The following is a 137072-nucleotide window of genomic DNA, read 5'->3' on the forward strand; positions in this document are numbered from 1 at the left end:
TGAGGAGTTCCTCTTCACCTGCAACCACTCCATCGTCCGTCTCAAGTCCTATTGCCACTTCGCCCGCAACGATCCCAACCACCAATGCTTTAGCGTCAAGGTCCTCCGCAATTCCTGGCAGCAAAGTACCCCTTGCGATGACTGCGTCTCGGCATGGCAGTCCCAGCAAGGGCACCAACATTTCGCCGCCGGTTTCGGCCGGGAAGAATGCGTGGGCGGCAAGCGCCATCGTCATTGAAGGGATCAGCAGCCACCGCCACCTCGGAACGCGGAGAAGATCAAGGGAAATCATTCTTTGAGTAGGATTGATTGATTGTAGATAGGGAACTTGTCCTACTAAATGGTTGGGTAATGAAGTATGACACAGCGACCAGAGGGCTAAGTGAGCCCTTCACATGTTCACATACAAGACGCGCACCAAACGTTGGAGGAGGTTGATGACGTTCAAAAACATTCGCTAGGGACTTTCGGGATTCATTTGCATCGAGACGGGATGGCTTGGTTTGATTCATGTCGTGTTCGCACTTGCATATATAGGCATCGGGTCTCAGATACTTCTTCTCAAGGGTCGGGCTCGAGTGGCACCTCTTTATTCTTCGAGGGGGGGTGTGAAAATAGGTTGCGGGCTAGATAGCCAAGAATGTAGTGATACATGTATCTCGATTTCTGGTAGGAACCATCCAATTTACACGTATGCAATGCGCAGTGAATCTGACACGGAGTGAAGAGGGCCAGAACTGGCCTCAAGAGTCATCCAATCATGCGACGGGACAGTCTGAATATTTTGGTATTGTTCACTCTTCAAGTTCGAGATATGATCAGAGGCACAAATGTTACAAATGTTACTGGCTCTAAGACTTAATTTCTCAATCCTGGCATTTATCCATGGCCCGCTCCTTGTCCCACGTTAGGGCTCTTTCATAAGGCTCTCATAGTGTTTTCTTCAGCCCTTTCACTTTGTGCCAGCCACCCTTCCCAGAAGGCTTAAGCACAGCTTCCTCGATCAGAGATTGATTCAGATCATCGACGGGAGGCTTCCACCGGCTAATGAGTCGGCGCACATGTCTGGTTCCCTGACGAATACGAAGGACCTCCCATCACGACCGCCAAGCCGTTCCACCCATAATTCTCACTTCGAAGATGCACATGGGCGTCTTGTTTTCAAAGTAGACCTGAAACTCAAGAAGTCCCTAGGCTTCAGAGGATGTGCGTGAGCTGTCTCCACTGAGACGCAAGGTTGCATTGGAACGGGCAGGCAGGCAGGCTTTCTCCTCCCGATCCTTCGAATCTGAGGCGTTCATGCAAAAGAGGAAGACAAGATGTTGTCCTGACGCTGGCGGGCGACCCGGGCCCATGCAGCTGCAAGTACACACTGTTGCACAACGAGTGGTTGGGTTGGCTCCACTGGAACGGTTTTTCTGGGGAGGGTAGAGCAAGCTGCAGGTGAGGAGAAGACGAAGAGAAAAAAAAGGGGATTTGAGAGCTGAGATGCAAGATGATGTTTCTAGGATATCCGGTGCATGAGCCTCGAGTCCGAGACACGTCACTTTTCACTTTATTCCAGACATGAGACTGTTCCGGTTCTTGACTCGCTGAGAGGTTTCTATCCTCGTATTTACCTGCGTGGCAACGGACTAGACCCAACCGCTTGATGAGGAGCCAAAGTTAAGCGTAACGGAGGAGTAGATCAAAACAGTCGAGCCCCTGCTTGTCCCCCTCGGGTCTGAACGCGTGTATGAGTGGGGGGTTAGACAGCAAAGGTGGCATCGCATCTGAACGACAGCTGCTGTGCGCGACCCGACGTGTTGAGGTATGACCTGCGCACAGGGGGTGTATCGTCGAATAAGCTTTGACATTGGGAGGTCTGCAGATGTACGACCACCCGTAAGAGGGGGTGACGTTCAACTGCGTCGCTGTTAGGTGAGAGATTGGAATAGGTGCGCCATTCAACGTGGGGATGGGGAAGAAACAAGTTGAAGAGGATGAAGAAGGAGTGGGAAGAGGGCATTGAAATCATACCAAGTTTAAACCGGTGTCATTGGAGCATGCTTGGGCTGAGAACTGACTAGGTCTACACTTGCTCCCGATCATGCCCATACCATGATGAACGATATCTCTGCCTTCCCCACCATGAACTCCTCATAGCTTTGACTCAATTCTCCTCTCTCCCCTCCCCAAGATTCATTCCGTGTTGGTAGCCCCAGCAACACGGCCGACGACATTGTAACGCTTGGAGAAGAAAGTGATCCAGTCGTTCAGAACGCCCTTCTCCTTGTCTGAAAGGTCTGACCAGTCGGCGCTAACATCCTCGGCCTTTGTTGAGGTCTTTCCCAGAGCACGAGAGGCGTCCTTTCCAGCGAACACTTTAAATGAGAGTCAGCATGCATCCATATACCGAGTGTGAGAATCCTTACCATTGTAGGATCCGCCGGCTTGATATGCCTTGTTACCAGTGACGTCGTAGACAACACCCTAGAAACCGTGTGAGAAATGTGCGTCATTGCTGGAGAAATAGATGTCGGTTTACCTTAATCGCGACGTACGTCTTTCCGTTGGGGTCGGAACCTGGGAAACATGAGATTAGTACACTACCGTACATGACGCAGAATACATGGGTTCCATATGCGAAAGTCGTTGGTACGGAGTTTGCGAGGCTGTGGAGATATTAAAAAAACCAAACGAAGGCACATGTCCGCTGTAGGCAAACATCTGAGCTGTGCTGGGAAGAAGCGGTCTGCTGGCATTGGGTTACGGACTGCCCCTCAACGGGTGCGGTCAATGATCACTCAAGATGCGATGTTCTCTCTCGAAACATGGAGATACGAGATTTTCCTTGAAAACGAAAAACATAAGTCGGCCCATTCTGCCACTTACCATCAGCCTTAGCCAGCTCCTCAAGAGTGATGGGATCGTCCTTGGGAGGGGCCAGTTCGACCGGGGTCTTGGGCTCAAACTTTCCAGACATTTTCTTGGTTGATTTTTGGATGAGAGATACTGAACGTTTTCGCACTGATGATAAGTAGCTGTATCGGTTTGATCGGAAGACGGCAAGAACAAGCTGGTTTGACAGGTGAGGAAGATGGGCGGGGGATCAAGCTCGACATTTGCCCCTCTAATGCTGAAGGAGCTTCCCCACGATCCGGGTGGGGGGTTGCCTCGGAGTAAATGGTCGTCTCCCATTGGCTGCGCGTTTCTCTAACAGACTGAGCTCTGGGTCCTTCTAATGCGACGACCATTTGCCTCGTGAATTTTTGATCCAATACGTCACATTCGGCACATTCTGCAACGTCAACTCCGCCAACCCAATCACGCATCGACGCGCATGCTTTGGATTCAATCAACAACAATCGGTGGAGAAGCATATTTTTGAGATCCGCGACAATGGCGGCTGCCCGCATCACGGCGTCCCGCGCCATTGATCGCGTCTACTTTGGTCAAGCCATTCGATTGTCTACGGTATCAACAGCCACAACTCGTGCCAGAGGTCCCTCGAGCACACTCTATGCTCTAAGGAACATTCAATCGAGACAAAACAGCACGGCGAAGACTCCACCAAGCAATGCGAACAAGAAGAACACGGATCCCAAATCCCCGCCTCCGCCCCCTCCAATACGATCCTTATGGCGATTAATGTCATTTCGCAATCTCATGAGCGCCTTGACACCGCGGGGAATGAAGAAACTATTCAAGGAAAGCCCAGAAGAGCTGACACTAGCACTGGTAATGTAAGCTACCTCGTGTTCCCCGTGAGCAGTGACTTGAGGGATCATGGCTGACAACTTCCTAGCCTGGCAGGCTTGGCCGGTGTTGCCGTTTACATTGTCAAGTTGTACTTTGACTATTTCCAGGCCCGCCAGTTCACCAAATACCCTCCACCAATCGCAAAGGCCCTCAGACGAGCACTCTACTATACGAACATCAGCCCCGATGCAAACCTGGCGAAGAAATACTATAAGCAAGCCCTCGAGCTATGCAATGAGCTTCAGTTGGACCCGTTCTCTGATGATGTCCTGGGCATCAGGATCCAGACCGCAGCTTGGCTGGAGAAGATTGGCAACTACCAAGGAGCCATTCTTGTTCTCAACTCTGTTATGGATGATTGTACCAAGTGGGTGGAGTGGTTCGAGAAATCAGTTGCAGAGGGCACGGTAGATAAGTCCGGAATACCGGCTGCGGTCAGGGTATTGTCCGAAGATCAACGCCCAACCGTTGTCGAGGACGAGGAAGAGATGGTCCCCGAGAACTTGTGGCACAAGCGCACAAGACTCCTCGCGAAAGCTGTGGGCACCAGCACCAAGCTCGGAGCTCTGTATTCCGACAAGCACGTCTTGGAGCCCGACAATGCGCAGGCTCGTTTGACTTGGGCTGTAGAGACTGCACTGTCAGAAGCCCGACGACGCCATAAGGAGAGCGTCAAGAAGGAGGAGGGTGCCTGGATGAGTCCGGAGGAAATTGGTGGTGCCATGGAATGTGAGTCTCATCGCCCTCAACCTCATCTGGAATCATTGCTCGCAGACCACACTTTGCTAATTGCATTCCTAAGCCTTGGCCAATCACTACGAGACCAAATCCCAATTTCAACTCTCTGTGCCTCTCTTCTTCCACGCCCTGCGTCTGTGTGCCGACCCTTGTCATCGAGTTACGATAAGTGCGTCGTCCTTCGGATATGGCCCACCAGAATGCAATCGTGTTGCTGACTTTCCACTACAGTGAACAACCTGGCCGTGGCTTTTGCTCAACATCCCACGCAGGCATCTCTCGAGACTATTTCTGGAGCTCCTTCAACTTCTGATGTCCTTTTCAGTCCCGACATGCCAACAGATCGGGCAGGACTTTTGGAGGCGGCAAAGAATTGGGCCCGCAATGCTTACTCACACGCGAAAGACGTGAAGGGCGACGATCGTACAGAGGAGTGCGATGAAGCATGCGCAGTTGCCCTGACGAACATGGGTGACATTGCTGCAATGCTAGGCAACAAGATTGACGCTCGCAAACGCTTCCAACAGGCTATAGAGATGAGCAAGAAGATTGGCTTCGAACCTGGCGTAGCCCAAGCTGAGGCTGGACTACAGAAGCTCTGATGTGGTGTCGGGACGGTAGTCTTCCAATCCGACGATTCTGTTCGCGGATTTTCGAGACCCCAAATTCTGAATCGGATGGGCTCAACCACAAAACCGCGCAACGGCGCAAAATCTCCCCGCTCACGCCCGCAAGGACCCTGCATAAGGCTACATTTAGAAGAACCCTGTGAGGGATCAGCTTTTACGCCATCACTCAACTCTACGGATTCATACTCAAATACAAGGCACATGCAATTGTGGGTCGAAAATAGTTGGTGGACTGTTCCTACCTTCCCACAGTTGGGAGCAAGCACATGGTTGACGAGGATCTGTGACGACATGAGCGCTACTCAACTGAGACTCGCCGCGATCTAATCTCTGAAAAAGGTGTATGCAAGCTGGAAAAGAATTTGTTAGAGCCACCGCTCACCAGGTCATACCGTGGAGAGCACGCCGAGCCTGGGGGCCAGTAGTGGAGTCAACTGGACGTAGATTCGTTCGCCTCAACGCAGAGTTACCACCTTTGCATGAATCTTGCAGAACAGGAGTTCTTACAACTGCAGTTCCTGACAATCAGGTGCCAATCTCGACATAGAGCGCGCAGAAGGCTGCTCCAAGTCGGCGGAACCCATGCCTGGTTCCCCTGCTCCACCTTCTCGACGACATTAGATCCAAGGAGTTGTGCCGTGTGTGAAGAGCAAAGGACCTATGCATGACTCTGTCAAAACCAAAGGCCGTTGCCGTCACGATTCATCGGATATTCATCGCTACGTGCCGTCATCACAACCCCACGCGGACTCCAAGTTGATTCTCGCCAATGACATGATGGGCCCTAGCGGCTCGGCATGCTAGCGGACGCAGAGACAGCATGGGTCCATTTCCCTGCATTATCATCCCAGCACCCCAGCAATGGCGCTCAGTAAAAATTACCCTTTTTAGAAAATAGTTGAGCTGTTGTGGGGATAAGTCTGGCCCGTCTGGAATGCAAGACAACCAGCCACCGCTAATATTGCTAGGCGTGTCGGCTGACGGGTGTCAATTGTGTCTGCCTGGAGGCGAATGGATCTTGACAAGCTGGGGCTTCTGAAAGTCGGAATCGCACGCAGCTGCTGGATCGGGACGGTAGTGCTTTCGGCCACCGTCATGTCTGACACGCCATCCGGAGATTACACGACTTGCATAGACTAAGGTTGTCTTGATAGTCCCACAACTCAACTTGGTTCTTTGCAGGCACTGTTCCAGGCAGCAGTATTTTCTATCTTCGGAAAGAGCATCAAGATCAATTCCAGATTGCTCTACCTTGAAGCGGAAAGGTTTGGGAGTCGATGCAATCGAGCCCCCTCTCAAGTTTTCCGTGGAAAAGTCCCTTTGCTGGGGGCGCTTTCGAAACCACAGGGCTTGGGCAGCATCTCTTACAGACGGGCTCGATGTTGCCGACTATACAGTGCGACTCTGATCAGATGTTCGGATATGAGGGCCGGTCAAATTTAACATGACAAGCAGAAGCGGGGTTTTTGGTTGATTGTGATGGGGAAGAGACTCACGCTGTTTCGTCACCACTGCTCAGCTTCCAGACGTTGCAAACACGTCGGGCATTTCACGGCCTTTACGACTTGGCACAGCTGCAGTCGACGGGATGACGGGAGCTTTCCTACTGCGTCTGTCAAATACGAAAGCTGAGAAAATGAGACGTAGTATGTCTTGTCCAGTCAGTAATGGATATCCACGCAACATGCATGGCACGTCACTGTGGCTGACGACTGGGCAGAAGCTTAAATCCAACTGTCAACAGACCCACCGCAAGATGAACAACCTTGGACTCTATGGCGGTGTTCAACTTGTCCCTGCGCAACTCGTCGATTCAATGCAGAGCAAACAACGGCCTGAGCCTGACGGCAGGCTCGGCTCCGGCATTGCCAACGGAGTTCCACTCGACTGGCGGTGTCTAAGCTTGCCCGAGCACAATATCCCCTATACGGATAGGACTTCAACAGAGATGCAGCTGCCTGCTGTTCAATATACGCTCCAATCATTGAACCTGCCGAAAGACAGTTGCTGCAGGCCGACTACACCTTGGCATGGCTAGGATTCGTTTCGATAGTTGGCAAGGCTCACGATGCCACGCCCGGCACCGAGAAGCGGATTCCATGATTGCGTCGCAGCCTAGTCCACTGCCCACTTCAAGTGGTAGAAGACATTAAAATAGAATCAAGCGGTTGGCTTCCAGCCTGAGTGTTCCCGCTCCGGTTGCATACCAGGTATTCGGACCAGGGCCTACCACCCATTACCAGAATGAAGGATCCGCGCTTGTTGAATGATTAGATCAGCGCCGGGCACGGGTACGGTCTACCTGATGATTTATTGACAGCGGTGTTGCATGCCGGAGGCTAGATCAGCCCAGCTGTCTTCGTACAGCGGGGGCCAGCGCCCAGAATTTCGGCTGCAGGGGATATGGAGACGCTAGCAGCACTAGTATATGCAGCATGACAAAACAGACTCTACGATACCATTGGGACGTTCGTACGTTGTGCTCGAAGTAAGGTATGGTTTGGGTACGCTGGTATCAGAATGTCCGGGAACGCTGCTCCGGACAACTCCGTTGACACGGGCTGTATGGCCCAAAGCAGGCAGAAGAAGAAGCCGGATGGGTGAAGGGCAGACAGCATCTGGACGCCTTTCAAAGATCCGGCGCCTGATAAAGATGTTGCGGAGTCTGACGCTGGTTGTACACGCCGTTACTCCCGAAAGTCTAGAATGCGGCAAAAAAATAATACTTCGGGGCGGCTTCGGTGTGCAGTTCCATCATCGGAGCGCGGGCTCCAGCCAGGATCCGGATCCGAGACGGAGCGGAAACGATCATCGGCGTCCAACTGTCCGACGAGCTTAAGCATAGCAATTCAGGACCAGCTACCTAGGCACGGCGCGACCGCGGATCATTCAGTGATCGAGGACGTTAGTGCGCTGCTTAACGAACATAGACTCAGACTCGACTTTATCGCTTGGGGGCCAAATTGTCCCATATCACAGCAAGTCGGCACAGAGACAATGCCGCGAATGAGCACCTAGAGTTTCCGATTGGTGGGAAGCTCAACCCGCTGCCACCACCGCACGTTGCAACCCGACTTCTAGGGCCACTAGTGCGGCGGAATTCCACGGCATCGGGCCTGGGAACATTTGCCATTGCGCATGTAACCGCACTGCCCACAAGATCTAGGTCTTCACGTTTCCAACATATACGATTGCTGTTGGCAACACGGTCACTTAGTTGCTTGATAATCGGATTGAATCGGTACCATGTGCACATTTCTTCAGCGCACACCGACCCCATGTCTCCTATGCATCCATCCTCAGATATGAGGGGTATTGATCCAGAGGGGCTTGGCCGAATTCGAGGCATATGACAATCCCATGTTTCCCCTCTCGTCAACCTCGACATAACTCCCCTAGGACCTGGCGAGCTGAAAAAGTGCTTCCGACGAGCACAGGCCCATTCAGCGTCGCAAGCAGCAAAAGACTTCCTGGACGAAAGACATTAGACTTTACCGTTTGGCGAATCACCATGTTTTACCGGACCTAGACCTCTTGAAATTGAGTTGGGGCTCGCTTGCGGGATCCCACTCGAGCCCGCACCATCCCAGCTTCTCACCATAGCTCCGGCCTATAGCCGGACTGATGTATAGTCGGAAAACCTCCGACGACAGTTGACAGTGGCGGCGAAGCTTCGACAACAAGAGTCTTGACGTAAGGAACCGACTTTGCCTTCCTTCGAGCACTCGTGGAGACTTCTATTGTTGGCAATGTGGAGTGCCTTAGGTCTGGTCTAGCCCAGGTCAGCCTGGCAAGGCAACGTTCCCCTGTAACGCCCGCAGTGGTGCAGAGCGCGCCGGTGCCCTGCATTCATCACGAGTGCAGTTCATAAGGCACTGCATACGAACCGGGCCTCAAGAGCCGAAGCTCTGCTGCCTCGTGTTAATAGCAAACATCGTGATCCAAGGCGTCAGAAAGCCTTGATGTCGCGAAGTCCACCAGATGCAATGGTCAGTGTAGTCATAGCTGGCCCATGTGGTTTCCCCAAGAATATCGATGTCAACCCACTGGATGGCTACTCGGCTTAACATGCCTACGCTCGGGGTGCGCGATGGACTGGGGGCAACAGGCGCGGGGAAAGTGTAACCGCAAACCGTCTTCTTCTAATCAGCAAAGCTTTCCCCCATCCAATCTCGCATCCTCCTCTTTTGATACGGTCTAGCGGACACTCCAATCAAGTATTTGACACGCTGGGCATCTCAACTTCAAATTGCCAAAAATGGAGACAGAGGACGACTTGCAGACGGGAGCTGACGGTTACGCAAACGCCCGGAGCGTGCAAGAGGTACCGCTAAGATCCCAATTTGGCTCCGCCATTCTTCTGCCAAAATACCATCAAAAATAAAGCTTGAGAGCTGGGAAACGAATCCAAAAAGGCGGGATTGCGACTGTCTCGCTCAGCGACAATACCCCCTTGGACAACGCACCCCTCCCCTAACTGCGAACGACATCTGACCAGCCAGTAGCTGCTTCCGGCACTGAAAGCTCTTGTCTTCGTTCCGTTATTTTCTATCAAGTTCCGAGAACCGTCTAAGTAGATCTGGCAGTCGACATCTGGCTGTGAGAAACGGCGTCACGACCGGAGACCCCCGCGAGTCATCCCCACGGACACGATGTTTGGCCCCGAAGGAGCGAAGTTACTTGAAATGCCATTGGCGAAGCATTTCCATCATATCTGCCACGCCGAAAAGCCGAGATCGTAAAACTTGGCCGTCCAAAAATTTCCCCATGTCATGGACTGGGATGATCCAATGTTGGAGGACGGAAAGGCTATTACTCTTTGGCTGCGGCGGTGCTTTCGTAACCCTTCCATCTGAAGTTCTCAGTGGCTAAAAATCAAAATCAAACGACGGCTGGCCAAAGAGAATTATCTCATGTCGCCCGCCGGACGACGTGGGCGAGAGGGCTCAGCATCATGCACCAACAGCAGCTTCGAAGCTTAACGGGGCCGCGTCGGCTCATCAACCCCTCAGCACCACCGTCTGTCTGTACCGTTCGCCGTCCCCACGACACTCCGTTCGCCGGGGGCCCTTGCAACATGGCAGCCCGTTTAAGGCGGGGACTTGGCGCAACATGCAGCAAAGACAGGTCTAATCGTTCCTTCTACCCTTGCCGCACCACCAATCCATGCTCGCTACAAGCTCTCGACCAGGCCCAAATTGGCGGGGAGGGCGACTTCTTCTTCTGCTTCCTGTCCCCCCCATCACGCAACCTTGAACATCAGGGACCAGCCAGGAACAAGGAGGTGGGGTGCCATGCACTCTAAGCAACATAGCGGTGCGCTTTCTGGGGTCCAATGGGTCAACGGTCGACTGGATCGTTGTTTTGCCGCCATGTACAGTTGCGGCCCCTCGAGAATGTCTGCGAAGAGGCTGCTTACCTATGTGGTTACGAACCAGAAATCACAGCTTTCACATGGACATGCAGATGTGGATGTAGATGCGGTCCCCTACCAACCCTCCGAACATGTTCCCTGTCCCGGCCATGACTGTCGAGTGGTGCATCTTTCGCATGCGCCGCGCGCCTTATATAATTCCATCTGGCCCGTTGCAAATCACCGTGGCGTAGCTTAGATCGCCTTACACATCACGGCACCTTCCAGACGCACAGCCAGACACTTCGTCGCCCAAACCGACTTTTATATATACCTTCTTTCCAATCTTGCCCCAGAGTTGGAGCTTCCCAGACGTCGCACACGAAACCAATTCAGCCGGCCCGTTTACTCCTTCATCCGCCTACGAAAACAAGACACTCAGACATTCAATTGTTATAATGGAGCACCCACTTCCTCTCAACATGTTGGACGACATTGATGCGTTCTTGGAGATGGAGGCGCCTTACGGCTACGAAGAGGCAGAGCAATATCTGGACACTGCTAGCTCATCCGAGAGCACAAGTCCCATCATATCGAACGTAAGTTGGCCTGCCCCGCACCTACAAATCTCCATCGGCTTACACTGGTCAAGTTCGATATGACGTTCGTACCCGACTTCAATACCACAGAAACCAGCATCTACCCCAGCCCAATGAGCTCACAGCGAGACACGGAATCACCGCAGCCCGCTTCAGATCCGAAAGCCGCTGCCACCACCGCCAAACCTCCAGCGAAGAGGAAGCGTGAGAACAGATACAAGAATGCCCCGCCTTCCGTGCTTTCGGTAAGCTTTTTTACACTTTCCCCAGCCCGAATCCCGCGGACTCGCCGCCGAGCGAGCGAGCGAGCGGGAGAGCAACAAACTTCAGGCGCAGCCCGACTAACACGTGCCCCCCTTCCCCGCGCAGCGCCGCCGAGCACAGAACAGAGCATCACAACGGGCATATCGCGAGCGCAAGGACCAGCGCATCAAGGACCTCGAGGTCATGCTCTCCGAGCAGAAGCAAAAGAACGACTCCCTCAGCCAGGCCTACTCGGCATTACACGCCGAGTACCTCAAGCTCCGGGGCGTTCAGGCGAGGGCACACCAGATGCCGCGACATCACCCGACGACCGCCGCACCGCCACCAATGATGTTTGATCCGTCTGCCCACATGGGCATGCCGACTGCCCATCCCGGAGCGATGGATTACGCCGACAACATGTACATGTTTCAGGACATGCAGACTTACACCCTATGAGCTTCAACTGCCGCTGCCATGAGGAATAATTCATAATAGCGGCTGAGCGCAAACACAACGATCAGAATCCCACAAAACGAAATCCATGCCGCGCATTCCTTCTTTTTTTGCTTTCCTCGATCTTGGGACGGAGAACCACTGCTTTCTTTTACGGATACCATGAAAATTGGGCGCGGCGACCGGCAAACGTGTGAAGGTTTTTGCAGATCATGGGAAACGACCGATAGGCTCTTTAGTGGCTGGATGCTGGTGTTCACCTGATTTCGTCTCACATTTGTCTAAGGAGGAGAAAGGGGTCCAGGTGTGTTCTGTTTGTTTTCTTTCCTCTACTCTATTATTAGATGGCGAAAACGGGAGTTCACAGGCCTGGGACACTTTGTTGTCCTGATTTACCCTGGCGTTTATGGCATGAAGGGGTCGAAATGGGACTGGACTGAAGGGGGAAGGCAAACCGTCTACTTTTGTCGCAATCGGATACCAAGATAAGGGGAGCTTGGGTGGGGGATCACTTGCACACTCGTTGGGGGCTTGGTGGACTGGGGAAAACTTTGGGTAGGCAGAAAATCAAGCACATGAGAGAATCCCATCTTTTTCCTACCAAAATGCTCATCTCCAAATTCCTCCATTCCTGAGAGCTCCCCCCCCCCCACTCTAAAAAGCTTTTACTCACCGAGGAGACCCCGCAACTCACCCATCCACTATCTTTCTTTGTGGTCTAGACGTTGCGAGCGGCACGGTTCATTCCTTCAAAGGCGTTGGATAACCTTGTCTTTTTCATGATTTATAAATATCTTGTATCTCGTTGCCGTGACTGAGGTCCGTGGGAAATCTACCGAATGGGGGGTAGGTAGAAAGATGAGGACGGATGGTTGGATTGGAAAGGATGGAAGATCTTTGCTACCATGGGGGTGTGGGTTGAGCGCACGCTTGTGCTTAAGCAGGTCGACCAGGACTGCCCCGGCTTGCCATACTGATCTATGGGTAGGGCACCCGGGATCTGGAGACTTGTCAATGTTAGAAAGCATGTCCTTTCGTCTCTGGTTTTGCGATGGGTGACTCAGCGCCTCACGTCAGCACCCTATCGAGGAAATGTTTCTTCAGGACCGCCGCCATCTTGCCTCTTCAGGCTTCACCGAATATAGTTCTGCATGGTTGCGCCGGCCGGCTGTCAGGTATGGATGGGTGAAGTAGACGCCTGGCTCCCGGATCGTGGTCCCGACCTGTCAAGGCGAAAAAGGGATCCTAGCCCGGAACGCGTAAATGATGAGATATACCCGTCCCCGTTTTTGCCTTCCCTGGGGCGGGTTGTAGCTTGCAGCTCTTTGGGGGGGCAAAGCTTCAGAAGAAGCTTGAATGAGCTATTAATTCTCTAAGCCTCCCTCCAATGCATGCGCCTAGTGGAAGGAAACATCACAAGGATGGAAGCTCTTCGCGCAACGTTTACAGCTGACGGGCCGGATCTTGCGTGGCTGTGATAATGATGCTGTTTCACCATTAGACGGACTTGGCTCCGGTGTGCTTCATTCTCGCCACGAACTCGTGGCACATCACACCTCTGTCGGCCTTGGACCAAGAAGAAGCTTGATTCTTTTCTTGGAACACACATCTCCAGACGAGGAAAGAAGAAAAAACGCCTTGGGGTCAGTTTTGCGTGCTTACGTTGACACCTTGCAACAGAGGCGAACCGCTCAAGGGTGGCAGTGCCCAGGGATGTCGTGACATGTTCAGCTGTGCGGCAAGATGGAAGTTTACCAAGACTTGACTTCTTGCCTTTGTAGCGTTTTTGGTTTGGTCGCTTTACACTAGCAGAGGCAGGCTTGATAAGCCCACAGACGCGCGGGATCTCTTTGGGTACAGATCGATGCGTTGGAGGTGGAATTTTTGCTGGCGCGTCTGTGCCAGATGTGGAACTGATGAGAGAGACCCGGGCGTTTGTGCCTTCTAGTTCATCTTGGCGCTGCGTAACACACTTTCGATCCAAGATGAATTGTCGGGCAGAAGGGTTTGGTTCGTTCGCGATATAGATCATGTCGAGCCTGCATGATGCTGCCACAGACTAGCCCGAGGCATTGAGAACTAACTTGCACCAGAATAGTGGTGGGTGAGTAAGCTAGATTAGCCTCATCAATTGAGATGGTTATTTTCATATCAAGGATCATTCTCGGGTTCTCGGCAAGCAGTGGCTTGCCAGGTTTACAAGAGTTATTCCACAGCGAGATATGTCCGATAGTACACATGTTGACATCTTTCACTTGACAACTTCAAAGCACAGAGGCATGATAAAAATCCTTCCGGCTGTATCGGGGGCATGTGCACATTGTGGATCATGCCCAACTGTTATGACGGCAATCCGTGCCTCCTGATTACCACCTTGTTGCTACATGGATCCCAACGACCATCGATGCCGTTTATGCAAGCTCAAATTCACGCATCCATCGCTGGGTTCCTCTTAGATACAACATATGTCATTAACATTGTTTCGTTTCCCGACCCATAAAGGCCCGTGACGTTGTGATCATATACTCTTGATGCAATTCTGCTCTCGCCTGCTGCTCAGTGACCTTCATCGAGGTTACGCCGAGATACACAACTGAGGTCGCGTGACCGATTGTGATGCGTTGATACTTGAGTTGGCATCTCAAAATTCTGAACACTGGCGCATGAGGCTTCTACGTGGAGGACGGTGCATTAACAGACGTCATGGACTGCATTTCCTCCACCAGCTTCTTCCGTATGTGCCTTTGCCAACATGCTCTAGCTAAAGATACAAAGCATTCGCATCGCTGTTCTGAAGGAGTTTTGCTAGCCAGGAAGTGTCCCTTATGAATCCTATAAGGGCGACAGTAGTAGAGGACTTAATAGGGGTAGCGACGACAATAATAACGATAACGACGATAGACGACGACGATGAACGATGACGATAGCGACAATGGAAGTAATAGTAACGATAGAAAGAATAGCAACAACAGCGACGACGAAAGTAACTACACGAGCTAGAAAACCTGGGGGGTCTAGCAGGATACACGAATAACACACGTATGTATGGACACTGCCCGGATAGCAAAAGTCTTTTGAAAATATTACATGTACATTGAAATACATATGCGGTCGTGAATGGTCCATTTCACTCGCATAGATCTGCCCGGCCTCAAAAAAGAGATTTAATGCCGAATTGCCGCTTGGAGATTCTTCAATCCTACGGCAGAACTTCATCTGGGTTGGTTTCAGACCAGAGTCGACCCCATCTGTGTGTTCAAGACAAGATTTGTGGCGAGAGCCGCCGTGAAAGTGAGTAGCGAGGAACTTTGATATCCCAGTAAAACGCGCGGGAGCCAGATGCAGATGCGCCATGACGAGAACATAGCATAGGATGGATTCAGGGGAGGTATGGCTCGTGATCTCGATCTTCTTTCTGATGTCCCTGGGGCGGAAGGAAGAACCTCGTGGAGAAAGCTACGAAACATACATGTATGGCACCGGACAGCTGGCTTATAACTTCCACGGGCCGTCTTTGTATAGGTCTCGGGAGTGGTCTATATTGAGAGTGAAGGATCAGCTAGGCATGCACCGCTGGCGAACTTGTGGCGAGTACTGCAGTTGCCATCGAAGTTACGGAGAAAGGATGGGAATATGCCCGCATCGGGCTACTGCCTTTGCCATGTGTTCGAGCGAAGTATCCGCTCCTTCACGTCGTTGCGCCGGACGTCAGGTCTCTGCGCCTTTCGATATCTTCCAATAATCCAGCGGCTCAGAGTTGTTTTTTTGTTCCCCTACTGGCGGAGATCATTTGTGCTCAGGCGTTCTCCCAGATTCGGGACAGAAGCTTTCAATTGCCGATGCCATCGTCATGGCTGTGCTCAACATGCTCGAGCGTACTTGTTACCGAATGGTTCATCTTTCCAACGGATTTTGGTCGGCTATGAGACCACAGTTCTTGGATCTACCATGTTCACCTCGAGTACATGTATGAATGTGGTCAGACGCAACCCCATAGAGTACACCATGTCTTCCTGGTTTGATCCTTTTGGCCACAAGAGCGACACAGGAGACGGATAGAGATGCCACAGCAGGCCGAGTAGCTGGATTCGTGAATCTGCCGCGGACTCTTCGCGGTGCTGCGCACTGAGCCAAATCCAAGGCGTCACAGACTTGTCGTTGGTGTTTAGATTTGGATGAGTAGGTACGTGGAGGAGCGTTGTTGGCACATTTCTGCGGTCGAGTGCGAGGGATGAACGATAATGCAAGGCGTGGAAAGTTCGAGAGCAAGCAGGGTTAGAAACCCGGCTCGACTCTTGAGATTCCGACGCACAGTTTTGTTGACCTGCTATGGATTCTACTTTGAGCAATTGGCAGGCCGAGTGACGTAAATGCCCCTTTCAATGTGCCACTGGAGGTTAACAGAGACTGAGGCCATGACGGCGACTTGCTATTTGCCTCTGTTTTCTCAAGCAGCGAGAGTGTGGAGGGCTTCTCACAGTGCCGGTTGACCTAAGACAGCGATGCGAAGCAGCACCGTCGATGCCTGTGCAACACCGAACATTCTGGACGACAGTAGAAAGCTAGTCAAGACGTACTCTACAAGTGAAGCTTTGGGGAAAGTTGCTAAAGGAGTACCGGAAGGCGGTATGAGCAACTGCGCAAGCTGTCTATTCACAATTTGAGGCCTTGTGAAGTCAGACCGAGCCACGGAAAAACTAAGAATTTCCAGACGCAGCGGTGCCGGGCGTAGTGGAATAAAGCACCGAGAGGTAAAGATGGCGCAATTTGAGCATGTCACCAGGTCAGGATATGGAGTCATCTGAGGCTTCGTATGTGGAACTGCGGCGAATGTTCTATGACTCAGTTGCGGCGTCGAAGATGCTACGTGGAAGCTTGATCACCACTTTCGGCACAATTGGTGCCCCGTGGCCAAAGAGCGTGATTCGGATAATTCGAGTCACAATAAGACGTCAAGAGGCGAGAAATCCAGACTGGTCGATAGATGAAAGGGGAGGAGGTGAAGTCGAAATGTGGTCACGGGACCCGTGGGGAAAACAGAGGCTCCGCTGTTCGCTCACTCCGCCGTCTATCGGTATTGGCGCCCCGCCATCATTGAGGCAGTTCATGACTGACAACAGTGGACACAAGCCCCTGAGAGACGTCTCCCAGCCTGCTTTTGGCATCCTTATCTGGGAAACGAAGATGCCGCCATTGCTGGCGTGACTGGGAGTCCACAATTGTTCATGGCTTATCCGTATCTTGGACCCAGATAACAAACAGATACCACCGTAGATCGAGACCAGATAGAGTGCGCATCTCCGAGACTAAGCTCTGCAAACGGATCCGGTCGACGCTGGAGGTCGACAATCGAGTCGAACACTCCATCGGCCGGCTTTCACCCGACGAATGGGATGACTGCGTCCAGAGGAATGCGGCAGGTAAATGGGAAACACGTCAAGCGCGTCAAACCACCAGACCCAGGATGCAAAGTAGATCAGAGGGGTGCACAGACAGGCGGGGTCCCGATCTCGCGAGTCAGGGGGGCGGGCGTTTGACGAGAACAAGCTCTCGACGGTGGAGGTGACGAGGCCTCAACACTGGCTGTCCTCCGATCTCTACGCCGCATCGACGCAGCAAGAAGGTGGGCAATGGTGGTGGTGGCGAGCTGTCTGCGTGAGAAGCTGCGGCTGGAAGCATAAGCTGAGCTGGCGACGGGAGCTCAGGCGGTTGCGATTTCGGGAACCGAGGAGGGAGGCGTAGTTGCGAGGCTAGCCAGCAAGCTCCAGAAAGCTCTCCGACTGAGCCGAGTGGAGCCATTGGTCAATTGATGTCCTCCGGTCCGGGGCCCGCTTCAGGGGTTCTCGTTCTTGGGGACCGGTACGCAGGACGCAGGACTCAGCATTGAAACGCGAAAGAGCAGTCATACGGGCATTTTCCGGCAGATGCACCAACATTCCAGATTCGTTGGGAGTCGGTGAATTGAGGAATGAGCGGATCCAGAAGTTGAATGCTGTACACAGTGTAGCAGGTGATGATGAGAGACCCATAGGAACCCCATCGAGACCACATTTGCAACTGTCAGTGCTGGTGGTTGCGGAGTTCTTCGTGTCCGAAGAGAATATGCCGTAGGTAAAGAAGTCGACGTGGAGCTGGCGTTGGCTGGACTGGACAGGCCAGGACCGGCAGTCGCCGAGCAGGAGCATGATCATGTGTGCCAATATGCAGGCTGCCGCGATGGAGTCATTGGCAAGGAGCCAGGCTCGAGGCCGGGCGAGAACAGCAAAGCTGCCACATGGCCAAACCGAATCAGCCACATCGAGCCGTTGGGGATGCTCCGACGTCGGAAAGCAGTCCATAGCAGACTAGACTCTCTGGGCTTCGATACGGTGAAGGGTTTCTGGAGCATCGACAAGGAGAATGGCCAACTGTTGAGTCAAAACAAAAGTGATTGTGGCCTTGATGTAGGACGAAAAAAGGAACATGCCGGGATGAGACGACACTGACGATGGGCAGTTTTCGATCAGTTGCGGCCCCTAAATGGCTCGATAGCAGGGGTAGAGCGATACCAGTCGCGTGCTGCTCCGGTACTTGGGCAGGCGCAGCGGGTGGGCGGCTGTTGTGGCCGCTGACATGTAACGGCCTAGCGGTGCATAGTACACTGGTATCCACTACCCCGCAATCTGGCCACCCGTCCCAGCGCAGCTGGTACCTGAGACCCCGGATCCGAGTGGACCCTTTGCGTCACTGTGCTCCCGTGGTCAGGGGATTGCCGCAATGCAGCTCGGGACGGCGAGGAAAGAGGACGAAGGGCCTGCCTTTCATTGCATTTGAGGGAGGGAGACGAACGTATGGATCAATTGAAAGGTATTGGTTGAGGCGTGAGGTGGAAGATCAGCATCACGAAGCAGGTGCCTGCCTCTCTGCGGTTGGGACGGATGACAGTGACATGACAGGAACAGCTCAAACAGATAAGGGAAGGGCCAACAAACAGATTCCTCCAAAGAAAGAAAGCCAAAAGCCCAGGCATTGGAGCAGCAGGAGGGGAAGGTTTGGTCTGGCGTCAGTCCACGCCCATCTCCACCACGGCCAGTCCACGCCGGCCGTCCCCCCGTCCCAGTACTCCCCCCCGCGCCGTGTCTGGACGGTGCAGTCCAGGTCGTGAAGGTGGCCCCTTCCCTTGCAAGCTGCAGCAGCTGTCCGCCCCCATCTGCATCGAAGTCACGCGATCCGCCTTTTCATCAAGGACCCAGCCAACCCGGTCAACCCAGCCTTTCCGGACCTCCTGCGAAGATACCTCCTTCCCCCCTTGCCGTCCATCCCCCCCATTGGACGAGCTGTCTGATGATCGCGTGATCTGATAGGCCGCCATTTCTCTCAAGCCTTCGTCCTTTAAAAGCATCCTGCTTAGCTCTCTCCGTCTACATAATTCCTCCTCCTCCTCCTCACATCTCACCTGAATTCCATCAAGATACAATTCGAATCCATCAACACCTCAACCGCAATCTCACCCAGCGAACATCGACGATCTGCTCTTTAACCGTCAACCCAATCCCGTCTACATGATCTTCTCCTGTAACACACACACATCCACAAACCGTATCTCACCAGCAATTCCTTCAAGAGTATGTTTGCACCTCCCCTCTGAAGCTCTCCCCTGCCCCGCACCATATCCCCCTCGCGTGACGTCTCCCGTCACCTCCGTGCTGTCCAAGCATTCCATCTTCGATGTGTCTCTACACATCGAGTACCATCCCCAATCATCATTGAATGGTTTTTTGGCGGCATGCCAATTGACCCCATCCTGCGTGTAACTGTTCTGGCCACTGGCACTAACACCGTCTCCCGCAGTGACTCGTTCTCACAAGTACAACGACCGTGACCACGCCGCCCTGGCTGACGGCACTGCTTCTCCCCAAGAGCACCTGCCTCGCTATTTTGCGAAGCATGGTCACGAGGGTGTCGACCCCAAGAAGGTGAAGAAGAACGGCGGCGGCAGAAGTAACTGGTACGTTCGGACCTCTCTTTGCGTTGCCTACCCCACTTACACACGACCACTTTCAATGCTACAGAGCACTGCCACCCCCCCCAATCCATCAATCTGTCACTCTTGACTGCCCATGAATTCATTTACTAACATTCACTGTTCACAGGGGCAATGCCGGCGAGGAAGTCGTCGATGAGGACTTCCGTTTCACCAATGCGCGGCGTCGCACCAACAGCAGCGGCTACGCTGACAACCTGTCGGCGTTCAAGACAAAGTTCGACGTCAACGAGCCTGAGCCCGTCTTCGAGGAGTCCATCCACGGCCCCAACGAGGACGATGGCGAGGACCTGACCAAGACGGAGACCTCTGAGAGCGGCGGTTCTTCCTACGGTGATGAGAAGATCACCAAGCACTAATATCGGGACACCGTCCCTAATGTTTCGTGCTGCAGCCCTCTCATACCACTGTACACCAGGCAGTCGTGTTCTCATCATCCCTTTTTCAAGCTTGCGCTCTCGAGGAACTAGTTATCACCACAACAACACAAACACATTGTATTCAGCATGGGAGGACGGGGTTATTGCTCAGGGTTTTATTTTCACGGTAACGGAATCGGCGATAAGTGGCTTTGCTTTGAGAGACTGGAAGAGAGCGAAGGGAGATGGGGCTTCCTCGTTCACGATTGACTGCCTCGGCGGCGGATGAAAGCGTGTATCACGAAGATTTATGACCTGGCGACGAACAGCGTTGCTCTTGTACTATTAAAACAAATGGCCAATGATCTGATGAATAGATCCATGCCCTGTACCAAACTCTGGCCCTAAAAATCTTTGTTGAAGCCCATCTCGCCAGCACTTCAAGACACGAGCCTAATAGCGTTCATCCAAAAGGAGCCGGCGTTCACAAGTAGACGTCAAACGTTTATGGCCATGACTGCGAAAAGAGCAACTAACCATAATTTGGACGGACGAGCTCTCAACCGCGGATCTTTTGTTTTTGAACTTCAAATGTCTCTGTTGAAACTGCCCAACCCGCACAAGCGACAAAGATAAGGGACCAATTTGAGCAATCGCACCTTCCATCATCTCCAGCCAAATTGCACCTTCGAAAGCTACGTCCTGTCCTTCTGACCCCTCATCGACGGCGCAGCACCTTACACCACCCTGACGAAACAAAGCTGCAACCCCCGCTTTTGGTTCCCCTACTGACAAACTTCACCACTCGACTCCAAGTACACACAGTCTCTCGACGAAAGGGGACCAGCCGAAGGTCAAGGTGAAACGGGCATACAACATTTGCTCCTCCAGCAGCCGCAGCCTGGCCGTGTCCATCTGCAAGATGTCCATCCACTTGGAAGAAGATGGGGAAGGGCAAGTGATGTCTGCCGGGCTGTCTGCTTCTCCAAGTACAGAAGCTGCGACCGCTGTACTCACATCGGCGGGGAAGAAGAGCTCGCCCCAAGCCTCCTCACTCCATACCAGCTTCCCTTGTGCGATGCACCCCGTTTCGTCCACCAGGATACCCATGACTCGGGGGTTGAGTACGAGTGTCTTCTCAGTCATGCAGTTCTTACACGTTGCGGACGAGTGATTGGCATATAGGGGAACTCCGCAGCTAAAAGGTCGCATTAGCAACTGCCCATGACGTGCAAGTTAGTGATGCTGCGCGTCGAATGCTACACACCATTCAATGCAGCAGAGCATCTTCCTTCGGTAGAGTCCAAGCAAATCCAATCCTAAGACCGTCAAGCACAGCTTGCCCGTGAAATCCATCGCCGGATCAGCACGAGCGAACTCGTCCACCTCTGAAAGAGTGAACAACGGTCGTATGGGCCCGTGAACAGCCACCTCGGCGTTCCAGACGTCCTTAGGGAAAAGAATGCAAATGCACTCCTTCTTGACCCTATTCTTCACCCATTGGTGAAGCCAGTTGCCATCGGGAAAATCAGGGTCTACGTCGATGAGGGTGTTGTAAGTGAGGCCGACACCTGCTGGCTTGGGAGGCTTCGTCTCGCGAAGGGGGTTAAAATTGGGACTCGTCAGAAGAAGAATGGTATCGTTGGGCTTCCACAGCTTGGCAGAGTTCGCCTTGTCATCCCATAGCGTCAGCGCACAGCTTGCTGTGTCATCCCATACAGTGACCTCGACTAGCTCCGCTTCTCTGCGGTCATTTATCGTGACGCGCTTGCGAGATCCAATGCTCTTGACGCAGACGATCAGGCGAACCGCAGCAGCTGTGTCATGACCTGTTTTGAGGTATTGGCCGAGTGTCATCAGGTTGGGGAGCGGTCTGGCGTTTGGATCATCACGCTCGTAGTCCAGGGGCACCCGAGCAATGTTCTGTGTCGTGGGGGTGTCTGTGATGAATTGTATGAACTGCTTGGTACCAACGTCCGCTGGGTTGATGGGAGTATACATGGTGACGAAGGGGATGTTTCCCTGGTTCGAATTGGCTGAGGTTCCCGTCCAGCTTGCCCATACTGTGACAAGCTGTCCGAATAGGAGAAGAGAAACAGGGATACCAATGGGTACAAGTTTAACCTAGAAGAGACGGTCAGGCTAGACGTCAAACAATAGCAGAGAGTACTTGGGAACGAACTGCGATGGCACCTGTGTCATCTTTGACAATGAGCTGGTGTGCTGGCCGAGTATACGTGTTCTTGGAGTCGAGGAATGCAGGCGTATAGTTGACGATGCGGCCAGTGAAGCGAATAAGCGCCGGCCCTGGCTGTATATTCGCAATGCATACTTGATGGTATTCGTCGGACGGATTCCAGTGCCTGTCGAGAGGATTGTTTCCTGCCTCGACCTCCGCTTGGGTGAAGCCGTGATCCTGAGGGTGTTGCTTGGTAGGCGCCACCACCGATGACGTGGGTACCTCCTTCTTGTAGAAGGCCTGTATGGAAAAGTCGGACATGGCGATGAACGCGGCTCACCAAGAACCAAAGTTGCCAATCATGGAATGGTGTCCTCGGCACTGAACCATACAGGTGACAGCAGAGAGAGATGCTGATTAGTGCGCTCCGAAATTGACCTTAGTTGGACGAAAAGACTTGGGCGGATTGAGGCGAGGCTTTGGTATAATTCTTAGACAGGACCCTGGAAAGCAAGAGCCGTGGTGGACATCAGTTCAAGACGGGGAAAGAGCCCCTCGACCACACCTTCCCATCTCATCTAGGCTGCACCTTCCCACTCTCCCAATTTGGAAGGCACAGCAAGATGCAATATCCCGTCTCTATTAGCCACAGAAATCATCCTGGGTATCTAAGGATCTGCCTAAGGTAGGTAGAATCAGTGGTAGGCAGCCGTCTTGGTCTCCCGCGCGCTTAGTTCGGGTGTGTTAGTGCCTTGTCCCCCATTCTTGGACAATGAACCCAAAAATCGTGATAGTACCAAGATCCCACCCGGCCCCGATCCGGGGTTTTCGGGCTTCTATCCGCTTTACATGTAATCCATTACTCACTCGTATTCTACCAAATGTGACTGGCCCTGAATCCTAGAGTCCCGCTATAACTCGGTCTTCGTACTTCAGTCGATTGCTTGGACAAAGAAATGCATATCCCGGGAAGTGGGAAAGGTGACCGATACACACGATCTCCTTGAGCCCCGAGACATGTCCCTTTTAGCGGCCCCCATAGCTACAAGCCCAAAAAAGGATTAACGTGCCAGCCAAGCTACGCCACTAGTCAGTATACTTATGTTTTGCAGTGAAAACGGTACTTTTTAAGTACCTCTACTTCCACTAAAACTAGTCGATATTTACCCATTTTTTCCGACAGCTATAAGTCAACCTTATTCCTCGATCCTAGTCCCCCACCCACTTGCCTACGACACTAAAGATACCCCTACTTACTCTATATCAAATTAACCCCGAAAAATCCCTAAAAAATGGATAATATTTGCGACGATGAGGTTATTGAGTTATTTGATGATTACGATAGCGATTTTGATATTGCTGACGATTTTGAAGATCCTAACGCCTCTATACGCCGCCACGTTCCTATCAGCCTCAGGGTCGTTAACAAGCTGCATTAACTACCCTCTGCGAGCGCTACAACTAACGATATTAACGTTAGCGCGCCCACGCTGCCCTAGGCGCGTAACTACCTACTGCCACCTCCTAGCAAGCAAAATCTGCTGCTAGACCCCTAGCTAGCAGTCCTATACGATAATAAGTTAGTATAGTATAACCCTTGCCTGCCTAGCCCTCTGCTAGGTATCTGGCGCGATAAAGAGCCTCCTGCCTACCTCAACAGCACCCCTTACTGCAAGCTTCTCTTAGACTTCTTTGAATGTAAAATATACTTACCTCCTAACCTCTTAACGCTATAGATATAGCAAAAGTTTATGCTTAAGTAGATAGCTAAGTAGTAGGTAAATTAGACTAACTAGAAGTTAGAGATATATTAACGTAAGTATAATCCTACTAAAGTAATTAAAAACCTTACTTAAGTACCTTATTAGCCTTAGCGTATAAATATAGTAGAGATATATATCTTTTTAGGTATACTTATCTATATAACTATCTATTAAGAGCATACCTTTAGTAACTACTAAGTTAAGAGCGATCTTCAACTTATCTACTTTATTAATTAATAGATTTTGCGTAAGCGTTTTTAATAGCTATATTGTTACTTCACTACTTATAACCTTAACGTTAAGAGTCATTATAATATATACCTTATAATATATAAGAAAGTTACTTACTAGAGTGACTAGCTATAAGTAGTATTAATATAGCTATAGTTACCTAGCGTTAATATTACTGTTAATAAGAGTATAGTTTATTACTAAGGCTGCTATTTTGATATTTAGTATATATAGGGTAAGCTTATACCTATTAGCTTTAAACTATAGGTTATAGGGGAAGTAAGGTACTTTTTTCGCTAGGTTTAGTATATAAATAATAAGTTACTAATCCCTCTATTTATATATTTACTAGTAGAGACTAAAATGCTTACCTCTATAAGAGTAGTTATTACCTACTTTATCTTCTTACTACTAATACTACTTAGCTACTAATAGTAATACTACCTTTTTATTAATAACTTACTTACTTCTATTAACTTATTTTAATACCTCTAGCGCTAGAATATTATTGCTATTAGTACTATATATAACGCCTAATATAGTAGGGTTAGCTCTACCTTTAGTAAGCTTAGAAGCTATAATAGTAAGGCTAAAAAGATACCTTAAGGTACTATCTACTATAAGATAACCTAGGGTAGTATAATCTACTAGCTTCTTTTTAAGGATGGATCCCTAGTTTTAATAGCAACTATAGGCTTTAACAGCTTTAAATATACCTTCCTTAGGCTTTATAAGAGGCCTCATAATAGCATAACCTATATTAATATATTATAAGCACCCTTTAAGACCTATAATACTATTATAGGTAAAGTTATAGTTATATATATAAAGATACTACCTTTCCCTTAGTTGCATTATATATATAACTAATATATAAATGCTATTAATATTAGCAATTAGTATAAGGCTGATAGCTGCTATAGGCGTTATATATACTATAGTAGCTACTAAGCTCTAAATTTTAACTTTAACCTACCTATTAGTATAACTAACGCCTACCTAGCCTTCTATAAGGCTTAGTATAATACCTATACGTATTATAGTAGTAGTAAGAGGTTTACTTAGACTTAAGGGCGTTTTTAATAACGCCTCTTCGAGGAGATTATAGCTATATATAGAGAAGCAGCAATTATAAACAAAAGGTCTCTAACCATACTAAAAAAGCCTTCTAGCTAGCTAAATCACACCCCTACAGCATTACTAGGGAGGAGGTAGTATATATAGTGTTCTTCAGTATATAAGCATAAAGTGCTTAGCGAGAGGGCAGTTAATACAACCTCTACTACCTACTGAAGTGACTAGGAGTGCAGGGCATACAGCGTAGCACTTCATAAGCGAGAGTGCTGGGATGCCTGGCATGCCAGAGAGGGGGCCAAGCAGGGCTAGCCCGGGTTAGGCAGGATCGGCAGTTTAATACAATATATCGATTGGACGCCTCTACAGCCATCTCACACGCCACAAGTGTCTTTTTGCGATGTACTGCGGAGCCTGAGCGCAAGGTCTGACTGGCTGCCCCTGGCGGGAACTAAAAGGGACATGTCTCGGGGCTCAAGGAGATAGTCACAGTCCGATTTGATTCAACGACACAAGCTATGCCGTTAGAAGCAAGCAAGGCATTACCCCCACTCAAATAGCTTCCCAAAGGCTCGGATCCGATGGACACCGGTGGAAGGATGATCGGCCATGGCGAAAATATCCAATCTTGGACGTGGCGTTCTCGGCACCGCATCGGGCATCTTGTCTCAAGCGGCGGCGGAAGCGAGGTGGAGAGACATCACCGCATGCACACGATTTTCGGAATGACAAAGAGCAAACGGTTAAACGGACATGATTTGGAACTTTGTGTCTCGTGTGATTTTCCGGATGTGTTATATGCTCTATCTTCTATTACACTGGTACTGGTGGCTGACTACCAGTGCACTTTTTAACGGCCGACAGGGTACGGCCACACCGGCGGCCGCCCTCCCCGTCAGGCCGAGGAACAATCGAATGCCTTCTCTGATCGTGTGCTAGACCAACGACTCCATGATTCCCTCGGGTATGTCTAACAAAGGAAAACCCACCGGAAAGAAAATAACTCCCAACGCCGAGGCCGTTTCTTCTATCAGTTCGCGGGAAATACTCATCGTACAGCATCTCATACCAGAGACAAGAGACAAAAGACAAGACACAAGAAACCCTCATGTGCCTACAACATGTTGCTGCCCAAAGGCGGCTGCGTATCATGCGGAGTTGTAGTGTCGTATGTACAAACGCTGAATTTGTGTGTACATTTGTGAAGCGTAGCGTTGGAGCTTAATCCCTTGACGAAGGACCAGACTGCTTGCGTCCGGGACCACCGTAATCCGACATGGCGCTAGACGTGTGGGAGATTGACGTTGATCTGTGGCTTTGTGCCGCGATGCTGTTCTTGGCGCTCCCGGACTCGAGGTCCTGCATGGCGTATATGCTGTTTGAGTCGTGGGTCTCGAGAGCAAATGACTTGCTGCAAACGATGCCCTTGCCGTTGCGTATGGCGGCTTGTAGCTCAGTCGTCGACGAAGACTCCGTGTTAGGGCCCTGAGACATGCGGTTGCGACTGCGGCTTTTGCTCGGGTTATTTCCGCTAGAGGGGTCTTCCGAGTACTTGTGGGAGTCGTAGCGTTTCGTGAGCATGCCAAACAGTCTCGGGAAAGTCTTGATGAGAATGAGACGAATGGCGGGTAGACAGCAGCAGATGATGCCGGTGGGGACCTCAAGTGTTGTCCAGAACGCAATGTCAAATTGATCCCAGGTTGGGTTTTGAGACGTTGCGAACTGAACGAGCGAGCGCAGCCGCAAAATGCTCACAATGGTCACGCTGTAGGTTTTGTTAGCCTCAGACTTCTGAGACGGGGAGTTCACGAGGGAACTTACAAAGTACCAACGCAAAACATCATACCCACAGCCAGCTTCTTCCACCAGTGTAGGTTGAGAGTTCTGATTCTGGAAAGAGGAAGAACAAGCATCCATAGATCGAGGAGGATACTGATGACGGCGTTTGCCCAGGGAACGGCGTTGATGTTGATACACGTCCCCTGGTGTTCGCCGTCCCATCTCTGCCAATAGTAGTGGATGGGGGTGCATTGAAAAATGCCAACCATCAGAAACACGAACGTGTTGACAGCGTTAAAAGCAACGGTACCCCAAAGTAGACGCGCAAGGCCAGCTCGATCGAAGATACGCATGTAAAAGAACAGGATGGCCATTTTGACCAAGCCCATCTGGATGAAGTACATGGGCTCGAGTAGGTAGAACCAGAAACCAAATTTCTCGATTTGATCCGGTGTCAGGGTCCAGATGTCCTTGCCGAGACCCGCGGGGATGAGTCCCACAAGGTTGATGATGAAGGATGGGAGGACGGCGAGGAAGGCGAGCAGTGTGAATAAGTCATCCCAGCCTAATTGTGCCGACGAGAAGAACTTATATATCAACCGGGCAAAGACGACGATGATCGAAAGACCAAGCATAGTCCATGTCAACCGTGCATATTCGGGGCTGTGGTCCCTGACAGGCCTGTCACAGGTGACCTCGAAGACATTTTTGGCATCTGTGGACTTGTAAGTATGTGCTCGTGTGCCTCTGGGTTGCGATGGCAGACTGACGAAGGGTGTCCTTGATGGGGCAGGCTCCCACAATGCAGGTCTCGGTTGTAGTCTCGAACTTTGAATCATTGCAGATACATGTTGCATTGGTTAGACCGCAAGGCGAGTCCTTGATTGCTGACAAGATACATGTAACCTAGAGACATATGAGTGAGTTGCGATGGAGACAGGTAGGTATCGGGCAGACTTACCGCACATGTTGGGAGTTGAGCAACAGCATCGGTGATGCTACCAGCCTTCTGGGCCGAAGCGAAAGGTACTGTGATAGCCAGGATAACTGACACCACAAAAGCGAAGGAGTGTGAAGACTTCATGGTATCGTCCGATCTGGGTTCAAATCGATCAATTCCCCAACCGTGTCGTGCGCCGTCGTGACAGGAGCCTCAAGAGTCCGAGGTCCTTGGGGGTATCTGCTTGGTTAAAAAAGAACAAGCATAAGCATCATCGAGGCCGTTAAATCCCATGAGCTTTTCCGAACCGTTCGCGGGGATAAGAAACGTCAACATGTAGAAGAAAGGGGGTACGGATGTGGCCCAGCCCAGGCTACGGACCGGCGACATTTAAGTGGTCGCCATGTAGCAATGGCTCATCCTCCACGAGTCGCGGCGCGACCTCCTTTCAATCAACCCTGAGCAGGATGGAATTGTATATGCCGTTTGCGATAGTTCAGCCCAGGAGGACGCCACACGAGCGCCAAAGGCGCTGCCGGCCTCTAGCCCCCTCACGTGGTGGATTCGCGATGAGAGGGTCAAGATCAACGCTGAATCGCGAACAGAGCGCAGTCGGGCCACTGCTTCCGGTATGGCCGATGGCAGCCCAAACTTGTCCATAGGCCGGCTGGGGCGAGGCACGGATGGAGCACCGGTCCTAATAGCTTGGGGTAGTTGAACCACTGACAGGCGGAAGACGTATTGCCGTCCTGGATCGCTCCAGGCCGTGGGGATCCCCCAGAGTTGCATTCCGGGAGGCCATCCGTCTGATCCGTCCATGCAACAAATACCAAGCGCCGGAATGGGAATGTTGCTCGGCTACGACGAGCTTTGAGCTCCCGGGTTGGATTGACGGATGCCATTGGCCTCGATCGGGTTCGACTGGAGAACCATCCTCCATCATCGCAGACCAAGGATGCGAGGTGTGGCAGGGAATACGACGGTGACTTGATAGTTTCCCACGCGGTGGAAATGCAGCCCATCCAGAAAATCTGGAAAACGGGCGCTGACGGACTTGCCTTCTAGAGATGGAAGCAGAAAGAAGTAAGGTATGCGAGAACAACTCCCGAGCTCTGGATTTCTGAAGATGGAAAGTGCCTAGAAGGAGTGAAGGCGCATGAAAACCGCCTCATGGGCCGACTCCCGAAGTGCCCTCATGATGGTCTCTCGGCGACTCCAAATCGTCAAAGGAATTCCAGGTTTCATCGCACAAGTGTGAGATTTAGCTCTTGCATCAAAAAGGAGTACGTCACCAGGAAGGAAAGGCGCCATGCTGAAGACATCAGAAAAAGAAAGACACGGTGGGGCCGGCCATCCACGAGCCCATCTTCAGCTAAACGACCCAAGCAGGTGTCCTGCATGCACGTCAGGTCCCGTCGTCCCATCATCGATCGCTGTCAAGGGTTGTTGTCGGTTGATTTCTGCGCGCACTTCATCTGTTGAGCACGGCGCACGCGCACATACACATGGCTGTCAGGGGATGTCTTCCCAAAGTCCGCTAGCTTTAGGTGCGGCGAAGGATGGTTTGCCTTCAAGCTTGAGCGTATTTTGAAGTGCAGGAGGAGTGGACCAGGACCCCAGACCAGTGATCGACCGCGTGTGGCCCGTGCACAGGAGTTCCTCCAGCACGGGCCTGGTTTCTTGTAGCCGACTTATCTCCTTATCGGGCGGGCTCGTGCGTCCATGTCCCAAATTTCTGAAATAGCACCAGATCGCGGTCGCTGCCAGGCGACACCGGGTCGACGTCGGCAACCTGGACTCGAAATACCACGTTTCACCTCCTTCCCCTCAACCAGTCTTTCGACGCCCAAAACTGTCAATTTGCCCAGAAAACCATCCCGAAGACCCCTTCTGACGGCTCACGTCATCCCGCAACACAATGAGCGCGCTAAACGCCTTCCACGAGTCCCTCCCGTGTACGTCTGCTGATCTCCCATCTGCCGTGCCTGCGCCATCCAGCTAACCTGTCAACGCCCGCAGACATTGATGACGAGCCCACGCCCGCTGAGCGCGAAGCTGCCGAGTCGTTGATCCGAGCCGAGCTGGCTACCTCTTCCCCAGCTCCGGCCCCAGCTTACAAAGAGCCTACCTTCTCCCCCCTTATCGAAGCCGAACTCGAGCGCGTCGCGTCAAAACAGCCCCTCAAAGTCATCGACCTCGAAAGGTACCAGACACAAGAGCCCTTTCCAGACTCTGGGCAGCCAAAGACAGCAGAGGATCGCGAGCGCCTCGCCGACTCGCTGCGCAAGGCATACACCTCCTACGCTTACCTCGATGGTCGGGCTCAGAACCTGGGTCTGCTGGACAAATATGGCAAAAATGCGTGGCTGATCGGCAATTGGGGCCTTGAGAACGAGCTCAAGGCTATGGAACGGGATCTTTCCGAGACCAAGCGTCAAATCGATATTTTGACTGTTGCCAGGAGGAGGCAACAAGAAGAGGTTGCGGCTGAGATGAAGGGATTGGAGGAGACCTGGAAGAAGGGTGTCGGAAGGACACTGGAGACAGAAATTGCTGTCGAACAGCTGAGAAGGGAGGTTTTGGAGGAAATGAGAACAAGGGGCTGAGGTTGAATTGCCTTGGCGGGTGTCCTCCTGCTTGCCTCACGATTGATGTCATTCACGCTTATCTGTAATAACAAGGTCCATCTAGATCAATGATACCACCGGAACTCCGTCCTTCAAAACCAATTAAACAATGCCATGAATAAAATACTCTTGACTAGCAGGTATCTGGACTTCACTACTAGCCATGTTCTTAGGAAGCGAAGGTAGGTGTCCCACTAACGCCGTTGTGAACCTTCACATTTACCGTCAACCTTTCCAAAGCCGCCATCCAATCTTCAACGAAACGCACAACCACTCCATTTAAGCCGCTTGCAGCGGATCCATCTCTTCGACACCCGTCTTCACGCTCTCGTACTTTGTTCGCCTCATGATGCCTTCGACGGGGCCAAGAAGTCTCTGGAAGGCAGACTTGCCGAGGCTAGCGACCTTGACATCCGTCGTCGCGACGATACTAGCGGCGCGGGGGGCGTCATTCAAGAGTGCAAGCTCACCAAAGAAATCTCCCTTGCTGTAGTGCTTGACAGCTTCCTTGCTGTCGCCAATGTAAGCATCGGCCTCACCACTCTCCAGCAGGTAGAACGAGTGGCCCGGGTCGCCTTCCTTGATGATAGTTTCGCCAGGAGTGTATTTTTGGGTTTCCAACGCGTCGGCAATCTTGGATCGCTCATACGGCGTGAGGGATTGCAGCAACGGCACTTCCTCGAGGAAACTCTCATACATGCGACGGCGCGCAAACGTCGACTCCATAAGAATGCGGCGGAATGTGAGTCGGTCGAGCGCCCACAGGGTGCATCCAGACTCGGCGGAAGTAACCGTTGCAGCTCGAGGAGCGTTGTACATAAGAGCCAGTTCACCAAACGAGCCTCCGGCCTGGATCGTTCCGACTTTTTGGCCCATGCCCTCGGGGCCAGGTTGCAGAGTTCCACTGCTGTTGACGTACACGTCGAAAGATCCCTTCTCCACAACGTAGAAGAAGTCACCAGCGTCACCTTGGCTAATTACCTGTTGTACTACGTTAGGTACCGTACATGTGCAACAAAGTGATGTGGTGGAAGTGATCTTCTTACCTTGATACCTTTGGCCGGGATAGGTTTCTCGATCAATGCTCCCAGAATCTGAGAACTCTGCTCATCGTCCAGATGGCTGAACAAAAAGTTGCCTGCGATGGCAGTTGTGAGACGATCCAGTTGCTCCTTGTTCTTCTCGTGGACGGGAGGAGACCAGTTATCGTATGAATCGGCACTGGGTTTCAGAGACTCAGCGGAAACCGAGGTACGGCGGCCAAAGTTGTACTGGGCAGGGTAGCTTTCGGGATTCGGCGGGCTTCTAAGCGCAGAAGGCGGAGCATCGTCCGTGGCGTCGCCGCCAAAAGGACCGCTGAATGTGGTGCCAGCGTTCATGCCGAAGTTCGGTGATGTGGGAGACGTGACCGTATCATTCTCTTCCTCCTCGATAACACGGTGGATAGCGTTGCCACCGGTAGGGCCGTCACTGGCGCCGCCAAATGGATTGGCATTTGCACCAAAAGGACTCTTGAACATGTTGGGCGACTTGTGAGCAATGACAATCGATGGGAACTTCGTCTCGCTTCGGTGCCTTTAACGTCTCGGTGCAATCTGGCGCAAGTAGGTAGGCAAGTCGGCGCAGCGGGTGTGGATATTGAGAGGGGGAATCGGTGATAGTGTGTTGATGGGAAGCTCTGATGTATGGTTAGCTATTTTGGACACCAGCAGATGGAATGGTAAACGGTTGCCCTGCTCTCTGAGGTCATCAGGCAGATGGACAAAGAATGTTGCAAGATTGTTGGGGTTGTGAGCACGACGGAATTGGTGCGTTCGGTGCCTCGTCTGCTGGGTCTCAGGCTCCAGCACCCGAGCAGATTCCAACTCCCTGGCCAACTAGGTCATGAGGTTCGAGATGCACTGACGCAAATCGGTAGGGACAATTGGCTGTGCAGGGGTGACGCAGGGCAGTGGCAACAGTCCAAATGCGATGCCTTTCAATCGGCAGCAACAGTGACGAACTGCAGGTCGGGAGCAGGGAAAACAGGGGGCGGTGACATGGGAGCACAGCAATCTTGGGATGTATGCGGCTGTTGAAGAAGACACATGGGAAACATGAGAGGAGATGATGCTGGAACTATCGAATCTGGGCTAAAGTCGGCCTGATGGTCGAAGGGAGCTTCCACTTACCAAAGGTGTAGCCAACGAAGCTAGCTAGCGGGAGACGGTGGATTGAGGCGCAAGCTCAACAGCAGCAATGTTGATATAACCCACAGATGTTGAGGCGTGCAGCTGTCGTCGTCGACCGGACCGGGGATGGAGAAGTATAGACAAGGACAAGCAAGACGAGCTTCCGGTAGGCAAAAGGGATGGATGGCTGTTTAAAGATTGAAGAGAGAGGGGAGGGGAGCAGTAATAGAGAGAAGAAGAAGACAGGAGGAGGTCACGTCGTGGGTCCGCAACAGCAGGATGCGGCTAGTAGGTAAGGTATGTCAAGGTAGGTAGGTAGGTAGGTAGGTACCGAAGTTGAGGAGGGGGAGGGGAGGGGCGTGGCAAGTGGGCGCCGCTTTCTGTTCTCCTGGGTTTCCAGTTCTGGTGCTGTTGTCCGGGTGCGAGACGGTACGAATTGATGAGGCCACAAGAATGCCTCACAAGCGTGTCTTGTCTGGATCGAGGGCAGTTGGCAGAGGAAAGAAAAGGGCGACGGTGACGAGCAGGCGGATGGGAGCACGAAATGGGGGAGTGTAGGAAACGGAAGGCCAAGGGAAGGGAAGCTTTTTGGGTTCGGTTTGGGGATTGCACTGGGACGGGGGTGAGGTGGGGTGGCCACGCTTGTTACCACTGCCAGCAGAGGCACGGAGGCAGACAGACAGTGGAGGAGCCAGGAGACACTACGAATACAGAATGAGGAGGGCGCATCCACGTTGGCTGCTTCCAGTCAAATCTCAATCTCAGCACCAAAGCACGGAGCACAGGTAACATTTGGGAACCTGGCTACCTTTCAGGAGACAGGGTAGGGATGGGGAAGGGCACAAAAAAAAAAGAGAGAAAGAGCGGAAGGCGCTCCTATCCTCCCCTCCTCCGCCTTCTCGCATTTCTTCGTTCCCTTCCCCCCCTCCACTTTCCCGCCTTCGCTGTCTTCACATTAAGGTACCTAGCTGTGGCATCCAATCCGCAGGAGCAGGAGAACCAGCATGCAGCGGGCATGCAGCAACTGGACATTACAAAACAGCCAGCATCAGCAACAGCATCAGGCTCGAGGTGATGGATGGGCCCCAGGTGGTGTTGGGTCCTAGCTTTTGAGGGGCCTTGCTGCCCCGGCCGGCCATTCACGGCCGTCGAAGAGTTCTAGAAGGCGCACAGATCATCTTGTGGTCCGCTGCCGCTTCCCTTCCCTGCAGCCCGAAGTGTCCGGGCTTCAGCTTCCACCCTTCCAAGCCGCTTCGGTTGCGATTCTGTGCAGCTCCCAGCGTCTTCTCTGACTGGCCGCACTGGGCCACACACACACTCACACAGTCCACCCTGGGTCCCTGGTTTCGGCCATGTCATCATGGGGACGCCCTCCCGCGGAATTTCAGGGCGCTTTCAGTGGGCCTTCCCCGTCCGCCCGCAACTGCCCCTCACTCAGTCTTTACTGAGGTAAGGTACCTAGGTATGTACATTCGTCCACGCAACTTCGTTGAGCTCTTCTGTCAGTGGCTACCTTGGTTTCTAGGTGCTGATCAAGCTCGCTACAGCCACTGGCTTAGGCAGTGCCCAAGACCTGACCGATCCCTTTACCAGCAGCTGTCTCGCCTGTACCTTATGGCCGCCGGGCTGCTTTCACTGCGATTCCATTTCAGACAGCCCGGGCCCTGTGTAACCAGAATGAAAGTCACAAGCCTGGCTCAAGCTCAAGCTGCCTTTGACGTCCCCATTTTTTGCTTCCAGACCTGCCGTTTCAAGCCGTATGTGCGGCCTCTCAGATGTCGATTCCCCATCGTTGACTCCGCGTCTGGTATTCTTTCGACCATACCTTAGCAGTAGCCCCTTTATTACGCCTCCCACTCTCCTATTACGCGGTACTTGACAGGCCATGACATGCTTTCATTCAAGTGGCTGGAGGCGCTGCGCATGCATCTTGTCGTCACTGACCTTGACGGTTCTCTGACGAGAAAGATCATCTTGTCCATTTTACACCCCTTGGCTCTTACTGTCATATTACCCACCCAAGAAAGGAACGAAAGATGAAGAAATATCCAGCAAACGAAATGAGGCGTGTCAAACACCAACGCCATTCTCTGGAGTCTGGTGAGCTTTGCTGTACCTTGACCTAGAGCTTCCAGAGTGGTCACAATCCACTGCGGGTATTGCCGAAGCCCATCGTAATGTCGGCGATTCCATCATTGAACATGTTGCGTGCATGGGCTTATCTCAACATCCGCAATTTGGAAATCCAGTTAAGTGTTACATCAAAGTTTTTGGTACGTGATTGCATTTCTTATTTGTCTTTGGCGTCGTGCTATTGCCTTCTCCAGGGAGGCGGGTCGGTAGTGTTGCGCTCGGCCCGGTCTTGATCTACAATATTTTGGGCCCAGCTTGTCAATCCGATATGGTGTAGTGGCCAACATGATGCCCTCTCATTAATTTGCGAGGTCAGGCATAGCCCCGAGTTCGATTCTCGGTTTCGGAACATTTTGACATTTGTTTTTTGGTGACTTTTCGGACCACAATTTGATGGGTCTCCTTTTTCACTGCAAATTCATCTTCCTAAGATTTCATCATTTAACCACGGAGTGGAATCTGGACGTGGTGGTGGAGAAGTATGGAAACGCGTCTGGGAGAATATTAATAGCATTGACAGGGGTCATCACTCTGCAGGAGGATAGATAGTCTTTGAGAGATCGTCAATCATATCCTGCATGTGCGCTGAATAGCTATTTTCTAGGCTTGGAACTTTGAAGGTCTTATACTGACCACACGTTGCAAAACCACCCATACGTCTGGTTGTTCCGATGCTAGCGATCCGCAATAGCCGCCATAGCACAAATATGCTCTGAGCCAGAGAGCCTGCCTGTGCTCACAGCGTCCATACTCTCTGTATGGTGCTGACTGCCTGCTCTGTGTTGACGAGGAGTGGATCGCTCAGCCACGCCGCTAAACCAAAACCGTGCATCAATGCCAAGCCACACGGGCTGACTTCAACTCCTGGGAGTCGCTCCTGCGCATCCCGGGACGTCTCGCAAGACATCAACCTACCACCAATCCCCCATCCGACGCCAGAATTAATCGCGCGCAGCGAGTGCTTGTCCAAGATGCCCGAACCATCACCAGGCGTCAATCACGCCGATTCTATCGATTCGCAGCATGACAAAGGAAAGAAGGAGGAGAAGAAGAAGAGCCGCCGACCCGCAAGTACGTGGAAGCCCCGGAACACCTCCTAAAACCACCCTCGGTCGACGCGGAACTGGTGGAATCTTCAACGCGACGAACTTTGAGCTGATGCGGACATTTCAACAGATACGGCGTTTCGCCAGCAGCGTTTGAAGGCATGGCAGTAAGTCTTCTGACAGATTCGCGACGACAGACATGTGGCGATGACAGCTGACGATCCAAGGCCGATCCTGACGCCCAAGACGGTTCTCCCTCTCTTCTTCACCATTGGAATCATCTTCGCACCCATCGGCGGACTCCTCTTGTATGCTAGCGCGAAGGTAGGTGCCGCTTGCGCCTTCCCAAGGCGAGCAACTACTGATCAGGAAACAATGCATAGGTGCAAGAGATCAAGCTGGAATATACCGACTGCGCGAAGGAGGCGACGGAGACACTGAGCGTCATGGACTCGAAGTATATTTCCACCGCATTTAAGAGTAGCGACCAGACCAAGAATGCCCTTTGGGCCTCGGAAAAGGTCAATATCACGACGACGGGTGGCATCACATACGAGACGACACAGTGCAGGATTCAATTCAACATCCCCGAGGACATCAACCCCCCGGTCCTCTTCTACTACCACCTCACGAACTTCTACCAGAACCACAGACGATACGTTGCTTCGTTCTCGGATAAGCAGCTCAAGGGAGATGCCCTTTCCGTGGATAAGGTCTCGAGCTCCAACTGTGACCCCCTTAGGACGGAAGAGGTTAACGGCACGAATATGCCAATCTATCCTTGTGGTAAGTTCCGGGTTTCAAATTTCATTGCAGAGTCGTTTTCTGATTGCTCCAAAGGCTTGATCGCGAATTCCATGTTCAACGATACGTTCAGTTCCCCTCGCTGGTTGCAAGACGACACCCTGTACGAGATGAAAAACAACTCCGGTATCGCCTGGGACTCCGACGCCTCATTGTACGGGAAAACGAACTACAAATACAACGAGGTCATCCCACCTCCGAACTGGAGAGTCCAGTACCCCGAATATACGGAGCAGAACCCACCACCCAACCTGGCGGAATGGCAAGCCTTCCAGGTCTGGATGAGAACCGCCGGTCTCCCATCGTTCAGCAAGCTGTACCAGAGGAACGACAATGATGTGATGAAGGAGGGCACATACGAAGTCAACATTACTGACAGTAAGTACTTAGCATACACTATCGTCATGCGGATCTAACACGGTGTAGACTTCCCTACTTTGGAATACAAGGGCACCAAGTCTATCGTGATTTCGACGCGCACTATTATGGGCGGCCGCAACCCCTTCCTTGGCATCGCATACATTGTGGTCGGTGGTATCTGCATTCTTCTTGGTGCGGTCTTCACTGTCACCCATCTCATCAGGCCGCGGTAGGTTCTCTCCTTGTACAATAACAAGAAGCCCCCTAACTGACACACCCAGAAAACTGGGTGACCACACCTACCTCTCCTGGAACAACGCTCCGGGGTCCAAGGCTGGTCCTACCGGTGCGACGGCTACCGGCCGTGAAATGCGTCCCGGCGAAGCCTAGAAGGCTGCCGATGAGTCGCAGCGCCCTCTTCGTTCCGTTTCCAATGCCACCTCGCCCTCTGAGCCGGCATCAGTGGCGCCGAGTGTTACCGCATCGTCAGTTGGACGGCAACGCATGGTTTCTCCACTGTCGTATCTAGAGAGTCGACGATCACATTGATTCACGGGACTGCAGAGCTGGCATGCTGCATTTGTATGGATTGACATGAAATTGTATGAGTAAAAGGGGGCCTGGGCATTTCTTCTGACACACCGGACAAAGCCCTCCTTCAGATGCCTTCATTTGCCCAAGAGAGGCTTGGCATTGTTTTTTTTTTCGACGTTTTCGCGGTCCATGGCTTGCTGTTCTTAATGCCTCATTTGGGTTTATGCCTGCGTTTCGGGCTGGGTTATTCGGAAGGGGGCCCTGCTTTGTTCTGCACTGAAGGCGAGGTAGACAACCCTAAAACCGACCGTCTTTAGCCTACCATAGGGAATTTGGAGTTTGGAAGGAATTGAGCTTAGATTAGCAATTCGATCATATTTAAACCATTGCTTTGGGCGTCAGTTTGATCGAGTGAGAGAGCTTGTTGTATGACAGCTGAGAAAAACGCGGCTGGCAGGTTCACATGGCCCGCCCATAAACAGGTCCAGGCCACTATTTTCACATCAATCATCTCAGCCCCGGGGGGCAAACAGTAGAACGGAAAGATGTTTCACGAATCCTAGATTAATAAGAAAGCTATCTGCCCCGACGCCCTGAAGCTCTCAGGCGGCGGACCCGTCCTCACCAAAAGCCCTCTCTTCGCGACCCAATACGCCGACACAATTTTGATACACTGATGGATAATAAAAACACTGCTGAGATGGAAAGACCACTATCGTCTGTATCTGCGGTCTGCCATCGTTGATATCACGCCGCATGATCAAGATACTACGCTTAGTGCTTCCTCTTCTTGCGGCCGCGACTCTCGTCGTCGTCGAGGTTGCTCTCGCGATCGCGCTTCTTGGCCTTGGCCTCAAGCTCATCCCAGTCCTCGCCTTCGTCTTCATCGCTCATGTCGCCCTCGTCATCCTCATCCGACACGTTAGAGCCGAAATCGGAGTCCTCTTCACTAGACTCGGACGCCTCATCGAGCTCATCGTCGTCGATTTCGAAGTTGCTCTCCTCCTCTTCTTCTTCGCCGCCCTCGTCGTCAGACTCAGCCTGCAGGAAAGACCATCCGCCATCAATGAAGAACTGGTGAGTGTCGGCTGTGACCGTCTTCATGATGGTCGGCCAGTTCAGGTTGAGAGGACCCTCCGAGTAAGCAATGTCTGACGAATCCAAGAATTCCTTAACATGGTCCAGGAACTCGACTGGAATTGTGTTGACATGGTATGGCGCGCGGGTGAAGTCCTTGAAGACAAATACAAGATCAAAGTTCTTGAGGCCGAATTGGACACGTTCCAAGTGGGCGACTTCAATATCATCCAGAGTGACGACCATGAATGGCGGCTCGACGACTTGGATCAAGCACTCGGTCGTGGGTTGGATGAAGACATTGCTTCGGAATGGCACACCGTGGAAACCAAGTTCTCTGATGGGCACATCAACCTCGATACCTTCGTTCTTGCCAGCCTCGGCGATCTTTTGGGCGAAGCCTTGGAACAGACGATCAAGTTCAGCGCGGCGGCGGCGCTCTTCTTGTTCTTGTTCGAATTCATCCTCATCACCGTATCTGTACTTCCTCTTGCGGTTGCCCGTCTCGTCGAATTGAATATCCGTTGCCTCGCGGTAAAACTGGACATCCTTTGTCTTCTTCTTGTTGGCGACCATGATAGGATCCTTCAAGTGAATGTGGATAATGACGATCAACTCATGTTGGCATGGCTGGAAGAAGAGGTGGCGGACGTTGGAGAAGAGAATGTCGACTCGCTGTTGTGTGCTCAATGGCGATTGGTAGCGGATACCATTCTGGTGTATCTCTACCTTGCCAGGAACTCTCTTGCCCTCCATCGCCGGGCGAATGAAGACGTTATCAAGCACGGCCGGGCGACGGTCTTGCGCAACACGTTAGCATGCTCTTGTAAGGCAGTATCGACTTCAACTTACTTCTTATTTCGACGAGCTTGTCCTGCTCGACAACGTCCTCTAGTTCCTTCTTCTCCTGCTCCTTCTTGTTCACGTCTCGCTTCATGTTGGAGATTTGAGTCGCGATTTCTTGGTAGCGGTCGCCATCCGTTGACCTAAACGTCAAGCTTCTAACGAAGTGCGCAGAGGCGTCCTCGAAGGGCTGGTCGTCCTTGCGTCCGACTCCCTGGCCTGGAGACAAGAAGTTGACACGCAAAAATGACCATTCGCCTTCGTCGCTCTTGCTGGCGTTCTTGATCGTGTTAATGTGGAAAGGCACAGGTCTGCCCATGACAGGCAGAACGACGGTGTCATTTCTCGCATCAACCACAATCTGCAGTTCGCGGACCTTGGGAGGGAATTGGTTGTCGCGTTTGTACGAATCGAAGCGCTTGAACTTCTTGACTTCCGTACCGTTCTTGTCGCTGGTTGACTCTGAGAACCGAGCAAGACCCTCCTTCTGCTTCTTGGAAGCTAACTCCTTCTGATGCTCGCGACGCTTCTTCTCGGCATCCTCGTCGACCTGGGTGGATCTCTCGGATCTCAACCTTGTAGAAGTGATGTTTTTAGTAGCAACAGCACCAACACGGGAGTCCTTCTTTTCCTTCTTCGGCGTCGGTTGAGCCTCTTCCTCATCCTTGAAGAAAAAGGAATTCGAGTCGGCGTCGATCGGGGTCTCGCCGGTGAAGACAACGGCATCGCTGGACGTAACACGGATCGTGTCGGTGATAACAAGCGAATAGATCTTGCTGTTCTTGTCCTGCGGTTGAGGGTTCTCGATGTCGCTGAATCCGGTTGTGATGACGAGCGTCATACCGTCCTTCAGGGCTCGGGAGTTCTTGGCATTAAGGATCAGAGTAGGGTCGCGATTCTCCAAGCCGACGCCCCAACCAACGTTCTTCAGGAAGTGCTTCTCCAGGTCTGGCTTCTTGGCCTTGATCATGCTCATGGCCTTGCTGTAGACGTCCTTGATGACAACGCCGTCGCGGACCTCCTTCAGAATCATGTTGTGAATGTTGTAGAGGAGTTTGTAGTTGCTCTCCTGCGACTTGTTCGGATCCACAAGGTATGTGCGAGCAATAGCAGAACAGTACGACTTGTAGCGCAAGCCCATAGCTGCGACGATGGTTCCCGGGTGCAGGACGTCGTCGTTGCTCTCCGAGTTCATCTTGAGATCGTACTTGCCACCACTCTGGACCAGAGGGCCCAGAACCCAGTCCAGCTGAGCAGGATCCAGATCTGTGGGAAGCTTGCTCTTGTTGGGCAGCTCGACGGTCTTCCAAAATTTGGTATCGTCCAGCTTCTTATCAACCTTATCAGCCAGCGCGCTGTGCTTGACCTTCTTTTCCTTATCGAGAATGTCCGACATTTCCTCAAGGAAAAAGGGGGTCATCAAGGCAACGCATGCCTTGGACGCGGTTCGCATGGCTCGCAGTTCGGTCTCGTCCTTGATCGAAAAGGCGTGCTGAGAGAGGGCTTGGGAGATGTCAACTTCCTCGACATCCTTGCATTGGTCGGCGAAGACCTTTTTCCACTCCTCGACGAAAGGCCCTTTGGAGGTATCTCTGGCGATGGTGCCAACTTTGTTCTGTGGGGAGATTGTCAGCGGAAACCAATGCAACACGCATATGAAGAATGACTCACGCCTGCCGACTTGATGGCGTCTGCCAGCTTGACGAACAATTTCTCGTTCTCGGCTGCGTCCTTGCCTCGTACAAGGACTTCGAGGGGAAACCGGCCGCCCTTCAGCTGGTCAAGGTGCTTCGCTAAACAAGAGGTTAGTCGTAGCTCGTCGCAAGCGCATAAGTTCGATGAAGCGCATCCTCACCTTTCTTGGCGGTAGTCAGGATGTAGATCGAGTCGACCGTCAACAGCATCATCGTCGTGGGGAATTCGTAGCCAAGCAACCAGAACTGTCGCGAACGAAAAAAAAAAGTCAGCCAACTGTCTCATTTTCGCAATGTGAGCGCAACTCTGCGAATTGCATCGCGATCGCGGTTGCCGCTTTTGATGGCAGGAAGGGAGGCAGGCAACTCACATGCATGGCGTTGTTCTTGTGCAGCTCGGGGACTTCCTCCACCTTGCCCATCATGACAATGATGGACGAGGCGCCATTGAAGACGCCATCCTTGGTGCGCAGGTCATTCTTCCAAGCGCCGGTGAAGCGCGAGAGGCGGTCGTGGAATGCCTTGCTGTCGATTTTGATGTCCCCCATCGTCGCTGCCTGATCGAGTGACGGATGTTGAAGCAGAGAGAAGGGGGTTGGAATCGGAGAGGTTCGCTGCCGGGTCGACGCGAGTAAAAATCCACGCGTAAATGGGAGCCAGGTCCAAGAACTAAAGTGGGTCGCTAGCAGATGCCCACACGTGACGTGACCGTGTCGCAGCAGGCTCCAGGTGCCATGAATTGCTGGGGTAGGTAAGGTAGGTAGAGTTCGATGGGCGGTGCTGCTTGCTCGGGGATAGCTCGCCCCAAACGTGCTAAAGAGCTAGGGTAAGGTACCTGGTTAAGAAGCAGGTGCAGCAGGTTGACCACGGGCCGGCAGCTCCAGCAACGCTTACTAAGTAGCTATTGTTGCTTAGACAGTTGCAGTTACGAAGTTAAAAACCACCCTTTGCATCAAATGATGTCCACAGGACTAAACAGGACAGCGGGCTCTTTCTAATTTACCTCCCGAGCACCAAGATTTAGGCAGATAACTACAATAAGTCGATTTGCCTCTCGCACCGCTAGTTAGTTACTTCCGCTTAGGTAGAATACCATACCGTTTTAGACCAATCCCAGCCAATCGTAACATTTTGGGGTCCTTGCCGATCGAATCGCCAGTGGGAGAGCGTACAGTGTATCCATAGGCGGCAAAATTCCCAGTGTTCGACGAACAACACAACACTTCGGCATGGTGATGACATTTGGCCTTCGCAAACATGCCCGTCCGACGAAATGTTCAATCGCGTGCTCTCCACAAACTCTTGAATACTCCACCGGCACCGGCACCGGCACCAACCGACACCGCCCGGGACAGCATTCAACCGGAGTGTGAGGGGAAGAAAGCTCGTCGGCCCGCCCGATTTTCGGGATGTGGAGACGGGACTTACACCCAGACTACAACCCCGCCTCCGAACATTTAAGCTCATGAACTTCAACTCTCAAGTCTTTTTGTGCAGCTTCATCCGTCCTTTCAATAGAGAGACAATTTCATGCAATCGACAAGATTCTGGCGAATCACAAACATATCACGTCCGCGGATAACCGGTAGTCTCACAGCCAAAGCCCCATTCAAAACCCAAGCACCCCTCAAAATGCGTCTCCCTTACGTTCCCAACCCTCCCCCTACCACCACCCCCGAGGACGCGGCCATCGTATCCCGCATCGAAGCCCGCCGCGCCCCCCGGCCCCTCCAAGCCCTCGACCTCACCCTCCTGCACGCCCCTCCTGTCGCCGACGGCTGGAACTCCTTCCTCGGCGCCGTCCGCACCCAGACCACCATCGGCGCCGACGTGCGCGAGCTCGCCATCTCCCGCGTCGCCGTCGTCAACAAGGCCTGGTACGAATGGGGCCACCACGCGCCCCTCGCCGTCAAGGCCGGCGTTCCTACTGCCGGCATGGACGCCATCAAGACAGAGGCGCCCTTGGAGCTGAGCGCGAGGCCCGAGGTCCTGAGTGAGCAGCAGTGGGCCGTGTTGGTCTACGCCGATGAGATGACGAGAAACGTGAGGGTCAAGGACGAGACCTTTGCGGTGCTCAAGGGCCTTTTCAATGAGAGGGAGGTTGTCGAGATTACTACGACGGTGAGTTTGCTTCGGGACAGAGGCCTGGACGGATGCTGATGAGAATCACAGGTTGCGTGCTACAACTGCGTGAGCCGCTTCTTGGTGGCTCTCGATGGTGAGTGCTCTTTTATCCTTTACTGATTACTCTGAGTCTGGCTAACGCAGGGGACAGTTGGCGAGAGGAACAGCACAGGCCCCGATGATGTCGAGCTGCCTAGTCACTAATTCATCGACTTTCACCGGTCTGGTTGAAAATGAGGTACGTCTAAGGTCAAGAAAGTTCTTTGATGGATTGACCTGAAGAGAATGCTAAGCTGATTGCAGTGAACCGTGGTCCACGGGTGAAAACAGGGGGCTGGTAGTGCTGTGGAAAGGGGTATCTCATCTAAGTGAAGTGAAGTAAAACTCTCCATGACAACATGACCAAAAAACCACAACGTCTTCTCACTGCTTGATCCTATTCATAAAACCTTAGCGCCGGTACCGCCACATGATTGTCATTCAAATTTTATGTGAGTCTTGAACAAAACGCGAAAGCCAAATAGGCGCCGCGCAAAACATGCCGCTACGCTTCATGCTGATGCCGCAAAAGATGCTGCTCTTAGCGTAGTACTAAGGCCATGCAAGGTTCTGCTTGCTGTGAATGCATATGCGTCGTCATAGGTCGTGATAGTATCCTGTAGTCGTAAGTCGATAATCGTATCTTCATGATAGCCCATGTCTGCATCGATGATCCGAGGTCGATGACAAACCCTCCCCGGCCGATCAGAGACTCAGCCTGGAGTTGGCCAGCTCTTGCTCGATCGATCGCTCAATGGAGGTGCGCCGCTTGTGTAGCTTGGGGCTCCTTTGCAACTCTTGGACAACGCCTACCCATCCCATCTTGTGGCCCGGCTGCGTATCTGCGTGATGGCCGAGAGCCTGGGTAGTCAGCCTCCTCAGCGGCGGCTTCTGGCGAATCTCCTCGGTCAGGGCGCGCGTCAGGCTCGCCTTCATGGGATGCATCATCGGGGGTGTGAAGGGCAGCGGCGACTTCTCCGGATCTGTCGGCGGCGGCGTCACCGGCGTTGCCGCATGTCTTTCGGCCGTCGCGCTGGCCCTCTCTGCCACAACGCCCATGTACACAACGAGAAACCGCACCCTCACGAGATCGAGCCTGCGCACGCGCTCTTCGAGATCGCGGCGTTTGTTTGCCCACAGAAGGCGGGCAGGTGTGCGCAAAGTGGTTGTGTCGTCGGAGAGAAGCATGGAATTGATCTGCTCGCGTAAATCGTCGCCTCCTCTCTGTATCTCACGGAGCAGTCGGCCGAGGCGCAGCTTGTCGTCAAGGCGCTGTACCTTTGCGATATCGCGATCGTAGCTCTCGTTCTCCTCGACTGAAAATTCGACAGCATCAATAAAGGAGCTGATTTCGCTGGGTGCGTCACGGTAGGCGGTTATGTATGTGGTCATGATCTGGGATAGGACGATGAAGGAAAGCAGGAGAGCGGTAAGGACAAGGACGATCGTCCACTGGCGCGCCTCTGACTCGGCCATGTCGGAGCGTGTGTGTAAATTGCAACAGGTGATACTACAACAGCATGATGCGACGGAATATGCGACAGCCAGAAGAATGGTGTGAGTATGTTGATGACTGCAGTCTATGGTGGTTTCAACAGAGCCAACGGGGCGAGATGTTATGGATTGGAGGAAGGAGGGGAAAGACACGGAAAGTGATGGACGTGAGGAGGCAACATTTGATGACGATGCAAGTGTGTAAACGGAATCGGGGGAGGGAGAGGGAGGGCTTCAAGGGCTCGCCGGTGGTAGGGTGGTGGATGAAGACGTCCCGTCTCCGAAGTGTGCTGTGTGCGCAAGTGCTAGGGTCTGTAAACGGATCCTCGGTGACTACTAATACGACTTTGCACTTGCGCAAGGTATTGGAAGCGTGACATACCTACTCTCAGGTAGGCCCAGATGCTGCATGGTTTGATGATGCCTCCTCTTTCGTGCTGCTCATTGCCCCTCTTCGGTGCGGGCTCCCTTGCATCTCTTCTCGCGACATGCAGCCACTGGGCGGCATGAGCCAATGACTGACGCCGAGGTCGCTCCAAGACGGGTGCCGTTCGTAGGCTCTCTCACGGTTGGCGCGCTCCCCTGCGCTTGCAGGAGGGAGCGTCAGCTGTCACTGGACAGACGGTGGCCGACTTCTGTATCCAGCATGGCTTCACGGTGGGCCGAACGTGGCTCGAGACCGATCCGATGGGGCCGACCCTCCTGCTGGGACGAGGGGATAAGGGTTGGATGCGTGTGTCCAGCAGTAGCCCGTGGTGGCGGGCATTTTTTTGCGCTGTTTGTCGTTTCGTTCTGTGGGCAACGAACCGTAAGCATCCACCAAGATGCATGCGAAGTGTCGAAATGCTTTGAGTGGCGGGGCGGAGGTTGAAAGAACGCAGGAACTTGTGTCTGGAACGCAGCATTTGGTTTGGCGGTGGAAGACGTTGCCAGGGATGAGGGGTTGTAGAAGAGGGGGAGATTATTTGGCAGATGTAGGCGGTCAAACGGCGCGTTGATGGCGGGGTGAACAGGCGATCTGTTGGTCAAAAACGCCATGAAGAGAGAGAATTCTCAGCAAAAGTGAATCATCTGGGCCGCGCTGTCAGGACAGCTCATTCGCCTGGTTGTGTTCTGCCCAGTCAGTCCATGCCCTGCCCTGTCTTCGGTTCCAAGTACCTTACAGCGTGTATGCACCAACGTCTGCCATCCGAAGACTCCAGCTGCACTGCGATGTCAGAGACGCGGGCTTAGGTGCATATTCTGGGCCATTCCACACTTGCGCTGCAACCCGAGGTCACTGGGACTGTTAGCTTGCCTGGATCACCGCTAGCTGCAGAACATTGGCCAAACCTTGCTATTAACTAATCAGAATCCCGTCGACTTCTCCCGCGATTATGATCGGTTCGGAGGCAGTTTCAACACACGGTCGAGAGTCGTCAATAATGGATTACTTTATCTACAGACTGATTTTTTCAACGTAAACCTCCAAAAATGCCCTGCAGGGCAGAGCATGCGGGGGCTAGTGGCATCGAGTGTCCCTTGCAGGGATATCGCTGAGGGTCATTGTAACCCACTTTCCTAATGCGGACGGCAACAGACTGGTGTCTGGTAGGAAAGTCTTTCAATCCTGCGGAATGAAGATATAATATATCACGAGCAAATGCATTTTAGCTTGAAGTAGACGATTTATTTCATCAACTACTTGCAGGGCCAACTAAGATATTCATTCTCTCGTGTTTTGGGGGGTATCAATTCCATCGCATCCCGAACTCGCAAACCGTCATTTATAATAATCGCGACGCCAAATCATCTCCCTCACTGCTTGGCTTCCGCCTGCTTCTGAATGTCGTGCTCAGCACCGCGCTGCTGAGTCTTGCCAGAGTCGTGCATGTCCTGGTAGTGTTGCTGGCCAGCCTTGTCACCAGTCAAGCCGGCAACAGCACCGCCAACGGTACCCTGGACGCGGTTCCCAATGCCGGAGGTGTAGTCGTTCAGCTGGCCCTTGGCCTCTTGTTGCTGTCCTTCGAGGTTCTGCTGGCGACCCTGCTGCTTAAGGTTCTGCAGTGTGTTAGTGAGGTGTCAAATGGAGCAGTAAATAATGATCGGATATCATCGTACCTCAGAGCCGACGAGGCCACCGGCAGTCTCCTTAGCGGAGCCGACAGTCTGGTTCCAGGAACCGCTGGCACGGTCAGGATCGTCCTTGGTCACGCCAGAGGCAGTAGCAGTGAAGCCGGGAACCTTCGCAGTGGCGTGAGAAGCATCGTGCTCAACCTCAGCCTTGTTCTGCTTAGCCTCGCCCTTGTTCTGATCGGCGGTGCTGCCAGTGAGGGAGCCAATCAGGTTCTGGGCGGCGCCGGTGGCAGAGTCGACATAGGACTTAAGGGTAGAGGTGTTGTCGTTGTTGGCAGACATGTTGGGTTGTTTGGATGGATGGAAGGGATTGGTAGAAGTGGTTTGTTTGGAGGTTGAGTGTGGTTAGATCTTGTCAAGATGTGTTGATGTGTTGAGTTGGAGATCAAGGATCCAGTAGAGTCTGGGGAGAGAAATGGTATTTATCTACAAGGAAAGGTCATAGCTTCTTCAGCTCTGGGGCAGGCAGCATGTGAACATCGTGATTTTGGAAGTCGCGATGGCGTTTGCCTGGCCAAACTGATCGAAAAGTGATGTCATATTGGAGAAGGTCCTACCAGAAGCAGGTGTGTAGGAAGGGGCCAGTGTGGAGGGGGAACGTAAGGAGGGGCGCTGCTGCATCTTTCGCGCCTCCCCATGATGTCATTTCGCGACCTCAACCTTCAGTCGCACCTCACCACCACACACTAACGCACGCGTACCAACGCCATTTTGCCCCCGTCCCGACCCCTTTTCGTACTTGTCTTCCGGCACACTGAGATGTGTCGCAGTGGCCATGTGAGCCCACCGTAGACGTAATAAGGACCAGCCTGGACTTTCCCTTGCAAGACTTGCGTCCATTTGAAGGAAAGCTCGATGATGCACTCCTGCTCCCGCCTTGGCAACGAGATCCTAGGCAATCAGACAATCGGGTAATCGCATGGCGCGACCGCGTGCCTGACTCCTGAGCATTGAGCCCTGCGGCCCATGTTTGGACTGTCCCGGATTACGGCGAGCTCGTGGCATTCTTGAATTTGAACAGAGATCTGGACGGAACCAGCGGCATGCATCTTACCAGGTTGGTTAGCTCACGGCTGTGTGCATTCTTCAAACACACAATCCATGTCATTCGCCAGGCACTGCACGCTAGGTTCGACTGCAAAATACATCTGGCCGTCGCTCGGAGAGCATTCTCATTTGCCATTCGTGCCGTAAAGTAGGTATGGTAGTGTACACGCCAGATCATCAACGGCCCAAGTATCCTCATGTTGAAATCAACCGGCCCGTAGACGCCAGCCAAACTCTGACTTTCCTCGTTCGCCCCGATTCCAACTCCATTATCCCTGAGCACAAGAACAAAAGGCCGGCTGTTAAGGTAGGTATCTCAAATATGTGTTTTAATACAGGCAACCCAGGTAGGAGGGATGCGGCGTGGGCAATGCGCCTGCGCCAATTTTCTGCAGGTCTGTTTAACCCAGACTGTGGAGGATGATAGGATTAGTTGCGTAATGTTCGTTGAAGCATAAGTCATTCCTCAGTGCTGACTCCATTGAATAGTGTTGAGGTCAACACCCTCCTGAACCAGCTCCCACAAAGGGCTGAGCTCACGAAGGAAGTCCACCCTCTCCTTCACGGCCTTCAGCACGTAGTCGATCTCTTGCTCGGTCGTAAAGCGACCAATACCGAACCTGATACTGCTGTGGGCACTCTCGTCGCTGTTGCCCAATGCACGAAGAACGTAACTGGGCTCGAGGGAGGCAGACGTGCAAGCACTGCCGGAGGAAAGAGCGATGTCCTTCAGGGCCATGAGCAGAGACTCGCCCTCAACATACGCAAAGGAGACATTGACACATCCAGGGTAGAAGTGCTCAGGGTCACCATTCTGAGACGTATGCTCCAAAGCCAGGAGGCCGTTGAGAAGTCGGTCGGAGAGGTACTTGATGCGCTTCGAATCGTACTGTTGAAATTGTCAGCCAATGCTACTCCCAAATCTTCGACAGACAAAATGGTGGTAAATGGGTGAGGGGTCAGACAGGTTGCTATTAATCAACACGGACGTCCTTGTCACGGGACATTCAGAAAGCCATGCATGTGTAAAGCGAATCATCATCCAAGCTGTTGGAGAAACGTAGGGGAATTGAGAGAGGAAATTTCCAACATACCTCCATCTCCTCGTATGCGATGCGGCACGCCTCGCCGAAACCGGCAATCAAAGGCGGGGCGAGAGTGCCGCTTCGCAGGCCTCTCTCCTGGCCGCCACCGCTAATGATAGGGTCGAGCCTCACTCTGGGGCGACGTCGAACATAACAAGCTCCAATACCCTTGGGACCATATATCTTGTGAGATGAGATGGACATCAAGTCAATGTTCATGGCATTGACATCAAGCGGGATTTTGCCGACGGCTTGCGCTGCGTCGGTGTGGAAAAATGTCTTCCTCTCCCGGCAGAGTTTTCCAATCTGCTCGAGAGGTTGGATAACACCAATCTCGTTGTTGACCGCCATGATACTGACAACGGCAGTGTCGGGGCGGATGGCTGCCTTGAGCTCTTCCATGTCAATCAAGCCGGAGCTCTTGACAGGCAGATATGTGACCTCGAAACCTTCGTCCTGGAGATGCCTGCAGCTGTCGAGGACGCACTTGTGCTCGGTCTGGGTCGTAACGATATGCTTCTTCTTTCCAGACCTGCCAAAGAACCTAGCGACACCCTTGATGCTCATGTTGTTGCTCTCGGTTGCGCCGCTGGTGAAAATGATCTCCTTCGAGTCAGCGCCGATGAGCTTGGCAATGTGCGACCGAGCAGTCTCGACAGCCTCCTCACTCTCCCAGCCGTACGCATGTGTCCTCGAGTGGGGGTTTCCGTAGATGCCGGTGTAGTAGGGGAGCATTGCGTCGAGGACGCGGGGGTCGACGGGGGTTGTCGCCTGCATGTCGAGGTAGATGGGCCGCTGGCCCTCCTCCATGGTGGTGACCTGCTTCAGGACCTCCGCCATGGGGCTTACCATGACGTTTGAGGCATCTGGTGACTGAGGGACGACATCGATGAAGTCCTTCTTGTCGAGTTTGATGGCGGTTTCGACGTTAACCTGCGCATTATCACGCTTCGTTTCCGAAACATATCTGCGCTGCTGAGATAATCTCTGAGCCGGGGCTGTCGCCACCCTTGATAATGAGGAAAGGCCTCGCGAAGGAGTCGCGGAAAATGTTGAGTGCCTGCAGAGGCGACCTGCCTGCCTCAAGGCGTTTGTTGTGATACTAGCCATGATGTGTTTGGATGGAGATGGCGTAGGGAAGAACAGAGTAGCGACCTTCGAGGAAGAGGAGGGAGAAGGAAAAAAGTCAAGTAGCGGATCGAGAAGCGGAGGAGGTGGTGAATTTCGGCTCGGTGATAAGGTCAAAATCGGTGCCGTGATTGGCCGGGCCCCACCAAATCATGACGCACAGCCTTTCTTCTCGCCCCCATTCGTGGTTTCAATTACTACGCAGTGCGCTACCGGCTGTAGTGGTCGGTGTCGGCCGAAGGGCCCCCTTCTCGTAGGTAAGCTGAGATGATGGAGGGGTTTTTTTGCACAACTCCGGACGGCAAGACGGCCGGCGAAGTACCCGCACACTGCCCTACGAGATGAGCACGATTACCTAAACCTAATGTGCAGTGACAGGCCTCCCAGGACGAGCTGAGCCGAACAAACTGTGCTGGTGCTGGGGACCGGGGTCCTGGGGTCTCTTTGGACGTGGAAACGCGTTCTCGGGGTCGCTTTTCTTTCCCCGTCCACCGCTTTCGCTGCGACCAACCCGACCGCGAGAGAGCACTTCCGTACCTCAAGTACCCAGTGATGATGCGGCGGTAAGGTACCCAGCCCATCCATCCCGTCCGGTAAGGCGCCCACGGTAATAGCAGTAAAGTACTGGGCTGCGTCAACCACTTACTCGAGTCCCGGTGTATCCCACTTGGCTTTTTCACTTCGCATTGCACAATTTCCTGCTTTGTATGCTTCGGATAGGTGTACCTTAATTCTCAAATTCTCTTTCTTTCTTCTGCTTCGCTCCCTCCCTCCTACCTTGGGATCTACAAGCGTTTTCCTAGCGTCATCACCACCAAACTTCACCACGACCGTCTTGCGCCCGAAACCTGTCCTAAGGTACCTGCTCCAGTCAAGGCACCCGCCAAAGCTGTCCCCCCAGCGCTCCAGCGCTCCAGTCAGCGTCTTAGCTCCTGGCAATCGGCATCAGGGCACCCTATGCGCCACAGCCAAGCGCGGTAGCTGACTGACACAGCCACGCCTACGTCGTCACCAGCGACAATCAGGTTGCGAAAGCCCACTCCTCATAAGGTTGGACGTGGAATACCCTCAGACAGCGAACACCCTCGTCATAACCTTATCCCACGATTCCTCCGCTGTTGCTCCTCATTGGCACAACTTTCCTCCTTCCTAATCCCATACATCACCACCACAATTCCACCCCGCCATGAGCTTCCGGGGCTTCCAGAAAAGCGTCATTCGGGTACGTGTGTTTCGTTTCCACCAAATGAGGGGTCTTTCCGTCTCTTCCGCTACGTTACGCGACGAGCCACCCGTCTCCTCTACTCTATCCACGCTGACTGTTGACCTTGCTGGGTCTTTCGCGATAGGCGCCGCAACAATTCAAGGCCCGCTTCAATATTGGCGAACACACAAAGGATGCCGTCTACATCGACTCCGAGCGCCGCTTCCAGGAGCTCGAAACCGAAACCAAGCGATTACACGATGAATCCAAGAAATACTTCGAGGCCATCAACGGCATGCTCAGCCATCAGATCGAGTTCAGCAAGGCTATGAGCGAGCTCTACAAGCCCATATCCGGTCGCATGTCCGATCCCATGAGTATCGAGGTCCAGGGTAACCCCGACGGCATCCGCGCCTGCGAGGAGTACGAGGCCATTGTCAAAGACCTACAGGAGACCCTTGCGCCCGAGCTCGAGATGATTGAGAGCAGAGTAATCCGTCCCGCGAACGAACTGCTCGATGTTGTCAAGGTTATTCGTAAGACGGCATTGAAGCGCGAACACAAGAAGCTCGATTACGACCGCCACCGCCAGACCCTGAAAAAGCTGCAGGACAAGAAAGATCGGACCGCCAAGGACGAGAAGGCGCTGTGGAAGGCCGAGAACGACGTTGAGCAGGCCACCCAAGAGTTCAACTACTTCAACGACCTCCTCAAGGAAGAACTGCCTCGCCTCTTTGAGCTTGAGCAAGAGTTCATCCGTCCTCTCTTCCAGTCCTTCTATTACATGCAACTCAACATTTTCTATACACTGCACGAGAAGATGCAGCACTGCGACATTGGTTACTTCGACCTTACCCTCGACGTATTAGAAGCATTCCACAAGAAGCGCGGCGACATCCAAGAGCAAGCCGAGAAGCTGTCCATCGTAAAGTTCAAGACAACCGGCCAGAAGCGTCCTCCGGTAAAGTACGGTACCCGTCCTACGCTCGAAGGCGGCAAGCCTCAAGCGCTCCTTACCGCCGGGCCCTCGTCATCTGCTGCGTCTACAACAACAACATCCAAGTATGGCGGATACAGCAAGCAGGCAGAAGCCAGCGAAGCCAACCCACCTCCTCCCTACTCGCCTCCTGCGACCAACGGAGGAACTGTTAGCCCTGGACTCGCCGCCATCGCCGCCGCAAAGTCGAAGGCGAAGCCTCCACCACCCAAGCCTAAGCCTAGCCGACTCAGCGGTGCTCCTACCGCCGAGACTGTCACCGCCCTCTACGACTATGCCGCACAAGCAGAAGGTGACCTGAGCTTCCGAGCTGGCGACATCATCGAGATTGTCAGCCGCACGAAGAATGAGAACGAATGGTGGACTGGAAAACTAAATGGCAAGAGCGGCCAGTTCCCTGGTAGGTTTCTTCTACTTACACAAATCTTAATGGTGGTGCAACCGTTGGCTAATAGCTGGATTTGCAGGCAACTATGTGAAGTTGAACAGTTAATCAGACTTTCGCCATCACTCACAATGAACGAGATTCTTTGATTTTTCGCCCGAATACATGCGCCAGAAAAGGCGCCTAATGAACGACTGCGAGGACATTAAAGGGAGCGCGAAACAACTTGCATTTGGGGTCTTTGGCGTACGCAGAAGGGACTGCTTGTCATTTCGAGCCGGAAAACACAGAGCAGGACAACAGGGGAGGAGAAATGTGAAGTAGGGGAGTCAAGCAAAGCTTTCCCTCGGGCAAAGTTCCGGGTGGAGTCTTGCGAAGGGCGTGTGACACAAAGACAAGAGCCTCATCTGCATGAGGCTGTTGGGTGTAAGGAGGCACAGCAACAGGCAGGCAAAAGGACATTGCTGCAAGGGTGGGCATGGGCTTCTGATCACACCTACTTTTTTTACACTTCGTTTATTGATCACCGATCTCGCTTTTTGTTTCCCAAAAATCATGACTAAATGTTTCTATTCCAGGGACAAATTGGCTGATTGGTGTTGTGAGCTGTCTTCGTGGCTACCGGACTGTCTTTCCGGTGCCCGGTGTGGGAGACTATGAGGTGGGGGATACAGTTGCACGACAGAAGAACAAGCTTCAATCCCAGACTCTGCAGTGTTTCCAAGTTCCAATGCTCCCATCTGCAGATCGTCTTATCAATGGCAAACATTTGTCTGTAAATGCATGCAGCCTCAAGTTCAAAATCGAACCCCCCGCCAGTCCCCTTGTCCGACTTGCGACGACTTCTCGACATGTAACATGCATGTCTCTGCAGCCCCGGCTTCTTTTGGTCACATCTTGTGTGTGATAAATCACCTGCCTTCGCTCAACATCAAACAAACGATGTTCCACGGCAAGCAGGCTACGGGGAGGCATGTCTCTACTGCAAGCCCCTCCGTATCAAGGCAGGCTGGCGCTCGTGGCCATGAAGTGCATCTCTCTGGAACGATCCAGAGACAGGGCCGCCCTGGTTTGATAGGCAGGCAAGCTTGGCTTCCATCTATCCAATTGAGAGGGACTCAAAGCATGGCCCCTTTGCTGCTAAGGCAGCCTATGCGTATTAGCCCGATGCTGAAGATCAGCTTGATTACATGTATACACCACGCGGCTTATTGCAACTGGGGATGTCAAGGAATAATAAGGCAGAGCTTGATATAATAGGTACCTATGCTGCCATGCTGGGCCCCTTCACTCGGTTGCTCGCTTAATGTAACCAGCCCCTTCCTCTGGCCGGGGTAGGACAGTAGCTCACAGACTAAGGTGAGGCGAAGCTATCGTGCGAACCATGGGCTCCCAGGCGGGGACGAGCCGCACAGCTTGAAAAACAAGGCAACTGAACCCCCTGTCGCGAAACTAAAGTGCAAAGCGACGTGCCCAGGTCACGCTGAGCTGGGCTACCTGCAGCAGTTGAGGAGATTCTGCAGAAGCCCAAGCCTAAGTCCAAGCCCAACCCATGTCCATCGATGGCACCTTCGTCTGTGCCCTGTGTCTGTAGGACGTAGATAAAGTACCTCGCAGCGGTCAATGATCACCGCCTTGGTAGCCGTTTCGATGTCGATATGGTGAGATTCAACCACGTGAAAACAACGTTGAAGTGTCTAGACCGGTCAGTCGAGATGCAAGTATCGGCTGTCTGATCAGCAGCGCCGGTAAGGATGTCAATGATCGCCGCAATATGCAAAATTGAAGCCAGTAGGTGTTCCGATATTTCGCAGGCTGTCCGAGTACATGGCCGGGGTTATGCTACCCCACGCGGTCTCTTTCTTGTCTGACATGCATCCCTCGCTAAAAGATGCATTTCGAGATGTCGGTGCTGCGGCTGGCATCGACTGCGGGGTTGGATAGCATCCCATTGAGCTGGCCTCACAAGATCGTGGCTTCTGCAGATCTAGGGGCGGTCCAACAGGACCGCCAGGCCAGCAAGTGAGCCCACGAAGCTTAATAGAGGGGTCAAAAGAGATGAAGACAAGAGGCCGTGTGCTGTGGTGACTGGGCTGGCCGACAGCGTAGACAATGGACCGATCGTCCATCGCCCCCGAAATTGGACCGTGGAATTGTTTACCCCTCGGGTTGAGAATATTGTCCAGAGCTTCGAGAGATGAACCCCGCGTCTCTGTATCCAAGCTTTGTGGCCAACAGAAGACCTCACTGGCCCTATCAGAGCTCTGCTGACGGCCGGCCGGAATAGAGCGGGATATTGAACGTATTTGTGGTCTTTGTACCATGGTCTCGCTGGCAGCAGGATCGTTGATGAGATCCATAAACGTTTCGCAAGATTGGTGATAAGAACGTATAAAGCAGTGTGTAAAAGTGGCTGCTGGGATGGTTGACCCATCATCGCCTCGGTGAACTGTCGATGGGTCTCGACTTGGTGTGGTCTTAGCGGCTGCAGACGTAGAACCAGATGGATGCTCCATCTCGTCCCCGTCATCCTCGTAATCAGATTGATCACTGTCAAAGTCGTCGCTGCCGCAAAAGGTAAGTTCTGTCCGGTAACTCGTTCGGGTGCTCGAACAGTCGCCGACAAGATATTCCCGTCGGCATTCGACAGCCATGAGTCCACCCCCGACTGGATCCTTCTCGAGACTCAGAGTGCTCCATCTGTCGTCGATTGGTCCCTCTTGATGCTGACGGCGCCACATTTTCTTCTTTGATGTCAGCTGCATGTCTCGCGGGCGTGAGCTACCAACCGGAAAGCGGAACCCATGGTAATATGAGGTCCAGTCCGTTTCATATACGTCAAAACTTGACAGACTCGACAGGCCGTAAAAGTGATCATCTATGATCTCAAAGCACACCGTAGCTCCAATGTCTGAGCCAACGATGTCCTCCAGGTCCAAGTGACCAGAGCCCCACTGTTGATCCCTGATGCTAAAATGCTTCAGTACCCATCGCTTGAAGCCATCGTCCCCGACAAAGGAATGAGTTCCATAATATAAGTAATTCTGGGTGTTGCGCACGAATAGCTTTTGGTGCGATTCGAGACGATGGCATGTGAGCAACTTCCGCTCGTGCAAGTTCAGCACGAGAAGACGGCTGCGACCTTCGATTTTGGGCGGAGTATAGAGGCATGACACTATACCCTCGGCATAATGTATGGGGCGAAACTTGTAGCTATTGTTTCCGAGGTTCTCATCTGGAACGGATCGAAGCAATGCGACAGTATCGATTACAAACTCCACAGATCCAGAATTGTGGAGATCGAGAACACGGAGTCGCTCGGGGCCGAGAGTATAGCAGAGCATGCCGTTGCAGTAGATGAAATCATTGGCGCAGGCCACGACGGCTACTGAGTAAGGTGTGGCTGTGACGATAGCATCTCTGCTTTTGACCAGTCGGCGAAAAACGCGGGCATATTGTTTAGATGACCGGGCAACCCGGAGCTCAGCTGAATACGAAGCATGAGTCTAAGCCACCAAGTCAGCAAGGGACTGCAAAAGTCTTCAGATACGGAACTTTTCTGCGCTACCTCGAGTGCGGTCTTACAGATATCGTCATTAGTGATCAAGTAACTGAATTGTCGGCAGGTAAGAGCGAGGTTGAATATGTCATGTAAACCTAGAGGATTGGTGATGTAGGTCATTATCTCGATAGGCAGCCGTTGCATCCTCGCAAATTTGATGGCTGCCGTAAACCCGTTCCAAGACCATCCGAGAAAAGTGAAAGATGTTGTTGGGTGGTTCGCACGACGACATAAGGCAAATAATAATAAACTTGTATCAGGTCAAGAATATGGGGTGCCACGCGCGAAGGAGAACAGCGTATCAGGCGACGTGGTGCATGATGGGGTACGGCAGCCGGAACTCCATGCTCCTTCAATGAGGAAACAGCACAGAGGTGCTTTATACAGAGTACCGCCCTAGGGTCGGCACTGAGCAGAGCAGAGCAGAGCCTCATGTCGCCCAACTTCATAGCCTGCCGCTTTGTTGGGAATAGCGTGATAGTCTCTTTCCAGGGTGGCTGGAACTGACCGTCATTGACAGCTCCATTAGCTGATGTCAGGTCATCGAAGTTGAAAGGGCTTGCCGGAGCAGAGCCGCAATCTCTGGAAGCACTTGCTTAATCTGAAGGGAGCGCAGGATCAGCGGCTGAAAACCGAACACTTGTCCAGAACAAGTACAACGTGCCGAACTCGAGAATGTTTGGGAGAAATTAGCGGGCAGCACTTGACTGAGGGATTTGAGGCTCTCAGCCTGATTAATGGATCCATGAAAGGGTTCCTGCGCCCCTTGATCTGCTTGCAGAAAAGCCGTTCATCGGAGTTGGTACATAGTGTGTACAAAGTGCGCTATTGCCTGGTACTACCCCCAGCCTTTTCATCTGGGATCCCCCTTGCAGCAACTGGGCCAATCATTTGTATTGAAAATGTCGCTAACACATTGGAACACTAATAAATACCCTGTCTCACTCATCCCGGGCAGATCGTCCCTCACCTCCTCTTCACAGGATTTCAGCCTCAAGAATTCGGGGATCCGTCTCCCCGCCATTATTTTTCTTGTCCACGCTGGTTCCGTCTTAACACCTCCAAATCCATCGCCGGACGCCCGTTTATGACCATTACGATGCCTCACACCTCGTATGTTTGTGCAGAGCGTTGCTGGATTTCTCACAGGCCCCACTACTGTATTAGTTGTCTTACCTCAACTAATCATGTCCTCTAGATGAATTTGAGCATGCCAGAAGCCTTTGATCTAGGGTCGATGGGGTAATGAATGTTAGCTCCTTGAAATTCCAAAGTCTGCGCCCGCTTCCAATGGTACACGCTAAATCAACAAAAGGACCTTGCAACGAGGTTCAGCGAGTCCAAAGTCTCGAAAGTTTTGAGGCTGTGGAGGTTGGATGCCCCATATCCTATCATCTTGGTGTAACTGTGAGGCTCGGCTTCACAGCTGCAAAGATGACAGGGAAGAGTCTCGTCAGTGGAGACTTGAAGATTTTTCCAGCTATGTATATCCGAACAAATATCGTGATTGACCGCCAGTCTAACCCATGGCCGGGTGAACTTGCTCAAAACTGCCAATTGTTTCTTCAGGGAACAACTATGTGGCGTGACTCCATTCGCTGACCGGTGCCCGACGATTCTCGAAGCTAAAGAACATGTCAAGTGACATTCGTACGGCGCATGAAACCGAGTACAGAAGCAGGCTGCGGTTACTGTCCCTATCTCTTCCGATAATACAACTTCATCTTGCTAGTCTACTCGGGCCGAGCTTTACGCCCCTTCCAGAGGTACAGGGCCGTCGACTCAAGCGAATGAAATCAAAATCTCGACGAGGGGCGTGACACCTAGTCTACCTACCACATGAGCTGTGCTACTTCGAGCTCAAATACCTAATGGTTGGGCGCAATTGTATGCTCACGAGATGTCATCTTCCAGGAGACAGGCCTGGACTTTGAAGGCCGTGATTGATCTTAGATAGGACGGATCTGACCGCATCACACTACACCTGTATTCGAAACTGTGATAAAACTTTTCGCACTTGCACGAGGTTGTACAAGATTCAATTCTTAAGGCAGTATCGCCATGATGCCTTTGCGGTAAAAGGCGCCCCACCTACCCACCAGTTTTCCACGAGGCATTATGCGCCGAAAGTGCTGAGAATGTGGCCGCTGCCAGTGCGATATGTCGGATCATTGACCAACTATACCAAAATATCTCGGCTCATTGGGGAAAGTGAGCGCCTTTCTGCCAGCCTTATATTCGGGTGTCGTTGAGGAGATCTCATGGCGGCATCCATGAACATTCGCTGTGTAACCGGGCGCCGGGCCGGAGCTCCATAGTCCATCGGGATTTATGGGTCCAGTCTAACGCATCGACGATCTACCTTACTTAGGTGTCTACGTCAGATATGAAGGCGGGCATTGTTGAAATACGTAGTCAGGCGCTTATTCTGCGAGTTCGGTAAGCGACCAAAGTTCTTCCGCCAGCCCATAAAGATAGCCAGGCCTGTTGGCACTGATTACAAATGATGAAATGGGCAAATCTCCATGGCATCCCGGCCCCAACGCCTATTTACGTTAATTCTTCGCACAAGACCGACAAAGCTACCCCTCCTTCACACTGCTGGCAAAACACACGTCCGAGGTTCACGAATGTTTTGAAGATCCACCGAAGGGCGCCATTGATAATCAGCAGAACTGTTCCTCTGTTTCCAGTCCCCCGCATGGCATGAGTTACTGGGCCCAGGCTGACAGAAGCATGGTGTCGTGCTTCAGCACTGCTGTTACTGACAGTTCCGCGCGGGATTTGAGAATCAGTTCCCGAGTCGGCCAGATGTGCATCACAGAAGAACCCCGCAACCCTTTGACGATGATGCTTCAGTGTCGCATACCCCACCCCGCCGCCGCGCTTCACGGTGTCGGGTACCGTGTGTAGCTCGTTTTTGACACGGACCCAGGGCTGGCTGTCATCGACCGTTCCGGCTGGGTTGGATCAAGATCTAATCCTGAATTCCTTTCTCACGACTTCTTTCCCTTCTTTTTCACACACTCCTACACCTCAATTGAATCCCAGACCCATTTTACCCTGACAGTCGTAACTCAATCGCAGCCATGGGTGCCTCAGAGCAAGTCGACCTCAGAGCGCCTTTCGTCAGCGACACTCTTTTAGAGGTCCGGACAAGCACCATGAAGAAGATGCCGGGTTTAGAGATCGAATCGGGGATAGACAAGAACCTGCGCAACGGACCCATTCGAGTCTCGTTCCTCGGCCTTGAGGATGACGAGCACGACCCGACATTTCACGGAGGTGTCGATAAGGCGATCCATGGATGTAAGTGGCTTACCATCTCTCACGGCGATAGCACATCCAACTCACAGTCAGTCTGCAGATTGTTCGTCGCACTACCCCGGATGGCAGACCGAATTTCCCGCAGCCGCAGATCGCTTCCAGCCGGGCGGCTTTGGCGAGAACTTCGTCACTAAGCACATGAACGAGCGCAATGTCTGCATTGGCGATGTCATTGCCGTCGGCGACGAGGTTGTGCTGCAAGTAAGCTTGCCTCGACAGCCTTGCTTCAAGCTCAACCACCGCTTCCAACTCAAAAACTTCGCCCCGAACACGTACAAGACGAGCAGAACTGGCTGGTACTACCGTGTTCTAAAGGAGGGCACCGTCAAGGCCGGCGACGAGATTAAGCTTGTCGAGCGCAAGTGGCCAGCATGGACTATTGAGAGGGTGCAGGAGTTCCTGCATAGAGACCAGAGCAACTTGCAGATGAACGAAGAGCTGGCGCAAATTGAAGAGATGGGGAAGGAGAGTCGTGGCGCGTTCCAGCGGCGAGTGGCCAAGGCGAAGGCCCAGGCGAAAAAGACGAAGGACAAGGGTGAAGAATGGCGCGACTACAAAATTGTCGAGAAGAAGAGGGAAACATCTCGGGTTTCTTCATTCACTTTGGAATCTGTCAGTGGCGATGCTCAACCCGAGGTCGACATGGAAGGCGCCCATACGAAGATCAAGCTTCCCAACGGACTGCTACGATCCTACTCCATTGTCTCTGGCGAACCCAAAAGATTCGAACTGGGCATCGCGCTCGAAGACGATAGCCGCGGAGGCTCTCGTTGGTTTCACGAATCTGCCAACGTTGGCGACATCGTCCAAGTCGGTCGGATCACTACAGATGTGAAGGTTGCCAGTGCGTCTAGCAACCACGTCTTCATCGTCGGCGGGATCGGCATTACCGCCTTCATGGCGCTCATGGAGGCCTACCATTCAGTCCACTACAATTTTGAGTTACATTACGGCATCCGCTCGGCCGATGATGTGCCGTTCCGCTCGCGCCTTGAGTCTTTTGGCAAGAGCGCCCGCATCTATGATGGTTCCAAAGGAGAAAGAATGGATATCGGCGAGATCATGCGGACTCTCAAGTGGAACAGCCACGTCTATGTTTGCGGACCGACACGTATGATGGAGGCGGCGAAGAAGGCGGCGGAACAAAGTGGCCTTGATGCCACTGACGTCCACTACGAGGCTTTTGCTGCTGATACGACTGGCGATCCATTCGAGGTGGAGGTGTCAAATCGAGACGGCAAGGTTCTCAAAGTCAGCGAAGAGGAAACGCTTCTGGAGGTAGTAAAGCGTGATATCGGCGACTTGGAAAGTAGCTGTGAGGTCGGAAATTGCGGAACGTGCAAGGTAGTGTTGAAGTCTGGTCGGGTCGCCCACAGGGGCACAGCATTATCTCCTGAAGAGAAGGCGGGATCGATGCTGAGCTGCGTGAGCCGTGGTATCGGAAGAATAGCGATCGAGATATGATGCAGAACGAATCAATTTATTTCAGAAACTATTGAGGCAGTCAGTGTTACTTCCGGTGAGTTCACAGATTGCATCGGTGCCGTCGATGCAGCGAAGTCACCGAACTTGACCGAACTTGACCGAGAAAGACGCACAGACCAGTAAGTCGCAATCGATAAGCAGGACTCGGCCCCACCTAAACTTTTTCCCAGTGGATTGAGATTTTTGGAAGCTGCTATGCTTGCATTCTCCGTAGAGAACACGACAAGACTTTTTTGACGTTGCTCGGCCCGCCCGCTGTCGCCCAGATGCCATCAACCGAGTCTCAAGGAGACGGCTTCGTCCTCCTCCCCGTCAAGATTCCCGCTCTTCCGTCTTGTCCCGTCAACGCCGTACACGAAATCCGCGTTCGACGAAACGCGCCCAAGATCCCTACCGAGATCGACGATCGAAGCCTGTTCTTGAAGAATGTACCAGTAGACAGCACCGAGGCCCATTTTCGCCAAGTGTTTGCCGCTCTCGTCGGACCCGGCCGCTTCGAGGGCATCGCATTCGAAGATGAGCGAAAAGCCGCGACCGCCATTGACCCAGCCCAGGCCGTGAAAGTCTCGAACTTTGGCAAGAAGCGCAAGCGCGGCGAGCAGGAAGCGGAGGAAAGAGCGAAGGAGGAAGAAGTGGCACGGCTGCCGGATATTTGGACGAGGAGGCTTCGAAAGAGCGGCAGCAGCGCCATCGTTCTTCTGGCCGATGACAAGAGTGTCGAGCTCGTGTTGAAGGCGATCAAGAAGGCGAACAAGTCGAAGAAGTACCCCGTCTGGGGTGAGGGTGTGTCGAAAGACCTATCTGAACTCGGATCGCAATGGATCTCGACCCATCTGCAACTCTCTCGCTGCGACAAGGTGGCGACGCAGAAGTCAGTTCACGCATTCTTTAACGTCTTCAACCGCAAGGAGAAGGAGGCACAGGAAATGGCCAAGAGGTTACGCAACGAGCCGGACGAAGACGGCTTCGTTACTGTTACGCGCGGTGGTCGTGCTGCTCCGGCGAGCAAGAACGAGGCCGAGGAGGCTCGCCAGAAGATGGTGGACAAGGCAGCCAAGAAGAAGTCAGAGACAACCGACTTCTACCGCTTCCAAATGCGCGAGCGTCGCAAGGCGGAGCAGGCTGCCTTGATGCAGAGATTCGACGAGGACCGAAAGAAGGTTGACGCTATGAGGGAGAAGCGCGGCAAGTTCAGGCCCGAGACATGACGCCGCGGAAGGCCTTTCTTGCAACCAACTACACAAAGATACCCCTGCTTCTAAGCACCTGTATAATGTAAGTTACGTGCGATTTCTTCTGACTTTGTCTTGACCATGATGACGCACGCGGGGCCAGCGAAGCACCTAGAAGTGAAAGACATGCTCTGGATCTGTTGGTGCAGTGCCGACAAACACCGCGTTATCATATCTTCTCAAATTTGTCTGAATTCAAGCAGGATTTGCCCATAGTCTTTCCCGCCTAACACTTGCTTGGATGAGGCTGACTGAATCCAGATTGCGATGGCTTGATCAAACCAACAAGACGGTCACAATTGCATCACCCCAAGCAGGTTCGCATGCGCCTACCATACGAATCTCAACCGCCATCAGGCCAATCATCAAACACTCTGCGGAGATGTTACCAAAAGCAGCCGACACGAATAGGAGTAAAAGAAGAAGACGGCCATGTATTCAGTCCAGTCGAAAAAGAGGATCAACAGGCTCAGATAGTCATGGAAGGAGGCCGGTTTGGCGGCCGCCACGCCGTCTAATGCCCTTCGGCAGAAACATCTCAAAGCCACGTGCTTGCCGGCAAATCGAAAATTTCGTCCAGACGTTTCCAATAATTGGGCTTTTGTTCAAGCAGACCCAGGAGTATGGTTTAGCTCCCATTAGCTTATCCCAGGCCCTAGGCGGTCAATCAAGCCTCCTGAATAGTACGTGGTGCAGTTTTTTCTCGATCCCATTCCAATGCAAGTGCGTCGTCTATTTTGCTTCGAACACCCTCATTCGGCAGACAAGTCTTGTTTTAGCGCCGGGCGGTGGTATCATGCTGCTCCGTCCGTTGGTTCTAGTGAACAGTCTACCGGACGCGATGGCGCTCCCATGCCATCGGCTTCTCGCACGACTCGACGTGGGAGGGGGCCAGGTGCAAATTCTGTTTCGTGCGAGACAGGATCGAAAACCAGATTCCCTTGGCTGCTGCTGCCTGCTGTGCTGCAGGTTCAGTGACCAAAGTCCCTTCGCATACACGACTTTCGCATACTTTGCCGCATGACCACAGCTTGGTAATTTAACAACCCCGGCACGATGCCATTGCTTTTGGGTTATCGTGGTTGAACTGTGGTCTAAAGGCTTAAAGCAGCTTTTTGGCTCGGCGTTGGCTCTATTTGGGCATAGCTCAAAACTGGTGGCCGACCTGAGATTTTCACTTGGCATCAACGGAGTAAACCCCTCACTATCCCACCAAGATGTTCACAACTCGCCCATATTCTTCCCTCTCTGAGCGCTGTGACGGTGCCAAGTGATAGCCGCATTGACGCTCCGTACTCCTTCAGCTCTCCCAGAATAGCCACCAGGCGGAAGGCTTCATCGACGTCCATCTCTCACCTGAAGCCTCATGTCTCAAATCTCTATTGACTATTCAAGAGTCCTGTTGCTCAATGACCTTGGCATTGCACGTGTATGTCGAAAAGAAATGTCGAAGCAAGTGGAAATTGATCGCAGGAAAGCACCTCGAACGACTCATGATTTTCTACGCCGCGGGGGAGAATATTGAATTATGTGGCACAGCCCAGAACAGCAACTATGTCTGACGAACACCTGCCTCTGCTGGCCGTTATCACGTACCTGCATTAGACATCACGCCAACTTGACAAGTGCATCCGGCGACCCAGACAACGTGTCGTAGGAAAGGGGAGGGTGGTTCTGAGTCACAGTTAACAACCAGATAGCCGCAACGCCACTAGGTGCGGCTGTCGCTGAAGGCTTGCGTTCTGTACCACGTTCGAATAGTCACGACGCTACGGTCACTTCAAGTTAGCACATCGGGCGACACACTCGCGACCCTGGCAACATATCGCGGCGCCCCGTGGCAGCCATCGCGGGATCCCTCCAATCGCTGTCAATCATTGCCTTTTTCGCAATTTCCCGGGCCCCTTTCCCGCAGACCTGACCCGCAGGAAAGGAACCTCCACCGAACTTGTGCCCGGACCTTACGGCGCTTGGCTCCGAAGCCGCCATTATTGGACTCTCGCGTGCTTCCCAGCTGCTATCGTGAGGCCTTATTCAACATAGGCTTTTCCTTTCTGGGCCCCAATTGCTCGACCAAGCGACCCCTACCCGATTTTGCAGAGCTTGCCAGGCCATCGAGAGCTACCCCTTCCAGGAGAAGCCCGGCCCTCACTAGGCCGGCTTGCCTCGATGCCGCTGTGCCCCCTACCCGCGTGTAAGTGCCCGACTTGCCAGCAGAGAGAGTCTTTCAACCACACACTCGCGATGTGCAACCAAGGGCTTCATAAGAGGGCACCTTGTCCACTCGACAAGGGTTTCCTTTTCCCTTCCCTCTTCACGCAGCACCTCGACAACTCCTGTGCCGTCCAGCAACCTCCAGAGCCACCTTGCTCGTCCAACGACGTATCTTTCGTCAAGTCACTCGTTTTTACAGACACCTAATACCTAGTCTCTCGTTTCAATAATCTTAATGCCGCTCAAAATGGCCCCTTCGCTCGTTACCATCGGCACTGCTGCCTTGGCCTTGGCTGGTGATGTTGCTGCCAAGAAGTTTTCTCTGGCCGATACGTACGACTCGACCAACTTCTTCAGCAAGTTCACCTTCTTCGAGAGCAACTACAACACCTCGAACTACAACGACGTCGACCCAACTTCGGGCTACATCAACTACCGCTCCCAGGCGGATGCCCAAGCCCTGGGTCTCGCGTCCACCGCCGGTGGCGAGATCTACCTGGGCCTCGACGCCAAGAGTATCACCCAGTTCCCTGGAGTTGGTCGCTCCAGTGTGAGACTTGAGAGCAAGGAAGTCTACAACAAGGCTCTGATTGTCGCTCGCTTCTCCCACTTGCCCAAGCCCGTCTGTGGTGCTTGGCCTGCCTTGTAAGTCTGTTAGTTACACTGTTGTCAACATCGGTACTAACATTGGCAAAGCTGGTCGTACGGTTCGCCTTGGCCCACGAAGGGAGAGCTCGATTGGTTCGAAGGCTGGAACCTTAACAAGGTCAACAAGCCCGCCGCTCACACCTACAAGTCCTCGGAACAAGGCCAGTGCCTCATCAGCTCGACTGGACAGACTGCCCAGGTGGACACGCCCAACTGTGATCAGGAGGCGCCCAACCAGTATTCCAACCAAGGTTGCACAACCTCGACCACCTCCTCTGACCCCTACGGCTCCTCCGATGGCGGTGTCTACGCTGTTGAGTGGACCGATGATTACATCAAGTTCTTCTCCTGGCGATGGGGCTCGGTTCCGGACAACGTCAACTCCGACTCCCCTGACACCGCCACCTGGGGCACTCCCAGCATGCTGATCGCCAACGATGCCTGCAACATCAACAGCCACTTCAAGGACCAGAGACTCGTCATTAACATCGGCATGTGTGGTGTGCTTGCCGGAAATGATGGCGTCTGGGGTAGCGAATGCAAGGCCGCCACAGGCCATGCTGTTTGCTCTACCTACGCCGCTACGAACCCATCGGCTTTCAGCGACACATACTTCAAGGTCAAGGACATCCGCATCTTCAAGGAGGGCGGTCAGACTTCCTCCACTGTCTCTTCCTCTGCCTCTTCCACGGCGTCCTCGTCCGCTTCTTCCTCCGCCTCCGCCTCCGCATCTGCCAGCCAGTCTTCTTCCGCCAGCGCATCGGCTTCTAGCCTCTCTGCCACCGATTCTGCTAGTGCCAGTGCCACTGCGTCTGCTTCGGTCAGCGGCTCCGCCTCTGCTCAGGCCTCAGGCTCTGCCTCATCTGCCACAGCCTCTGGCTCTGCCGCTGCTTCCGGATCTGCCACAGCCTCTGGCTCTGCTTCCTCCGACATTGCTTCCGCTTCCGCGTCCGCTTCTGCTTCTTCCCAAGCATCCGGCTCCGGGTCCAGCGCAGCTTCCGTCTCTTCTGCTGCTGCCTCTGCTTCCGGCTCTGTCACCGACGCTGGCACTGGTCCCGTCTCTGGAACCGCCAGCGCGTTCTCGACCATCACCAACAACTGGAACCAGACTTCCGTCATCCCCGCTCCCACCCCTGTTGTCTCTTCGTCCTCCGTCGTCCAGTTGACTACCTCAACAGTCTTCACCACCCAGGTTTCCACTGTGACCTCTTGCGCCCCAACCGTCACAAACTGCCCAGTCGGCGCCGTCGTGACCAAGACCATTGCCCTCTACACTACCGTTTGCCCCGTCACCGCCGCGGTCAAGACTACCTCCGCCAAGGGCAATGGCAAGGCTTCGACCAAGGTGAACAAGAGCAACACCACGAAGGCCACCACAAAGGTCAACAAAAACACCACCAAACCCACCACCAAGACGACCCCCCCTGGCGTCAGGACCACCGTCCTCACCAAGACCTACACCATCACTAAGTGCCCGTCTTCCGTCCCCAACTGCCCTATCGGCAGCGTGACTACGAAGGTCACCACCAAGGTCATCACTCCCACGCCCAAGACGACCCCCAAGACAACCACTAAGCCCGCCAACGGAGGCAGCAACAACAAGGTCTCTACCAAGGTCTACACCACGACTTACACCATCACCAAATGCCCTGCCTCCGTCCCCAACTGCCCCATCGGCAGCGTCACGACCAAGACCGTCACAAAGGTCACGACCCCTGGTGTTCCGGCCACCCCCAAGACCACCCCCGCGACCAAGGTCACCAAGGTTATCACTGTCAGCACCACTCCTGCTAAGACCACGGGCGGCAGCAATACGAACAAGAGCAACAACAGCAACAACGGCGGTGGCAGCAACACAAACAAGAGCAATAACGGCAACACTTACAGCAACTCCACCACCGCGGTCACCAAGTCATCCACCGTGTCCAGCGCCAAGGCCTCTGGCACCGCCCCTGGCGCTTCCACTACGGTTTGCTCCGGCGCCAGCTGCCCGGCGACGACGAAGCCCGTCATCACCAACAACGCCGTCCAGGCTGGCGTCAGCTTTGCTCTCATGGCGGTCGGCGCTTTTGCCGTCTTCGTTCTGTAAAGGTGTCATGATATGATTCCTGGATAAATGATCCGGGAAATGGATATGCTATTGTCTCGTTTGGAGGCACATTACGTTCCTTTTGTCACAAATCTGCTTCACATAGAATCTAAATTTTAGACGTTGTGTACATAGAATTTCGCTTCTGGTGAAGACAGCTTTTCTATTCAATAATACGATTGGAGTTTGTCACTAATGTTCCCTCTCTCCGTTTGCCTAGTGGATTACATTGCCCTTGCATTGCCTGAACAGTTACTTACCGTGGTTCTCTAAACACTTGTCATTTCTATCATCGGCATGTTCGTGAGGATCGCTGCATGGGGAGGGCTCTCACAGATATTCCACAATCTCGACCCTTTCCTTGAGAGGCAGGAACCAGACAAAGACCCGAAAAAAAACCAAGCGAAGAAAGAGATAAAAAGGGATTCGAGACCAAAGGCTCTAACGCTCGATAAGCATGATCTCTGTGTTTCAGCTGGTATAACTGCTGTACCAATACTGGGCATATTCACGGCCATTTGTTCCAGGCGCTGTTGCTGAGGCTCGAACGTAACCTCCTCATATGCCTACCTACACTGTTCTACGACCACAGGCACGGGATATACATGTTGGACCCCAAGGCATTCGGCACATGCGAACTTTCTACAGCAAGCGAGATCACCTCGAGTACTTCACGCCAGATCATAGACGGATGTTCATCAATAGACGCCAATATTTTTTTTATCTATGGCCCTGAGCCTTCTGAGCTTTTAGGTAATACTTTTACATGAATGCTGATTGATCTTGATCTTCCGCTCTTCGCCCCCTTCCCATCTCGTCCAACGTTTCCGGAATTGCCCTGGAAAATACTAAAATAAACAAATAGCCGCCACCGTCGGCTTGGGCGCAGGCGACGTCTCATTCCCCGACTGCAGTAATTTTCTCGTCACCAAGTGCCTCGCCCATCATCATCAGTCTCAGTAGTAGCTGCCGATGTTCGCAACGCCTCTTCTGTAATCCCTCGACTCGGAGGGGGGAACCTATCTACCGCCCTTCTGCATCTTGGTGATCTCAGTCTGGTACCGAATCTTGAAGCCGTTGCAGAGCGCTCTCATGTCGGGGTAGGCCTGTTTCAGCAGCTCGAAGCCACCGGGAATGACGCGGACAGGCCAGGAGTTGACTCGCGACGAACGGCTGGCCTTGAAGCAGAGCCAGAAATAGCCAGGGTGCTTAGTGTCGATGCAGAAGGCGTAGGCGGATCGGTTGGGGTTGGCGTCAATGTACGTTGTAAGCCATTTCTCTGCAAACATTGTTAGCTTTGATCGACAGCTTGTCAAAAGAATTACAGGTCAACTTACCGAGGTCTGGCTTGGAGCGCTTCTCGAACTTTTCGTGCTGCATCATCTCGTCCACCTTTCTAGACATGGCCTCGATGTGCTCGTGGATCAGTTCGTCAAGATCCTTGTAGGTGAACTTTCCGCCCACCTTGAGCAGCTTGCCGACCGAGAACTCATTATCTTTTTGCAATTCCAAGACATCAACATGCTGGAAGACACCGTCGGCGACCTTCCAGGTAATAGCAAGATGATCGTTGCCCTTGGAAGAGGGACGGATGATGACTTCTCCGGCTGGCTGAGTACCAAGCCATTGCTCTGCCTCCAAACCATTGAAAGGCTTGAACATGGGGTGCTTGATGACTCTCTGAGTGCGACCCGTGGTCTTATCCTTCTCACGCAGCTCTTCCTTATCGGCTGCCTCGAGTCTGTCATCCCACTGCCCATGACCGTGGTAGAGCTGCCGCTTGTACGGGCGCTTGACTTCGGCATCGCGGGCGGAGAGCTTGGCAATAAAGTCCTTGTAATTCACATCCAGAACCTTGGCTTGTACCGTTTGCCCCGTCGAGAGAATGCCTCGTACCCGTACGCCGTCGGGGCCATCGTGCGACTCGATACGACCCTCAATACCGCAGTCGAGTTTCACAATCGCAAAGTCGTCCTTCACAACCCGAACGTTCACCGGAATGATCATGCCCTGAGCAAGAGTGTCCTTCGTCTCGCCAGTAAACATTGTGAAAATCTCGTTCGCGCCAAGTGCGGCAAAGTTGCGTCGGAGTTCTTCGTACGGCGCTTGCAATTCGGCTCGGATGGTTTCGAGGGTCGCGCGCTTCCTTTGACTGTAGTTCCGCTCCAGCTGCTCGGCATACTCCTCCAAAATGAGCTCATTGACCTTCTCCTGTTCGTCCTCCTTGAAAAGCTTGCGGACAATGGCCCCGGGGCCGTTATGATCTGTCTCGGCCTTGACGTCTTCCTCATCGAGTTCCAAAGCATCAGCCGCCATCTTGCGACCAAGTTCGTAGTCCTCGGGGTGGACACGAGTATTGTCCAGGGGATCGGAGGTTGGATTTGTCGCATCGTAGTCGATGAACAGGAAACTGGCGCAGTTGTTCCATACTCTAGGGCCCACGACTGGCAGTTTTCCGCTGTCCGGATCACCGACCAGCTCGTCTCTGCTGCTGACAGATCCGCCATTCGCGTTGATAGCCTTAATGACACTGGTAGCCTTGCGCGGGCCAAGGCCAGCAACATAAGGCAGCAAATTAGCCGTGTATGAATCGCCGATGGCCTCGTTAATATTCACGCCACACAGGTTCACCATGTCGACCATCGCTGACTCCAGATGTTTGAGTAGCTTTTCTTGGGGCAGAAGGTTCTGACAAGGGTGGAAAGCCAACGACGCAATGTCCTTGCCTAGAGCAGCGTATTCCTTCAGCGGGTTCTGCATATAGTGCGCCAGAGCGATGCAGTATCTCGTGAGAGGGCTAAGGGTCGGGTGTTCAGCCACTGCTCGCGGACTGTCCTTGTACAGACGGGCAACTTCATCGTTGACGATGATAACTTCGAGGGGCTCGGTCCTGTATTCGCCAAGCTCAGGATCGTCGAATTCAGGGCCCATCAGGCCCTTTTCGTTGATCAACGACTCCAAATCTCTAACAAGCTTCTGGGTGTCTGCGGAAAAGCCACTGACACCGATGGCATCGGGGCGGCGTCTGTTGACGATGTCAACAAATTCCGCACGGGTGGCTTCGTCACGCGCGAGATTGCCAAGCTTGCCCTGTTCAATGACGCGACCATCCTCCTCGACTGAGACCCATGAAGTGGCATCTCGGGCGGGATCTCCCATACCGTTGGACAACGTGATGATTCGAGGCACGGTACCGAGAATCATGCCCTTGGGCTTATACGGTGCTTGATCGAGTCTCTTGGCGTACTCTTCGCGGCAAGACTTGAGCACCTCCTCCTGACACGCTGTACGAAGTGACTCCTTGACACCCTTGGCGATGATCTTTGAAAGGCGGGGAACAACGATATCAAGCACCTTTTGACGTTCCTCATTCCACCGATCAGCAATTTCGCTGTAGTTGTCCGAGATAAATTCTTGGCGTAATTGGCGCTTGAAGCCGTCCTCATTCTCCAAAGTCAACTTGACCTCAATGAGGCCCTCTTCCTCAGCCTTCATCATCTTGAGGTAGAGTTCAGGCTGTCGAGCAACATCGGCAATTGTCTGGTTGATGAGATACTTGACTTCGTAGAACGGATGCGACTCGTCGATCTTCTTCAGACCCTTTTCCGTTCGACGACAGTTTATCTCGCCCATCTGGTAGAAGTTGATCCTGAAGTGTTTCCGCATGCGGGGGTTGGCGAATAACTCTTCCGCATACATCTGGCGAGCAGCGTTTACAACGGAATCACCAGTCTGGAAGTCCTCATCGGTGAGCGAGTCAGCGAGGTCATCGGGGAGTTGGCTGGGATCATCAGCAAAGACTTTGTTGCCCTCTCGAAGAGTGTTTTGCGCGAAACGGTCAGGGGTGATGCCATAAGCGCGGACAAAGCCGGCTGCTTTGCTTCTGCGAATGCGGTCAAACAAGTTCGATTTTGAACCCGGACGCTTCATCTGATTGCCATTCCCGTTGATTGAAGACAGGTCCTTCAGCTCGGCCGTGTACTGGAAGTGGAGGTAGTCCTGGAGGTCCTGCAGCTCCTCCATGGTGGCAGCCTGGGAAATCATGTCTGTCAGGACATCATCGTTAACGCTGGCCGACTCTTTTAGGCTCTCAAATGTCTTCTCCAGCGAGTTCCGCTTCTCAATAAGAGAGCGAAACTTGATGTCAAGCTCGAGAATGCGCCACAAGTCGTCCTGAGTAAGCAGCTTGTCGGCGCTGACGATGTACTCAGGGGCGTCGGGATCATCGCGATGGTCGGGGTTCTTCGTTTTCTTGGCGTGAATCAAGTAGTCCTTGCGGTGTTGGAAGACGTACGGCACTTCAACGTCGTCGACGACGAAGAACTCAAGAACTTTGCCGATAGCCTTGGTGAAGGGCGAATGAAGTTCAGACTGGAGAAGTTTTTTGGGCCACATCAAAGCTGCGATCCACCTGGCTTCCTCCTTGAATTGCTCTGCAGTTATTTGCAGATGCTTGAATGGCTTTCGGTCCAGCTGGAATCTTTCGGGCTCGTCGGTAAATCGGATTTGGTTGTCCTCGTCGGTGAGCAACTTCTCCTTCAGCTGAGACGGCTCGAAGACGTCCTTAAGCTCGATGGTTTGCTCTTCACGCTCACGATCCTCTTCTTCGTCTTCCATCTGCAGAGCCCAGTCGTAGTCCTCGCCGTTGCCGAAAATGGCTTCCATGTCCTCCAAAGCATCCTTATCAAGGCCAGTGGTGTCCACGACACCGCCCACGCCCTTGTCGCGCGGCCGTGCCACTTCTGCATCTTCGAGTTGACGCGCTCGCTCGTCCTCGTCCTCGGGGAAGTCCTCTTCAATAAAGTCATCGAATTCGTCAGCTTGGGAGCGGTAATTCGCTCGGCCGTAGTGTCTTTGTTCGTTGGCCTCCTCGTCCTCGTCCGAAAACATGTCTTCCAAGCCGCGTCGCTCGGGGCCTCTATCATCTTCGTCTCGATGTCCTCGTTTCAAACGTTTGAATTTTGGCTAGGTAGCTGTCAGTAAGGAGTAAGGCGGCGCATGTTGATCGGCGCCTACTTGTGTGGGTGCTCGACGTTCGATCTGTTCTCCAATGAGTTCCAAATCGTCCTCGTCAAGCTGCTCCTCTTCTTCCCGATCGCGGTGCTCGCGCTTCCTCTTCACGATCCGTTCTTGGGCATCTGAGTCCTCGCCTTCTTCCTCTTCATCCTCGTCGACGATGAAACCTTCGCGAATCTTTGGAGAGACTTGGATTAGTGACCGGTTCTACAGCACGGCGCTGGGTCCTCCCTACCTTACGCGCCTCCTCCTCGTCATCGTCGTCTTCTTCTTCCTCGGAAGAATCCTCAGGGGCAACGTTCCTCCTGCGAGAAACGGGCTCGGCATCTTCATCCATGGACTCGTCATCCTCATCATCGAGCTCGGCCTCGCCGTCAACGAAGTCACGCATCGACTTGCTCATCTTGATCTCGCCAAAAAGGGCAGTCGCAGTACGCGGTTGATGTCACGTCGTGATTGCTGGCGGGTTCGGCGCGATGAAAGGTTCGAAGACAGAGTTGCCGGCGAGATTTTGCGGCAGGAAGATTTTTTCAGCTGAACCCGTATTCGCGAGGTCTCGAGTCGAAGGATTGGGATGGTTGCTGGAAGAAAATGATTAAAAACTGAAGAAATGCGCCCGTCGCCAGACAAATTTCGGTCGCCGCTGCACTGGGAATAATTGAAAGCTTGGACCTTTTGCGCGCCTCGTTCGCTGGACCTCAGCCTCGCGCAGGCAGGTTCAATTGGCTACAATTATCCGACATCCGATACTTCTTATCTTATCAGTTAGTCCGAGATACCTTAGCCAGCCCAAATCCAACTTACCTAAGCTTGTCCCGAGGCGAGACCCCTACCTTCCCTGTTGGGTGTGGTCAATCCCAGGAAAACTAGCTACCCCAGTCTGCTAATCCACAACCCGCCATTCAATGGTCGTGGCTCATGACTCTCCACGCTGAATTTCAATGTCTTCCCAAGGAACAGGGTTACTACAGAGGTCGATAACCATTGATCACGTTGACGAGCTTACTCAACACAGTGGCTCCAGGCCGGCGATACGCCAGAGATGCTTCAGGACTCTACCAAACAAGCTGCCGTGAGCGGTGAGAGTTCCAGAAAATGCAATGTTTGGGACGGCATGCTTGGTTACCAAACGGACTAGTTTCCTATCCCGCCTTATCCCGTACTCGAAAGGACATATCGGATGCCAACCTGCTTGTTGCGAGTGGACATGGGTAGGTGAAGACGTGGGCTACTTTGCGTGGGGATTCGTCGAAAAATATGTTTTTGAGTTCATGATTGGGAGAAACTGAGTCAAAAGGAGTCGAATAGGTCGGTTGAGCCCTGAGGGACCCCGTTCTTCGTCTATCAACATGACACAAGACAGCACCGTCACAGGGAAGCGCATTGCAGCCAACAGCGACAAGCGAGCCACGGATCCATCGTGCAGCCCGCGATAGCACGGTTTTTCGCGCTTGGGCAACCAGATGGAGCCCGTCGGGAAGCAGGTCATACACACAGACGCACGGGTTAGTTGGGGGTGAGGGGCCAATAAGGACGGGCGGCGAGACACTGAGACACCAGCCCGTTTGGCGATTCAAGGCCCCGGTGCGGGAGAAGTGGAATTTCTCTGCCATCGTTGGCTCGAAGCGATTCATCGCATCAGTCCAAGTCCCAGCTTTCAACGTACAGACGACCAGGCCCCTGTCTGAAGCCAGGAGGTTGGTGTGATGGGTTGAGAGGGTGATGGAGAAGTCCACAGGATTGGATTGGACTGAGCTATCTGAAATGTGGAAGAAGCCAGTGAGGGGCGATCATTGATGTACATCTGCTTTCAACGTCTGGACGATGTGGGTGGTATTCTTTGACGAGAGACGGTAGAAGTCTCTGTTGGCGCTCCACACGAGATCTTCTATCTTTCTGTCGCCTTCTCTGCCTCACTTCGTTTGCCGTCTGTCGCCGGGAAGCATTCAACTGGATGTCAGGCACACAGGCAAATGACGAGGTCGTACGTCGTTGGAAGGAAAGAGTTGGGTTGATGCGGCTGGGCGTGTTTCTCGGGTGTCGTAGCCCAATCCGAAGCCTGCTACTGGCGCCGACGAGCTGACAGGCTGGCTAGGTGTGGCCACAGGAGTGACGGTCGTTGGCAGACTTACAAAGATTGGCCAAAGGGCAGCCGTACGGAAGACAGAGCGCGAGTGGTGAGGTAAGGTACCTTACTTCAAGCGGGCATCTCGAAAACGTGCCGTCGATGTCGGAATTTAGATAGAAGGTACTTCCCTGGGCACTGCAAAATAGTAGAGGATGCATGTCCACCTTTGTCCGTCACGAATGTTCACTAGTGGCCCCACGATTCTACAGGGCCCCCTAGAGATTCAAGCGTTTGGCTGCCACTGTGGCCCTAAAACGTGCGTCAAGTTACCTCTATCCCGTACTCCGGGGCTGGGTCTTGACGCCTTTAAAACACTGGCCCGGTCTAGTGCTGGGCTGTGGCCCGTCAAGACTGGTGCTAAGATGCTGTGGGAGGAAGGAGGTCGGGTACCCAAGGCAACCTCGGAGGTAAGGTAATAGAAGGTATTCATCGCATCCGCCATCAGCGCAGACCTTGGAAAGTTGGGAGTTTGGGGCTTGGGTTCTGAAGACACAACAACAGCAGGCTTCGTGTGATCCGAAACCGTCCCTGGGCGCTGATTTGTCGGCCAGACATGCTGGAGACCGGTGTAAGACGATGGATAGGCGCAGAGTACATGGCAATGCCTACTTTAGGTGGCATCTAAAGCAGACTAAGTGGACGGGACCGGACTGGACCGTGGCTCTTTGGTGGGCTGCATCCGCACACTGAACCTGGACCTGGATTTACCTGCACCTGCTCGCCTCCACGGCAGCAGCCTGAGCACCAACCAGCGCCCGAGTCTGCACTTCTGCACTCCTGCATCTCTGCATCTGCCCCTCTGCACCAGCTCCCCTCTCCCCATTCACTGCTGCACTTTGCACTTCGCATTGGGCACTGAGAGGCACATCTCACTGATGGTCACTGACTGGATGTTTGTAAACCAAGCCTGGAACCTTTGACCGGGCCAGTCTTCTCCCATTCTACTCCCACCAGTCCAGTCCAGTCCAATCTGAATCCTGAACGCTCCAGTGTTTTTTCTTCCCTTTCACTTCTGCATCTGTTTCCGTCGTCTGGTTCTGCTGTGTACCCTTTCCATCTTTTTTTCCCCATCCCTTCCCCTCCTCCCCTCCCCGTCTCCTCCTTCACCAACCAGACCCGACCCACGTACCGCCTATTTTCCTATCGAGAGCAACCTCATTTGCGTCTACGAGGTCTCATTAACTCCTTTCCCAAGACCACGGAGCACGTTGCCTATTTCTCGCTCGCCACCCCTCCCCCCTCGCTCTTCCTCGGAGTCGCCTCCCTATCACGCCGTCCAACCCCACCTTGGCCGAAACGGGACGGGACACCATCGACGACAACCACACCGACAAATTTCGAGCCATCTACGCCCCTCTTTCCCCCTTTCTGCAGGCAGTCATCGACCTCGGAATCTATCCATCGCTCCGGTCCACCGCGAGATACTAAAACCCACCACTCGGCCACTGCGACTCTGCGATAGCAACGTTCTCCCGTTGCCAAACGCCCATCCGCTGCCTCTCTCTCTCGTTCCCGATCCTCACCCGACGACCCCGATTACCCCGTCGCCGGAACCTTACCTTGCCGCCGTCTTATTCTACGAGCGCGCCCCAACATATGGTCGCGACTCTTCAATCATACGGCGGATTCTCAGGGTAGCTGTTCGCTCGGTCCATATCCGTACCATCACGGAAGGGCATGTCAACGGCCTTTTCGTTGTAACTTGAGCTGGTTCTGTTCAGCTTCAAACTTGGTCATTCGCCGCACGAATCACACAGCGAAAGCTTCACTCCCAAAATGGCCGACCCCTTCGCGCCCCGGTCTATGAAGCGCAAGAACGTCAAGGGCCTCGCCCTGACGCCTGCTGCACCGAAACCCCCACCGACTGCCGAAACCAGCAGACATGGCTATGATCCCCGCGATAAAGATAGCGGGGAGCAGTCAGCGCAGTTGGAGATTGGCATCGAGTACAAGCTGGACTTGCGGCCGGAGGACTTGGAGATCTTGAAGGAGCTTGGGTCCGGAAATGGAGGCACTGTCAGCAAGGTCAAGCACGTGTTGACTGGGACTGTCATGGCTCGCAAGGTAAGTCATCACTTGGAGAGGAATGCAGCAACCGGTATTGATCGACGCCTCTAGGTCATCCACGTGGAAGCCAAGAAGGAGATGCGCAAGCGCATTGTCCGCGAACTTCAGATTATGCACGGCTGCTCATCCGAGTATATCGTAAACTTCTACGGCGCATTTCTGAACCCTCACAACGATGTCATTATGTGCATGGAGTATATGGATGTCGGGTATGTTATAGTCCTTGGTAGGGCGGAGGATGCATGCTAACTCAGCACAGCGCGCTAGACCGGGTATCCAAGGTCTTCGGCCCAGTCCGAGTAGACGTTCTTGGCAAGATTGCTGTGGCCACCCTCGGCGGCTTGACCTACCTGTACTCCAAGCATCACATCATGCATCGAGATATCAAGCCGTCAAACATCCTGGTGAACTCGAGAGGAAGTATCAAGCTGTGCGACTTCGGTGTGTCTGGAGAACTTATCAACTCCGTTGCAGACACATTCGTTGGAACATCGACATACATGGCTCCTGAGCGAATTCAAGGCGAGAAGTACACTGTCAAATCCGATGTGTGGAGTTTTGGTCTGAGTATCATGGAGCTTGCCATCGGCAAGTTCCCATTCAACGCAAGCGAGCAGCTTTCCGACGGCGAGTGCGCCCCAGCTGGCATTCTGGATCTGTTACAGCAGATTGTACACGAACCCGCGCCCAAGCTACCCAAAAGCGATGCTTTCCCCTCCATTCTGGAGGATATGATTCAGAAGTGTCTTTTCAAGAACCCCGACGAGCGACCTACCCCTCAGGAACTTTTTGTAAGTCCAGCCCTTGGCTGACGTGGGCTTCTCCAGCTAATCGCATATGTGCTAGGACCGGGATCCTTTTGTTCAAGCTGCCAAGAGAACCCCCGTGGACTTGAGGGAATGGGCTGTTGGTTTGATGGAGAGGGACAACAGAAAGTCTCACCTTGCGCCCCAGCTTTCTCCCGCGACTCGAGACCTCCTGAATTCCAGTGACTCCCCGACATATCAGGGCGGATCTACAAACGACCGCTCGCTTGACACGCCGACGTCAGGGGAAATTCCCATCGCGGGAGCTGGTATCATCTCTCCGCGCGAACCTGCCACCCACTCCAACCGCTCCCCCACCAGAAACGGCATCAACGCCATCAGCAGCCGACAACAGGCGGCTGGTCACCCCGGGATGGGACAGCGGATTGTTACGACCAATTCGATCCCCAAGGTCGGCGAATATCCCAACAGTGCTGGCCCTGTGAGCGCCAATGCTGCATCTTTCAGCCTTCCTGTTCGTCCTGCGCCTGGTGGTCCGCTGCCGCCAGCCCCCCCTCGGAAGGGCACCCCAGATGAGACCAGGAGAGAGAGCAGAAGACAAGCCACATTCGGCATGCCGCCAGCACCCCGAAGCTACGCGAGCGATGTGTATAACGGCACTTCCAACTAGGCACAGGGAGGCTTCAACTACACTCGCGGCGCTCGGCCACGGGTACCCCAAGCGAAAGCACAGCATAGCAGAGCGCCAAACCGTGTTGTTTCGCTACAACAACTAGAAGCGTCTGTTGACCAAGGTCCGAAGTCCTGCAGCATGCCCATGCAAACAGCCTTCCGACCAGCATCTGAAGATCAGGTAGAACGACCCCTCGCCTCAGCTCCAATCTACCCTTCTCAACGCTTCCCACAGAATGGTGTCAGAGGTCGCAGGACGTCGCGTGTAGACAACGTCATCGGCCTGGAGGATCCATTTATCTAAGGTCCCGACATACCTCAGCGGTCCAGCAGTCGGTCTGGGCGAAACCAAAAGGATTTTCCGGTCTTTCTCTGCATCACTTGGCGCATGTATTGATATCAACCTCTTGCAAACTCGGTCGTCTGTTGTAAGACGCCCGACGATTCAGCCTTTTTAGAAAGCTTGGACAGAGCGGCGTCGACCAACCGTGACCAGGACGGGAGGGGTTTTGTCAAAGTCCCACGTAGGGGATCATGTATGTAGCAAGCTTGGAGGAAGGGTTTTCATTGGGGGCGTACATGCTATCTAGACAAAGTCACAAATGCTTGAGCAGTCCTGTGCCTAGATTACATTGATGTGATATCACCGCGCCCTTGGTAGCCCTCACCAACAACAGGCTTCATGATGCGGCCGACATCTGTCCTGTGAACGACTAGCTCACTATGCAGCTCCAGTCTCTCTACTGTGGAATCCGTCCTCCAGAATAGGAATCAGTTCATCCAGGCGCCGTATTACGAGGTCGGTATGCTCGTGGTCCACCAGATGCACGTTCACGTCGTTTGCGAGGAGCACTGTCGCCGCGCCCGCTCTTCGGCCAGCCGTCATGTCGTCGATCGAGTCTCCTACCATGATGAGCTCAGTCGCATCGCCCTGCGCTTCTTGGCCATCAGCCCCGATCGGTGCCTCTTTGACCAGCCCCCAGCTTTTGGCGATGTGCAGGATACCGGCAGGGTCAGGCTTTGGCGGACGAAAATCGCGAGTGATGATTGGCTCAAAGAGGGAGCCTTCCAGGAACTTGCCGAGGAGGTGGGCAACGGGCGTATCGAAGTTGCGGGTGCAGATGCCCTTCCGGACACCACGGCTGTCGAGGTAAGACATCAGCTCGACGAGGCCGGGCTGGGCGACCTGCGACGCCATGGCAGTCCTCTCGATCTGTCGGATGGACTCCATTGCCGTTTCTTGGGCCTCTGGGGTCGGGAGAGCGTAAATGTGGTCGAGGATGTCGACGGACTTTGTAATCTTGAGAGCATCGCGCATTTCTTTGAACATGTATGTTTGGGGTTCACTAATGTTGTCAGTAAAGCTCATGTCTAGCATGATGGATGATGATCTCATTGGCCATTGAAGTCACGGTTGAATCCATTGCTTATCAAGTGAGAAAGCCAAGATTGACGTCCCGTCTCGTGACACGCCGATAAAAGGATGAGATGAGTTTGCGAGGCAAATGAATAACTGAAGGAGAACACAAGCGATGAGAGTTTCCCAAGTTACGTACCATAGCGTTCCGTCAACGTCAAAGACGATGCCTTTCAACCGCGGGGCGTTTGAGTTGGCCGCGGCTCCATCCTTCAACGGGGCGAACCGGCGGGGTGTAACAGTAGCCATTCTGGAGATGAACCTCTTCATAGGAAATTCATGTAACACCGATGGCTTGAGAGCTTCATGAGAAGGCCGCGGCGGCAAAAAATCGTTAACGTTGTCTGCCGGCAACGTAAGGATGTCTTGACAATGAGTGAGTTGTTTAATAGTCGATCTGGAATAGCCAGCAACTTAGACATGGATGTTGGAGTCATTGTACCGCAGCTAAGATACCTACCTAGGCCAGGAAGCTTAGCTTAAAGTAGAGAGGCACCTGGGCTTGCCTTATGTCACGACTCGTCGACGTACCACACCCACTCCCCACACACAAGAGTGGGAACACAGTGCCGCATGATTGAGATGTCCGCGTATTCTTCAGACATCTGCACTGGGCAGGTGACATGGGTCGTTGGGCTTCTGAGTGGTCGACGCGACATGCTCCAGCCTTTAAGGTCACGGCGGGTAAGAAGAGCTGCAGCTAAGGGACCGCCTGCCTTAGCTGTTGCTTTCCTTCAGGTTCCAGACCAGACCCTACCAGACCTGACCAGTGTCGCGGATGCTCGGCCGTCGAGTTGTTTAATAGTCGCCTTTGCAGTTGGCAGTAGGCTGGAAGCTGACGGCGAATCTGGCGGAAGCTGCTGTCTTGTCTTAGTGAGCCGTGTGCGCGTCTCTGCCTATTCCTCTCACATTTTGCGTGCCAATATACCTACCGGCTAGGAACGCCACCCTTCCAGCTTGTTTACGCTCCTACCATTCCAGAGCCAAGGGAAAGGATTATTTACCGAGCGACATCTTGCGCAGCTCCCGCGAAGCTCGTCTGGGCGCAACAAAACTCCACGACTGCTCCAACACGGCTGGGCATTTGGGTGGTGCGCCAACACCCAACCGTGATGAGCTCGTCGGCCACAAACCCATGGCCTCCTAGGCGGCCTTCCAAGCGGAGCGTGAGTACATCTTCTGTCACTGGCCCTTGACCGGGTCCTCGAGGTCTGCAGCTGACGATGCGCCACCGTTACAGAAGCTTCGAAACGGCACCTTCATTGTTCCCGGCACCGGCGAACGCAGTCGCCGCCAATTCTCCCTCCGTGGCTCGAGCATCGAAATCCCTTCTCCTGAAGTCGACGGCTACCGATCTCTCCTGACCGCCGAGACGACCGGCGAATCTTTCAATGTCGTCAAACACAATATCAAGACTAGCGCCTCCCGCTTCTGGGACTGGCTGCTTTCACCGGTGGGCAAGGGAGTGGTGAAATGCTCCGTCGCATATCTCCTCGCCAGTCTGGCAACCTTCCTTGCACCGATATCGACGTTTCTAGGCAAGCCTGATGGAAAGCACGTTGTCGCGACTCTGACGGTCTATTTCCACGCCAGTCGGACGTGGGGTTCCATGGTCGAGGCCGCAGCCATCGCCACTATTGCTGTCTTGTACGCCGAGGTCGTCTCGGTCATCTCCATGCTCTTCTCTGTTCTCGTCGGAGGGAAGCTCGGTCTCATCCCGTTGTCACATGTTCTCATTCTCACATTCTGCATCGGCGGCGGTCTTGGCTTCGTTGGTTGGGTCAAGCAGAGGCTCAATAACCCGCTAGTCAATGTCGGCTGTACTCTTGCATCTATCGCCATTATTGCCGTTATTACCAGAGAAGAGGCGATTCATGAGGGGCACTTCTCTGAGGCCAAGATAGTCCAGGTCCTTAAGATGTTGGTCATGGGCATCACCATCGCCGTGGCGGTCAACCTATTGCTTTGGAGAGTCTCAGCGAGAGCATTGTTGCGCACCTCCTTGAACGCCGGTGCCGTATCCCTCTCAGACATGCTCGCCATGATCACTCGCGGCTTCTTGAATGGCTCAGAGAACGAGATCATGTCGGGGGACTTCGCCTTCGTCGTGAGGCAGTACAAGGCTACTCATGCTAAGATGACGAAGAGCCTTAGGGAATCCAAGTTCGAGCATTGGGTTTTGGGCCGCGAGAAGGTATACGAACTGGAGAAGGCTTTAGTCAAGTCGCTCGAGTCACTGTCGCAGGCTATCGGGGGCTTAAGGAGTGCTGCTAACACGCAGTTCAGTCTTCTAAAGGAGCTGCCTCAAGATCCCATGGCTGGACAGCTCTCTCCTGGCAGCACTGTCTTTTCCCCCACACTTTCTCGTGCGATGTCACAGTATCTGAAGGGTTCCCGAGACAGATTTGCTACCTTGGCATCTATTGATGAGGATGAGGAATTCGAGGACGAAGTTGACGACCACCCCAGCCCTGAAGCGACACCAGATGGGCCGCCACCACCCCTCCCTCCATTCAAATCACCAAGCGAGATCTTCGAACTCTTCATAGCGCTGTTGGGTCCTTCTATGAAGTCGCTAGCATACACGCTTTCAGAGATCCTCAGAGAGCAGGCTTTCGGTGCTGGTGCGGACTCTAAGATCACTGTGAACCCGCACTTTAAGCACAGTTTGCAGGACGCCATGACATTGTACAACCATGCGAGGACCAACGCGCTCCAAGAACTGTACACTAGCATTGAGCTAGGGCGGTCGAGATCGGAGAAGATCCAGGCAGATATTGAAGAGGTCGCGGCTGCTTGCGGACACTTTAGTTTCAGCTTGCAACACGTTGCCGAGGATATCGATGCCTACTTGACAGCACTCGAAGAGCTGAAGTACCACAGGGAGTTAGGCTCTCGCAGCTGGAACTGGCTCAAGCCATGGAAGTATTGGAACACCCCCTCGCCACCAAGAGAACCAGACCCGAATAACCTTGATGCTGAGCGCCTGCTGCATCAGCCAATGGATGCGACTGAGCAGCCTGTCCGGCCTCTCAGAAAATCCGCCGTGCCTAGAGGCATTCCGGATACCATGATCAAACGAAGAGACACGTTCAGCTGGGACGCTGCTCCGAATGCGAGTACGATCCTACGTCTGCTTTCGCAAGTGATTCTCAAATTCCTCAGGGTCTTGTCCCGTGATGACAGTAAGTTAACTAAATAATACACGGAAGGCAGGCCGTTGCTAACATGTCTTTAAGTTCGCTTTGGTGTCAAGGTTGGCTTCGGTGCCGCCCTCTGGGCAGCTTGTGCTTTCCTTCCGGCAACCAAAGATGTATATCGACACTGGCGAGGCGAGTGGGGTCTGTTGTCTTTCATGATTGTTGCGTCAATGACGGTAGGCGCTGCCAACACTACCGGTACTGCCAGGTTCATCGGCACTATCGCTGGAGTAGTATTCGCGATGACGGCCTGGGCAATTAGTCAAGGTAACGGTGTTATTCTTGCATTCTTCGGCTGGATGGTGAGCTTTTTCTGCTTCTACATGATGTTGGTGAAGAACAACGCCCCCTTCGGTAGAATCACGATTTTGGCCTGGAACGTCACCGTCCTTTACGCATACTCGCTCTCACAGAAGGTGGAGGACGATGATGACGATGAAGGTGGCGCCAACCCTTTGATGTTTGAGATTTGCTACCACAGATTTGTCGCCGTCACGCTTGGTATCTTGTGGGGTATCATTGTGTGTCGCGCGATCTGGCCTATCTCAGGCAGAAAGAAATTCAAGGAGGGTCTCTCTGTGCTCTACCTGCAGTTGGGACTTATCTGGAAGAGAGGGCCGCTAGCCATCTTGCTCCGAAGCGACAACACAAGGTCTTACATGAGGGCTGGAGAAGAGCAGGCTCTGCAACGTTACGGTAAGAAATTTGCACTCACAACGGTCGACTACCGCTGACGAAATCACAGCGTCCAAACTTGAGGCTTTGCGTAACGCAGCAAAGAGTGAATTTGAGCTTCGAGGCCCGTTTCCCGATGCGGCATATGCCCGCATCATGTCGTCTACCAGCAAGATTCTCGATGGCTTCCATGCCATGAGACTCGTCACTTCAAGACGCGGCCAACTGTCGGATGGCGAGAAAGCGTTGCTCGAATACACGGCCCCAGAGCGCGCTCAACTTTGCGACCGTATCTGCCACGTTTTCCAGGTGCTCGCCAGCTCAATCATGTTGGAGTATCCGCTCACTGACGCCATTCCGTCGGTGGTTGGCAACAAGGACCGGCTGCTGGGCAAAATCTACCAGTTCAGAAAAGAGCACCATCCATCCACGCAGCCGTCCACTCCAGGGGCGGAACCGAATGGCAATGGAAACAGTAACGGGAGCAGCAACGGCAACAGTAAGGACGACATCGTTGTTGAAGAGAAGGACTATGCGTTGTTGTACGCGTACACCTTGGTCACGGCTCAGGTCGCCCAGGAGTTGGAATACGTACAAAGAGAAGTTGAGAACCTTTTTGGTGTACTGAACACCGAGGCACTTTTGCTGCAGTAAGCAAGGGGCAAGAGATAGAGATACATCGGCCAAACGAACACATACGAGGTCGGGATTTGGAACGTGGGAAACAAAAAAGGGGTGACTGATTAAGTAGCATTGCTTGGTTGGCGTTGGGTCTTCGCAATCATCACATCGAATACCTCAGATCGGCTCACGACTCTCACTTTGGGTAACAGCATCAAGAGCACGGGATACAGATATTATATACAAGTAGTCATGAACAGCATTATACCCTTCTTTGATAAAGGCGGTCACATTGAGATTAACAAAGGCGTAGTGACAACCAACCCGTTCGACATGTTACAGGCAAACACAGCGGTAAAGCTGGAATGTGTGGCCGTTGCTTTCTGCGGTGTGAGCTGAAGCAAAGTCATCAAGTCGGGATCTACAAGCTGTTATTGAAATACAAGGCTCTATAGCCATGCCCATCCTCAGCGAGATTGGCTCACTCCCTCTCATTAAGAGGTCCTTGCCATATGCATATTCTGGTCCTCTCCCGTGATAAGCTGTCCTCATCAAATGAAAGGTTGGGAATTAATGGTGAGTAGTGAAACTTTTTCGAATACAATGGGCTATTACACTTGAATTTCTCTTCTTTTCTAGGGCCATATGATGGTTTGCTGGTATTTATGTTCAGATTTGGTCCTGTAATTCGTTGTTTTCGCACATGGAATTGACTTATCGAACTGCAGCGCTAAGGAAATGGCTACTGATGTCTCCTAAACTGATTATATTATTTACACATTGATTCCCTTGTCTTGGACGATCATGAAAGCTCATTAACTGATATGAGACTCATTTAATAGGTGGCCATCATATTATGGGCAAGTTGATGAAAACACTGGACAATCATTTCATGAAGCATGCCACACTCATAATAAAGCAGAGCCATACTCTTCGTTTGCAATTTAACTGCCGCCGCAGCTGCACTCTACTCCATAGTGAATATTCAGTAAACCTCCACAAATTGGATTTGGCTGGGCGCAAAAGATAGAAGAAGCAATCATTAATTTGAGTTGCCGTGATATTGCGTACTCCCTCCCAGTCTTGCTCGCATACACTGTCTGTCGAAGGTTTTTGCCTTCAGAACCATTATGAAGAAATTCCTCTAGATCGGGCGCATGCTCGCATCCGACTCGTCAACATTCGTGATAGCGAGCCCTGGGCGCAAGAGATACTCAAAGCAGCCAACAATTCTTATGTGAGGCTCTTGGCGGCGTTCTAACGATACGGTCAATCTCAATCAAGGGTCTGTGAGAGCATGTAGCATCCCACCGGCGGCGTATCAGATCTTTGAAGATACAGGCCATCGTCGGATGCGGGTAGCGTACCCAGCACAAGCTGAAAAGCTCGCTATAATTCATCAAGGTGAATGAAATTAATGAGGATCTCCCTTAGGACCTCATCTATCTGTGTCTTTGGATCACAACTCTATCCTTTTGACAGCAATCTGCCATTCCGATATGGGTTAGTTGATGGGCAACCACGGGGGTTTTCGAGATGATAGATAGTCTAGCCAAACTTCAAAACTTCAAAGCGCTGGCCAAGCGAAATCCAGAGGCTCGGTATTTTCTGCCCACGACCCCTACTCAGCCTTTCTCAGCTTTCACGGCCTCATGTAGTGCATACCCCTCAGCGTTACGTGGCACTCGCCCAAATTCTCGTCATTCAATTCGAGCCAACGCTCGTTCCCGTACAACACAAGACTTTCGGCTTGCGGGCGGTTGTTGATGAGCCCCCTAGAATGGGCATGCGATGCTTCTCTTGGAGTTTCGAGAGGCGGCATCCGCCGGTAAGATCACTAAACCTCCACTCGTCCGACGCAACTTAAGCTTCGCGAGATTGCTCGGTCTTGGGTCTTGGCCAGACTGGGCTTTTTTTCGGATAGGATTTCGGGAAGGGGTGTCGTATTGTTTTTTTCATTTGCCGTATATCGCAATTGCCGCGCAACGCCAGGCCACCTGCAGCACCGGCGTTTTCAAAACACCACATCGCCGAACAAACGCAAACGCCGCAGAAGATCTCGTCCGCTGACATATTCGCCGACGTGTCCGAGAGGCCGGCAGGCGGCGTCCGGCGCTTACTCTGGCTCGAGGGTTTCTTGGAATAGCATACGATATAGGTCCAACTAATCTCCACCCCGGCGTAAGTTTTTGCTGTGGGCAGTCACCTTCGTGAATGCAATTTCGAATTACGCTTTCACGAAGTCGATGTCTAAACGCCAACTGCATCGCCCGTCTTCTTGGCAACAAAGGGCTTGTCCGAGATGTTCGCATTCGGGGTCTCAAGTTATTATTGACCGCCGTGAAATCCGCGCAATGCAGTCAACCACAAGAGAGATCCACAGCTATCCATGGTAACGGAAAGCATCCAACTCTGTTCATCAAACATTCGCGCGCGCTAACAATGTTCTGCCCATCAGAGCCAAGCTGGACACGTTGTTGCATTGGATGACAGGGGCGTGGCGAAATCACGAAGAAAAAAGTCTGCTTTCAACCTTCAACATCTCCCATGCTCGTTCGGGATGCCGAATCAAATAATCGGAACGACCGAGTCGCTTTCCGAGAGCAACTGAAGGAGCAAAGAGACTGTTCCGACGTAACATACGTCAGTTCAAAACCTGGCGTCATATGTCATCTCTGTTTATAACTTTCAACGCTCCGTTCAACGTCATCCTACCCGCTTCACGTCATATTCAGACCATAATTACGCACAAGGAGGAGATCTCCCTGAGTCGGGAACTCGCCGGTTTCCACGGTGGATCTGTGTCTCTATCTCGCAGGACGCAAAGACGCTATCACCAACTTAAAAACGTGGGCACGTTGCTTTTGCATGCTGCAGTGAACACCCTCGAATAGCAAGGTTGACTGACTTGTTAGCACTCCTACAGAACATGACTAAGGTGTCGATGCCAGGTGCTCCCTGATTCCTCACAGCTTCCAGAAGCCCAACTTTGCCTGCCGCACACAACTCTGCTCGTCCTTTTTCTCGGCGGAACCATGACGCAAACCCTTGGCAGCGAAAGGACCAATCTCTCACCGCGGCACGGCAGGGACATCGTCTGCTTCCGACTCAGTCGACCGGCTGCTGCAACTGCCTTGCTACGGCTGTTGTTGCTGCTACTGCGTCCGTTTTCCCGGCGGTGTCCCTGTCCCCGCATCCGATGATGCTTCTACGGAACGTTTCCCGACCTTCTCGAAGCCCACAAGTCTTCGCACCCGACCCGTGCCAAGACCGGGAACCCTCCGTCCCGCCCAGCGTCTTTTCTGTGACGAACCTCTTGCACCACGGCGGCTCGCTGCTCGTCATGGCACGATGACTGGTTTCCCACTTTCTCTCCCACGCGCTTTCCCACTCCCTGGGCACTGGGCGCCCGCTGCGCTACCTCATGCTTGATCTCCAGTATGACAACCCCCTTCCGAAGCTAGGGCCCTGAATGGAAGCTCCAATGGAAGAACCTTCACAACCATTGCTACCCTCGTTGTTGTTCGACTTACTCGTTCTAGGGGCGTGAACGAAAACGCTCACGAACTGGCTAGCTCCCAGGTTCGACGACAGCAGCATATCCCTTCTGATGAATGATTACCCAGGGCCGTCTGTCAGAAGAGCTTGGAGGTAGGTATAGACCTTTAGGTCATCCAAAGATGACCTGGCTCCCTGACCGCTGATCGACATCGACGTCACAGCTCGGACGGCGGCTGTCTATATCGTGACGTTAGAGAGCATCTACGATACGAATATGTAGCAGGATTAAGCGCAGACCATGGGCAGCTATCTGTAAGCGCTCGATGGCCATAGTAGATCTGTAGTTGGACCGAGGCTATTGTCTACCTTTCGCATCAACGAACCAAGTTTCCCTTCTTTGCGGAGCTATGGTGATGTTTGTCTCTCATCTTGTTAAGGTGGCGCAGCAGAGCTTACTTCGTTGCAACTCTGAATCTCTGTGTAAGTTGGCTATGCAACCTTCGGTCAGGGCTCATCGCAAGTGCGTACTGAGTATGCGGAGAGAGTTAGTAGGGTAGAAACTGGAATTTGCGGAGAGTTCATGGATAATTGGGAAAACTGAAATTCCTCCGTCGTAACTATTGTCGCACTCGGAAGGAATTGTAGTGGAAAGTGGCATCATGACCAATATTTTAAGCTTTTCGGCCTTTGAAGACGCTTTCGCGGGCTTTGATCGAAAGTGACACATGACAATGTTTGGTCTGGTGTGTGCACACAATCTTACCACACACACACAACCACACCACCACACACCCTCTTTAACCTTTGGCAGCTGCACGCAATCCCGTTCCGGGTTCCGCGTGAGTTCCTGGAGCCCAGCCCGGCCGGCAAAACTTGGACAACGGATCCCGTCCGGAAGCTGGAGGCCCCTTCCATAGAAGTTCCAGCTCCGAGCGGCCTGGAGCTCCGAGGAAGAACGGGAGGAACAACAAGCGTGTCCCCCCACGTCCCGATACCAAACCACGACGATAGCTCCAGGCGAACCTACCCAAAGAGGTAATGGTTTCGTCATAATCATGTAGGTGTCTGTCAAGCCATGGGAAAAGGTTGGCAGGCGACATTTTAACTGCCATCATGGAGTTTTGTGGAACTGTAACTCCACGTCCATCTTCCTCGAGACCAGGGAAATTCGAGGCGCGGGACGAGACATTTCTCCATCACCAGATGATTCAATAAAACCAGGCAAAGGGTCAACTCAATCGAAAGCAAAGTACTCCAATGATATTCATTAAAGATCTTGGCAAGGGGGGTGAGAGGAGAATGAACGAAAAAAAAAAGGCAGAAAGTTACTGTACTGGGGCAAAAAAGCGCTGATTTGATTAAATCGAAAGCTTGTTCACCTTGCGGACTGGGAGCAAGGCTCTTCGAATTTAGGGGACCTCTTGCCAGCCGTAGCAGAAAGGGACGGTATCGTCACCACCCGATACGCGAACCGCAATTTTGAGTTTGCGTGAGGGGTGCAACGTAGCTAGAAGGGTAGATGCCACTCTCACGACGTGTCATGAGGTCGGTCTATCTACATGTCATGGCCCTACCTGCATACGTCAGTTAGGATATGTCGCTGCACGTGGTAGCACACGGGTGAGCAACGGCCGGGCAGACAGACAGACACACTCTCTCTGCTCTCGTGGTGGTGGTGGCTTGAGTTGCCTGTCTCCGTCCACACATCTTCTCTTCGCACACCACCACCAACTTACACGGAGTGGTGGGGATCGATCCCGGGATTCGTCCCGCCCGGTCCGCCAGCGGCCACCTGCGAATCGTGGATTCGCGGGCAGCAGACAACATCCCATCATCGCTGTCATTGACGCCACATCTGGGCAGAAAAACATGAGTCCAAGTATGTGAGTGACATGAAACAAACTGTCTTCGCTCACCGCAAATGCCATTCTTGCCTTGCCGTGGTACGATTACGGAAAGGCAGAAAAACTTTAAAGACGAAAAAAGCAAAACCATCCAGACATCGGACTGCCTATCTGGGACCTCCGCCGCTCCACTCACCAAGGGATCCCCTTTCCACGGAGCCGCCTCTTTGTTCGCGATTTCGAGTCTCGGTCTTCGCCTCTTTGTCAGCGAGAATTACCTGAAACAACCCGCCACGCTTCTAGAAGCCTACCAGATTGAGCCGTTCCCGTGAAACGAGTCAGATGTCAAAAGGCAAAGTAAGTTCGAGTCGCCTGCCCGTAGAGACAGACAGATAGACAGCACTTTGGTAAACATCATGCCTTTCAGGAGCAGGTCTTCCTTGAGCAACAACGTGCTCGGGATTCCCTCGGCAATGTGGCTAGCTGTGGTATGGGGGTGATGGGGGGCCATGTCTGAACTGGTCCCATGTTGCTGATTCAACTCTTGACGTCGGGTTGCCCAGTATTAGTAGAAATTGGGACTTTCAATAGTGGACCGTTTCGACACGTAACAAACGGCGGGTCTTTTCTTTTGTTGCTTGGAACTTGGGGAGCTTGGCGGTTATTACTGGCCCCCATTCTCACCGCGGAATGAGCCGCTAGAGCGCTTGACGAAAAAGACCCCTTGCGAACCGCTCTCCCTGACTCAAGAACGAGGCTCAAGACCGCGCTGCTTATGTCAATACGCTTCATTAACAGTGACGATATTTCGCCAACGTTACCATCATCCAGCGGGGCAATCTCTTGCCCAGGGGACCCAACCGCGCTCCAACCGCGCCAGGGCTTTGCAGTCCAACCCCGACTGGAAGCGCTATCCGGCCGGCATCTTTCGCAGCCCATGTGGAATCATGGATCGAGAACGAGCGGGGAGGCAGTGTACTTATCCCAAAAGTATCGAATACGATGCACGATACCCGCCACCAAGTGGACCGCTACAACGATGTTGCGCATGGGGAAGAGACGAGAAATATCCAGCATGTTGTTGCGTTAGGTTGAAAAAGGGCAATAATTCGCAAAACGTGCCGCTGGTGGGCTCATGACAGTTTATGCCAAGGCATTGTGTCCGGCAACAGTTAAACTTCGAGAGCCTCGGTGAAGGCGATGGCTGTTGGAGGCCTTCGGACACGGAGACGAAGATGGAAAGATTCGAGAAAAAGCCTATTAGGAACCTGATCCCGCATTAGCCGCGATGGCCACGCGAAGAATTCGAAGCGGTGGCTAAGGAAGCTCACAAGAATTAAAACCATCCGAACTACTGTGAGAGTTGTGTGTGCCTGTGTCATCAGCAGCAACATCCCGCAACCTGCAAGTCACTGCAGACACAGACAACGTCCATTCTCTGCAGCGATGTGTGTGTGGGTGGAGAGGCAGACAGGCTTAGAGACACACTCTCTCCAACAGCACGCGCACACCCCCCCACACCGATCTGCGATAGATTCACCCCCAATATCTGCACTTCAACCAGTCAACGACCACCAGGATACCTGTATCCGATCCAGGTTTGGCGCCAAGCAAATTATCCGTAGTGGGGTGGCATTGCATCAGGGGACCCAGATATCCAGACTCCAGAGAGCGGCGAACCGCGAGCCGGACCCGAAGTGCACGCTTCCGCTTCGGAGGAGCTCGGTGGAGGGGCCCAGAGCCAAGGGCCAGAGTCGTGCAAGGCGTGGCCTTAATTTACTACCAACCAACAACACGTTGTCCTGCGCGGCGAATGGCCGAAAAGTAAGCAGTGAGTAATGTAGAAATCACGAGAGTATACCAACCTTTCAGCCCGGCGGAGTCGTTGGTGGGATTTTGACTTTTGCATCCCTGACGACACCGCACTCGTACTTGTATCGCAAACCTTGTCGTCATAAGTCCCTTCCCATTGCCTGCCGGGCCCCCGCACGGTCGTCGCAAGCGCTCTACCGGGACCTGGACGGGGTTGAAGGGTCCCTGAGAGAGAGTTTGCGCTATTGATATCCTCCAATTACCCTGCCTAGGCGGAGAGATCACCGTGATCACCTGTCGCCTGCAAACTTTGGTTGTACTCGAAGCGGTCAACAAGGCTGAACTGAAACGTTTAACCTTCCAAACTCGATTCAATTGACAGAGTTCGCCATGGTGATATAAGAGACTTCTGAAGGCCAAAATGACCCTCAGCCGGCATGGCCGGTAGGACTCCACTCGTCGTGTCGTCCGGCCGGCTCTCGAGGACGGGAATGCGGCCGGTCGGGCGGCTGGAGGATCTGGGCACTGAGAACTGCAGCCTGTAGCTGGAGTAGGAGCTAGGGAGAGGCTGGAGCTTGAACCTGGAGCCCAATGACACAGTCATGTTTGAACTCCACGGAGAAGCTGGGGTGCCATTGGCAATGCTGATCGGACCTAAATCCGACGAATGTCCACCTGGAAAATCCTCGGACTACCTCCGACATTCTTGTTTGCCGGACAACCGTGACACTGCATCGCGATTTTGTTTCCTAAAGTTTGGCCCAAAACCTGAAAGTTGACAGTCGTGATGGCATTGACTTCGACAGAGTTTGCCTCGTCGTTCTGTTGGGTTGCCTCCTGGAGTAATACCATCAACACCTAAGCAGGCTCACCGAATACCACATCGTGGCAATGGACGGGATGAATGGTGGTAGACCGAAGCTTACATGACCAAAAAGGTCCTGCTTCAAGCAACGCATGGGAAGCTTTGGACGGAGGGCAGTGCAACCGACCAGGTGAAGCTCCGAGGTGTCACGGAGCTTAAGCCATCGAGGAGCTTCCCAAGTGGGAGCCCCTGCTCGTAGCCCTGGGCCCTGGGTCTTTCCAACACAAACCCTCAACCCGGAGGAGATCGTGGGGCACCGGAGAGATCCTGAGGGAAATAGGTGACCAAATTAGTTTTCCACGCAGACTCAGACTCAGACTCAGACTCTGGGCAATAAACGGAAACCCAACTCACAGCGCCGTGGCACTTTAACTCAGTGGGTGCTCGCATATTGATGCGAATCCGAGGCCAAAACCAAAGCGCGGCGCTTGTCAACACCTTAATAATTTGATTGCGAATTAGTGATTCACTGCTATTGCAGAAAGGCTGGGCGCAGCAAGTCTGATGGACGGACTGGTCTGTGTGAAACAATGAAGCATCTAGTTGGTGGGAAAGTTGTCTGGTGTCAGGTAGCTCGAAGACGTCGTAGTGGTGCGTAATGGGCGTAAAGTTGCTGTGGGGGTGGAAAGTGTAATAGTGTGCGTATGTGGCACGAGCACCAACACGGGAGGTGAACATCGGACAGGGGTGTAAGCACCAGCTGCGCAGGACCCCACATTATGTCAGCAGCTACCCCTCGCGGCTGAGGTAATATCCGACCCAGGACGACAGCTGGGGTCAGATGGACCCCGCCTACATTTCAGTGTCGTAGCTTTTCGTACGGATGGCTGACCTAATGAAATGGAAGGAATGTAGTCGGCATCGGCGGCTTCCTCTTCCGTGATGGACGTATCACGTGGCCATGGGGTCACAGCAGACACGGCATGTTCCGTGAGATTCCGTCCTATCCTAACCAGCGAGAGGTACCCACGACGCCGCCGGAGCTAGGAGTTCGTCGGAAGAGCTCCATTCTCGACAGAATTTTTCCCCAAATCGACGGTCAAAGAAGCGAGGCGAATAAACGTGGCTTCCACGGGACGCACGCCACTCAACCAACACTGGGCACTCATCAATCCGAATCACCCGGCCTGTGGGCAGATTGAATTCATCGCTCCAGCCCCGCGAGGAACCTTCGGAAGCATCCGGTGCAATACGGTTTTGCGCATCAGTACTCGCAATCAATCCCACTCCGGAGTTTACGGCGATTCGGACCTCAAGCTCTCACCAGGCCACCACAAGCTCCCAACACTAATTCCACAAACTCTGCAACGCAATCGAGCTCGGCGCCTCACCATCGATATTCCGGAGTCTCGACCACCGCCCTCACCCTTGACTCGAGCCTGTCCGCCCGCACCTCCTACCTACCAGAAGCAACAAATCTTGTGCTAAGCATCAGGTGGCGTCACTATCACCACTGCTCAACACCATGATGCGACCAGCCTTCCAGCAGGTCGCGGCCATACCGCGCCGCGCCATGCCGACAGCAAGACAAAATGCTTGGGAGGCAGTATGGAGGAGGCAGTTCACGTCGCCTAGACGCCCGCTCACGACAACGCCCTCGCGCGCTGGAGGAACGAGGACGGGCGCATCACAGTCCACGACTCGTCGCGCCCAAATAAACAGCTGGAGTTGGATTGCAGCTCGTTTGCAGATCGTGTCCCGAGCCTCGCGCCGGACATTTCGTTTTTCCGCCAGACAGAGGAATACTGCGGACGGGAAACCCGCCCAGGAATCGCTGTCACTAAGTCAGAGGCTGAAGAAACTTTCCAAGGAGTACGGTTGGTCGGCGGTGGGAGTGTATTTGGCCTTGAGCGTCCTTGACTTTCCCTTCTGCTTTTTGCTCGTCCGGGTTGTTGGCACAGACAGAATTGGTGAGCGAAAAAGCAACTGCAGTTGTGTTGGATCCGCTATACTGACAACGTTAACCATAGGCCAGCTCGAGCACTGGGTAACATCCCATATCAAGCAAATCATACCTGAGTCGGTCAAGACTTGGTGGCATGAGTACAGAGCGGCGCTTACCAAGGCCGAGACTCAGCAGCTTGGCAGCAACGATGTCAGCGAGGCTGTCGAAATGGCAGGCTGGGGAGTGGAAGAAGCCCAGGAGCGCAACCGGGCAGAAGCCAGTAAGTTCATGCACCTCGTCCCCTTGATGCTTTGAGACCCTCTTTTGGCAGACGAGACGGAACAACTCACCAATTTGCGTTGTTGCAGGCCTGGGAACTCAACTTGCGTTGGCGTACGCAATCCACAAAAGTTTCATTTTCCTCCGAGTCCCTCTGACTGCAGCGGTAACACCAAAAGTTGTCAAAGTGCTCAGATCATGGGGATGGCAGATCGGCAAACGGCGGAGCAAATAAACCGGCCGTAAAATGGGACCGTAACTCCGTCACCACACCTCCACTCTTGCCCGGCGGGTCGGAAGGGCCCTGGGATGCCGTGCTCCTCCAGCTCCCCCTTTAATCATGTATTGCCTATCAACGGGCGACACACTCGCTCGTGTTTTTCTCGGGATTGACGGCCAGATCGGCCCTACTTTGATATTGACGGCTTATAGATCCACTCAACCATAGACCAGCATTCAGCATTGTCATCCCGCAACCAAGAGACTCGCAAACTCTGTGCGGTTTTGTGTGTATAATACATGTACTTGGCTTGGCCTGATAGAATTTTACTCTCGATTCAAAAGTGCTACCGGAACTGCGCGGCAATTTGACCAACGGATGGACTTATTTGTGTTTGCTGGCGGTATGCATTGCGGACTTGGCTGGGGCAGCCAAGGAGCCGTAACTCCCGAGCGTGTGGGAGGTCGAAGGTTTTGCCCATCTTTTGTTCCCAAACGTCATGCCCGAAAGCCAGCGGCCCGATGAGGGCCCTGGGCCGTGGAGACCGGAACGGATGAAGGGTGCTCGTGTTCAGGCCGGAACAGAGGCACTGGGCAGACGAGAGACAGCGCTGTCCAAGCGCAGTGTTGCAAACCGCGCTAGCGATGTTCTTCCGGCCTTCGAGAATCATGCTCAACTCAGGGTTCCCAAGAGATCGCGATCTAGTGGTGGAGCGAGCTTTGTGCTCCTGCCGTGCTACTGTCGGCTTTTGCGCTCAGGTCCGTGACAAACAGATGGAGAATGTTAGAACTACGGCCTGGCTGCGGCGCGAGGCCACCGAGCTGACGCCGTGAGGGGATTCCCGGCCGGCCGTGATGTCCAGATCGATACAGGTGACGCAGCTCCGGTGTGCGCCCACCACATGAACCGAAGGCGGTGGTGGTGGTAGGAGTGGGCAACGGAATGTGGCCGACCAAAGGGGGCTCACGATAGTAGACGGGGCTGGTAATAGCCACGCGACAAAACGAGTCCGTGTCGAGGCAGAGGGGAACGACGATGTGCCTTCCCCCGTCCAGGCTGACCCGCCCACAATCTCCCGAAGTGCATGGGGGCAGTCCAGACCCTCGAGGGCCTCTGGACTCTGGAGTCTGAGAGTGCGGAACGATGCCACGGGAGGGCGATGGTGTGCCGTCCTCTCGCTTTGCCCTTCCTTTCCGCGACTCGCCTCCCCACTCGGAGGCCCCGTGGGTCTCGGGACGAGGACGAGGGAGAGGAGTGCGGTACGGTAGGAGCTGGCCGACGACAACAACAACGGACGGTCATGTCCACTCTCACTAAACAAAGTGGACGTGAAGGTTTGGTATTACACCGTGTATGACGGAACAATGGAGTTGGGAGGTGGGTTCTGGCGACCGCTTCACCGCGGGTTGACCGGGCCCTGACCGTGTACCTCAAACGGGAAGCATCCACAGCTTCCCTTGAGTGTGTAGGACTCTCGTGCCGCCATACGCAAACGCATACGCAGTATCCGTACGCAGATGGAGTTGTCACTGTTGGTGTGTCCCGTTTGTCAGGCGTCTGCATGATCAGCGAGACCCTCACGGCTCGTTCTCAACCCACACAAGCACATTTTACCCCTGTCATTACCCATTGTTTAAAGTTCTCGGTCTTCTAGAATGAGAACCAGGGCAGCACGTCCAACCTGTGGAACTGGTGGGAACCGGTGGACCGTCGAATCCTGACTCGACCCGATTTTCCACGGAGCAGAACCCTTCTTTCTGACTTTTTCGTCAGACGTTGTCAGCTATGAGTGAGATGGGGTTTCCAAAAATGATAACCATGTGGAAGCCACACAAGCTGTCTAAGTTTTGGACCAAAACTCTGTTTTCCTTCCATCCGCAGTCCCTAGGGACCCCCCAGCATCTTCGGGATCTGAACTTGGCCCCTGTGCCGCCCATTTTCTTCACTGTCCCCTTGGAAGCTATCTGTCTCTTACTCTCTCATGACTAGGTACTGCCCAGTGCTCAGTCTTTTTGCCTGGGTACGTTAATTACTCCGAAGTACCACAGACCTAGCTCTAGCGCGGACTTTCCGCCAACCTGGCATCGGAGAGTACACCGGTCGCTCGGCCGGGTGAAGGCCTCGTATGTTGTTGGCGGACCCCAGCTCGGCTTGCCTCACCAGCCCCATCCCTCTTCCCCATATCACCGTGAGTCGCCAAGACGTCTTCCGTTCCGTGCCTGACAGTCCCGGAGCTCGAATGGCAAGGCAAGGCGAGCGCCGTGAGGCACAGGTCCTGGGAACACCGCCAACAAGAACAGGATGATGACCGATCCACTACCGGGTCCGGAGAACCCACTCATTCAGAAACAAACTCTGAAAGACGGACGTTCCGCGGCGGCAGACGAAGTGTGTTGTATTATCACATCGCATCCATCACACACACGCCTATGCATACACATACGCGCACACACACACACACACACACACACACACACACACACACACACACACACACACACACACACACACACACATCTTGCCCTGGCCACACGGGACAGCTCGTCCTTGGCCCGGCCCGACCTGCCAGCCCATTAATCGTCGTCCATCCCTTCCAACCCGCTAGCCAGGCACCAACTTGTGATTGTCGTTGATGCCGCTCCTTCAAAGCCGTGATGCCCGTTTTACCTTTCGGAGGAGCGACTAGCATTTTCCCAACTGGGGCACATCTCCGTTGATGAGCGACCGACGCTCAGTTGTAAGACCGTCACGACTTGTTTCACGACGGCCAATCTCGACCGCCCCGGTGTTCATTTCTGGCTATTGCTTGCAATTCCCGTCTCTTTCCCATGGCCTCTCATTATTTCAGCAGAAAGCAACGGGATTCGCATCTGCCGTCTGAACGGTAGCGTGGCGTTGGCGTGGCGCCGGCGCGAAGCCATCGCCCCCTTCTCCCCCTTCTAGCCCGGGAATAGAGTATGGCGCCGTGGGACTATGGCGCCGTGGGACTATGGCTTGATGGCGTGGCGGACTTACGGACGTAACGCACGGCTGAGCTATAATTTAGATCTTCCATGTAGACTTCCATTTTCTTCAGCCCTGGGATTGTTCAGCCTTTCCGCAAGCTGGGCCTTATCCGGGCAACGTTGTCAGGCGCTTGACAGCTTATGGCTTTACGAGAGGCTGACTTTTAACGGGCTCACTACTAGACAAAACTCAACGGATGTGGCTTGAATGTTAAAGCATGACTGGAGGAAATTCTACCGAGCCAAATCTTCGGCTGGATTTTCCCACCCAAAATCTCCCCGTGAGGCGCGTGCGCGTCTCTTGTCATCTAAGGAGAGCGCGGGCCTATGGTACTTTGCGGGGCCCGAGACGTCGGCTAGATCAGAGATCGTGAGCCGCTCCGGGAAGGGAAGGGAAGGGAAGGGGGGATCAGGCGGGCTCGACGCGATGTACGTACCCCCTTTCCTCGCCAGTGTAATAAGTCCGATGTGCTCGCAAGGCCTCGTAGCTCGCTCGTAGCGTATTATCTCTGCTACCGCGGCGTGGGCTCTTGGCGAAATCGTCCCAAACCTTACTCTGCCTTAGCTTGGCAGACCACGGAGATGTCGACTAGTGTAGTAAGGGTTTCGATGTTTCGTAATAGAAAGCCAAGACTTTCTGATTGCCCATTCTCCGCTGGCCGCTTCTTGACCTCTGACTACTCATGGCCCTGGGCATATTGTGCAAAAGTGGGATTTTCGCTAGCAGTGGGCGGGGGTCTGTACAAGCCTTGAACGGGTCTCGGTTTGATTTTGAGAGGCAGGCGGAGGGACGAGGCGACGGGGGTCAGTGACAGGGCTAGACAGGACGAGCTCCGTCGATCCTACAACTCCAGGTTACGACCGAGGGCCAATCCTCCAACGCAACAGAGAGCTCCCAGCGCGTAGACTTTGCGTAATGGCCAGAGTCACGAGAGCAGGTGCCAGGGAAGTTCTTCAGGGTCCGGGTGAACGCAAATAGAGATGGGCAAATGTCAAAAGTGACGGGCCGGACACTAGAATCCCATGGGTGATGATCCCACAATGGAACAAAGAGAGTTTCTGCGACCCTAGCCTTCTGCCTCGCTCGCTGGCTTTCTTGCCATTGTTCTCGCTGTGGATGCGGGAAGTACGTAAGTTGGGTATGGAAAAGGTAACAGAAAATATTGGGGTAGCTTCAGAAGTTCAAGTTTCTTTCTTCCAACAGAGTTTACACTTGCTGTGGTAGTGGACAAGCAAAAACCCGCAATGTCGGGGTTCCTTGCCCGGTGTTGCTTCGTTGTAACGCCACAGATGATGGGGCCTGGGTTACTCTGGGGTATGAGGCGCTGATGATCGCAAAATGGGGCTCCTCGGTCAACGACCGAAAGCAAGTTGTGGCGGTAAATGGGGAGTAGATTGCTTTGCTGGGCTTTTGCCAACTACCCAGCCGCATTGCATTGCCGTGACCCGGCCGGCAATGTGAACTGAATAATGTCCAACCCAGCAAGTTGACGATACATGGCCATGGGGGCAGCAGCAGCAGCAGCAGCGGAAGCAGTCGCAGCACGGTTCTGATGCCATGCCCACACAAAGAGGAACAAGAAACAAGTTACAACAAGTTTCGGCGACGGACAAGCAGGCTGTCGGCGAATGCTGCGCAACGCAGAAAGGCAAAACATTCGAGCATCGCGAGACTCACATAATCAAAAGAGAGTTTGTATCAAGGCTGGGCCTCGTTTGACTCTTCGGTGAAATGCAAGATTGAAAACCGCCCATCCATCCATCCATCCATCTAACAACGGACGTGTTGTCCTATTCGGGCGGTCCCTGGGACACACGGAGCGACGGGCTGCTTATTACTTCGGGACGTGGTCATAACGTTTTCTTCGGGAGGCAAATGAGCGGCCACGGCGTGTTCGGGCGGCGCGAATCTCGGAAGTCGCGAGGGAAAAGACGAAGAAAAAAGCATTGACGGGTAATTGTGTCGCAGCCCTTTCCGAGCCGCCACGGGGTCACCATCTCGGTGTCTCTGCGGTGGACACACGGGGCAAGCTGAGGGCATAGCAGAGGGGCAAGCAAGATGGCAGCATACATAGTAGTATCAAGGTTGGTCGGTGTCTGTGTGCGTGCGTGTAAGGGTGGGCAACGGCGGGAAGGGCGAAAAGTGAAGGGATGGGAGCTGGAGGGTTTCCTCGGTCGTTCCTGATGCTCAATCGTAGGAGCACTCCCTCCTGGATCTGTGGCATCGTCATTGGACTCCAGTATGATTCCAAAGCAAATGCCTGCTGGTTTGTGGTTCTGTACGTAACGCGGGATGTGTCTCTACAGCGGAGGTATGTCACTGCCAACACCAACACCCAAACAATCCCGTCCCGCGACTCGTCCAACCCGGGTCGGAAGTCGGCTCGCTGCCACCCAGCAACTCGGAAAGATAGAGTTTGTGGTAAAACAAGGCACCTCGCTGTCCCATGCAGGCTGCAAATTTCCACATTCCTTCACCTGCGCAACTGGTCCCCCCTCACCAAGTTCAGCTCGAAGAGACCGTTATGCCAGGTCCCCAGTCTGACCCTACGCCCTCCAAGGATCCTGAAAAGGAGGGTAGAGATGGTTCAGGGTGTGCCCGGGCAACATGAGTCTTGGCATTGACCGGGGGGAGCTATTGAAGGGGCGTTGGAACTGGACGTTGAACAACTCGAACAATACGTTAGATGACACAGCAGTGTGAATGAGCAAGAGACACACAAACACGGACGTTTTGAACTACAGAACGCCTCCAACGCACGAAGGTCGCGGGCTAACCTGGTCGATAGACTGATCCGGAGGACTGGAAACCTGTCAAGTAGATTGATCTCACTGGGCAACTGTACGTACCAGTACTGGTACGGTACGGTATGGTACGGTACGGGGTACAGGACGGAAGGACGGGGATGGCAGAGGCCTGGCCTAGTGAGAAAGAGCTGCTGCACGAGGGGGCCAAAACGGACAGCATTCCCGTAGCTAGGCACAGATAGAGCAGTGAGGTAACGCTGCAAGCTTCTGTAAGATTGGTGGAATACGTACTTTCTGTGTGTACAATCTGACCAAAAGCTGCTGCTGGCTGCTTGCTATTCGTAGCCACAAAAGGGTTTTGCACAACGACGGACTACCACACCTCCCGGCTGGCAATCAAGCAGTCAAGCCCTCAACCGCGACGCGGGCGGCCCCCAACCTCCAACAGATAGCCAGGCTATGGTGTCATAGGTCAGGGATGGTACGGACGGATGGTGGCAGATCCTTTTCTCTCTTTCATGTAAGCGGATGTTTTCTCCTTCTTTCTTACGCCTGCGTATTATGATGTTCGCCAAATGATTCATGGTCTGTCGTCAGTGATGAACCAACTCCTGCTGCGCATGTATGTAGCTCTTCTCTCGATAGACACCGGCGCGGTTACATACGCGGGTCAACCGTCAAAGGGATTGGGCTGCCAGATTGTAAGACACGGACACGGGGCGAAGGGGACAGGGAAACGGGAACTGAATCCCGGGGGCCGCCAGAGATAATTTCGAGGGGGGGGCCAGCCAATTACGCATTGTGCAGCGTTATTTTTTTGGTTATTGATTTTTTTGGTGTTGCTCCGAAGTTAGTTCACGATCGACTGATGTGATGAGGCAGGGCAAGGCAGGCGGAGTATGGATACACCACGAACACTGGTCTGAAGGATTCGTCCGGGTCGGGATATGTGCGGCAAGTGTGACGGTATGGTTGTTATTTCAACCGTGTACCTTTACGAGTGAGTATGCATGCTGTTCCGCTGTTGGTTCGTTTTGTTCCGCTATGGACAGGGCAGAGTAGATGAGGAGACAGCATGGACATGGCATGAAAGGATAGCTTGCAGATGGTTGTAGATGGATCCAACCCCTTGCTCGAGGTATCCGCACTTTAGACTCGTCGCCATGCGCACTTACGTATGTTGCGGAGCCCAGGGGGAAACATGGGAGGATCACACTAGGAGCGAGTTTGAATGGCGTGTCGTCGTGAGGTGCTGGCTGTATTTCCGTAAGCTGCTTTTTTTGGGCGTTCTCTGGTAGGCTGGCCGGCTGGCTGGCTGTGTTGCGCGAAATGTTCGTGGGGATCATGGACTTGACGAGGGGGCAAGCAAGCTACCTAGCTATGCCAGCCCGGCTCGAACAGGCCCATGGAGTTTGATTGTTTGATTGTTCAGCATGCTCCGTGGCACATCGGCACCAACCTAGCGTAAAGAAGGGGTTTCCCGCAGCTATCTCGTTGCTCCCCTTGCCTTGGAAGGGGGGAAAAAAACCCCCAAGCCAGACGAAGTGAGTTCCCGGTTCGTGGGTCAGTGGGCGTCGCCGCATGAGGCCGAAGACGCGAGAGTAGCGCGAGGATGGGAAGGGAGGAGGCTAGACGAGCGGCCGCCCGGTGGCTTAACTGCCTTCAGCCTTCGCGTAACCGTAGCTGTTGAAGCTTTCGCATTGTGTCAAGGGGGGCGCACAACTGGCAGAGTGGGATGGATAATAGCTTCGAGTTTATGTTGGTAGCCCCGGTGGTGGTAGACTCCGTGGGCAAGCAATACGTAAGTTGCATTCTGTTCGCTCCCAAGCGTCCATTCCAATCTCCATGCTTGTGATAAGTCCTCGCCACCTCCTTCTCGTCGAGGCCAAAGCTGAGGTCAAAGGGCCAGCGCGAGGCACGAATAGAGAGGCACAGCACAGCTCAGCCAGAGTCAGAGCCGAACGGGATGGTTATCGCATTCGCAATAATGGCAGGGCTAAGAATAAGGTTGCAATAGCAGGGACAAGTCGCAATTAACCGCCCAGCGCCATGTCGGTGTCGAATCAAAGAGGGCAGCAGTGTGCTTGGCTTAGGTAGCAGAGCACCTTAATCCGGAAAATGCGAAATGTCTATGCACAGGATTGGATAGGATTGGAGTTCGGGGGGGGGGGGGCAAGCACAAGATGTGATTTCGGAGCAAGTTGCCGCGGCACAGGGCAAGCAAGCAAGAGTGAGGTTGGAGATGCCCCATAGAGACAGGTATCCGTAGACAGACAGACACAGGGAGCGAGCAAGCAGGAGCACGTTTCGTTCTTCCGGCCAGAGTCCTGCCTGTCCTGACTACAACATGTCTGGCGATGGAGACGTGCCTGACTAAGGACATGTGGAAAATGCCTGCAAAAGCATCTCGGTGTTGAAGAGACATGCTCCACCGGCGGGCCCTCTTTTTGCCTGCCCTGGCCATTCATGGCTCAAGGCCCGTTCTGGTTGGCTGCTTGAGTCTTTTGGCGACGGATGCCACGACTTTGGTTCTCTTTCTCTCTAACACTGGCCTGGTTCCTTGTCATTGTCCTTGCCTCACTGCAACATGGTAGGAGGACTAGCAATATCTGGTGCTCGCGGCAGGCGAGAGACATTGGCCAATCAACAAGGCACAGGCTAAAGAAGATTAGCCACAATCAATTTACGGATATTCGTACCTTAGCTACCATGAAGCACCTGCCAGTTGTGGTTGTTCAAGAACTCTACTGCATAGTACGAATACATTGCCGGACAAGCCTGGCAAGAAACAATCAATTGCACCCTACGGATACGCATACAAAAGTTCTTGCGGTAAGACAAGGCAAGGAATCTGGCGAGTAATACCTACCTGACGAGACACACACAGCACATGCGCAGTAATACGCAGTACAGTAGACTTTATCCCATCATCCATCCCATGTTCCCTGCTCTCAAACATTCAAGCACTCACCACATTCCTTTCTCGTCGCAGCCACTGGGCAGTCATTCTGCTCGCTCAACCCCCGAACCTGGCACCGAGCCACACATCCAGCGTACCCGTAACGACTGGCGGCTGGCTATTGCCGCTGTAACGAGTGGACGTGGTGGTTGGTGGCATCATGTACATGCGCTAGCCTCCTTTTGCCTGCCCTCTCCCGAGTTTCCCCCTTTCTTTTCTGCTCACATCCATACACTACATACGTACGTGCTTGCCAGGACAGGTGCTGCAGGCTCAGGAGCATGCTTCTAGACCTTTTCCTCGGGGCTGCTGCTAACTGCAGTTGAGGGATGACACATGGAGGGGGAGGAGGGGGAGGTGGAGGAGGGACGGTAGAGGGAGTGAGGGGCTCTTCTCTTGCCGCTTGCCTCTTTGGTGAACCGTACCGTCCACGACCGGTGTTGGTGTTGGTATCATCCTTCACCGATATGCCGGTAGACCGTGGCACCGTGGCACCGTGGCACCATGGCCCCGTGTCTCGCCCCTTTACTATTACGGCAGGGCAGAAGTATGGCCTCGGAATATCCGTAGAGGCCTGTCTTCCTCTCTACTATGGCTCGAGTACCTTACCTATCCGTACTACGAGGTCGAAAGCTGCACGCCACAGCGCGCCATCACCGTGAAGTGCATCTGAACTGAACCTCTTCCCTGCCGTCCGCTCTCCTCTCCGCCGCACCCCGTTTTCCACCACGCTCGTTCGCCACTCCGTCTTGACTCTCCTCTCCTCCCCTCTGTTCCACGGCGCAGCCGAGGCCATGATTTTTCTTTCCCTCTTTTGCTGCACACACATTGACGTTGTGCATCACACACATTCGCACTCATCTCAAGTCTGTGCATGTCTCCCCGTCTCAACTATCGGCTTTACGCACACTTTTGTATTGTTCCGATCCACGCTTGCGCTCTGCCTGTCTCTCTCATACACAAGCGCACATGCGCACACACAATACGAATGACCCTCAGTAAACTTTGAATTTCTATGTCTTTACATACTGGCCGATCGCATTCCCAAACAGCTTGGACCAAAACGGAAAAACCTCCGTTCTGGTTGTGTGTCAAAGAGACTTTCGGCCATGTGGAGTCACACGCGCCTTGTCCCTACTTGCTACTCCTGTCCCAATCCCGATCTAGGTCATGATGGGTGATTAGCATTCGCGTCCCATCCTTCGTCTAGCCGTACCATACCGTATTGTGTCTTTTGCGCAGCGCTGCCATTTCACTTTACATCGCACTTTATCTTGCTTCAGGCAGCAGTAGGCATGTCTGAGGGACAGACATGGGCAGCAACGCACATCACAGCATTCGTGTCAGCCCCTAGCAAAAGGTTAGGTTAGGTTAGACAGGGCAGAGTGCCAGCTCAACAGGCAGGACTGGACTGGACTGGAACTGGACAGGCCACAGAAAGCAAGACAAGACAGGCAAGATAGAGTATCTTCCCATGGTGACAACCTAACCGTATCGCCAACCAGTCATTTTGCAAGTTGCACCAGCCTCAGCCGGGCTGGCCCTCCTGATTGTCTTAAGGGACTACTGCGTATGGCACGGTACGGTACGGGGTTGACGGCTGATTGATGGATGGATGGATGCGAGTCTATGGAACTCTGGTGCGAATTGCTGCCAACTCGTGACTTGAATGGAGGCACTGAGTTCCTTGTACGAGACAGAGAGAGAGAGCCAAGGCCTTGCTTTGGCTTAGAGTTCTCGTCGTCTTCGTCCCGTCCGTTGGCCGCAGTCAAGTCAATCCCGTAGGTCCATGTCGTCTTGTCGCTGCTTCTGCGTCGACGACGTCGTCGTCGTCCTTGTCGCCGCCGCTGACTGGGTTCATTACACTTTCTCTGTTACTGAACCACATTCTCACATTCAATCTGCACTCATTCTGCTCTGCCACACGCCCGTAGACAACACCCCTCTACCCCCCCTAACCGCGCACCTTGCCCTGCGTCCTTTCACGCCTCCCAGAAACCCCACCCTTCACCACACGCCCTCCCTTCTCCATGTTCATGATCCATCCACCTCATCACATCCCTCCACTCCCTGTGGGTTGGGATCTCTCCTCCGTCCACGCTACCTCCCCACGACGTACTCGGTCCCCCGTTCAAACCCATGCAAACTGTTTTGCTATTTTTTTTTTCCTTTCTGTACTGCTGCATAGTATCCCGCCTCCCCTTTACTATGTAGACCCAGCCTGGGCTTCTTTCCGCCCGTCTACCTGGCATATCCTTTCGTCGCCAAGCTGCTGTACGAGGCTAATGACTGCCGCCACGCTACATGGTAGTGTACATATTCACTCTGCATGGCGGTTGGATGCTTGCCAACGATGGAGATGGAGAGGGCAATCCCCCTCCCGTCAGTCCCCAGTCCCAGCACCAGTCCCAGTTGGTGACGGGATGCAGGTCGCATTACTGTTGCGAGTCCAGGTCGACTGTCGACCGTCAATGGAGGACCCGCCCATCTGTTTCCTCGTCTCGTTTTGCTGATGCCACGGCCCATGACTTGGATTGGACTGGGCTGGAACTAGAACTGACAACCTTCCCTCCCCTACGGAAACTCACTAACACTGACTGATGACTTACACGCATACCCACGCACACCTCCCGCGCCGCACCACACACACCACGGCTTCTCTCTCTCACACGGTCTCTCCATCTCTCTTGCTCTTGCTCTGGCTTTGGCTCTCCTTCTCACACTCCCAACTCCAATTATTCCAACTCCCACCCCCCAGGAGACCCAGCTCCATCCCCAACTGCAGCTCCTCCTCCTGCCCATACTTTTTTTCTGCTCTGCTCTGATCCCACGCCTTTCCCACCTGCCACACGCCTACCTGGCCCTACCGCGCACGCCTGCAGACACACTTTGCACTTGTCACTCTCTCGCCTCACTCCCATCCTCTTGTCTCTCACACTCCCCCCCAAAACTAACTCTTGAGATCCCACACTCCCTGCCCAGGCTACGTACCGCCAATACGGACGATTACACTTTACAACCCATGCTTGACTATCCGTACCCGTACCTGAGCCGACCTGACCTGGGCATCCGCTCCCTCATCCGCCGCAGCAAGGCCAGTTCCTATAAGAGAACAGTCTAATCCGGGGTTGACATCGACCTGCTTTCGGATCGAAGCATCTTGTACCACTTTACAATCCCGACAATCAAAGGTCAGCTCCAGCTATACCCTGCAAAAGGCAACGCAAGCCAAGGCACAACGTCAAACAACTGTGCGCCTCTTTTTGGAGCCTCCCAGCATCCGTCATTCTAGCTCCTGTATCTACCTCGTTGCTGGACCCAGCTACTACTTATTAAACGTCGTTGCCCCCCTCCACCGACTGCCTAGTCCAGATCGGATCAGACCATCATATTATATATCATCTCTCATCCCCCAGCCTTCTCTCCAGAGTCTGCCGTGTCACACCCGCCTCCTTCTCCAAAGATCAACATTACATCTTCGCCTTCTATATATACATACATATATCACTCCCGCCTCCTCAACCTACAATGCTGTCCATCACACCCCAGGCAGACCACCACAGCCAGTCCCTCCTCTACCTTCCCTACAGACCGCTGTCTTCGTCGAACAACCGGGCCTCCGACCTGCCCTACCTCACCACCATCGTCAGCACCATGGGTCACAGCCTCCACCACGCCGGCAACACGGCCACGGCAATCTCTGTCAAGGATTCCGCCAGCGTCGCCCAGGCGCTTGAGATTGCCCGCGAGAGCCCTGACGGCGCATCAGACCCGACTGTTAGCAGCATCCTGGAGAGCGCTATCAGCTCGATCTGGGCCAAGGTCGCCGCGCAGCCCGAGACTTACGTCCTGACCCGCGACGAGTTCGCCGTCTTCAACTACTTCCAACACCGCTTCACCGGCAACAAGATTGCCATGGCCGCCCGCAAGCGCTACTGGGACAACGCCCGCGCGTGAAGTACGAGCAACGGGATACATTGAGCAACTTGCTCAGTTTTCTCTTTGAATCTACGGTTCCGCGCGCTTTATCAGCGCGAACTCTCACAGTTACTTTGGCATGAGTCTACGAGGTGTTTGGGAGGGTCGTTTTGGGGATAACAACGGGTGGCAAGGCTATTACCCGGAGGCAACGTCTTTCGTGTTCCCACAGAGAGTCGCCTCTCCCATCCTCTTTTCACCTCGGAAAGTGCCGCATATACCATCATCCACTACACCCATGGATTCACCTCGCCAGCTAGGGACTCGGGATCTGGTAGCCTTGTCACGCCAAGCATGGTACCGCGGAGGATTTGTGCCAGTTCCGAGGCGGGATGATGGGCCAGTCGGGGCAACAGCAGCCGCAGAGACGCTCGCATTCGTACCCCTGGGAAAGAGAGGAACCGGATCTGCACACTTGGTTGGACAAGACGACAAGCTGTACAGCGTGCAGTTAGTCGCAGTTACGGTTACTGGTCGCTGTGCGGTACTCGCCATGCTGCAAGCACTCGATCCTCCAGAGCTCCAGACCCCTGGTAAATCGCAGCATTCCGCCATCCGCCCGCCTGGCAGCGTTACCCGACTATCCAGGAGCCGGTCTTGGCTCTCTCGCGCCTCGGTCCCCTTATCCGTCCCATAATCTTATCAGCCCACCTGCATACCCATCAGACGCATATATCCGTTCTAATACCCGGTCAGCACCCACTTATCAGACAAAAAAACCCCTGGTCCGGGGCGTCGCCAGCCAGAAGAAGTGGGGAACCCGGGTCCGAGCTTCAGACTCCAAAAAAGAGACCCCAGAAAAACCCCTCAGTACCTACCGCTGGAAGACGTACCCTTCCCCGACCAAGTCCGAGATACTTGCTCTCTCAGTGTCTCCCTCTCCCTCTCATGTCATGGCTGTCCGCCGGCCCAGCGCGGCGGACGTCACAGCGCAGCCCGCGGACGCAGGGAGTGGAGGGGAAAAGTCTCCGGCAGGCAACGAGCAAGCCTCCTCAGCATAGACGACGTGGACTCACCGGTCTGCAGAATGCTGCGGCGCACAGCAGTCGGTCACTGGATGAACATGGTTCGACGAGCCTCCTGGTTCCGCCTACGCATGCTGGCGCTTGGAGATGTCGCATATGTATGCGGCATGCAACTCGATACATTCGGTCGGTAACTCGTCAGCACAGGGTGTCTCAACGGTGGACTGGGAACACTGCGAGGTTTGGGGGGATACGACACGGAGCCATCTGCAACTGCACCAGTTGCGGGCATAGGCATACAAACGGCCGCAGCGGTGCACGTCAAGTTGGACGAGAGTCTGCACTTTTGCGTGTGCCACGATGATACTCGATCGCATGTTTTGCGTGGCACAGGCACTAGCCATCGGCTCCCATGTTTGGACGACGACCAGGCGGTGTCTTGTCTGTCGTTGGCTTCGGACTGGTCGGTAACCGATCTGCCTTCAAGCCACCAGTGGTACGGGTCACACCCCTCCTCCTTCCTTTCTACCTGTGGCTTGGCGAGCGCTCGAGGCGCCTACGCGAAAGCCGCTAAGACATTGTCGTGACACAGCAAATTGTGCCACGGCTCGTCACACAGGAGGATCATGGGCGGACTTAGTATTACACTTCATGTCTTGGGTCTTGGGATCGGAATGCGTGGCTTTGGGGGTCATGGTGAATGGGTTAGTCGTGTGTTAGTTTAAATCTTGGATTATTTGTTGAATGCAAAAGGCTATTTACAGAATCATTCTTGTTGAACGTCCGGAAATGTGAATGTCGATGCGTGAAGTGGTGAACGGGTGCTGCGATCTCACCGCAACGTTTTCGAGTGGCTTTCTTGGCCAGATGAAGGTTGCTGTTATTCCCCCTTCATGTTACGGCTGCCTACGCCAATGGCACGGCAGCAGGCAGGCAGCTGGCTGGTTTGGAGACTCAGGACATTTGCACACACGGACACGGACACCCTCATCTGCATGTAGCTTCACACTAGATGGCAGAAATCATTGGAGAACCATTGAATCATGACTCTTATGCCTACCATCTTAAGAGCGTCCGGTATAAGTGGGATGGCCCTTCCGGAGATGTTGACTATTCATTCTGAAATCGGGTCTGGCAGCCCGTCAGGCCATCCATCTTCCTGCACTCGCTGCTTGCAAAGATGAGGCGAGGTGGGAGAGGCCAGGCAAAGGCGGCCTCAGCTCGGATCTCTGGCTGGCTGGGTCGGGTCGGGTCGTTTAAGGTTATTGGGTGTTTTGTTTGCTGTGCATGGCATGGCACGGCATGGCAGGTGCGCGACCGCGCCTCGCCCTCTCTCCTCTCGTTTTGGAGGTAGGTACAGAGAGAGGTACGGTACCCAAGCAAGGGAAACACTTGTAAGAGGTGCCGTCCTGCCGCAGAGAGCAGCCACCACATTGTTTGAGAGTTGCTGCTTCCCGTCTGCGCACACAGTTCTCTCTCTCCTCGGAGACGGAGCAGGGCGGGCATGATACTGATACGTGATACATGATACATGATACGAGCGCAGCGCCGCACCCGGGAGAAAATCAAAGGTTAGGAGCGCAGAGAGAGAAGAGAAGGGCCAAGAAACACAGAAACACAGAGACACAAGACCACCTACCCTGAGGCGGCCAGCAATTGGGTCGCGGCTTTTGGATTTGACTTTTCACCTTCCACTTCAACCTCTCGCGAGAAAATTGTTTTCATTCTCCCCCATTCGAGTCATCTCCTAACCCAGCCCGCCGGCCCTCGCGAAACAGCCTCGTCCAAACCATAACTCAATATCTAATTCCACCTATTCTTTAGCCCGTCTTTTTAGTGCTCCTCTTCCGGATACGGCGGAGATCTTCTTGTCTTTACTTCAACCGGTCCCGCCCATCCTCCCACATCTCAGGTGGCTAACACAACAACGTTGACTTGCGCCGAAAGGGACCTCGTAACCGCCTACCTTCTCTCGCATCCATCAGGACCACAACACACCACTTTTTTTTTTGTTCTTTTTTTGTCGTGTCGCGCGCCGCCCGCATATCTGGCCTTACCTTTGGACGATACTTTCAGGCCGAGTACTATCGTCCATCGTACCGGATTACTTGCAGCGTCAACGACAGCCGCCGCGCGGGGTTAGGTAACGGCCCCTCGCGGTTTCCACGAGGAGGTATCAAATCGAACGAACGCACCTTTGAACCTGGTCACCGCGCTATATCATATCCCAATAATCAGGTAAGGCACGCCGAAACCAGACCTGTTGTGGTTCGGTCTTCCGCCTCCCCGCTCCCTTGCCCGCCGCCGCCGCCGCCGCCTCAAACCGTTATACTTCCAATAGATGCAGATCCACGTCTTGTACTCCGTCCTACTCTTTAGTGAACCAACCCAGACCGACTGCCCGCGCGCCCCTCACCTCCCCTCCGCTGCCGCATGGCGCCGTCTAAGCAGCCATGGGCTAGCTTTGCCTCTGCGTCCTCGCTCAGCTGCTTGCACTGGCGCTTGCTTGAAGTTTGCTTTGGTGGCGCACGCCGGGTTGTGAATCCTTCATCTCCGTTCCTTCCTGACCGACCGCCTGGGATCCCGTGGCTTTGCACCATGTGCGCCCGCCCTTGCTGCCCACCACTTTTGTTGCTTCTCCTCACAGGGGCCGTGGGTTTTTCTTCGTCACGCGGTTCTGACACCATCCACTAGACACCCAAGCGAGACATAGGGCAGACAGAGACAGGCCTTAAGGCTGCAGACCGAGGGGCGTTTACGCCGCCCCCAGAGCCCAACGATGGTGGTCCTTTGGCCGCTCTCTCGGGCGCTTGCCTTGTCTCTCTTCTTTGTCCTTGGCTTGAATACGGGCTACGTGTCGTCACGTAATCTGATCTCGGAGACGAGATTGACAGACGATGGCTCCCGTCCGCAGGGAGTGCTTGCCGATACTCCGGCGCCAATGAGCCCTTTGCTTCAAGCAGACGAGGCTGCACGGGGCCAGCGGGCTCTCGACTGCTTCCAGGTGGCCCAGCCAGTGCTGGGCCCCAAGGGCCCCGTCTACCAAGAGGTACGGCGTGGCAACGATGACAAGGGGAAAGACTCGGCGGGTGCCTGCACGGTGCAATTGATGGATCACTCGTTTGGAAACAGCTTTGGCAAGCCCTTCGTCGGTAAGTCGCCGGCATTGCAGCAGCCTCTGTGGTGGATTAAAGCGGAAATAGGTATCCTGACTTGACTTGACTTGGGGTCTGATAGGCGACTACACACCTCCTGGGTGCGACTTCAACCGCGTCATTGTGAACTTTACTGCCACTTCTGCAGGCCGTCAACTGGACCGGCTGGCCTTGCTGTATCTCGGCGACACGGAGGTATGGAGAACCTCCACTGCGGAGCCCAGGCTGGCGCCCGGAATCATCTGGACCTATTGGAAGGACATGACGCCGTATCTGAGCATGTGGAAAACCAAGCAGAAGGTGATATTCGACCTCCCAAACCTCATCGGTAAGTGTCGAGCGCCCCGTCCCCGTCCCCCGTCCCCCGGTGCCCCCCGGTTGCCCCCCCCCTCCCGTGCGTGTCCCGATGTACGTGCTTATTATTAGTTCACCACACCCTCCCGACAGCACTACGACAAACGTATGATTACTTTGCTGCTACTACTACATGCACTGCTCTGTCTGTATGCTGCTGCTTTCTGTTTTGCTCCCTGGTCGGTTTCGGAGATCTCGGGGTGGGGGCCAAAACGGCTAACGCTGCCAAGACGACAGATATACGGGGCCCTTCAATTGCACTCTAACAGCGACCTTCTTCAAGAGCGACGTGGTCACTGGCCTCGCACCACCAGCCGATCTCATCGTGCCCATCTCGTCCCGCAACGCATCATCCAATACAGGCAGTGCCTGGCAGGTGCCCGAGCGTGAGGCCGTGAGCACCGTCAAATTTCCGCGCAATGCCAATCGAGCAGTCTTCTCCGTCTCGGCCAACGGCCAAGGGACCGAGGAATTCTGGTGGAGCAACGTCCTCCAGAGCGATGCCGCGGCTTTCAATGCTACTGTCGGCATGGCCCCAGCCGGAAGCCCCTGGCGTGAGGTCCAGGTCCTCATCGACGACAAGCTGGCCGGCGTGCAGTGGCCCTTCCCCGTTATTTTCACCGGCGGAGTCGTGCCCAGCTTCCATCGCCCGGTTGTCGGTCTCGACGCCTTCGACCTCCGGGAACACGAGATTGACATCTCGCCCTGGCTGCCCGTCTTGAGCGACGGCAACGAGCACACCTTCAAGATCAAGGTCGCCGGCCTCGCCGATCAAGGCGACAAGACCTCTGTGAACACGACTGTCGGCAACTTCTGGGTCATCTCGGGCAAGGTTTTCTTGTGGCTTGACGAAGAAGGATCCGTCACCACCGGACGACCGCCTACCGTTGACATTTCCGAGCCGGACGTTAAGCTGACGGGTCGAATGCTGAAACAAAATTCGACCGGCGCAAATGAGTCCCTCGCCTTTAACCTCGAGGTGACGCGTTCCATCTCGGTCAAGGGTGAGGTCGTCTCAAAGAAGGGCACCATGAACCCCGTGTGGAGCCAGAAGCTGTCTTACAGCAACCAGGCGACAATCAGCGAGTTCGGGCGCAACGGCTTCAACAACTTCATAATCACCGGCACGGATGAGCTCAGCGGCCAGGGGTCTTACAAGTCGACGTACTCTTTCCCGCTGATTGTCGACCAAATCTCAAACATGACAGCCGCCGGCGACCTCAGCCTCTCGGCGACGCTATTCCAGGAACTGAAGTTGGAGGTCGAAGGCGTCGGCGTATACCCAACGGGGCTTGAAGTGTACAACAACCCAAACCGCACCGAACGCCAGGGCAAACCCGGTGACTACAGGATAGCAAAGCTCTCGACCTTCCGCAACGGCACCGCCAAATTCAATATGCCGGCAGATATGAAGAGCAGTTCAGCCTCTGGCACAATCCGCCAGGTACTTAGGTTCAGTGGCGGTCGAGAAGGAGGAGCACGTGACGTGGAGCTATACTCGCGCCAGGTTCGAGCCACCAACAACACCGTCTTGTCTGATGAAGAAAAGTCTGCCGATAGCCAGCCGAGAGTGCTGCTATCGGAGGAAGTCAATTAAGATCGCCAGGGCGGACCGACCACAGGTTGTCGCAGGTGGGAGTCGTGAGGTTTCGGCAGGCTTCATTGACAGAGGACAACCGCGGAGAACAGGACAAACAGACGTCTACGGAGTCCGAGTTGGACCGACCAGCTGGAATTTCCAGGTTCTGAGGCAAAGTCTACTAAACGGCCCAAGTGCCCGTAGTGTCCTAGGCTAGAGGGAAACCCTTAGCCTGTCATGGCCAAGGTGAGAAGCAAGCGAGAGAGAGAGCAGCGCTGTGTGTGTGTGTGTGTCTCATGTTGGACTGCCGTTGGCAAGGTACTCGAGATCGGGATTTGCTTTTTAAACTTTCGGGGTTAGAAAGCAAACGGCGAAATAGCAGTCAATCTCCCCCCATCAAAAAATCGAACCGATCAGCCATGTTTCGTTCGTGCTGGGGTGTTGGAACTGGACACCAGCCCAGGCCTGGTGCCAGGTGGTGTCAGGTTCAGAGAGACCAGCCTCCATGAGAGGACGGAGGACGGATGACGGATGACGGGAGCAGGGAGGAATTAGGTTAGCACAGCCTACCATGCAAATTCCTCGGAATATTAAGCTTTACGGCGCGCCTGCCAAACCTCACCTGTCCTTCCTCTGCCGGGAGCGATCGACCGCTCATCAATCACACCAGTTCCGTCGTGTTGCAACTCTTGGCCCGACGGGATATTGCTGAGACGAAAGGAGAGACAGAGGGACAGGCAGGCAGGCAGAGAGAGAAGGGCACACAAGACGGGAGCTGTGGACCAATGGGGAGAGGGCGAAACGAGCAGCGTCTCTTTGTGTGTTTGGTTGGTTGGCAGCATCAGCATCCATGGCGTATATCAGCAAAGCACGGCTCAGCTGGCAGCCATGGCACGACATTTGTGCCCGTGGTGCCCTTCTCGTACGGTCGATCCCAAGTGGCCCTGTGCGGCGCCTCCACGCATATGCTTGAGGGTGCGGCATGCAGTGCCAAACTCTAATTCCACCACGGCAAATCACAAATCCCATCCTTTTGATGGGAAGAACAGCCCTTACCTTCCCTTCCCGGACGCGATGCTCCACCTGCCACTCCCAAACCCAGCATCTGGCGTCCGCTACCGTCCCATCATTCTGCCTCCTCTAGGTCCTCTGTGACGGTCGTCCCGTGGTTGGTGAAATCCAGCCAAGGCACAAGGCACCACCACCACCAACGACAACCGCACTGTCCCTGTGGGCAGCAATCCGCGGCGCTTCCCAGCAGTCAGGGCGACTAGCGGCGCACCGGCATCGCTTTCAGCAACGAAGGGGGGGGGGGGGGGCTTAAAGGCATGCCCCAATGTGCGACTGCCTCAAGTTCAAGCCTCATACATCACATGAAGCCCGGCAGTCTGGGCACTACACCAAACAGCCCTCCGGCATACAGACAACGCGCAACAGATGGGTGGACGTGTTGAAGGGACGGGAATGTGGACGGGAGTCACCACACGGGAGAGGGAGATTCTCTCTTTCCCTTTCCCTTTCTTCCGTGCGTGCCCTCCCTTCCCTTCCCTTTCCGCCCGTCCTTTCTCCATCTCACTCTGGTAAAAATAGGGGCAAACCTACCCAAAAGGCACCCACTCACACGTCGATCGTCAGATACACCCATCGCACGTATCCGTACGTACTATATAAAACAAAAGAGGGTACTTGCGTATAGTACTGCCAACACTGCGTAGCACTGGTGCAAAGCAAGCAAAACCTTAAGATCCATGCTGGAGGGGGGCGATTTACGCGGTAGCCCTGGTCCAATGGACAGCTCCTTCCTGCTTCTCACACCAAACCTTGCCCGTCGTCAGATGTCCAACCCGTCGCAGATAAGCTTTGCGCGTGCTATTTTGTCATCCCTCTTTCTGCCCATCATCGAGGACGTGGGATACACACCGACGATCGATCCCCATCCCCTCCTCCCCAGCCAACGAACCATGCTACTGTAACCTGGGTGCTATGCAGTAGTTTGTTAAGTACGGAGTACGGAGCGGCCGCCCCTTGTCCTGCAACGTCCAAGATACTTGGTGGAGGAAAGAAAAGTCTTTGGCGCCTACCTGAACCTAGCTGGCTCTCTCCTCCCAACTCGCTTCCTGCCACTGCCGTGTTCCATGGTTTCTTCTACAAAACTATGTGTCGTTCGTTCTTGATATTGGGGGCGTTTCCCGCTCACCAGCTCGTCTTGGCGGCGCCGTTCCAAAACCCCCTCAGACCCCTTTTCCGGTTTTCTTTGTGTGTATTATTACCAACGCTATATATCAAAGGTACGGAATACGGGTATACCAAGAAGGCCAAGCTTTCTCTTCACCTGGTACGCCGCGAGTAAGTGCAGCCTGCAGGCGGGACCGATTCTCTCGGACTTTTCGCATCGCGTACTGCGCGTCGTATCTCGTTCCTGCTTCGCGGGGGCAAGGGGAAGGGGAAGGGGGGGATAAAAGGATGGATGAATGGGGCGGCGCACAAATGACCCGCGTTGCCCAGTCTGCCGAATCTGGCAGAAGTTCAGGTGAACCGGGGATAATCATTGGAGGACTAGGCGGGTTTGGTGATCCTCTCAATACCGCTCCTGCTGCTGCTGCTGCGCTGCTGATGCGGTGCGCTGCGGTGTGGTTCGGTGTTGCCCCATCCGCCCAATCCCTCGATCCTCTCCCGCGCCCCCCCTGCCGCGCTGTTGGAAGTTCATCAGGGCGGGCATCGGGGGTCGCAGCAGCCAGCAGCCAGCAGCAGGCAACGCTTCCCAGGGGGCCGTGGAAAGAAGGTTTAGAGCCGCCGTGGGTGGTGCAGATGCGGGCCTTGGAGATATGCACGGCACGCACACCACGCGCACACCAGCAACACGGGAAACGCGAAGCGCGGAGCTCTGCGGAGTCAAGGGGGTAAGCAAGCAAGAATGGGATATGTATGTTCGTTGGAACAAGCCGGGGGGTCACAGTTCGATTCGATGAGATGTGGAGGAGGACGAGGGGGGGCGGGGAGGGGGGGAGGGGAGGAAAGGGAAGATCATCACGCAGTAAAGTACATGGCGGCCGTCTACTTACACATGTACACCTACCTACCGACCTGCCAGACACGCAGATGGGCAGCAGGAAGCACACGAGGTAGACACACACACACACACCAGACACGCAGCACACATGCACATGGTGCGGGATGCAGGCCCGGTAAGGTGAAGGAAAGGAACAGGGAGGGTGTACGTCGTCAGCAAGTCAGCAGGCGGATGAGGCGAGGAGGGCAGGGCTACAGGGCGATGGGTAAGGCAAGGCCAAAGGTAATAAGCGAAGGTGTGGTGTGGTGTTGTCGTTGATGCCGTTGGAGGTAGGTGTTTGTTCCCTTCCTCGGTGGCGGCGTCGGTGGTGCCGTCGTCGTTGGGTGGGTACAGGCACCGGGGCATGCAAGCGCCGGGCCTGGCAGGGCCTGTCTTGCCGCACTTTCTCACGATGTCCGCCTTTTCCACAGGTGTCTGTTCTAGAAGGTTTCTTTCCGAGACGGACCTGAAGAGCCCGGGGCGGGTTCTGGAGGCTGGGGTAGGCCGGCTCGCCGACCATGTGTCTTTTTTTCTGCTCCCCCCTTTCTTTTGTGCTGCGTTCGCGTGCCCGTTGCAAGCAAGCGCCACATCTCTCCCAGTTTGAGGATGTGAAGGGTGACGAAAGTAGGAGTCGGGCAATATACCGTAGAGTAGGTCACTTCTCGACATCTCTCTCGCGCTCCGTCCTCGAGTTTTAACCCCCCTTACGCAGCATCAGTAGCGCGGCGCGCGGAAATACTGTCGCGCGGTATGGTAAGTCCGCAAGCACGCGCCCGCTAAACCACAGCGGCGCGAAGTGTAACGACTGGTCTTGTTGGTGCTGGTGTCAAGGTCAGATCTTTCGTTTTGCCTTTTCTCCATAGTTGCAGTGAGAGAGAGCGTGGAGTGGTAGGAAGCGCAGCGGTCAAGCCACAAGAGGCCGTCCAAGGGGGAAAGAGAGGGGCGTGACCATATCTAGGTGTCAACTCTGCAGGTAAGCTAGCAGCGATCCGCGTATGCGATGCGGGTGCGATGCCATTCAGCCGTTGGGAAAGCAGATTGCTTCATGTTGTCTAGACTCTGCGGCCTCTGTGCCTGTCGTCGGGACCGAGAACGGCTATGGCGGCTCCCCAAGACGCTACTGCAAGAGAAAGTTGGAGGAGAAGACCAAAAAGAACAAACCCGCATGGCTGCTGCATCGCGTTACGCAACGCAGAGCACGAAAAGCAACAGTTCAGAGGACGGACGGGCCCATGGTGTGACGCTGGTTCACCTCTTGGTCAAGACTGACAAAACCCGGGTTTTTGGAGGGGTGACAGAGCACGCAGCAGGCAGTCTTTTTGGCTTTGGGTGGCTTAGACTTGAGGCGGCCCAAAACCTTATTGACGAAAAGGAGTAGATACATCAACAAGCGTGGCGTCTAGTTTCGAGACGTGGTAGGCTCTGACGCTGCTGCTCTCTTGCCTAGCGGGAATTGCATCTTTTCCACCACACACCAACGACAGAGTCCGAGACCAACTTCAGCCAGTGCGACCAAGCCACATCTTCCTTCCTGGCCCCCCCTTTCGGAGTGTGTCCGACGGTATACGCCCTCCAATATCTCGGTTCAGCTATAGACGCGTGTCACTCACCCTGCCATATGACCTGCGGTCAAAAATGATGAAATTAGAGTTCATGTTGCCCCGGGCGGCTGCGGTGCTGGGCGGTGTGTGGTTGTCTAATGTTTCGCGGTATAGGCCCAGATGAGGAAGAACTGCACATGCGGTACAACGTCAGCCGCTTTTTTTAATGAGAGAGATTAAATTGATTGCATGGCACTACTGTTCAACGCCGTTGATTACCCGTAATCAGGGCAAAAGTACATCAAGTATTGACATCGACTCTAATCTGGGGAAATGGGGTAAAATTGACATGGTAGATGGCGGGTTTGGCAAGGCAGAGCGGGCGTCGCGATGCATGACATATGCCGATGACATGTTCATCCCGTCCGGGCGGCGTGCGTCATAGCTTCTTCTTCCTCCTGAAAGCCTTTTGGTCCTTTTTCGTTCCGCTCCCAATGGCCAGAGATATGTTTTTAAGCTTTGCTGATTTGAAAAAGGAAAGAAAAAAAAGGGGTACTCTGCCTCGGCCCGTGTCTCTTTGGTATGTTGGTGTCAAGAAAATGAGACATATGATATGTGACAAAGGCTGAAGGAAGGAATGACTTTCGCCTGCGCCAACAAACTTTACAGGGACCCGGGAGATAAGGAGAGACAGACTTTCTTCACTCAGGCGAGCCGTGCAAGAGAGAGCGAGAGAGAGAAAGAGAGAGGTCTTGCGCAAGACTGAAAAAAGGCTGGGACGGTTTGGTATGATGCTGATGATGAGCATAGGGGGGGGAGGAATATCAGGCGGCCGCCTCTGCTAGTCTTGTCTGCTGTAAATGGGCAAAACTCTAAGTTATCGAAGTTTGCTTTTCTACAGGAATGAGAAAAACCTTTTTCTTCCTTCTTGGGGGCCGTGGTGTCGTTGGAGTTATGAAGTTGGGGTTGGTGTTGTTGTTGCTGCGGTGGTGGTTTGGATTTTTCCGTGGTCTGCGCGCGCCACACCCTTCCCCAACCGTGCTACGTCTGTACGTAGTGTTCAACTTCCCTCGGCAGGCAAGCCAGCGAATGCAAGGTCCTTTCTAAAACTTGGAGAATCTGGAGAAATGAGGGGATTGGGGGGGTACGAGAGGGAGTGTGAGGGGACGATGGGCGTGGGATGTGTCGTCCCGTGCTTTCTGCACCGCTAGAGTCTACCGTCGATGGTACAAGCCAAGGAGGTAGTGAGGGTGTACATTTGAGAAGGAAAGAGAGAGGGCTACAAGCGAGGTCTGCTAGCCTTGCTCGAAACCAGACCGGACTATCGTGGGGGGCGTGTAGTAGTAGCAGGTAGTAGTTAGTTCTCTGACCGCGCACTAGTTTTGTCATCTCTTAGGAATGAAGCTTGGGTTTGGATTTAGTGGTGTTCGTCGGAGTATATTCCGATTATCAAGCAATGCGCCCTGGGTTATGGTACTGGACTGGGCGACGGACGATGGCAGGGGGAAACTCTGAATTTTGGAGAGGAGGGGCGTGGGCAATCCTTCTAGGGACTCAGCGCGGCCTGGGAACCGAACTATAATTCTCTCTTCCCTTGTAGTCAGAGATGGATAATCAGACAAGACAAATGCAAGGGCAAAGGCAACAATGGGACCACCAAAGACTTGAGAAGAGGAGGAGGAGGAGGCGGGATAACAGGGAGATTGCGATTCCTGCCGGTAAGTCTCGAAAGTGTCAACTTTCTTTTCGCCACCGCCATGGTCCAAATCGTCGTCAACCACCCCCTTATTCCCATCTTTCCCCCCTTCAGGTTGCGTTTCGAGGCGTGGATGGTGTGGGATGAACCCGAACTCTATCCAACGTGCAATAAGAAAAAAGAAGGTTTGGAAGGCTCAAACCTGCAGGTGTCGAAGAATACCAGCGTAAAGGCGCGAGCGAAGGTTACAAGTTACATGCGTCTAAAGACCGCGGAAAATTTGGTGAGTGAGGAGGGAGCCAAGAAGGCGAAGACGTGCAGAGTACGTTTCGTCGGGTTATCGGTAGTCCCTTGGGCCCTGTTCTGATCTTCGGTGACTTGCATCTGGTGTTTTTCTTCCTCTCCCGTCCAAGGCCCATCCCTCTTTCGCCATATTTAGAGCATCTCAAGATTCTTGGGGTGGTCAGGATTTTAGGTGCAGAGCTGTGTTCGAGGCGCGGCGACCCCTGTGATCTGATCATGGCAGAATCGCTCGATTGGGATATACGAGTGTACGAGGCCTGAGATCGCAGTACGCGGCGCAAGACGTGGCTGCGTGTATCGTGAGTTTTTTGTCAGCATCACTAAGACGTTGCCGCCCTGACCAGGTGGACAGAACGCCAGACACGCACACATCGGACAGCGGTCGAAAAGTTTCCCCAGACCCGCGTCGTGGCTCAGTTCAAGCGCCCACATTCCGCGTATAGAGGTCCTTTTTTGAGTTCGGCAGATGTCAAAGAAAAAAGGGGACTCCGAGAAGGGGCCAGACGGCATCGCACTCGCAGAAAGCTGAGGACACACGGCCGGCGGAGGGCGAGAGCCGGCTGTCCTGGAGACTTTCGTCCGTGCCGAAAACCAAAAAGATTGTCCCCACTGGATGGGCTCGCGCCGAATACCGCAGGCCTTTGCCCCCCCCCCCCCCCCTTCTCCCGCGCAATCTGTTCTCAGCACGGGAGACGTACGTAATCACAGCTTCTCCCCCCTGGAAGTTGTCTCGTCTGGAGTAGTCCCGTCCCGAGCCCTCGAGTGTATCGTCTGATGTGGTTCGAGACGTCCCAAGATCCGAGCCCGTGGCGGGGTCGACCGGCCAGTCGTCAGTCAGTCGTCAGTCGTCCAAGGGCGAGTAAACGCTTAGCCGTGGATGGGCCCCCCGCGGCGTTGATGACTGTCATCGTTCGTTGAAACTGACACCAACCTCATTCAGGGTCCAATGCCGCTGCCTGTCTCCCTGTATCTCTGCGATTTTGACTTTGCACGTCTCACCGCACCAACGGAGCTGGCTTCTGCTTCGAGCTATGGATGAGGTCTCGACCTCGATCGTCTTTGCTTCTTCTTGTCAACCTCGTCTCCACCCCAAAAGCTCGAGCTCGAGCTCGAGGGGTCTCCAAAGATTATACTTTGTTCTTTTCTTGGCGCTTGTTTCCATGAGGCTCTGCATCACCACGCCCGAGGGGTTGAACGAAGTAATCGCCGAGGTTTGATATTAGGTGTACGAGTATAGTGTGTGTGTTGTTTCCCATAACGCACACCACGGAGATGGCTTCCACTTCGGGAAAAACGTCTCGCCGCCTTTGCACCCCGGGACCCAGATTTTATGGTTTGGCCATTCCGGACTCTTTGAGATTGTGTGAGGCTCTGCTGTGCCGTGATCGCCGGAGGTCGAGGGGGACTCGGGAGCTTGCAGGTCTCCGAAGAGCATGGTTCAATGTCGCCGGAGTCGCGCCGTGTTCAACTTTGACAATGCTTGCTGAGTTGCCGCTACCGCACTAGATATGCCGATGAAAATGTGTCTAATATACCGTACCCCTTGTTTCGAGTCCAACCCGCTGTTATGTAGATCTGGACCAGCGGTCGGGACACATACGATGTGGCCCGTCGTCGCCTTTGGCCAAGCCGGCATCCGCAAATCCACGCCCTCCCGCTGGATGTACCCAAGAACCCCCACACCCATTTCCATCTCCAACGCACCCAAACTCCCATGTTCGCATAACCTGACGCTGTGACGTGGCCGATCGATCAACTTGCCTTCCCATGTCCATGGCAGAGTCGACCGTTTTCGAAATATTTGCAAAGCTCCCCGTTCGTCAAAGACGGAGATGAAAGAGACGCCTAGAGGAATAACGGAACGCCAAGGAGATATCATCAGTCCGCCTCGGCTAATTGCATGATCAGCCTGGCCGCCATGTCCAGGAACGGGAAGGGGCTTGTGACGTCCTTCTCCTCGAGCAGCCTCCTATCAGCTGTCTCGTACCCAGAGCACTTGAAGTCCACAAGGTAGACCCCGTGTTCCATCTCGTAAATCTGAATGTCCAAGTGCAACGCCACAAAGTCCCGCTTGACATTGTCGTCTCCAACGACATGGTAGCTGTCTGGAGTCTTGGATCCCTCGGTAGGAGTAGTCGATGTCTTGTGCAATGCTATGGAGACTTAATAACATACAACCAGGTCATGAGCGTTGGCAACTTACTTGATGTTTCCCATCGAACATTGATATGCCACGGGTCGGCTGGAAGCTTGTACCTCTTGAGAGGGTCGATGCTTGCCGTTGAGTCGTTGGCCCCCTGGGATGCATAGTCGTCAACAAAGCTGCCCTCGTTGCTAGGCTGGTCTGCCTCCGAGCCATGCATCTTTTCGTAGTCCTCGTCTGGGACGTAGGTCGCCCCCAGCTTGTTAAGCGCTTTGTGGATACAGAGGAGAGCTTCCCAAGGGGCGTTGCGAGATCGAATACCAAACTGCCACCGGACCGGTTTTGTCTTCTTAGTTGTAGTCACCGGAGTCATGCTCTGTGGCCGTGTCTTGGAGTCGTCGAGCCGGACTTGGCTTCGAGAATGAGGCTTCAGGTGGCGGGCAGTCTCTTCCCTCTCGGCGTCTGTGCGAGACGCGGAGGGCTCGTCGACCACAATCGTAGGAGTCGGGTGGTCCACGATGCCTGCCTTCGCACGCTCTATATACTCCTTATGATAGGTTGGCAAACTGCTGGGTAGGATACCGATCTTGCTGATGTACGGCCGCTGTACACTGACGCCGGATGCACCAGACCTCGCTGACGATGCGCTTGGAAGCGGGCTATTTGAGTCCTGATCGACGGAAAGTGATGACATAGCCTCTGTACGAGAGGATGGGTCAGAACTTATGCTAGTCCCGTGGGGTCGGATCTGCTTACCATTCACCTGCATGAGCTTATTCTCACGAACAATCATGTAGGCGTCCTTGATAGCCGAGGGCTCCGCGGCTTGCAGGGCCTCCTCGACATCCTTCTTTCCATAACCCATGGTCTTACTGATCTTCTCCGTGACCTCATTGTGAAGCTTCTCTTGGACTTTGGGAGGAGCGTTGGGGGCGATGTCGCTCTTCTGGATGGCCTTGTTAGGATCCACGCCCGTATTGTAGAACTCCTCCACAGGGGGTGCAAGGTATGGCGGCAAGTCGGTCATGAACCAAGGGTCCTGTCGGATGTCCTCGATGGTGGCACGTTGCACGGGGTTTACGACTAGCATCTTCTTGATCAAGGTCGCGGCGCCAGCGTTCATCCACTGGGGAATGCTGTAGGTACCGCGGGCGATCTTGGCAAACAAGCTGGGGATGTGCTCGTCGTCGAACGGCAACCTGCCCACCAGCAAGACATAGAGGATCACGCCACAACTCCACACATCTACCTCGGGGCCAGCGTAAAGCTTCCCGCCAATCACTTCTGGAGCGGCATAGTTGGGACTTCCGCAACTTGTCTTGAGAAAGTTTCCGTCCGTCATGATGTTACTCAGCCCAAAGTCGGCAATCTTGACGTTCAGGTTGTCATCCAGCAATAGGTTCTCAGGTTTCAAGTCTCGGTGAACGATTTTGTGGCGATGGCAGTACTCGACGGCGCAGAGCATCTGTTGGAAGAATCGGCGAGCCTCGGGTTCCTTCATGCGCCCATTCTGTACGATGTAGTCGAAGAGCTCGCCGCCGGCGTATTCGAGGACCATGATGATCTCATTTGGTGTCTTGATCACAGTATATCTGAGAACGCGCGGGTCAGCCAGGGGGTTCGGCGATAAGAGCAGTTTGCTTGCATGTGACATACAACTTGATAATATGAGGGTGTCGCAGGAGCTGCAGATATTCGATCTCGCGCTCGACGCGACCAGCCATGTCTCTGCTGATGAGCTTCTTTCTGGCGATGATCTTGAGCGCGACCTGTTGGCCGGTGCCATTATGAATAGCCAGCTTGACCTTTCCGAAGGAGCCCTCGCCGAGTGTCTTGATGATCTTGTAGGCGCCGATACGCTGCTCCGTCTTAATCTTGTCCCGCAGCGGGGCGGTGGTATCGATCGGAGGAGCCATATTGAGGGCGTCGGGTGGTTGAAGGTGGTCGTGAGCTCCGGCGGCGGCGGCGGCGGCGGCACCAGCGGCGGCACCGTGCTGCTGGGAGCGTCGACGGATCTGGGAGGGCGAGAGGCTGATATGGAGCTCCTCCTCGTCGAAGCCGGAAGCCATGTTGTCGGTCGGGGGGAGGGGGGGCTCAGGTCGTTTTTGTTTAAATGGGCTGTGGCCGGAGCAAGCCTTGGACTTGGACCACACAAGTGGGCATGACGAAGTTGGATTGTGGAGGGGAACATCGACGGGTGGAGGGCTGCCAAGAAGCTCACTGGTTCGCGGCAGACCTTTTTTTCTCCTCGCCAGCGGGCACGTTTGGGCAGTCCAGGCACCTCAGGAGCACCTCAGAAGCGCCTTACAGACAGGCTGCCCACCCGCTGTGGTGGGGAGATGAGCCGGTCTGTGCATTTTCGCTACCTTTTCGGGCTGCCTTTTGGGGGAGATGGAGGGGCAGCTTCCCACTGCCCACAGGGCATCCGGCGTCTCTCAGTGGACAGCGATATTGTTTACAGCAGTCGGGGGCCGCTGTAATTGGTGGGACCATTCTTCGTGGAATCGGCGCGAATCAGCCACCATACCATTGGGCCACCACCCAGTCAGTTGTCCTGGAAGCTGCAGTTCTGTCCGAATCATGGCCCGATTCCATCACGCATGTTGGGCTCGCCATGGCCGCTTGCAAAGCGCATTCAATCAAAAATGGTTGAGCTCGAAGAATGCCGTTGCCTGTCACATCTTGCCCCCTCAGAATTTCCCCCAATGGTGGTGAGCATACGGTTGAGAAGTGACAGATCATAATGGAAGCTGAGTGAGCCGACGCGCCTGAATGCCCTGAACCGTCTCATGATCGCTTAAAGGTTGTCTTGCATGTGAGAATAAGGTAGTCGTCAACGGCCAGCGTCGATCAGATGACAGCTCTGCCAAAGCCCTCCACTACCAGCAACAATATTATTGCCAATCATAGCTGGTACCGTAGCTGAAGAGAAGTCTTGTACAATCTGTTTCGTTTCTTGCCTAGCATGACCTCTCTCCATTGCGACCCTTCGATACACCACTACTCCCAATTTCCCTTGACTCAAGGAAAATGAGCCCAATGATCGTCGTGGTCTGCAGGTCATCTCGATGACAGGCCTGCAACTTCATACAAGGCACTGCAGCGTCTCCACGCCGGCTAAATTCCCCAAAATAGCTCAAGGAGCGTGGTTCCCTGTGTCCCGATATCGCCAAATGCCCTCACATTGCGTATTAATCAACTTGTCAGTCCAGCATTGCCGCGAGAGCACATAGTGCCTGGCTTGTATCTGCAGGGGTGTCCCAACCGAGAAAACTCAACCGACGGTCTGGAGAGCATGCATGCGTTCGCTTCCATTTGGACTCCTTTCGTCCACGTACAGCGGGAGTTGAACACGGGGTTGTGCGGGGTGGAACTCAGTCTGCAGGACAGAAGAATCTGCAGCGACTCCGGTTCCGAGGTTAAGAGGATAACTCACGATCCCCTCCGGGTGCTTGTTCCTTGCTCCAAAACCAAGCCAAGTGGAGGTGAGTGGATGCTCAGAATCCGCGGAGCTACCTACTACCCAACCCCTTCGTCCAAGGTTGCAGCGGATCCCAAGAGTAGCAGAATCCGGCGAAAAGGATGAGATCGTCTTGCGCAAGCTGCTGTGAATCAAACACCCTGTCCTGGGTTGCCAGTCATGATAGGTGCGAGGTACCTAAAATCACACGTCGAGTTACAGTACTGTACAAGTCGAAGTTGACCACTGGGCGCTTGTATAGCGTCAATTTTGCAGGTCTATCAAGGCTATCGTGCCTTATCCTTCTCGTCTTCTTGTCGGAGCCTCTCCTTCAGCTTGTCTGTGAGGTAAGGACTAAGTCCGAGCCTGCAGATTGTCAGATGAGTTCATCTCAACTTTTCTCGCCAGAACAGGCAACTCACATTCCCTCATTGGTGATGATCCGATAGGTGCCGCTAGGTTCGAGGTTGCCAATGATGTTTCCGCTCTGATCAACCTCAACGCTGCCCAAAATGTCTTCGGGCCAGGCAATACGGCCAAAGTCTGGAGGTTTTCTCGAGTCGCTCAGGTGGACGTAACCGCCGTGTCCTCCTCCTCCAGCGCCGCCCTGGCCGCTCGCGCCCCCAGCACCGCTTCCTCCGGCGCCACCACCGCCGCCGACCTTGCGCGAGCCTCTTTTGCTCTTCTGCGCAAAGAAGGCGCCTCCGGATCCCAGGTTGGCTCCGCCAGGGCCGGCAAATGCAGCTGCCTGTGCGAGCAGGTCCTTATCCTTGTGCGCATGCTCAGCGAGGACCTCGTAGAGGATCTTCGTAAACGTTCCGTTCTCGATGAATGACTGCGGCGTGGGAGGATCCCTCGTAGAAAAGCCAATGGCTATTCTTTGGTTGGGCGGCTCATCTTCGAGGAATGACAGAAGGAAGGAAGCTCGCGACGCATCCGCAGGGAACACTTTCTACGGCGTTTGGTCAACTTACAACTGTAAGAATTGCGGCGACGAGAATACAAGATTTACTCACAATAGATGGGTTTGACGCCAAACTAGAGACAGAGCGCAAGAAGGAATTTCTGTACCTCGGGAGGAAGCGGGCTGCTGGGGCCAACATTTTGAGCAATTGTGGTGCAGAGCATGCGACCGTTGAATGCACTTCGCCTTACCTTTGAAGCTTTTTCGTCGAGGTGACAGCTCCCACTCCTCCACCCAATGATGACGGCATGTTGGAGTCGCGAGGGGGAGCTGCAGCCGCAGGGAGCGCACAGTCGTAGAACGTCCAATTGGGGGGAGTGTAGCGCATGGACCCTGGCGCGGTTGAGGGACACTGCGTACACGCGCTCGACTTTCGAAAACGCGGTACGAGACGCGTCTCAATTAAACATTCCCAGTCCACGACAAGTGACGAGCATCGACACCTCTGCGATCCATGGCGACAGTCGCATCTTGACAACGCAATTGACGCCTTCTCCTTCGATCAATCCCAAACTCGACCTCACAGAAAATGGATCCTCCACCGTCGATCTCTCCAAAGCGGAAGCAGGTGCCTATGACCAACATCTTGAACACCAAGACACCTGCCCCTCCTTCGTCGTCCGCGATACCCTCGTCCTCTCCCGCATTCGGCACTCCAGTACACCCGCTCAAGCCCTTCAAGGTTTCTGCGCCAACGAAGCATGCCATCCTTCCCATCATTCTGCCACCAGCCACTCTCAGACCCCTTGCCTTCCGAACGTTTACGAAAAAGCACAGCTTGACTCTCACGTCAACGGCGCTTCAAGAACTCGCAACATTTATAGGCCGGCATTGCGGCTCAGGGTGGCGTGAAGAGGGGCTGGCCGAGAAGGTTCTTGAGGAGGTGGCCAAGTCCTGGAAGAATCGAAATGGCGGCGTTATTGTTGATGGAGCGAGTTCGGAACTCAAGGACATCTTAAAGACCTTGGAGGGCAACATGAGCGGGGGCAAGATCGTCACTGGTGCAAGGGGTTTGAGTCGGCAGAACAGTCTTCTTCTCGAGCCTGGCCAGGACGCAGACTTTTCAAGCACGAGATTGGGTCTACGGCCGGCGCAATCTGCTTTGGTACGGGAGGACAGCCAACAAAGCCTTGGCATATCAAATCTTGGCGTCGAGGAGGAGGAGGACGACGACAACGTGAAAGATGCCAGGAAATGGCTCAAGGTTATCGACGCCTACGAGCAACCCAGGTTCTCTTACAACGTAGCCAAGAAGCATTTCGAAAGGTGAGCGCCCTTCTCCGTTGGCTCCAGCAAGCTTTCTGACCAGATTCGCAGGGAGACTTCGAAGCCGTCTTTACTGCCATCGGCGTCGCACAAGACCGCCCTATTTCGAAACAGATATAATGTCATCCACCAAAGGTTACTACGGAATGAGTCCTTCCAGACATCGGCCGTGGCGAGCGCAAGAGCGCCGTCGCTCAAGCGCTCGTTATCAAACCAACAGAACCACAAGATTACCCCGATCGCAAACATGCTGGGCCGGCACGGCAGCCATCACATGCTTCTCGGCATGCTGAACGTGCTACCAGCAGGAGGGCTTGCCATAAGTGATCTAACAGCTACCATCGCCCTAGACCTATCTCAAGCTGTTGCGATTCCTGAAGATTCGGCCTGGTTTACCCCGGGCATGATTGTACTGGTGGACGGCGTTTACGAAGAGGAAGAAGAGTCAGTTGGCAAAGGCTTGAGCGGGAGCAGTGGTGTTGGTGGCACCCTAGGTGGCAGATTTCAAGGTTTCTTCATCGGACAGCCGCCATGTGAGAAAAGGAAAGCGACACTGGGCGTCAGCGGACCCGACGGTGGACAGGACCACACTATAGGAGGTGGATTCGGCTGGATTGACTTCCTCGGTGTTGGCAGTGAACGAGCGGTTGGGGCACGCATGCGAAAACTTGAACAGCGTCTGCTTCCCCGTCACTCCGCCGAAGAGGTTCCTAGTCGTGGTAGGATGATCATTCTTGGCGAGGTGAACCTCGATCAGCCGCGAACACTGCAAGCGATGCGCAAGATTCTGGCCCTATACGCGGCTGAGCCTGAAGGCTCCAGTCCGATGACTTTCATCGTCACCGGTAACTTCACGCAGCACGCCGTCCTCGCTAGGGGTGGCAGCGGCGGCAGCATCGAATACAAGGAATATTTCGACGCCCTAGCGTCGACGCTCTCGGACTATCCCACTCTTCTTCAGTCATCAACCTTCGTCTTCGTCCCAGGGGATAATGACGGCTGGGTTTCCTCCTTCACAGCAGGCGCTGCGACACCGTTGCCTCGGAAAGCCGCGCCGGACGTCTTCACCTCCCGTATCCGCCGTGCATTCGCCGCCGCAAATGCAGAACTCGGCGCCAAGGGGGATGGGGAAGCCATCTGGACGTCCAACCCTAGCCGTCTGACGGTGTTTGGCCCGAACCATGAGGTTGTTGTCTTCCGCGACGACATTTCAGCCCGTCTCCGCCGCACAGCCGTACGTCTCAAGACCTCTAGACAGAAGGAGGGAGAAGAGGGAGACGACGAGAACGCGGCAGCGGACGACGTTGTCATGGCGGGCAGCGACCCCGTGGAAGAAGGAGATGGCGCTATGGATGTGGACATACCGAGTGAGAAGCCTGCCGCCAAGGAGGTCGCATCGAGCCTTTCACAGGATATCCACACGGCGCGGAAGCTTGTCAAGACAGTGTTGGATCAGGGATACCTCGCACCATTCCGCCAGGCTATCCGCCCTGTGCACTGGGACTATGCCACAGCACTGCACATCTACCCGCTACCAACATCCATGGTTTTGGTCGACACAACAGCACCTCCTTTCTGCGTCACATACGAAGGTTGCCACGTAATGAATCCCGGCAGTATCTTGGTTCCTGGCAGAACACGCGTTGGCCGGTGGATAGAGTACGAGATTGGCAAGATTGGACGGCTGAGAGAGACTACGTTTTAACAAGGAAATCTGCCGGAGGTAATTCGTGGTTTCTCCTAGGGAAGTTCAATGGGCTCAAGCATAGGCCGGCGTTATGGGTGTAACGACTGATGCAGCTAGTTGGGATAGAAAGATATCCTGCAATACGTTTCAATACCATACTTGACCACGCATAAACACTTTCTTTTCTCAACGTCCGGTGGCTTTGAGGCGTCTCCCTGCGAGACTACACATCTTTTCTTCCTTTCCGTCGGAGTCAGAATGGGAGGCGGAGCGGAGTGGGATGAGACGGGCAGTGTCCGAATGGTGGCTGACGTTGTCATCGTTTTACTTATACGTGCGGGCTGGCATTGGCCACCTCCTCCTGTTGCTGCGGAGTAGAGGTCCGTAGTCGGCAGGTCGGGTCGGACAGGACGTGGTGTGACCGAATGCTGCCTTTGCAAGTCGCCGAGGTGTGGTCGAGTCTTGGCAGGCACAGCGACATCTCAGTGGAAGGTCACAAATCAGCTTGCCCCGAGGTGGCATTCAGTCTGCACCCAACAAGACACGGTGGGAGAACAATGGGAGAAGCAAGCATGCTGCGAACGCACACCGCAGTTTGGCCGCAGGCGACGAACATGCCGCATGAAAAGACCAGACGGAGTGTCGGAGTACGTCTTCATTACATGAGCCTTGTCCCTGAAGTTTGATGTCAAAGCTGTAGGACAATGTTTACCTAATATGCTGAGGATAGCCAGTTGACACGAACAAATTAGTTTCTGTACTTGAACCGTAAAAACTAAGGACGATTTCGAGTCGTGGAGCTGTCAATGTCTTGGGGAGGAAGTTGCCACTGCTGCCGTTTGGGGGAGTTGCACAGGGAAGCTTGGGCCCACGGTTCAGATTTAGCGTTGAGACTGGTTGGTCCTCGAGGTATTGGGTGGGGCTAGCTGTGTGCCGTCGTTGGCTAGTGTCGTTGCCGCCCACCGCCTTACCGGCTTCCACCCGTACGGATGCCCTGCAGCGAGGCGAGATGGATCCCAGCGTGGGGGGAGACCACTGAAAAGCAACGCGCGATAGCGTCATCCGGATATCGCTGGAGAAGGAGACCAGAACTTGGAACTGAATAGTCCCCTTTCGAAATCTTGTTCATCTCGGGCAAAATCCCCTCACTCCTCGAGGAAAATAACTGTAGAGATCGCACCGCTTGCACATCACTCTGACATCGCCGGAAAGTTCAGACAAACCAACGAAACGAGACCTGGATGCTGAAAACGTACTTGCGCACCTTGCTGCACCTACCTGACAGTACCTTGCCTTGGCTCTACCACCTTCACACCACCCGCTCACTTTAAGGCGGCAGGCACCCTTCCCCTTCCCCTGTTCGCTGTCAGCCGTAGGAAGCTTTTGCCAACTTTACAGCCCGAGCCCGTCAAGAGAGAGAGACAGCTTGGTTGGTTTCGAGACAGCATCGACCCCCCATCCCACGCCGCCCCTTGTCTCTTTCCTTCCCCAATCCGTGGCCTCGTGACGCCGGCTCTCACACACCCCAATCTCCCCCCATTTCTCTCACCATCCGACAACGCAGCCACGACGAGACGTAGCAAAGAGTATTATTATTCCTGTCCTAAGGATATCCTGAAAATTCACCTCCGGCCGGTGACAGCATCCTTCCGCCCACCGGCCGCACCTTCATTCCCTCTTACCGCCAATTGATCATCTCGAGCGCACCCCGCGTTTGTTATCTATCAATCGCCGCAGACCTTCCCCGCCGAGAGCCATTCCGACCATGTCTTCTCCAACCCAACGCCGCCATCGCGGCTCGACCACCGACGCTGGTGTCTTCGACGATGCCAAAACCTACTACACCTCTGACGACCGTCACAACAACCGTGCCGGCCCTCGAACTCGAACCTACTCCCAGGTACGACCCCAATTTCGCCGACATCCTTGACCGCCTGTGTTCCGTGACGGTTGCTCCTGCAAGGATGAGCTAACTCGTGTACAGAACAGCTTGTTCAAGCAATTCGAGCGTATTGGACTGCGTGAACCCTTCCGCCGCGGCAGCCATGGCAAGTTTGACCTCACGCCATCCAGAACGCACTTCCGGGGCCCATTGGCTGACTGTGAATATTACAGACGAAGCTTCCATTTCCAGCGGTCGAAAGTTCCTCATCAATGTCGACGAGACCCTGGAGAGCTTGCAAGCCCAGGAAGACACCGATGGAAACATGCAGATCACCATTGAGGACAACGGCCCAAAGGTATACGAATATCTTCTCTCCACGTCAGGCCACTTAAGCTTACGTATCCACACAGGTACTTGCGCTGAGAACTGCCGCCTCTGCCGGCCACAACCGATTCGATGTCCGAGGAACATACATGCTCTCCAACTTGTTGCAGGAGCTCTCACTCGCCAAGGAGTATGGACGCAAGCAAATCATCCTCGACGAGGGACGACTGAACGAGAACCCCGTGAACCGCTTGTCTCGCCTCATCCGCGACCACTTTTGGGACGGTCTGACCAGACGAATCGATGCTTCGAGTGTGGAAATCGCGGCCAAGGACCCCAAAGACTGGACGGACGACCCTCGCCCGCGCATTTATGTTCCTGTGGGAGCGCCGGAGCAATTCGAGTTTTACACCAAGGTCGCCAAGGAGAGACCGGAGATCCGCCTGGATGTTCAGCTACTTCCCGAGGTTATCACCCCGGAGCTGGTCCGCGACATGAATGCTAAGCCTGGTCTCCTTTGCGTCGAGATGGAAAAGATCAAGGATCCTGTGACAGGCGAGGACACGCTCAGGGGCTTGCCTTTCGTCGTGCCCGGAGGACGCTTCAACGAGCTGTACGGCTGGGACAGTTACATGGAGTCCCTGGGACTCCTGGTTAACGACAAGGTCCATCTCGCCAAGTCAATGGTGCAAAACTTCTGCTTTTCCATCCGTCACTACGGCAAGATTCTGAACGCCACTCGCTCCTACTATCTCTGCCGTTCTCAACCTCCATTCCTTACCGACATGGCTCTCCGTGTCTACGAGAAGATCAAGCATGAGCCTGATGCCAAAGAGTTCCTGCGTACATCCATGCTGGCCGCCATCAAGGAGTACCACAGTGTCTGGGTTTCTGAGCCGCGCCTGGACCCCGTCACTGGCCTTTCTCGGTACCGACCCGAGGGATTGGGAGTGCCTCCCGAGACGGAAGCTGGTCACTTCGTTCACGTTCTCGAGCCGTATGCTGAGAAGTACGGCATGAGCTGGCAGGAGTTTGTGCAAGCCTACAACCACGGAAAGATTAAGGAGCCTGAGCTTGATGAATACTTCCTTCACGACAGAGCTGTCCGCGAGTCTGGCCACGACACATCGTACCGTCTCGAGAAGGTTTGCGCTAACCTCGCGACCATCGACCTGAACTCACTCCTGTTCAAGTATGAGACGGATATTGCGCGCACCATCCGCAATGTGTTCAACGATAAGCTCGTCATTCCCGCAGAGTTCGCTGTTGGTCCGCTCAAGGCTGGTGAGGTGGTTACGTCGGCCATTTGGGACCGCCGCGCAAAGCGCAGAAAGCTCGCCCTCGACAAGTACCTCTGGAACGAGGAGGAAGGCATGTACTTCGACTACGACACCGCTAAGAAGGAGCGGTGCACGTACGAAAGCTGCACGACTTTCTGGGCGCTGTGGGCAGGCGTTGCCTCGCCCAAGCAGGCAGCGGACATGGTGCAGAAGGCCCTCCCCAAGTTCGAGGCGATTGGCGGTCTCTTGTCGGGTACGCTGAAGTCTCGTGGTGAAGTCAGCTTGGAGAGACCTAACCGACAATGGGACTACCCCTACGGCTGGGCTCCTCAGCAGATGCTCGCCTGGACCGGACTGGTGCGATACAGCTTCAATGAGGAGGCCGAGCGTCTGGCGTACAAGTGGTTGTTCATGATGACTAAGGCTTTCGTTGACTTCAACGGAGTCGTTGTTGAGAAGTACGACGTTACTCGCCCAATCGATCCCCACAGAGTGGACGCCGAGTACGGAAACCAGGGTCTGGATTTCAAGGGCGTTGCCAAGGAAGGGTGAGTCTTTGTGTCGTTGCTATTCTTTGAGCAGGTTGTTAACTTTTGACAGATTCGGATGGGTCAACGCCAGCTACGTTTACGGTCTGCAGATTGTAAACGCCCACATGCGTCGTGCCCTGGGCACGCTCACCCCGTACGATACCTTCATCAAGGCCATTGAGCAGAACAACGAGAAGTCCCTTGCAGAGCTGGCCTGAGTATGGCCGGAGTGCTAAGGGGGGGAGAGTGTGTTCTCTCGTGGACGCATTAGACTGGTACAAACGGTACAGCTTCCGGCGTAAATTCGTTCATATCGCATCGGTGGGCCAAGAGAGTTGTGCATTCAATTGCTATTCGATTTGTACCGCGGCATTCTGGGGGTTGTATGTCGGTATTCGGAGTTGAAGAATGATTTGGCTACGCGTGGTGATGCCGTTGGATGGATGAATGAATGAATGGCTGGGTGGCGGAGGGATCTGGAAGCTCATCAAAACAGGCTAGACTGGCTGCGAAGCCGAACTAGATATCCGCCCAATGCGATCAATCCTGGATAAACTGACATGGTATTCACGAAGAAAATGGGATGAAATGAGGGGAAATAGGGAGCCCAGCACATGTAGATCGGGCAACTTCCGTGAGCTTGAGGTCCTTTGGAGCATATTGAAGCTGGTGGTTGGCAACATGGCAGGGTGGCTTGAGCCGTTCGGCAGGGTACATGTGACTGACATGAGGACATTCAGAGCATGGACGTAGGGTGATTCCGGGTTGTCCTCGTTTGAACGGCTAGACTCGTCGGAACACAGTGTGAGAGGGCCGAGGCATCTTTCAAAGGTTGGAGTCGCAAGGTTGGGGAAGGTGTGACGCACGCCACGAAGCGTGATCGGCTTCGGGAGCGCCAGTGCCAATCGCGACGACTCAGAGCAATTCTTCACATGCTAGACAACCGCTACACTACCCCGCAAGATTTTGGGACAGGACTCGGCCACGCTGGTTAGACATGGCCTTATTTTATTCCATTTCATCTGGTCAGCTGCAGTTTGTCTGGATTGCAATCCACGAGCATGGAGAAAACGTTTCCTCAATCATGTCACACAGTTGGATGGGAAATCCGGGGCGGTCTGAACCATCGGGCACGGGTGAAGATGGGGCTGCATCATCGGAATCGGCAGACGTCAACGTTTGCTTGCCGTTGCAGAATTATTTCCCATGGTCCGGGGACGGGTACAGTCACAGCTGTCGGGTCAGTTCCTGGAGGATGAACCATTAGCAGGTGCGTTGGAAGAGGTAGCTGGCATTGCATGAGGTGCTGCTGCTGTCTGTTCACCCCCAGTCTTTCCCCCAGGTACCGGAGGCATGGCGGGGCACGGCGGGGGACATGCAAGGAGCTTCGGCAACTCGGCCAATGACGGCAATGAGGAAGTAGCTGAGTTTCGCCCCATCCGTCCCCTTTGAGCCGAATCCAGACGTCACCCCTTTCTCCCATACCTACGCATACGAGTACATCACACTGACACTGGCGCGCCTCACTCACCTCACCTTACCTGGTGACTGCGCCTGGCATGTCATCACTCGCTGTGGAAAAGGTAGATAGGTACATACGCCAAACACGCCAGTAGGCCAAGCATTCCCCCACGTCGTCAGTTGTCTCTAGTCTGCGGGAAGGCAAGAAGAGCATGCAGATATGTACAAGGTACTTTCGGCTGGATTCCGTCCTCGTCTATTTTCAGTTCCGAGGTCTGTTTTACCACACGGTCCTGCCTCCCGGCCAAGGAAAGCTATCGATACATGCTATGCTCAAAGCTACTGGACCTGAGTCGTTCTCACCTCCTCTCACACTGTCCAGCTCCTGGCCTGGGCCTAGGTAAGAGGTACCTTCCTCGAAACAGATGTAAGACGATTGGGCCAGGAACGCCTTTTGGCCGAAGACTGCCGATGGGCGGTCATGGCAAGCTAGTGCTGGTTCTTTATTGTTATTGCCTTACCTTTGGCTTGTGACTCTTACAGGATTGACTTTTTTTTTCTTTTCTTTCCCATCTTCTCCAAGTCTTTTTCTCTCTTCTCGAACCCGTCTGCCATTGATTGAGTTGTGAATAGCATCATTAGTCTGGTGCCAATCGTCTAGTTCCACGTATCTTGCTACTTGCGACTTCACCGAACTGCCACTCGTCTTATTTCATACCGCGCCGAGCATCTCTAGCTGCTCCCTCTCGGAATAACTTCGTCTACTACACAAAACTCAAGTTGCCCATCATGGCTGCCAACAACATGGTTAACCCCGCCGTGGACCCCGACCGCGAAGACGAGCTCTTCCTCAAGGAGGTCGAGGAGGTCAAGCGCTGGTGGAGCGAGCCCCGTTGGAGATTCACGAAGCGTCCCTTTACCGCTGAGCAAATCGTTAGCAAGAGAGGACACCTGAAGGTCGACTACCCGAGCAACGCGCAATCAAAGAAGCTATTCGACATCCTGGAGAACCGCTTCAAGACAAAGGACGCCAGCTACACTTACGGTTGCTTGGAGCCCACAATGGTCACCCAAATGGCCAAGTACCTCGACACTGTCTACGTCTCCGGCTGGCAATCATCGTCAACCGCCTCCGCCTCTGACGAGCCTGGCCCGGATCTGGCTGACTACCCCTACGTGAGTGTCGACTTGCGTCGTCCAAATAAGGAGTGCCTTGCTTACCCGTCGTGCAGACCACCGTGCCCAACAAGGTTGCCCACCTGTTCATGGCGCAGCTTTTCCACGACAGGAAACAGCGTCAAGAGCGCCTCAGCGTTCCGAAGGAGGCCCGAGCCAAGCTCGCCAACATTGACTACCTCAGACCCATCATCGCCGACGCCGACACCGGTCACGGCGGTCTGACCGCTGTGATGAAGCTCACCAAGCTCTTTGTCGAGAAGGGTGCTGCTGGTGTTCACATTGAGGATCAGGCCCCTGGCACTAAGAAGTGCGGCCACATGGCCGGCAAGGTCCTTGTCCCCATCAGCGAGCACATCAACCGCCTCGTTGCCATCCGCGCGCAGGCCGACATCATGGGCTCCAACCTGGTCGCTGTCGCCCGAACTGACGCCGAGGCCGCTACCCTGATCTCCACCAACATTGACCCCAGAGACCATGCCTTCATTCTCGGCTCCACGAACCCCAACCTTCAGTCCTTGAACGACCTCATGTTCGCAGCAGAAAAGGCGGGCAAGCTCGGCGACGAGCTTCAGTCCATTGAGGATGCCTGGCTGAAGCAGGCGAACCTCAAGCGCTTCGACGAGGCCGTGGTCGACGCCATCAAGGCCAGCCCCAGCCCGAACAAGGAGAACATGATCAAGCAGTACACTACTGCCGCCAAGAGTAAGAGCAACACTGAGGCCCGCGCCATTGCCAAGAGCGTCGTTGGTAGTGATGTTTTCTTCGACTGGGATGCGCCCCGTACGCGCGAGGGCTACTACCGCCTTAAGGGCGGATGCGACTGCGCCATCAACCGTGCCATCGCCTACGCTCCTTACTGCGACGCAATCTGGATGGAGAGCAAGCTTCCCGACTTCAAGCAGGCGCAAGAGTTTGCTCAGGGTGTCCACGCCGTTTGGCCCGAGCAAAAGTGAGTTCAACCTTACCCCGTAGTGATTTCAAAACTAATTAGTGCCTTTTTCAGGCTCGCTTACAACCTGTC

The 137072-nt window shown here is 53.8% G+C and overlaps 30 protein-coding genes and 1 non-coding gene across 31 annotated transcripts in view; 19 read left to right on the forward strand and 12 right to left on the reverse strand.

Annotated features, from left to right (window-relative positions):
* Positions 1-2181: 2181 nt before the first annotated feature.
* On the reverse strand, positions 2182-2965 carry COL26b_000466 (uncharacterized protein; the record flags this gene model as incomplete). Its single annotated transcript, XM_053173435.1, has 4 exons — positions 2182-2363; positions 2415-2472; positions 2528-2565; positions 2875-2965. The coding sequence occupies 4 exons, from the start codon at positions 2963-2965 to the stop codon at positions 2182-2184; spliced, it is 369 nt and encodes a 122-aa protein (XP_053042483.1).
* A 416-nt stretch (positions 2966-3381) lies between these two features.
* COL26b_000467 (uncharacterized protein) lies at positions 3382-5081 on the forward strand (the record flags this gene model as incomplete). Its single annotated transcript, XM_053173436.1, has 3 exons — positions 3382-3725; positions 3788-4470; positions 4711-5081. The coding sequence occupies 3 exons, from the start codon at positions 3382-3384 to the stop codon at positions 5079-5081; spliced, it is 1398 nt and encodes a 465-aa protein (XP_053042484.1).
* Positions 5082-10919: 5838 nt separating this feature from the next.
* On the forward strand, positions 10920-11762 carry COL26b_000468 (uncharacterized protein; the record flags this gene model as incomplete). The annotated part of the gene is made up of 3 exons (XM_053173437.1): positions 10920-11060; positions 11207-11305; positions 11430-11762. The coding sequence occupies 3 exons, from the start codon at positions 10920-10922 to the stop codon at positions 11760-11762; spliced, it is 573 nt and encodes a 190-aa protein (XP_053042485.1).
* A 7704-nt stretch (positions 11763-19466) lies between these two features.
* Positions 19467-20141, forward strand: COL26b_000469 (uncharacterized protein; the record flags this gene model as incomplete). Its single annotated transcript, XM_053173438.1, has 3 exons — positions 19467-19485; positions 19590-19746; positions 19892-20141. 3 exons carry the CDS (start codon positions 19467-19469, stop codon positions 20139-20141), a joined length of 426 nt encoding a protein of 141 aa, XP_053042486.1.
* Positions 20142-20939: 798 nt separating this feature from the next.
* On the reverse strand, positions 20940-22641 carry COL26b_000470 (uncharacterized protein; the record flags this gene model as incomplete). Its single annotated transcript, XM_053173439.1, has 3 exons — positions 20940-21339; positions 21409-22265; positions 22324-22641. The coding sequence occupies 3 exons, from the start codon at positions 22639-22641 to the stop codon at positions 20940-20942; spliced, it is 1575 nt and encodes a 524-aa protein (XP_053042487.1).
* A 3968-nt stretch (positions 22642-26609) lies between these two features.
* Positions 26610-28135, reverse strand: COL26b_000471 (uncharacterized protein; the record flags this gene model as incomplete). The annotated part of the gene is made up of 3 exons (XM_053173440.1): positions 26610-27153; positions 27210-27882; positions 28129-28135. 3 exons carry the CDS (start codon positions 28133-28135, stop codon positions 26610-26612), a joined length of 1224 nt encoding a protein of 407 aa, XP_053042488.1.
* A 1890-nt stretch (positions 28136-30025) lies between these two features.
* Positions 30026-30713, forward strand: COL26b_000472 (uncharacterized protein; the record flags this gene model as incomplete). The annotated part of the gene is made up of 2 exons (XM_053173441.1): positions 30026-30062; positions 30127-30713. 2 exons carry the CDS (start codon positions 30026-30028, stop codon positions 30711-30713), a joined length of 624 nt encoding a protein of 207 aa, XP_053042489.1.
* A 300-nt stretch (positions 30714-31013) lies between these two features.
* COL26b_000473 (uncharacterized protein) lies at positions 31014-32254 on the reverse strand (the record flags this gene model as incomplete). Its single annotated transcript, XM_053173442.1, has 2 exons — positions 31014-31715; positions 31781-32254. 2 exons carry the CDS (start codon positions 32252-32254, stop codon positions 31014-31016), a joined length of 1176 nt encoding a protein of 391 aa, XP_053042490.1.
* A 3046-nt stretch (positions 32255-35300) lies between these two features.
* Positions 35301-35387, forward strand: COL26b_000474. The gene has a single exon. It is a non-coding gene; the product is annotated as a tRNA-Glu (tRNA).
* A 622-nt stretch (positions 35388-36009) lies between these two features.
* Positions 36010-37638, forward strand: COL26b_000475 (uncharacterized protein; the record flags this gene model as incomplete). The annotated part of the gene is given in 7 exon segments (XM_053173443.1): positions 36010-36109; positions 36235-36251; positions 36268-36408; positions 36468-36870; positions 36925-37266; positions 37315-37477; positions 37530-37638. The coding sequence occupies 7 exon segments, from the start codon at positions 36010-36012 to the stop codon at positions 37636-37638; spliced, it is 1275 nt and encodes a 424-aa protein (XP_053042491.1).
* A 918-nt stretch (positions 37639-38556) lies between these two features.
* On the reverse strand, positions 38557-41944 carry SPT16 (FACT complex subunit spt16; the record flags this gene model as incomplete). Its single annotated transcript, XM_053173444.1, has 5 exons — positions 38557-39659; positions 39712-41317; positions 41374-41495; positions 41558-41642; positions 41768-41944. The coding sequence occupies 5 exons, from the start codon at positions 41942-41944 to the stop codon at positions 38557-38559; spliced, it is 3093 nt and encodes a 1030-aa protein (XP_053042492.1).
* Positions 41945-43028: 1084 nt separating this feature from the next.
* Positions 43029-43724, forward strand: COL26b_000477 (uncharacterized protein; the record flags this gene model as incomplete). The annotated part of the gene is made up of 3 exons (XM_053173445.1): positions 43029-43517; positions 43569-43614; positions 43672-43724. 3 exons carry the CDS (start codon positions 43029-43031, stop codon positions 43722-43724), a joined length of 588 nt encoding a protein of 195 aa, XP_053042493.1.
* Positions 43725-44264: 540 nt separating this feature from the next.
* COL26b_000478 (uncharacterized protein) lies at positions 44265-45035 on the reverse strand (the record flags this gene model as incomplete). Its single annotated transcript, XM_053173446.1, has 1 exon — positions 44265-45035. The coding sequence occupies one exon, from the start codon at positions 45033-45035 to the stop codon at positions 44265-44267; it is 771 nt and encodes a 256-aa protein (XP_053042494.1).
* Positions 45036-46850: 1815 nt separating this feature from the next.
* On the reverse strand, positions 46851-47450 carry COL26b_000479 (uncharacterized protein; the record flags this gene model as incomplete). The annotated part of the gene is made up of 2 exons (XM_053173447.1): positions 46851-47093; positions 47154-47450. The coding sequence occupies 2 exons, from the start codon at positions 47448-47450 to the stop codon at positions 46851-46853; spliced, it is 540 nt and encodes a 179-aa protein (XP_053042495.1).
* A 1231-nt stretch (positions 47451-48681) lies between these two features.
* On the reverse strand, positions 48682-50410 carry COL26b_000480 (uncharacterized protein; the record flags this gene model as incomplete). The annotated part of the gene is made up of 2 exons (XM_053173448.1): positions 48682-49104; positions 49310-50410. The coding sequence occupies 2 exons, from the start codon at positions 50408-50410 to the stop codon at positions 48682-48684; spliced, it is 1524 nt and encodes a 507-aa protein (XP_053042496.1).
* Positions 50411-51614: 1204 nt separating this feature from the next.
* Positions 51615-53122, forward strand: COL26b_000481 (uncharacterized protein; the record flags this gene model as incomplete). The annotated part of the gene is made up of 3 exons (XM_053173449.1): positions 51615-51650; positions 51778-53029; positions 53097-53122. 3 exons carry the CDS (start codon positions 51615-51617, stop codon positions 53120-53122), a joined length of 1314 nt encoding a protein of 437 aa, XP_053042497.1.
* Positions 53123-59665: 6543 nt separating this feature from the next.
* Positions 59666-61367, forward strand: COL26b_000482 (uncharacterized protein; the record flags this gene model as incomplete). The annotated part of the gene is made up of 2 exons (XM_053173450.1): positions 59666-59885; positions 59989-61367. 2 exons carry the CDS (start codon positions 59666-59668, stop codon positions 61365-61367), a joined length of 1599 nt encoding a protein of 532 aa, XP_053042498.1.
* A 287-nt stretch (positions 61368-61654) lies between these two features.
* On the forward strand, positions 61655-62596 carry COL26b_000483 (uncharacterized protein; the record flags this gene model as incomplete). Its single annotated transcript, XM_053173451.1, has 1 exon — positions 61655-62596. One exon carries the CDS (start codon positions 61655-61657, stop codon positions 62594-62596), a length of 942 nt encoding a protein of 313 aa, XP_053042499.1.
* Positions 62597-65081: 2485 nt separating this feature from the next.
* COL26b_000484 (uncharacterized protein) lies at positions 65082-67571 on the forward strand (the record flags this gene model as incomplete). The annotated part of the gene is made up of 2 exons (XM_053173452.1): positions 65082-65479; positions 65531-67571. The coding sequence occupies 2 exons, from the start codon at positions 65082-65084 to the stop codon at positions 67569-67571; spliced, it is 2439 nt and encodes an 812-aa protein (XP_053042500.1).
* Positions 67572-68590: 1019 nt separating this feature from the next.
* SPT6 (Transcription elongation factor spt6) lies at positions 68591-72990 on the reverse strand (the record flags this gene model as incomplete). The annotated part of the gene is made up of 4 exons (XM_053173453.1): positions 68591-68850; positions 68909-72536; positions 72588-72764; positions 72823-72990. The coding sequence occupies 4 exons, from the start codon at positions 72988-72990 to the stop codon at positions 68591-68593; spliced, it is 4233 nt and encodes a 1410-aa protein (XP_053042501.1).
* Positions 72991-76491: 3501 nt separating this feature from the next.
* On the forward strand, positions 76492-78219 carry COL26b_000486 (uncharacterized protein; the record flags this gene model as incomplete). The annotated part of the gene is made up of 4 exons (XM_053173454.1): positions 76492-76779; positions 76834-76991; positions 77042-77573; positions 77629-78219. 4 exons carry the CDS (start codon positions 76492-76494, stop codon positions 78217-78219), a joined length of 1569 nt encoding a protein of 522 aa, XP_053042502.1.
* Positions 78220-78942: 723 nt separating this feature from the next.
* On the reverse strand, positions 78943-79887 carry COL26b_000487 (uncharacterized protein; the record flags this gene model as incomplete). Its single annotated transcript, XM_053173455.1, has 2 exons — positions 78943-79567; positions 79778-79887. 2 exons carry the CDS (start codon positions 79885-79887, stop codon positions 78943-78945), a joined length of 735 nt encoding a protein of 244 aa, XP_053042503.1.
* Positions 79888-80750: 863 nt separating this feature from the next.
* On the forward strand, positions 80751-84167 carry COL26b_000488 (uncharacterized protein; the record flags this gene model as incomplete). Its single annotated transcript, XM_053173456.1, has 4 exons — positions 80751-80804; positions 80879-82823; positions 82878-83534; positions 83584-84167. The coding sequence occupies 4 exons, from the start codon at positions 80751-80753 to the stop codon at positions 84165-84167; spliced, it is 3240 nt and encodes a 1079-aa protein (XP_053042504.1).
* Positions 84168-93621: 9454 nt separating this feature from the next.
* On the forward strand, positions 93622-94356 carry COL26b_000489 (uncharacterized protein; the record flags this gene model as incomplete). The annotated part of the gene is made up of 3 exons (XM_053173457.1): positions 93622-93702; positions 93946-93973; positions 94127-94356. 3 exons carry the CDS (start codon positions 93622-93624, stop codon positions 94354-94356), a joined length of 339 nt encoding a protein of 112 aa, XP_053042505.1.
* A 12424-nt stretch (positions 94357-106780) lies between these two features.
* Positions 106781-107209, forward strand: COL26b_000490 (uncharacterized protein; the record flags this gene model as incomplete). The annotated part of the gene is made up of 1 exon (XM_053173458.1): positions 106781-107209. One exon carries the CDS (start codon positions 106781-106783, stop codon positions 107207-107209), a length of 429 nt encoding a protein of 142 aa, XP_053042506.1.
* Positions 107210-111136: 3927 nt separating this feature from the next.
* On the forward strand, positions 111137-113301 carry COL26b_000491 (uncharacterized protein; the record flags this gene model as incomplete). The annotated part of the gene is made up of 3 exons (XM_053173459.1): positions 111137-111347; positions 111433-111678; positions 111974-113301. The coding sequence occupies 3 exons, from the start codon at positions 111137-111139 to the stop codon at positions 113299-113301; spliced, it is 1785 nt and encodes a 594-aa protein (XP_053042507.1).
* Positions 113302-121750: 8449 nt separating this feature from the next.
* SNF1 (ATP-binding protein) lies at positions 121751-124084 on the reverse strand (the record flags this gene model as incomplete). Its single annotated transcript, XM_053173460.1, has 4 exons — positions 121751-122025; positions 122076-122714; positions 122772-123607; positions 123672-124084. 4 exons carry the CDS (start codon positions 124082-124084, stop codon positions 121751-121753), a joined length of 2163 nt encoding a protein of 720 aa, XP_053042508.1.
* A 1678-nt stretch (positions 124085-125762) lies between these two features.
* COL26b_000493 (uncharacterized protein) lies at positions 125763-126578 on the reverse strand (the record flags this gene model as incomplete). The annotated part of the gene is made up of 3 exons (XM_053173461.1): positions 125763-125841; positions 125898-126427; positions 126492-126578. 3 exons carry the CDS (start codon positions 126576-126578, stop codon positions 125763-125765), a joined length of 696 nt encoding a protein of 231 aa, XP_053042509.1.
* A 390-nt stretch (positions 126579-126968) lies between these two features.
* On the forward strand, positions 126969-129410 carry COL26b_000494 (uncharacterized protein; the record flags this gene model as incomplete). The annotated part of the gene is made up of 2 exons (XM_053173462.1): positions 126969-127705; positions 127757-129410. 2 exons carry the CDS (start codon positions 126969-126971, stop codon positions 129408-129410), a joined length of 2391 nt encoding a protein of 796 aa, XP_053042510.1.
* A 1747-nt stretch (positions 129411-131157) lies between these two features.
* NTH1 (alpha,alpha-trehalase nth1) lies at positions 131158-133629 on the forward strand (the record flags this gene model as incomplete). Its single annotated transcript, XM_053173463.1, has 5 exons — positions 131158-131292; positions 131377-131444; positions 131527-131632; positions 131688-133429; positions 133482-133629. The coding sequence occupies 5 exons, from the start codon at positions 131158-131160 to the stop codon at positions 133627-133629; spliced, it is 2199 nt and encodes a 732-aa protein (XP_053042511.1).
* Positions 133630-135661: 2032 nt separating this feature from the next.
* Positions 135662-137072, forward strand: part of ICL1 (isocitrate lyase 1) — a gene marked incomplete at both ends in the record, with an annotated part of 1751 nt that continues 340 nt past the window's right edge. The window contains 3 exons of the mRNA XM_053173464.1: positions 135662-136048; positions 136105-137000; positions 137055-137072. The exon at positions 137055-137072 is cut by the window's right edge and continues 340 nt beyond it. Of these exons, the coding sequence (XP_053042512.1) occupies positions 135662-136048; positions 136105-137000; positions 137055-137072 (1301 nt within the window). The remainder of the gene's footprint in view (positions 136049-136104; positions 137001-137054) is intronic.

This window comes from Colletotrichum chrysophilum (genome assembly GCF_026319265.1).
Source record: "Colletotrichum chrysophilum strain AFK26 chromosome Unknown scaffold_2, whole genome shotgun sequence".
Lineage (NCBI taxonomy): Eukaryota > Fungi > Ascomycota > Sordariomycetes > Glomerellales > Glomerellaceae > Colletotrichum > Colletotrichum chrysophilum.